The sequence below is a fragment of the Melozone crissalis genome, unplaced genomic scaffold, assembly GCF_028551555.1.
Source record: "Melozone crissalis strain CALT ecotype California unplaced genomic scaffold, PUWL_Pcris_2 ptg000076l_1, whole genome shotgun sequence".
In the NCBI taxonomy this organism is placed as follows: Eukaryota; Metazoa; Chordata; class Aves; order Passeriformes; family Passerellidae; genus Melozone; species Melozone crissalis.
Genome location: NW_026535853.1, coordinates 119,071 through 263,249, shown reverse-complemented (window position 1 = coordinate 263,249; position 144,179 = coordinate 119,071). Strand labels below are relative to the sequence as shown.

General features: G+C 41.9%; 1 protein-coding gene across 1 annotated transcript; it reads left to right on the top strand.

Annotated features, from left to right (window-relative positions):
- Nucleotides 1–42,764: 42,764 nt before the first annotated feature.
- On the top strand, nucleotides 42,765–140,160 carry LOC128946150 (inositol polyphosphate 4-phosphatase type II-like; the record flags this gene model as incomplete). The annotated part of the gene is made up of 19 exons (XM_054290070.1): nucleotides 42,765–42,803; nucleotides 45,922–46,001; nucleotides 51,197–51,308; nucleotides 52,915–52,987; nucleotides 57,810–57,957; nucleotides 73,158–73,288; nucleotides 76,328–76,432; nucleotides 79,665–79,773; nucleotides 84,930–85,107; nucleotides 89,813–90,025; nucleotides 94,700–94,844; nucleotides 102,915–103,086; nucleotides 103,958–104,082; nucleotides 104,998–105,115; nucleotides 106,803–106,943; nucleotides 109,492–109,589; nucleotides 113,247–113,359; nucleotides 115,184–115,338; nucleotides 139,935–140,160. Coding segments are annotated over 19 exons (2,388 nt in total), but the record flags the coding sequence as incomplete, so codon positions are not given.
- Between the last annotated feature and the right edge of the window lie 4,019 nt (nucleotides 140,161–144,179).

The window sequence follows — 144,179 nt, the reverse complement described above, 5'->3', positions numbered from 1 at the left end:
GAACACGATGGGAGATGTTTTTTGTGCTGGCACAGTTTCTCCTTGCCAGACAGAGTGGAAAAGCTTTTTGCTAAGATGTAGACGAGAAGAGAGTCTGAAGACGAAGGTACAGTGCTCTGCAGAGCTAAGCACCGCTCCCGGACCTCTTTCGGCAGAAGACGCACACCGCAGAGCACTGTGAGCGGCAGAATCGTCTTTGCGCGAAGAAGCAGCTTCTTCGTCTCCGGGAGCCGGAGAGAGCGGCAGCTTCGCAAAGGTGATGAAACAAGCTGTACAACACTGCGATTGTGTGCGCAGCTTGCCAACTGAGAGAAAACAGTACCTGACCACTCTCCTGCCTTTTCTATTCACATGAACATTCGATTGCAAGCTGTTTTGGACAACTTTCTTTCTCTTCTTGCAAAACACTCGGCAGACCTCCGTTCAGCCTCTAGAACACGATGGGAGATGTTTTTTGTGCTGGCACAGTTTCTCCTTGCCAGACAGAGTGGAAAAGCTTTTTGCTAAGATGTAGACGAGAAGAGAGGCTAACGACGAAGGTACGGTGCTCTGCAGAGCTAAGCACAGCTCCCGGGCCTCTTTCGGCAGAAGGCGCACACCGCAGAGCACTGTGAGCGGCAGAATCGTCTTTGCGCGAAGAAGCAGCTTCTTCGTCTCCGGGAGCCGGAGAGAGCGGCAACTTCGCAAAGGTGATGAAACAAGCTGTACAACACTGCGATTGTGTGCGCAGCTTGCCAACTGAGAGAAAACAGTACCTGACCACTCTCCTGCCTTTTCTATTCACATGAACATTCGATTGCAAGCTGTTTTGGACAACTTTCTTTCTCTTCTTGCAAAACACTCGGCAGACCTCCGTGCAGCCTCTAGAACACGATGGGAGATGTTTTATGTGCTGGCACAGTTTCTCCTTGCCAGACAGAGTGGAAAAGCTTTTTGCTAAGATGTAGACGAGAAGAGAGGCTAACGACGAAGGTACGGTGCTCTGCAGAGCTAAGCACAGCTCCCGGGCCTCTTTCGGCAGAAGACACACACAGCAGAGCACTGTGAGCGGCAGAATCGTCTTTGCGCGAAGAAGCAGCTTCTTCGTCTCCGGGAGCCGGAGAGAGCGGCAGCTTCGCAAAGGTGATGAAACAAGCTGTACAACACTGCGATTGTGTGCGCAGCTTGCCAACTGAGAGAAAACAGTACCTGACCACTCTCCTGCCTTTTCTATTCACATGAACATTCGATTGCAAGCTGTTTTGGACAACTTTCTTGCTCTTCTTGCAAAACACTCGGCAGACCTGCGTGCAGCCTCTAGAACACGATGGGAGATGTTTTTTGTGCTGGCACAGTTTCTCCTTGCCAGACAGAGTGGAAAAGCTTTTTGCTAAGATGTAGACGAGAAGAGAGGCTAAAGACGAAGGTACGGTGCTCTGCAGAGCTTAGCACAGCTCCCGGGCGTCTTTCGGCAGAAGGCGCACACCGCAGAGCACTGTGAGCGGCAGAATCGTCTTTGCGCGAAGAAGCAGCTTCTTCGTCTCCGGGAGCCGGACACAGCGGCAACTTCGCAAAGGTGATGCAACAAGCTGTACAACACTGCGATTGTGTGCGCAGCTTGCCAAGTGAGAGAAAACAGTACCTGACCACTCTCCTGCCTTTTCTATTCACATGAACATTCGATTGCAAGCTGTTTTGGACAACTTTCTTTCTCTTCTTGCAAAACACTCGGCAGACCTCCGTGCAGCCTCTAGAACACGATGGGAGATGTTTTTTGTGCTGGCACAGTTTCTCCTTGCCAGACAGAGTGGAAAAGCTTTTTGCTAAGATGTAGACGAGAAGAGAGGCTAACGAGGAAGGTACGGTGCTCTGCAGAGCTAAGCACAGCTCCCGGGCCTCTTTCGGCAGAAGACACACACAGCAGAGCACTGTGAGTGGCAGAATCGCCTTAGCGCGAAGAAGCAGCTTCTTCGTCTCCAGGAGCCGGAAAGAGCGGCAGCTTCGCAAAGGTGATGAAACAAGCTGTACAACACTGCGATTGTGTGCGCAGCTTGCCAACTGAGAGAAAACAGTACCTGACCACTCTCCTGCCTTTTCTATTCACATGAACATTCGATTGGAAGCTGTTTTGGACAACTTTCTTTCTCTTCTTGCAAAACACTCGGCAGACCTCTGTGCAGCCTCTAGAACACGATGGGAGATTTTTTTTGTGCTGGCACAGTTTCTCCTTGCCAGACAGAGTGGAAAAGCTTTTTGCTAAGATGTAGACGAGAAGAGAGGCTGAAGACGAAGGTACGGTGCTCTGCAGAGCTAAGCACCGCTCCCGGACCTCTTCCGGCAGAAGGCGCACACCGCAGAGCACTGTGAGCGGCAGAATCGTCTTTGCGCGAAGAAGCAGCTTCTTCGTCTCCGGGAGCCGGACACAGCGGCAACTTCGCAAAGGTGATGAAACAAGCTGTACAACACTGCGATTGTGTGCGCAGCTTGCCAACTGAGAGAAAACAGTACCTGACCACTCTCCTGCCTTTTCTATTCACATGAACATTCGATTGCAAGCTGTTTTGGACAACTTTCTTTCTCTTCTTGCAAAACACTCGGCAGACCTCCGTGCAGCCTCTAGAACACGATGGGAGATGTTTTTTGTGCTGGCACAGTTTCTCCTTGCCAGACAGAGTGGAAAAGCTTTTTGCTAAGATGTAGACGAGAAGAGAGGCAAACGACGAAGGTACGGTGCTCTGCAGAGCTAAGCACAGCTCCCGGGCCTCTTTCGGCAGAAGACACACACAGCAGAGCACTGTGAGTGGCAGAATCGTCTTTGCGCGAAGAAGCAGCTTCTTCGTCTCCGGGAGCCGGAGAGAGCGGCAGCTTCGCAAAGGTGATGAAACAAGCTGTACAACACTGCGATTGTGTGCGCAGCTTGCCAACTGAGAGAAAACAGTACCTGACCACTCTCCTGCCTTTTCTATACACATGAACATTCGATTGGAAGCTGTTTTGGACAACTTTCTTTCTCTTCTTGCAAAACACTCGGCAGACCTCCGTGCAGCCTCTAGAAGACGATGGGAGATGTCTTTTGTGCTGGCACAGTTTCTCCTTGCCAGACAGAGTGGAAAAGCTTTTTGCTAAGATGTAGACGAGAAGAGAGGCTAAAGACGAAGGTACGGTGCTCTGCAGAGCTGAGCACCGCTCCCGGACCTCTTTCGGCAGAAGGCGCACACCGCAGAGCACTGTGAGCGGCAGAATCGTCTTAGCGCGAAGAAGCAGCTTCTTCGTCTCCGGGAGCCGGAGAGAGCGGCACCTTCGCAAAGGTGATGAAACAAGCTGTACAACACTGCGATTGTGTGCGCAGCTTGCCAACTGAGAGAAAACAGTACCTGACCACTCTCCTGCCTTTTCTATTCACTTGAACATTCGATTGCAAGCTGTTTTGGACAACTTTCTTTCTCTTCTTGCAAAACACTCGGCAGACTTCCGTGCAGCTTCTAGAACACGATGGGAGATGTTTTCTGTGCTGGCACAGTTTCTCCTTGCCAGACAGAGTGGAAAAGCTTTTTGCTAAGATGTAGACGAGAAGAGAGGCTAAAGACGAAGGTACGGTGCTCTGCAGAGCTAAGCACAGCTCCCGGGCGTCTTTCGGCAGAAGGCGCACACTGCAGAGCACTGTGAGCGGCAGAATCGTCTTTGCGCGAAGAAGCAGCTTCTTCGTCTCCGGGAGCCGGAGAGAGCGGCAGCTTCGCAAAGGTGATGAAACAAGCTGTACAACACTGCGATTGTGTGCGCAGCTTGCCAACTGAGAGAAAACAGTACCTGACCACTCTCCTGCCTTTTCTATTCACATGAACATTCGATTGCAAGCTGTTATGGACAACTTTCTTGCTCTTCTTGCAAAACACTCGGCAGACCTCCGTGCAGCCTCTAGAACACGATGGGAGATGTTTTCTGTGCTGGCACAGTTTCTCCTTGCCAGACAGATTGGAAAAGTTTTTGCTAAGATGTAGACGGGAAGAGAGGCTAAAGACGAAGGTACGGTGCTCTGCAGAGCTAAGCACAGCTCCCGGGCGTCTTTCGGCAGAAGGCGCACACCGCAGAGCACTTTGAGCGGCAGAATCGTCTTTGCGCGAAGAAGCAGCTTCTTCGTCTCCTGGAGCCGGAGAGAACGGCAACTTCGCAAAGGTGATGAAACAAGCTGTACAACACTGCGATTGTGTGCGCAGCTTGCCAACTGAGAGAAAACAGTACCTGACCACTCTCCTGCCTTTTCTATTCACATGAACATTCGATTGCAAGCTGTTTTGGACAACTTTCTTTCTCTTCTTGCAAAACACTCGGCAGACCTGCGTGCAGCCTCTAGAACACGATGGGAGATGTTTTTTGTGCTGGCACAGTTTCTCCTTGCCAGACAGATTGGAAAAGCTTTTTGCTAAGATGTAGACGAGAAGAGAGGCTAAAGACGAAGGTACGGTGCTCTGCAGAGCTAAGCACAGCTCCCGGGCCTCTTTCGGCAGAAGTCCCACTCTGCAGAGCACTGTGAGCGGCAGAATCGTCTTTGCGCGAAGAAGCAGCTTCTTCGTCTCCGGGAGCCGGAGAGAGCGGCAACTTCGCAAAGGTGATGAAACAAGCTGTACAACACTGCGATTGTGTGCGCAGCTTGCCAACTGAGAGAAAACAGTACCTGACCACTCTCCTGCCTTTTCTATTCACATGAACATTCGATTGCAAGCTGTTTTGGACAACTTTCTTTCTCTTCTTGCAAAACACTCGGCAGACCTGCGTGCAGCCTCTAGAACACGATGGGAGATGTTTTTTGTGCTGGCACAGTTTCTCCTTGCCAGACAGAGTGGAAAAGCTTTTTGCTAAGATGTAGACGAGAAGAGAGGCTAAAGACGAAGGTACGGTGCTCTGCAGAGCTAAGCACCGCTCCCGGGCGTCTTTCGGCAGAAGGCGCACACCGCAGAGCACTGTGAGCGGCAGAATCGTCTTTGCGCGAAGAAGCAGCTTCTTCGTCTCCGGGAGCCGGAGAGAGCGGCAACTTCGCAAAGGTGATGAAACAAGCTGTACAACATTGCGATTGTGTGCGCAGCTTGCCAACTGAGAGAAAACAGTACCTGACCACTCTCCTGCCTTTTCTATTCACATGAACATTCGATTGCAAGCGCTTTTGGACAACTTTCCTTCTCTTCTTCCAAAACACTCGGCAGAACTCCGTGCAGCCTCTAAAACACGATGGGAGATGTTTTTTGTGCTGGCACAGTTTCTCCTTGCCAGACAGAGTGGAAAAGCTTTTTGCTAAGATGTAGACGAGAAGAGAGGCTAACGACGAAGGTACGGTGCTCTGCAGAGCTACGCACAGCTCCCGGGCCTCTTTCGGCAGAAGGCGCACACCGCAGAGCACTGTGAGCGGCAGAATCGTCTTTGCGCGAAGAAGCAGCTTCTTCGTCTCCGGGAGCCGGAGAGAGCGGCACCTTCGCAAAGGTGATGAAACAAGCTGTACAACACTGCGATTGTGTGCGCAGCTTGCCAACTGAGAGAAAACAGTACCTGACCACTCTCCTGCCTTTTCTATTCACATGAACATTCGATTGCAAGCTGTTTTGGACAACTTTCTTTCTCTTCTTGCAAAACACTCGGCAGACCTCTGTGCAGGCTCTAGAACACGATGGGAGATGTTTTTTGTGCTGGCACAGTTTCTCCTTGCCAGACAGAGTGGAAAAGCTTTTTGCTAAGATGTAGACGAGAAGAGAGTCTGAAGACGAAGGTACAGTGCTCTGCAGAGCTAAGCACCGCTCCCGGACCTCTTTCGGCAGAAGACGCACACCGCAGAGCACTGTGAGCGGCAGAATCGTCTTTGCGCGAAGAAGCAGCTTCTTCGTCTCCGGGAGCCGGAGAGAGCGGCAGCTTCGCAAAGGTGATGAAACAAGCTGTACAACACTGCGATTGTGTGCGCAGCTTGCCAACTGAGAGAAAACAGTACCTGACCACTCTCCTGCCTTTTCTATTCACATGAACATTCGATTGCAAGCTGTTTTGGACAACTTTCTTTCTCTTCTTGCAAAACACTCGGCAGACCTCCGTTCAGCCTCTAGAACACGATGGGAGATGTTTTTTGTGCTGGCACAGTTTCTCCTTGCCAGACAGAGTGGAAAAGCTTTTTGCTAAGATGTAGACGAGAAGAGAGGCTAACGACGAAGGTACGGTGCTCTGCAGAGCTAAGCACAGCTCCCGGGCCTCTTTCGGCAGAAGGCGCACACCGCAGAGCACTGTGAGCGGCAGAATCGTCTTTGCGCGAAGAAGCAGCTTCTTCGTCTCCGGGAGCCGGAGAGAGCGGCAACTTCGCAAAGGTGATGAAACAAGCTGTACAACACTGCGATTGTGTGCGCAGCTTGCCAACTGAGAGAAAACAGTACCTGACCACTCTCCTGCCTTTTCTATTCACATGAACATTCGATTGCAAGCTGTTTTGGACAACTTTCTTTCTCTTCTTGCAAAACACTCGGCAGACCTCCGTGCAGCCTCTAGAACACGATGGGAGATGTTTTTTGTGCTGGCACAGTTTCTCCTTGCCAGACAGAGTGGAAAAGCTTTTTGCTAAGATGTAGACGAGAAGAGAGGCTAACGACGAAGGTACGGTGCTCTGCAGAGCTAAGCACAGCTCCCGGGCCTCTTTCGGCAGAAGACACACACAGCAGAGCACTGTGAGCGGCAGAATCGTCTTTGCGCGAAGAAGCAGCTTCTTCGTCTCCGGGAGCCGGAGAGAGCGGCAGCTTCGCAAAGGTGATGAAACAAGCTGTACAACACTGCGATTGTGTGCGCAGCTTGCCAACTGAGAGAAAACAGTACCTGACCACTCTCCTGCCTTTTCTATTCACATGAACATTCGATTGCAAGCTGTTTTGGACAACTTTCTTTCTCTTCTTGCAAAACACTCGGCAGACCTGCGTGCAGCCTCTAGAACACGATGGGAGATGTTTTTTGTGCTGGCACAGTTTCTCCTTGCCAGACAGAGTGGAAAAGCTTTTTGCTAAGATGTAGACGAGAAGAGAGGCTAAAGACGAAGGTACGGTGCTCTGCAGAGCTTAGCACAGCTCCCGGGCGTCTTTCGGCAGAAGGCGCACACCGCAGAGCACTGTGAGCGGCAGAATCGTCTTTGCGCGAAGAAGCAGCTTCTTCGTCTCCGGGAGCCGGACACAGCGGCAACTTCGCAAAGGTGATGCAACAAGCTGTACAACACTGCGATTGTGTGCGCAGCTTGCCAAGTGAGAGAAAACAGTACCTGACCACTCTCCTGCCTTTTCTATTCACATGAACATTCGATTGCAAGCTGTTTTGGACAACTTTCTTTCTCTTCTTGCAAAACACTCGGCAGACCTCCGTGCAGCCTCTAGAACACGATGGGAGATGTTTTTTGTGCTGGCACAGTTTCTCCTTGCCAGACAGAGTGGAAAAGCTTTTTGCTAAGATGTAGACGAGAAGAGAGGCTAACGAGGAAGGTACGGTGCTCTGCAGAGCTAAGCACAGCTCCCGGGCCTCTTTCGGCAGAAGACACACACAGCAGAGCACTGTGAGTGGCAGAATCGCCTTAGCGCGAAGAAGCAGCTTCTTCGTCTCCAGGAGCCGGAAAGAGCGGCAGCTTCGCAAAGGTGATGAAACAAGCTGTACAACATTGCGATTGTGTGCGCAGCTTGCCAACTGAGAGAAAACAGTACCTGACCACTCTCCTGCCTTTTCTATTCACATGAACATTCGATTGCAAGCGCTTTTGGACAACTTTCCTTCTCTTCTTCCAAAACACTCGGCAGAACTCCGTGCAGCCTCTAAAACACGATGGGAGATGTTTTTTGTGCTGGCACAGTTTCTCCTTGCCAGACAGAGTGGAAAAGCTTTTTGCTAAGATGTAGACGAGAAGAGAGGCTAACGACGAAGGTACGGTGCTCTGCAGAGCTACGCACAGCTCCCGGGCCTCTTTCGGCAGAAGGCGCACACCGCAGAGCACTGTGAGCGGCAGAATCGTCTTTGCGCGAAGAAGCAGCTTCTTCGTCTCCGGGAGCCGGAGAGAGCGGCACCTTCGCAAAGGTGATGAAACAAGCTGTACAACACTGCGATTGTGTGCGCAGCTTGCCAACTGAGAGAAAACAGTACCTGACCACTCTCCTGCCTTTTCTATTCACATGAACATTCGATTGCAAGCTGTTTTGGACAACTTTCTTTCTCTTCTTGCAAAACACTCGGCAGACCTCTGTGCAGGCTCTAGAACACGATGGGAGATGTTTTTTGTGCTGGCACAGTTTCTCCTTGCCAGACAGAGTGGAAAAGCTTTTTGCTAAGATGTAGACGAGAAGAGAGTCTGAAGACGAAGGTACAGTGCTCTGCAGAGCTAAGCACCGCTCCCGGACCTCTTTCGGCAGAAGACGCACACCGCAGAGCACTGTGAGCGGCAGAATCGTCTTTGCGCGAAGAAGCAGCTTCTTCGTCTCCGGGAGCCGGAGAGAGCGGCAGCTTCGCAAAGGTGATGAAACAAGCTGTACAACACTGCGATTGTGTGCGCAGCTTGCCAACTGAGAGAAAACAGTACCTGACCACTCTCCTGCCTTTTCTATTCACATGAACATTCGATTGCAAGCTGTTTTGGACAACTTTCTTTCTCTTCTTGCAAAACACTCGGCAGACCTCCGTTCAGCCTCTAGAACACGATGGGAGATGTTTTTTGTGCTGGCACAGTTTCTCCTTGCCAGACAGAGTGGAAAAGCTTTTTGCTAAGATGTAGACGAGAAGAGAGGCTAACGACGAAGGTACGGTGCTCTGCAGAGCTAAGCACAGCTCCCGGGCCTCTTTCGGCAGAAGGCGCACACCGCAGAGCACTGTGAGCGGCAGAATCGTCTTTGCGCGAAGAAGCAGCTTCTTCGTCTCCGGGAGCCGGAGAGAGCGGCAACTTCGCAAAGGTGATGAAACAAGCTGTACAACACTGCGATTGTGTGCGCAGCTTGCCAACTGAGAGAAAACAGTACCTGACCACTCTCCTGCCTTTTCTATTCACATGAACATTCGATTGCAAGCTGTTTTGGACAACTTTCTTTCTCTTCTTGCAAAACACTCGGCAGACCTCCGTGCAGCCTCTAGAACACGATGGGAGATGTTTTATGTGCTGGCACAGTTTCTCCTTGCCAGACAGAGTGGAAAAGCTTTTTGCTAAGATGTAGACGAGAAGAGAGGCTAACGACGAAGGTACGGTGCTCTGCAGAGCTAAGCACAGCTCCCGGGCCTCTTTCGGCAGAAGACACACACAGCAGAGCACTGTGAGCGGCAGAATCGTCTTTGCGCGAAGAAGCAGCTTCTTCGTCTCCGGGAGCCGGAGAGAGCGGCAGCTTCGCAAAGGTGATGAAACAAGCTGTACAACACTGCGATTGTGTGCGCAGCTTGCCAACTGAGAGAAAACAGTACCTGACCACTCTCCTGCCTTTTCTATTCACATGAACATTCGATTGCAAGCTGTTTTGGACAACTTTCTTGCTCTTCTTGCAAAACACTCGGCAGACCTGCGTGCAGCCTCTAGAACACGATGGGAGATGTTTTTTGTGCTGGCACAGTTTCTCCTTGCCAGACAGAGTGGAAAAGCTTTTTGCTAAGATGTAGACGAGAAGAGAGGCTAAAGACGAAGGTACGGTGCTCTGCAGAGCTTAGCACAGCTCCCGGGCGTCTTTCGGCAGAAGGCGCACACCGCAGAGCACTGTGAGCGGCAGAATCGTCTTTGCGCGAAGAAGCAGCTTCTTCGTCTCCGGGAGCCGGACACAGCGGCAACTTCGCAAAGGTGATGCAACAAGCTGTACAACACTGCGATTGTGTGCGCAGCTTGCCAAGTGAGAGAAAACAGTACCTGACCACTCTCCTGCCTTTTCTATTCACATGAACATTCGATTGCAAGCTGTTTTGGACAACTTTCTTTCTCTTCTTGCAAAACACTCGGCAGACCTCCGTGCAGCCTCTAGAACACGATGGGAGATGTTTTTTGTGCTGGCACAGTTTCTCCTTGCCAGACAGAGTGGAAAAGCTTTTTGCTAAGATGTAGACGAGAAGAGAGGCTAACGAGGAAGGTACGGTGCTCTGCAGAGCTAAGCACAGCTCCCGGGCCTCTTTCGGCAGAAGACACACACAGCAGAGCACTGTGAGTGGCAGAATCGCCTTAGCGCGAAGAAGCAGCTTCTTCGTCTCCAGGAGCCGGAAAGAGCGGCAGCTTCGCAAAGGTGATGAAACAAGCTGTACAACACTGCGATTGTGTGCGCAGCTTGCCAACTGAGAGAAAACAGTACCTGACCACTCTCCTGCCTTTTCTATTCACATGAACATTCGATTGGAAGCTGTTTTGGACAACTTTCTTTCTCTTCTTGCAAAACACTCGGCAGACCTCTGTGCAGCCTCTAGAACACGATGGGAGATTTTTTTTGTGCTGGCACAGTTTCTCCTTGCCAGACAGAGTGGAAAAGCTTTTTGCTAAGATGTAGACGAGAAGAGAGGCTGAAGACGAAGGTACGGTGCTCTGCAGAGCTAAGCACCGCTCCCGGACCTCTTCCGGCAGAAGGCGCACACCGCAGAGCACTGTGAGCGGCAGAATCGTCTTTGCGCGAAGAAGCAGCTTCTTCGTCTCCGGGAGCCGGACACAGCGGCAACTTCGCAAAGGTGATGAAACAAGCTGTACAACACTGCGATTGTGTGCGCAGCTTGCCAACTGAGAGAAAACAGTACCTGACCACTCTCCTGCCTTTTCTATTCACATGAACATTCGATTGCAAGCTGTTTTGGACAACTTTCTTTCTCTTCTTGCAAAACACTCGGCAGACCTCCGTGCAGCCTCTAGAACACGATGGGAGATGTTTTTTGTGCTGGCACAGTTTCTCCTTGCCAGACAGAGTGGAAAAGCTTTTTGCTAAGATGTAGACGAGAAGAGAGGCAAACGACGAAGGTACGGTGCTCTGCAGAGCTAAGCACAGCTCCCGGGCCTCTTTCGGCAGAAGACACACACAGCAGAGCACTGTGAGTGGCAGAATCGTCTTTGCGCGAAGAAGCAGCTTCTTCGTCTCCGGGAGCCGGAGAGAGCGGCAGCTTCGCAAAGGTGATGAAACAAGCTGTACAACACTGCGATTGTGTGCGCAGCTTGCCAACTGAGAGAAAACAGTACCTGACCACTCTCCTGCCTTTTCTATACACATGAACATTCGATTGGAAGCTGTTTTGGACAACTTTCTTTCTCTTCTTGCAAAACACTCGGCAGACCTCCGTGCAGCCTCTAGAAGACGATGGGAGATGTCTTTTGTGCTGGCACAGTTTCTCCTTGCCAGACAGAGTGGAAAAGCTTTTTGCTAAGATGTAGACGAGAAGAGAGGCTAAAGACGAAGGTACGGTGCTCTGCAGAGCTGAGCACCGCTCCCGGACCTCTTTCGGCAGAAGGCGCACACCGCAGAGCACTGTGAGCGGCAGAATCGTCTTAGCGCGAAGAAGCAGCTTCTTCGTCTCCGGGAGCCGGAGAGAGCGGCACCTTCGCAAAGGTGATGAAACAAGCTGTACAACACTGCGATTGTGTGCGCAGCTTGCCAACTGAGAGAAAACAGTACCTGACCACTCTCCTGCCTTTTCTATTCACTTGAACATTCGATTGCAAGCTGTTTTGGACAACTTTCTTTCTCTTCTTGCAAAACACTCGGCAGACTTCCGTGCAGCTTCTAGAACACGATGGGAGATGTTTTCTGTGCTGGCACAGTTTCTCCTTGCCAGACAGAGTGGAAAAGCTTTTTGCTAAGATGTAGACGAGAAGAGAGGCTAAAGACGAAGGTACGGTGCTCTGCAGAGCTAAGCACAGCTCCCGGGCGTCTTTCGGCAGAAGGCGCACACTGCAGAGCACTGTGAGCGGCAGAATCGTCTTTGCGCGAAGAAGCAGCTTCTTCGTCTCCGGGAGCCGGAGAGAGCGGCAGCTTCGCAAAGGTGATGAAACAAGCTGTACAACACTGCGATTGTGTGCGCAGCTTGCCAACTGAGAGAAAACAGTACCTGACCACTCTCCTGCCTTTTCTATTCACATGAACATTCGATTGCAAGCTGTTATGGACAACTTTCTTGCTCTTCTTGCAAAACACTCGGCAGACCTCCGTGCAGCCTCTAGAACACGATGGGAGATGTTTTCTGTGCTGGCACAGTTTCTCCTTGCCAGACAGATTGGAAAAGCTTTTTGCTAAGATGTAGACGAGAAGAGAGGCTAAAGACGAAGGTACGGTGCTCTGCAGAGCTAAGCACAGCTCCCGGGCCTCTCTCGGCAGAAGGCGCACACCGCAGAGCACTGTGAGCGGCAGAATCGTCTTTGCGCGAAGAAGCAGCTTCTTCGTCTCCGGGAGCCGGAGAGAGCGGCAACTTCGCAAAGGTGATGAAACAAGCTGTACAACACTGCGATTGTGTGCGCATCTTGCCAACTGAGAGAAAACAGTACCTGACCACTCTCCTGCCTTTTCTATTCACATGAACATTCGATTGCAAGCTGTTTTGGACAACTTTCTTTCTCTTCTTGCAAAACACTCGGCAGACCTCCGTGCAGCCTCTAGAACACGATGGGAGGTGTTTTTGTGCTGGCACAGTTTCTCCTTGCCAGACAGAGTGGAAAAGCTTTTTGCTAAGATGTAGACGAGAAGAGAGGCTAAAGACGAAGGTACGGTGCTCTGCAGAGCTAAGCACAGCTCCCGGGCCTCTTTCGGCAGAAGGCGCACACCGCAGAGCACTGTGAGCGGCAGAATCGTCTTTGCGCGAAGAAGCAGCTTCTTCACCTCCGGGAGCCGGAGAGAGCGGCAACTTCGCAAAGGTGATGAAACAAGCTGTACAACACTGCGATTGTGTGCGCAGCTTGCCAGCTGAGAGAAAACAGTACCTGACCACTCTCCTGCCTTTTCTATTCACATGAACATTCGATTGGAAGCTGTTTTGGACAACTTTCTTTCTCTTCTTGCAAAACACTCGGCAGACCTCTGTGCAGCCTCTAGAACACGATGGGAGATTTTTTTTGTGCTGGCACAGTTTCTCCTTGCCAGACAGAGTGGAAAAGCTTTTTGCTAAGATGTAGACGAGAAGAGAGGCTGAAGACGAAGGTACGGTGCTCTGCAGAGCTAAGCACCGCTCCCGGGCCTCTTTCGGCAGAAGGCACACACCGCAGAGCACTGTGAGCGGCAGAATCGTCTTTGCGCGAAGAAGCAGCTTCTTCGTCTCCGGGAGCCGGAGAGAGCGGCAACTTAGCAAAGGTGATGAAACAAGCTGTACAACACTGCGATTGTGTGCGCAGCTTGCCAACTGAGAGAAAACAGTACCTGACCACTCTCCTGCCTTTTCTATTCACATGAACATTCGATTGCAAGCTGTTTTGGACAACTTTCTTTCTCTTCTTGCAAAACACTCGGCAGACCTCCGTGCAGCCTCTAGAACACGATGGGAGATGTTTTTTGTGCTGGCACAGTTTCTCCTTGCCAGACAGAATGGAAAAGCTTTTTGCTAAGATGTAGACGAGAAGAGAGGCAAACGACGAAGGTACGGTGCTCTGCAGAGCTAAGCACAGCTCCCGGGCCTCTTTCGGCAGAAGACACACACAGCAGAGCACTGTGAGTGGCAGAATCGTCTTTGCGCGAAGAAGCAGCTTCTTCGTCTCCGGGAGCCGGAGAGAGCGGCAGCTTCGCAAAGGTGATGAAACAAGCTGTACAACACTGCGATTGTGTGCGCAGCTTGGCAACTGAGAGAAAACAGTACCTGACCACTCTCCTGTCTTTTCTATTCACATGAACATTCGATTGCAAGCTGTTTTGGACAACTTTCTTTCTCTTCTTGCAAAACACTCGGCAGACCTCCGTGCAGCCTCTAGAACACGATGGGAGATGTTTTTTGTGCTGGCACAGTTTCTCCTTGCCAGACAGAGTGGAAAAGCTTTTTGCTAAGATGTAGACGAGAAGAGAGGCTAAAGACGAAGGTACGGTGCTCTGCAGAGCTGAGCACAGCTCCCGGACCTCTTTCGGCAGAAGGCGCACACCGCAGAGCACTGTGAGTGGCAGAATCGTCTTTGCGCGAAGAAGCAGCTTCTTCGTCTCCGGGAGCCGGAGAGAGCGGCAACTTCGCAAAGGTGATGAAACAAGCTGTACAACACTGCGATTGTGTGCGCAGCTTGCCAACTGAGAGAAAACAGTACCTCACCACTCTCCTGCCTTTTCTATTCACATGAACATTCGATTGCAAGCTGTTTTGGACAACTTTCTTTCTCTTCTTGCAAAACACTCGGCAGACCTCCGTGCAGCCTCTAGAACACGATGGGAGATGTTTTCTGTGCTGGCACAGTTTCTCCTTGCCAGACAGAGTGGAAGAGCTTTTTCCTAAGATGTAGACGAGAAGAGAGGCTAAAGACGAACGTACCGTGCTCTACAGAGCTAAGCACCGCTCCCGGGCCTCTTTCGGCAGAAGGCGCACACCGCAGAGCACTGTGAGCGGCAGAATCGTCTTTGCGCGAAGAAGCAGCTTCTTCGTCTCCGGGAGCCGGAGAGAGCGGCACCTTCGCAAAGGTGATGAAACAAGCTGTACAACACTGCGATTGTGTGCGCAGCTTGCCAACTGAGAGAAAACAGTACCTGACCACTCTCCTGCCTTTTCTATTCACATGAACATTCGATTGCAAGCTGTTTTGGACAACTTTCTTTCTCTTCTTGCAAAACACTCGGCAGACCTCTGTGCAGCCTCTAGAACACGATGGGAGATGTTTTTTGTGCTGGCACAGTTTCTCCTTGCCAGACAGAGTGGAAAAGCTTTTTGCTAAGATGTAGACGAGAAGAGAGGCTAAAGACGAAGGTACGGTGCTCTGCAGAGCTGAGCACAGCTCCCGGACCTCTTTCGGCAGAAGGCGCACACCGCAGAGCACTGTGAGCGGCAGAATCGTCTTTGCGCGAAGAAGCAGCTTCTTCGTCTCCGGGAGCCGGAGAGAGCGGCAACTTGGCAAAGGTGATGAAACAAGCTGTACAACACTGCGATTGTGTGCGCAGCTTGCCAACTGAGAGAAAACAGTACCTCACCACTCTCCTGCCTTTTCTATTCACATGAACATTCGATTGCAAGCTGTTTTGGACAACTTTCTTTCTCTTCTTGCAAAACACTCGGCAGACCTCCGTGCAGCCTCTAGAACACGATGGGAGATGTTTTCTGTGCTGGCACAGTTTCTCCTTGCCAGACAGAGTGGAAGAGCTTTTTCCTAAGATGTAGACGAGAAGAGAGGCTAAAGACGAAGGTACCGTGCTCTACAGAGCTAAGCACCGCTCCCGGGCCTCTTTCGGCAGAAGGCGCACACCGCAGAGCACTGTGAGCGGCAGAATCGTCTTTGCGCGAAGAAGCAGCTTCTTCGTCTCCGGGAGCCGGAGAGAGCGGCACCTTCGCAAAGGTGATGAAACAAGCTGTACAACACTGCGATTGTGTGCGCAGCTTGCCAACTGAGAGAAAACAGTACCTGACCACTCTCCTGCCTTTTCTATTCACATGAACATTCGATTGCAAGCTGTTTTGGACAACTTTCTTTCTCTTCTTGCAAAACACTCGGCAGACCTCTGTGCAGCCTCTAGAACACGATGGGAGATGTTTTTTGTGCTGGCACAGTTTCTCCTTGCCAGACAGAGTGGAAAAGCTTTTTGCTAAGATGTAGACGAGAAGAGAGGCTGAAGACGAAGGTACGGTGCTCTGCAGAGCTAAGCACCGCTCCCGGGCCTCTTTCGGCACAAGACACACACTGCAGAGCACTGTGAGCGGCAGAATCGTCTTTGCGCGAAGAAGCAGCTTCTTCGTCTCCGGGAGCCGGAGAGAGCGGCAACTTCGCAAAGGTGATGAAACAAGCTGTACAACACTGCGATTGTGTGCGCAGCTTGCCAAGTGAGAGAAAACAGTACCTGACCACTCTCCTGCCTTTTCTATTCACATGAACATTCGATTGCAAGCTGTTTTGGACAACTTTCTTTCTCTTCTTGCAAAACACTCGGCAGACCTGCGTGCAGCCTCTAGAACACGATGGGGGATGTTTTTTGTGCTGGCACAGTTTCTCCTTGCCAGACAGAGTGGAAAAGCTTTTTGCTAAGATGTAGACGAGAAGAGAGGCTAAAGACGAAGGTACGGTACTCTGCAGAGCTAAGCACAGCTCCCGAGCCTCTTTCGGCAGAAGGCGCACACCGCAGAGCACTGTGAGCGGCAGAATCGTCTTTGCGCGAAGAAGCAGCTTCTTCGTCTCCGGGAGCCGGAGAGAGCGGCAACTTCGCAAAGGTGATGAAACAAGCTGTACAACACTGCGATTGTGTGCGCAGCTTGCCAACTGAGAGAAAACAGTACCTGACCACTCTCCTGCCTTTTCTATTCACATGAACATTCGATTGGAAGCTGTTTTGGACAACTTTTTTCTCTTCTTGCAAAACACTCAGCAGACCTCCGCGCAGCCTCTAGAACACGATGGGAGATGTTTTTTGTGCTGGCACAGTTTCTCCTTGCCAGACAGAGTGGAAAAGCTTTTTGCTAAGATGTAGACGAGAAGAGAGGCTAACGACGAAGGTACGGTGCTCTGCAGAGCTACGCACAGCTCCCGGGCCTCTTTCGGCAGAAGACACACACAGCAGAGCACTGTGAGTGGCAGAATCGTCTTTGCGCGAAGAAGCAGCTTCTTCGTCTCCGGGAGCCGGAGAGAGCGGCAGCTTCGCAAAGGTGATGAAACAAGCTGTACAACACTGCGATTGTGTGCGCAGCTTGCCAACTGAGAGAAAACAGTACCTGACCACTCTCCTGCCTTTTCTATACACATGAACATTCGATTGGAAGCTGTTTTGGACAACTTTCTTTCTCTTCTTGCAAAACACTCGGCAGACCTCCGTGCAGCCTCTAGAACACGATGGGAGATGTCTTTTGTGCTGGCACAGTTTCTCCTTGCCAGACAGAGTGGAAAAGCTTTTTGCTAAGATGTAGACGAGAAGAGAGGCTAAAGACGAAGGTACGGTGCTCTGCAGAGCTAAGCACCGCTCCCCGGCCTCTTTCGGCAGAAGGCGCACACCGCAGAGCACTGTGAGCGGCAGAATCGTCTTTGCGCGAAGAAGCAGCTTCTTCGTCTCCGGGAGCCGGAGAGAGCGGCACCTTCGCAAAGGTGATGAAACAAGCTGTACAACACTGCGATTGTGTGCGCAGCTTGCCAACTGAGAGAAAACAGTACCTGACCACTCTCCTGCCTTTTCTATTCACATGAACATTCGATTGCAAGCTGTTTTGGACAACTTTCTTTCTCTTCTTGCAAAACACTCTGCAGACCTCTGTGCAGCCTCTAGAACACGATGGGAGATGTTTTTTGTGCTGGCACAGTTTCTCCTTGCCAGACAGAGTGGAAAAGCTTTTTGCTAAGATGTAGACGAGAAGAGAGGCTAAAGACGAAGGTACGGTGCTCTGCAGAGCTAAGCACCGCTCCCAGGCCTCTTTCGGCAGAAGACACACACTGCAGAGCACTGTGAGCGGCAGAATCGTCTTTGCGCGAAGAAGCAGCTTCTTCGTCTCCGGGAGCCGGAGAGAGCGGCAGCTTCGCAAAGGTGATGAAACAAGCTGTACAACACTGCGATTGTGTGCGCAGCTTGCCAACTGAGAGAAAACAGTACCTGACCACTCTCCTGCCTTTTCTATTCACATGAACATTCGATTGCAAGCTGTTTTGGACAACTTTCTTTCTCTTCTTGCAAAACACTCGGCAGACCTGCGTGCAGCCTCTAGAACACGATGGGGGATGTTTTTTGTGCTGGCACAGTTTCTCCTTGCCAGACAGAGTGGAAAAGCTTTTTGCTAAGATGTAGACGAGAAGAGAGGCTAAAGACGAAGGTACGGTGCTCTGCAGAGCTAAGCACAGCTCCCGGGCCTCTTTCGGCAGAAGGCGCACACAGCAGAGCACTGTGAGCGGCAGAATCGTCTTTGCGCGAAGAAGCAGCTTCTTCGTCTCCGGGAGCCGGAGAGAGCGGCAGCTTCGCAAAGGTGATGACACAAGCTGTACAACACTGCAATTGTGTGCGCAGCTTGCCAAGTGAGAGAAAACAGTACCTGACCACTCTCCTGCCTTTTCTATACACATGAACATTCGATTGGAAGCTGTTTTGGACAACTTTCTTTCTCTTCTTGCAAAACACTCGGCAGACCTCCGTGCAGCCTCTAGAACACGATGGGAGATGTCTTTTGTGCTGGCACAGTTTCTCCTTGCCAGAGAGAGTGGAAAAGCTTTTTGCTAAGATGTAGACGAGAAGAGAGGCTAAAGACGAAGGTACGGTGCTCTGCAGAGCTGAGCACCGCTCCCGGACCTCTTTCGGCAGAAGGCGCACACCGCAGAGCACTGTGAGCGGCAGAATCGTCTTTGCGCGAAGAAGCAGCTTCTTCGTCTCCGGGAGCCGGAGAGAGCGGCACCTTCGCAAAGGTGATGAAACAAGCTGTACAACACTGCGGTTGTGTGCGCAGCTTGCCAACTGAGAGAAAACAGTACCTGACCACTCTCCTGCCTTTTCTATACACATGAACATTCGATTGCAAGCTGTTTTGGACAACTTTCTTTCTCTTCTTGCAAAACACTCGGCAGACCCCCGTGCAGCCTCTAGAACACGATGGGAGATGTTTTTTGTGCTGGCACAGTTTCTCCTTGCCAGACAGACTGGAAAAGCTTTTTGCTAAGATGTAGACGAGAAGAGAGGCTAAAGACGAAGGTACGGTGCTCTGCAGAGCTAAGCACCGCTCCCGGGCCTCTTTCGGCAGAAGGCGCACACCGCAGAGCACTGTGAGCGGCAGAATCGTCTTTGCGCGAAGAAGCAGCTTCTTCGTCTCCGGGAGCCGGAGAGAGCGGCAACTTCGCAAAGGTGATGAAACAAGCTGTACAACACTGCGATTGTGTGCGCAGCTTGCCAACTGAGAGAAAACAGTACCTGACCACTCTCCTGCCTTTTCTATTCACATGAACATTCGATTGCAAGCTGTTTTGGACAACTTTCTTTCTCTTCTTGCAAAACACTCGGCAGACCTCCGTGCAGCCTCTAGAACACGATGGGAGATGTTTTTGGTGCTGGCACAGTTTCTCCTTGCCAGACAGAGTGGAAAAGCTTTTTGCTAAGATGTAGACGAGAAGAGAGGCTAACGACGAAGGTACGGTGCTCTGCAGAGCTAAGCACAGCTCCCGGGCCTCTTTCGGCAGAAGACACACACAGCAGAGCACTGTTAGTGGCAGAATCGTCATTGCGCGAAGAAGCAGCTTCTTCGTCTCCGGGAGCCGGAGAGAGCGGCAGCTTCGCAAAGGTGATGAAACAAGCTGTACAACACTGCGATTGTGTGCGCAGCTTGCCAACTGAGAGAAAACAGTACCTGACCACTCTCCTGCCTTTTCTATTCACATGAACATTCGATTGCAAGCTGTTTTGGACAACTTTCTTTCTCTTCTTGCAAAACACTCGGCAGACCTGCGTGCAGCCTCTACAACACGATGGGGGATGTTTTTTGTGCTGGCACAGTTTCTCCTTGCCAGACAGAGTGGAAAAGCTTTTTGCTAAGATGTAGACGAGAAGAGAGGCTAAAGACGAAGGTACGGTGCTCTACAGAGCTAAGCACAGCTCCCGGGCCTCTTTCGGCAGAAGGCGCACACAGCAGAGCACTGTGAGCGGCAGAATCGTCTTTGCGCGAAGAAGCAGCTTCTTCGTCTCCGGGAGCCGGAGAGAGCGGCAGCTTCGCAAAGGTGATGACACAAGCTGTACAACACTGCGATTGTGTGCGCAGCTTGCCAAGTGAGAGAAAACAGTACCTGACCACTCTCCTGCCTTTTCTATACACATGAACATTCGATTGGAAGCTGTTTTGGACAACTTTCTTTCTCTTCTTGCAAAACACTCGGCAGACCTCCGTGCAGCCTCTAGAACACGATGGGAGATGTCTTTTGTGCTGGCACAGTTTCTCCTTGCCAGACAGAGTGGAAAAGCTTTTTGCTAAGATGTAGACGAGAAGAGAGGCTAAAGACGAAGGTACGGTGCTCTGCAGAGCTGAGAACCGCTCCCGGACCTCTTTCGGCAGAAGGCGCACACCGCAGAGCACTGTGAGCGGCAGAATCGTCTTTGCGCGAAGAAGCAGCTTCTTCGTCTCCGGGAGCCGGAGAGAGCGGCACCTTCGCAAAGGTGATGAAACAAGCTGTACAACACTGCGGTTGTGTGCGCAGCTTGCCAACTGAGAGAAAACAGTACCTGACCACTCTCCTGCCTTTTCTATACACATGAACATTCGATTGCAAGCTGTTTTGGACAACTTTCTTTCTCTTCTTGCAAAACACTCGGCAGACCTCCGTGCAGCCTCTAGAACACGATGGGAGATGTTTTTTGTGCTGGCACAGTTTCTCCTTGCCAGACAGAGTGGAAAAGCTTTTTGCTAAGATGTAGACGAGAAGAGAGGCTAAAGACGAAGGTACGGTGCTCTGCAGAGCTAAGCACCGCTCCCGGGCCTCTTTCGGCAGAAGGCGCACACCGCAGAACACTGTGAGCGGCAGAATCGTCTTTGCGCGAAGAAGCAGCTTCTTCGTCTCCGGGAGCCGGAGAGAGCGGCAACTTGGCAAAGGTGATGAAACAAGCTGTACAACACTGCGATTGTGTGCGCAGCTTGCCAACTGAGAGAAAACAGTACCTGACCACTCTCCTGCCTTTTCTATTCACATGAACATTCGATTGCAAGCTGTTTTGGACAACTTTCTTTCTCTTCTTGCAAAACACTCGGCAGACCTCCGTGCAGCCTCTAGAACACGATGGGAGATGTTTTTGGTGCTGGCACAGTTTCTCCTTGCCAGACAGAGTGGAAAAGCTTTTTCCTAAGATGTAGACGAGAAGAGAGGCTAACGACGAAGGTACGGTGCTCTGCAGAGCTAAGCACAGCTCCCGGGCCTCTTTCGGCAGAAGACACACACAGCAGAGCACTGTGAGTGGCAGAATCGTCATTGCGCGAAGAAGCAGCTTCTTCGTCTCCGGGAGCCGGAGAGAGCGGCAGCTTCGCAAAGGTGATGAAACAAGCTGTACAACACTGCGATTGTGTGCGCAGCTTGCCAACTGAGAGAAAATAGTACCTGACCACTCTCCTGCCTTTTCTATACACATGAACATTCGATTGGAAGCTGTTTTGGACAACTTTCTTTCTCTTCTTGCAAAACACTCGGCAGACCTCCGTGCAGCCTCTAGAACACGATGGGAGATGTTTTTTGTGCTGGCACAGTTTCTCCTTGCCAGACAGAGTGGAAAAGCTTTTTGCTAAGATGTAGACGAGAAGAGAGGCTAAAGACGAAGGTACGGTGCTCTACAGAGCTAAGCACCGCTCCCGGACCTCTTTCGGCAGAAAGCGCACACCGCAGAGCACTATCAGCGGCAGAATCGTCTTTGCGCGAAGAAGCAGCTTCTTCGTCTCCGGGAGCCGGAGAGAGCGGCAACTTCGCAAAGGTGATGAAACAAGCTGTCCAACACTGCGATTGTGTGCGCAGCTTGCCAAGTGAGAGAAAACAGTACCTGACCACTCTCCTGCCTTTTCTATTCACATGAACATTCGATTGCAAGCTGTTTTGGACAACTTTCTTTCTCTTCTTGCAAAACACTCGGCAGACCTCCGTGCAGCCTCTAGAACACGATGGGAGATGGTTTTTGTGCTGGCACAGTTTCTCCTTGCCAGACAGAGTGGAAAAGCTTTTTGCTAAGATGTAGACGGGAACAGACGCTAAAGACGAAGGTACGGTGCTCTGCAGAGCTAAGCACCGCTCCCGGGCCTCTTTCGGCAGAAGGCGCACACCGCAGAGCACTGTGAGCGGCAGAATCGTCTTTGCGCGAAGAAGCAGCTTCTTCGTCTCCGGGAGCCGGAGAGAGCGGCAACTTCGCAAAGGTGATGAAACAAGCTGTACAACACTGCGATTGTGTGCGCAGCTTGCCAACTGAGAGAAAACAGTACCTGACCACTCTCCTGCCTTTTCTATTCACATGAACATTCGATTGCAAGCTGTTTTGGACAACTTTCTTTCTCTTCTTGCAAAACACTCGGCAGACCTCCGTGCAGCCTCTAGAACACGATGGGAGATGTTTTCTGTGCTGGCACAGTTTCTCCTTGCCAGACAGAGTGGAAAAGCTTTTTCCTAAGATGTAGACGAGAAGAGAGGCTAAAGACGAAGGTACGGTGCTCTACAGACCTAAACACAGCTCCCGGGCCTCTTTCGGCAGAAGGCGCACACCGCAGAGCACTGTGAGCGGCAGAATCGTCTTTGCGCGAAGAAGCAGTTTCTTCGTCTCCGGGAGCGGGAGAGAGCGGCACCTTCGCAAAGGTGATGAAACAAGCTGTACAACACTGCGATTGTGTGCGCAGCTTGCCAACTGAGAGAAAACAGTACCTGACCACTCTCCTGCCTTTTCTATACACATGAACATTCGATTGCAAGCTGTTTTGGACAACTTTCTTTCTCTTCTTGCAAAACACTCGACAGACCTCCGTGCAGCCTCTAGAACACGATGGGAGATGTTTTTTGTGCTGGCACAGTTTCTCCTTGCCAGACAGAGTGGAAAAGCTTTTTGCTAAGATGTAGACGAGAAGAGAGGCTGAAGACGAAGGTACGGTGCTCTGCAGAGCTAAGCACCGCTCCCGGGCCTCTTTCGGCAGAAGAGACACAGCGCAGAGCACTGTGAGCGGGAGAATCGTCTTTGCGCGAAGAAGCAGCTTCTTCGTCTCCGGGAGCGGGAGAGAGCGGCAGCTTCGCAAAGGTGATGAAACAAGCTGTACAACACTGCGATTGTGTGCGCAGCTTGGCAACTGAGAGAAAACAGTACCTGACCACTCTCCTGCCTTTTCTAATCACATGAACATTCGATTGCAAGCTGTTTTGGACAACTTTCTTTCTCTTCTTGCAAAACACTCGACAGACCTCCGTGCAGCCTCTAGAACACGATGGGAGATGTTTTTTGTGCTGGCACAGTTTCTCCTTGCCAGACAGAGTGGAAAAGCTTTTTGCTAAGATGTAGACGAGAAGAGAGGCTAAAGACGAAGGTACGGTGCTCTGCAGAGCTAAGCACAGCTCCCGGGCCTCTTTCGGCAGAAGGCGCACACCGCAGAGCACTGTGAGCGGCAGAATCGTCTTTGCGCGAAGAAGCAGCTTCTTCGTCTCCGGGAGCCGGAGAGAGCGGCACCTTCGCAAAGGTGATGAAACAAGCTGTACAACACTGCGATTGTGTGCGCAGCTTGCCAACTGAGAGAAAACAGTACCTGACCACTCTCCTGCCTTTTCTATTCACATAAACATTCGATTGCAAGCTGTTTTGGACAACTTTCTTTCTCTTCTTGCAGAACACTCGGCAGACCTCCGTGCAGCCTCTAGAACACGATGGGAGATGTTTTTTGTGCTGGCACAGTTTCTCCTTGCCAGACAGAGTGGAAAAGCTTTTTGCTAAGATGTAGACGAGAAGAGAGGCTAAAGACGAAGGTACGGTGCTCTGCAGAGCTAAGCACCGGTCCCTGGCCTCTTTCGGCAGAAGGCGATCACCGCAGAGCACTGTGAGCGGCAGAATCGTCTTTGCGCGAAGAAGCAGCTTCTTCGTCTCCGGGAGCCGGAGAGAGCGGCACCTTCGCAAAGGTGATGAAACAAGCTGTACAACACTGCGATTGTGTGCGCAGCTTGCCAACTGAGAGAAAACAGTACCTGACCACTCTCCTGCCTTTTCCATTCACATGAACATTCGATTGCAAGCTGTTTTGGACAACTTTCTTTCTCTTCTTGCAAAACACTCGGCAGACCTCTGTGCAGCCTCTAGAAACGATGGGAGATGTTTTCTGTGCTGGCACAGTTTCTCCTTGCCAGACAGAGTGGAAGAGCTTTTTGCTAAGATGTAGACTAGAAGAGAGGCTGAAGAGGAAGGTACGGGTCTCTGCAGAGCTAAGCACCGCTCCCGGGCCTCTTTCGGCAGAAGACACACACCGCAGAGCACTGTGAGCGGCAGAATCGTGTTTGCGCGAAGAAGCAGCTTCTTCGTCTCCGGGAGCCAGAGAGAGCGGCAACTTCGCAAAGGTGATGAAACAAGCTGTACAACACTGCGATTGTGTGCGCAGCTGGCCAACTGAGAGAAAACAGTACCTGACCACTCTCCTGCCTTTTCTATTCACATGAACATTCGATTGCAAGCTGTTTTGGACAACTTTCTTTCTCTTCTTGCAAAACACTCGGCAGACCTCCGTGCAGCCTCTACAAGACGATGGGAGATGTTTTCTGTGCTGGCACAGTTTCTCCTTGCCAGACAGAGTGGAAAAGCTTTTTGCTAAGATGTAGACGAGAAGAGAGGCGAAAGACGAAGGTACGGTGCTCTGCAGAGCTAAGCACCGCTCCCGGGCGTCTTTCGGCAGAAGGCGCACACCGCAGAGCACTGTGAGCGGCAGAATCGTCTTTGCGCGAAGAAGCAGCTTCTTCGTCTCCGGGAGCCGGACACAGCGGCAACTTGGCAAAGGTGATGAAACAAGCTGTACAACACTGCGATTGTGTGCGCAGCTTGCCAACTGAGAGAAAACAGTACCTGACCACTCTCCTGCCTTTTCTAATCACATGAACATTCGATTGCAAGCTGTTTTGGACAACTTTCTTTCTCTTCTTGCAAAACACTCGGCAGACCTCCGTGCAGCCTCTAGAACACGATGGGAGATGTTTTCTGTGCTGGCACAGTTTCTCCTTGCCAGACAGAGTGGAAGAGCTTTTTCCTAAGATGTAGACGAGAAGAGAGGCTAAAGACGAAGGTACGGTGCTCTGCAGAGCTAAGCACCGCTCCCGGGCCTCTTTCGGCAGAAGCCGCACACTGCAGATCACTGTGAGCAGCAGAATCGTCTTTGCGCGAGAAAGCAGCTTCTTCGTCTCCGGGAGCCGGAGAGAGCGGCCACTTCGCAAAGGTGATGAAACAAGCTGTACAACACTGCGATTGTGTGCGCAGCTTGGCAACTGAGAGAAAACAGTACCTGACCACTCTCCTGCCTTTTCTATTCACATGAACATTCGATTGCAAGCTGTTTTGGACAACTTTCTTTCTCTTCTTGCAAAACACTCGGCAGACCTGCGTGCAGCCTCTAGAACACGATGGGAGATGTTTTTTGTGCTGGCACAGTTTCTCCTTGCCAGACAGAGTTGAAAAGCTTTTTGCTAAGATGTAGACGAGAAGAGAGGCTAAAGACGAAGGTACGGTGCTCTGCAGAGCTAAGCACCGCTCCCGGGCCTCTTTCGGCAGAAGGCGCACACCGCAGAGCACTGTGAGCGGCAGAATCGTCTTTGCGCGAAGAAGCAGCTTCTTCGTCTCCGGGAGCCGGAGAGAGCGACAACTTCGCAAAGGTGATGAAACAAGCTGTACAACACTGCGATTGTGTGCGCAGCTTGCCAACTGAGAGAAAACAGTACCTGACCACTCTCCTGCCTTTTCTAATCATATGAACATTCGATTGCAAGCTGTTTTGGACAACTTTCTTTCTCTTCTTGCAAAACACTCGGCAGACCTCCGTGCAGCCTCTAGAACACGATGGGAGATGTTTTCTGTACTGGCACAGTTTTTCCTTGCCAGACAGAGTGGAAGAGCTTTTTCCTAAGATGTAGACGAGAAGAGAGGCTAAAGACGAAGGTACGGTGCTCTGCAGAGCTAAGCACCGCTCCCGGACCTCTTTCGGCAGAAGCCGCACACTGCAGAGCACTGTGAGCGGCAGAATCGTCTTTGCGCGAAGAAGCAGCTTCTTCGTCTCCGGGAGCCGGAGAGAGCGGCAACTTCGCAAAGGTGATGAAACAAGCTGTACAACACTGCGATTGTGTGCGCAGCTTGCCAACTGAGAGAAAACAGTACCTGACCACTCTCCTGCCTTTTCTAATCACATGAACATTCGATTGCAAGCTGTTTTGGACAACTTTCTTTCTCTTCTTGCAAAACACTCGGCAGACCTCCGTGCAGCCTCTAGAACACGATGGGAGATGTTTTCTGTGCTGGCACAGTTTCTCCTTGCCAGACAGATTGGAAGAGCTTTTTCCTAAGGTGTAGACGAGAAGAGAGGCTAAAGACGAAGGTACGGTGCTCTGCAGAGCTGAGCACCGCTCCCGGACCTCTTTCGGCAGAAGGCGCACACCGCAGAGCACTGTGAGCGGCAGAATCGTCTTTGCGCGAAGAAGCAGCTTCTTCGTCTCCGGGAACCGGAGAGAGCGGCAGCTTCGCAAATGTGATGGAACAAGCTGTACAGCGCTGCGATTGTGTGCGCAGCTTGCCAACTGAGAGAAAACAGTACCTGACCACTCTCCTGCCTTTTCTATTCACATGAACATTCGATTGCAAGCTGTTTTGGACAACTTTCTTTCTCTTCTTGCAAAAAACTCGGCAGACTTCCGTGCAGCTTCTAGAACACGATGGGAGATGTTTTCTGTGCAGGCAAAGTTTCTCCTTGCCAGACAGAGTGGAAAAGCTTTTTGCTAAGATGTAGACGAGAAGAGAGGCTAAAGACGAAGGTACGGTGCTCTTCAGAGCTAAGCATAGCTCCCGGGCGTCTTTCGGCAGAAGGCGCACACCGCAGAGCACTGTGAGCGGCAGAATCGTCTTTGCGCGAAGAAGCAGCTTCTTCGTCTCCGGGAGCCGGAGAGAGCGGCACCTTCGCAAAGGTGATGAAACAAGCTGTACAACACTGCGATTGTGTGCGCAGCTTGCCAAGTGAGAGAAAACAGTACCTGACCACTCTCCTGCCTTTTCTATTCACATGAACATTCGATTGCAAGCTGTTTTGGACAACTTTCTTTCTCTTCTTGCAAAACACTCGGCAGACCTCCGTGCAGCCTCTAGAACACGATGGGAGATGTTTTCTGTGCTGGCACAGTTTCTCCTAGCCAGACAGAATGGAAAAGCTTTTTGCTAAGATGTAGACGAGAAGAGAGGCTAAAGACGAAGGTACGGTGCTCTGCAGAGCTAAGCACCGCTCCCGGTCGTCTTTCGGCAGAAGACGCACACCGCAGAGCACTGTGAGCGGCTGAATCGTCTTTGCGCATAGAAGCAGCTTCTTCGTCTCCGGGAGCCGGAGAGAGCGGCAACTTGGCAAAGGTGATGAAACAAGCTGTACAACACTGCGATTGTGTGCGCAGCTTGCCAACTGAGAGAAAACAGTACCTGACCACTCTCCTGCCTTTTCTATACACATGAACATTCGATTGCAAGCTGTTTTGGACAACTTTCTTTCTCTTCTTGCAAAACACTCGGCAGACGCCCGTGCAGCCTCTAGAACACGATGGGAGATATTTTCTGTGCTGGCACAGTTTCTCCTTGCCAGACAGAGTGGAAAAGCTTTTTGCTAAGATGTAGACGAGAAGAGACGCTAAAGACGAAGGTACGGTGCTCTGCAAGGCTAAGCACAGCTCCCGGGCCTCTTTCGGCAGAAGGCGCACACCGCAGAGCACTGTGAGCGGCAGAATCGTCTTTGCGCGAAGAAGCAGCTTCTTCACCTCCGGGAGCCGGAGAGAGCGGCAACTTCGCAAAGGTGATGAAACAAGCTGTACAACACTGCGATTGTGTGCGCAGCTTGCCAACTGAGAGAAAACAGTACCTGACCACTCTCCTGCCTTTTCTATTCACATGAACATTCGATTGCAAGCTGTTTTGGACAACTTTCCTTCTCTTCTTGCAAAACACTCGGCAGACTTCCGTGCAGCCTCTAGAACACGATGGGAGATGTTTTTTGTGCTGGCACAGTTTCTCCTTGCCAGACAGAGTGGAAAAGCTTTTTGCTAAGATGTAGACGAGAAGAAAGGCTAAAGACGAAGGTACGGTGCTCTGCAGATCTAAGCACAGCTCCCGGGCCTCTTTCGGCAGAAGACACACACTGCAGAGCACTGTCAGCGGCAGAATCGTCTTTGCGCGAAGAAGCAGCTTCTTCGTCTCCGGGAGCCGGAGAGAGCGACAACTTGGCAAAGGTGATGAAACAAGCTGTACAACACTGCGATTGTGTGCGCAGCTTGCCAACTGAGAGAAAACAGTACCTGACTACTCTCCTGCCTTTTCTATTCACATGAACATTCGATTGCAAGCTGTTTTGGACAACTTTCTTTCTCTTCTTGCAAAACACTCGGCAGACCTCCGTGCAGCCTCTAGAACACGATGGGAGATGTTTTCTGTGCTGGCACAGTTTCTCCTTGCCAGACAGAGTGGAAAAGGTTTTTGCTAAGATGTAGACGAGAAGAGAGGCTAAAGACGAAGGTACGGTGCTCTGCAGAGCTAAGCACAGCTCCCGGGCCTCTTTCGGCAGAAGACACACACTGCAGAGCACTGTCAGCGGCAGAATCGTCTTTGCGCGAAGAAGCAGCTTCTTCGTCTCCGGGAGCCGGAGAGAGCGACAACTTCGCAAAGGTGATGAAACAAGCTGTACAACACTGCGATTGTGTGCGCAGCTTGCCAACTGAGAGAAAACAGTACCTGACCACTCTCCTGCCTTTTCTATTCACATGAACATTCGATTGGAAGCTGTTTTGGACAACTTTCTTTCTCTTCTTGCAAAACACTCGGCAGACCTCCGTGCAGCCTCTAGAACACGATGGGAGATGTTTTCTGTGCTGGCACAGTTTCTCCTTGCCAGACAGAGTGGAAAAGCTTTTTGCTAAGATGTAGACGAGAAGAGAGGCTAAAGACGAAGGTACGGTGCTCTGCAGAGCTAAGCACAGCTCCCGGGCCTCTTTCGGCAGAAGGCGCACACCGCAGAGCACTGTGAGCGGCAGAATCGTCTTTGCGCGAAGAAGCAGCTTCTTCGTCTCCGGGAGCCGGACACAGCGGCAACTTCGCAAAGGTGATGAAACAAGCTGTACAACACTGCGATTGTGTGCGCAGCTTGCCAACTGAGAGAAAACAGTACCTGACCACTCTCCTGCCTTTTCTATTCACATGAACATTCGATTGGAAGCTGTTTTGGACAACTTTCTTTCTCTTCTTGCAAAACACTCGGCAGACCTCCGTGCAGCCTCTAGAACACGATGGGAGATGTTTTTTGTGCTGGCACAGTTTCTCCTTGCCAGGCAGAGTGGAAAAGCTTTTTGCTAAGATGTAGACGAGAAGAGAGGCTAAAGACGAAGGTACGGTGCTCTGCAGAGCTAAGCACCGCTCCCGGGCCTCTTTCAGCAGAAGACACAGACCGCAGAGCACTGTGAGCGGCAGAATCGTCTTTGCGCGAAGGAGCAGCTGGATGTATGTAATTAGGACAACAATACTGTCACTATTTTAAGCAAGGCAATGCTCTTACTCTTTTACACACCTCAGGACAAAACAGGAATTTTGGGTGCTTTGTGCCTGTGCCACTGAATCCAGGCCAGGTGGTTAAAACTGTGCCAGATTCTTAGCTGAGTGTTTCTCCTGTGGCCCAGAATAGCAGTCATGGTCCCCAGGGCAGTGCAAGCATAGCAGCAGTCATGGAGTGCCCAAAAGAATTCAAGAGGAGTACAGCCCAAAAGGAATTTGCAATTTTTCAATTACATTTGAAGATATGGTCATTTGGAAGATAGGATTCAGTTAGGTTCAAAACTAATCTTTTCTGAAAGAAAAATAATTATGCTGAGTCACAAGGGGATCTCTTGTTTAAATTATTTTGGTATTATTCAGTCTTTAAACAGTGACTTGTATCTATTTTTATCTATTTGCATTTGGATGCAAGGAAGTTCACTTTTTCTAGTAAGGTTCTGCCACTTTTCTTGTCACTAGTTCTAAATAGAGGGATGCTGAGAAACTTAGACCTGCTTGGAGTCTTTAATACACTGCTATCTGTCTGGTTTGGGTGTCCCCACGTGCTGTGGCATAGTGTTTGGGATGTTCCAAAAGCTTCAGTTCTTTGCTTTTGGTTAAAGACTACCCCAGCTTTTAGACTCTACTGATATTAGCCATCTGCATTCTAACTAAGTAGAAAAGTTGAGTTTCTTCCTTGGGATGCCAGGGGGCTACCAGCGGCTTTAGAATTTATTTTCCATCCTGGTGCAACAACTTGTTTGCGCATAATTTTTTCACCTCTTCCCCAAACCAGCGTGCATTCCACTGCCAAAGGCAGTTCCTGACTCCAGTGAGGAGTTCTGAAGCAGTATTATTCATGCCCCTTGTGAAAGTATCACTCGTGGAGAGGAATGGTTTTAGTTTTCTGCAGGTAAATTCCTCATAAGTAATTCATTTTATCTCTGGGGGTCTTGGGCTGTGGGAGAAGGCAAAGTTACTCATTTCAGCCCAAACTCTTTTGTGTGGTGAATTCTGACCAGAATGGAGGAAGAGTGCCATAATTTAAAACAGTTTCTGAACAGCTAAACCAAGTAAAAAACCTATAGTGTGTTTCTTTTTTCCTTCTTTTTCTTTCACAAAGGTATATAAATACACAGCAATCAAGGTAATAGAAACAGATTTTTTTCTTTTAATGCTTTTGTAGCTAGAGTTCATCTGTCTACCTGAAATGAATAGGGATCCAAAGCTTTTCCATAGCTTCTTGGTTTATTAACCCTTTTTTGCAGCTGCAGATACACTGGAGTGAGTTCCATGGAATATTACTGTGTGTGATGGTCAGGAATGTGATTTGAGCTGGCATTTCGTTTAGTTACCCGACTGAGCTGCCTTTAACTTAAATGTTACTGTGTGTAACCTTTGCTGAAATATTTTGTGTTGTCCTGCTTGGCTGCCAGTCAGCCTCTGGGGGCTTCACCCTGACTATTCACTGCAGCTTGTTTTCACTTATTTTGAGTATGGTGGTGTTGCTTGTTTTAATATGCAAACAAGTGGAGAGGTTTTTTGTTTGTTTCTTTAAAATTTGAAATGTGGGTGTCAGGTTTTTCTGATCTACTGATCTACTGTTGTACAGAAATTACTGAAGTTTGCAGGAGCATGAGACCGTTTATGAATAATTTTCTTTCATATATGGAGAGAGCAAATCTTATTCTCAGAAAATAAAGAGCAGGAAAGTCAGGAGTAGATAACCGAACAGTTGTTTAGTGCAGTCTAATGTGTGTGTGTCTCCTCATGGAAAGTGGTGTATATTAAAATATTTGTACAAGAAAAAATTTCTGTGAAATCCTATTATAAATGCTAGTAGATCACACCCAGGAATATATTTGCCAATGTTACGGTAAGGATTAAAAGAAAGTTAAAAGACATGTAAGTGAAAGTTAAAAGACATGTATGCGAACTTTGATAATTTTGAATTTGAAACTTTGCAGATGGAGTTTGTTAAGGCCTTAATATAAAAAGGCTGTGAATGTGGGAGTTTAGAAAAGCAGAGATGACTTTCCTTTGTGATGCAAACTTGGTGGCCAGTGAGCTGGTTGCTCCGAGTCAAGCACAGAGCCTAGTTTGATTTGTGGTTACTAACAAAAGAATAAGATATACAGAGAAAAGAGTAAAACCCTTTTCTGGGTTCAGCGTGACCATGCCGACTCCTGGTGTCTGGAACCAGTGAATGTGCTGCACTGGCCCCGTGCCACGGGGCAGCCTTTATCTGTGCCCTGCAGGCACGAGGAATTATACTGCCACATGATTCATGGGTTGCCAACAGAGCAGGATTTATACAGAATGCATTGGAGCTGTTTATTATCAGCACAGGATGTGGGAAATTTAGGGGAGAAAAAAAGGGAGAGGAAGAAATACTGCTGTTAATACAATTGAGCTGCATAACTGGAAGTGGCTTTTGTCGTTGCTTTGCTATATGGAGGCAGTGCTGGAAGCAAACTGAGCATCTGCTCAGGAAGTTTGGTGTTCTTAAACGATGTTCACCAGGCACTGGTGCTTATCTTTACAGAGAAATATGCAAGACAAAATGGAAGCCAGCCTACAGACGTTCTTTCCTGGAAAGTGTAGTTTGCTGGGATGACACTGTGCTTATGTCTTTGGTGAAATGGAACAAGAACAGTAGCTCTGCCCTTGAGAGATCTTTAGCATCCACAACACAGTAGATGAACAAAAAGGTTAAACCTTGAATAATTCTTTGTCATTTGAAGATCACTTTTTAGCAGGGAAAAAAAAATATCTTCCAGACTTCACTTGGATTTGTGGGGTTATGGTAGCTATAGTACTGGCAGGAGCTCTCTTGTGTGTAGGCAGGTGAAGTGCATGATTGTAAAATGATCATCAATACATGGCAAACCAGAAGAACCAACAGGAATTTTTTGGCCGTGAGACTAATAATACTTCTCATGATGCTGACATTTCCAGCTGCTGCTTCTTAATGTTGTCTTTGGAAGAACCAAGTTTCTGTGATTATATGTTATGGATAACTGGTATGGTATTTTTAAGTAGAAACTGAAGTTAGGAGTAAAATGGGTTCTGTCATTTGGAAGAACTTGGAAGAGACATGTGCCAAAAAGTAGTCCTTCAGCAGCTGTGTGCCTTTTCCCAAGGCTTCTACCAGCTATGTTCACAAATGAAACTTAAAAAGAGGGAATGGTAATTTTTTTAAATGAAGGCATTTATTTGCATGAGTTTCCTTTTTATGTCCATAAAATAAAAAAGAGTAACCAACTTAACTTTTGTTTCATATGCCAGTGGTAAAACATCATAATGACTTATATGAAAAGGAAACTTCTGCAGCAAACTTTATTATCAAATTCTTGGTAGTGAAGAATGGAAAGGAGTAGAAGTTTGGCCTACCAGCAAATAGAAGTTTCTGATCATGGGAGTCCAGGAATCCTGGAAGGATGCTTATGACATGTGATCCATCCTGGTGCTGTCCAGGTTGAGGTGTTAAATACCAGCTTTCCTCAGCAGGGCTTTGTAGATCACTGTGTTCAGCTCACTGTTAGGCAGGAAAAGCAATTCTCTCTTCCAGGAGAGAAATATCTCAGGAGAAAATACGCCTGGGTTGGCACATGGCTTTTGAAGAAAAGAAGGGTCTGGGTGCTGAGTGCTGTGCAGTCTGACTTCCCTCTGACAGAGGCTGAAAATGTCATTCTTTGTCCTGTTGTGAGTCATGGTGAGGAATTAAGGGAAGTGCTGCCTCAGGAAGGACGTGTTTCACTGTGGCAGCATGGAAGGAATTGCTGTGTGCTAAGGACAAAGATGCTAGGTAGAAAATAAATTAACAGTTGAATTAAATTGGGGTAGGGGAAACAAAAACTACCATGACAGAAACGAGAGGACAGGTGGAGCAGAGAATTGATGTCCTGGCTCCAGCATCTTAGGTCCTCCATTCTGCAGGACAAAGGCATTTAGTTTTACATAGACATGGATGGCTTTTATGAGATGAATATTGACCAGAAAACGGCTTCCATAAATGTCTAGCTTTTGAGCTTGCTATTTCACACAATCAACCTTCCTGCAGAGGTCTGCAAGTCTGTCACTCTTGTGTTTGCAAAACGTTCTTCATGGGCTTCATTCAAGGGCTCTTGGTTTATTCTTACATGCACAAGGGAAAAGGGAAGTATTGTTAACTCAGACCAACCTTGAGAATTCTTGGCGTTTTTGAGGACCTTCACATGCCCTGAAACTGTCCCTCTCAAGGTATTTGCAATTGTGGATTGCTCAAAGGTTTGTGGTAGAGAGTGGTACATAAATCACTGCCTTTCTGTGCCATGAGATTTGTGTGGAAGGAGGAGAATTTTAAGCTGCAGTCTTTAAATCACACCTGTCATGCACACTTTGTTAATCCTAACATAATCTTGAGCTGAAGCCTCACATGAAATTTAGATCAGTGCTGGGCCTTCCTTTTAAAAGAATGCTCAGCTATTATTTTTAAATGTGTGCTTTCAAGTCCAAGCATGTTTTAGTTTTTGCAGGGAATGATTACTGAAGATCATTAATGTGGGTTTTATTCCACTCTGATCTTTTCAAAACCAAAAGATAGACTTCAATAAAGAGCATTTTATTAATGGCTCTCTGATGAGGTCTGTGCTGATAGCTTTGGAGTTAAGGTTCTTGCAGCAGTATTAAATTAGGTATTATTTCAAGATCTTTAGTGCTTAAAGCTGAGCAGAGTGACTTAATGAAATCACAGACTGCAACAAAAAGAAATTATTCTCGTTTAGGCCATGTCTATTGAAGGTGCATAAATAAACAATTGGTATACTTTGGTTTAACTGCCCATTTTCGTTCTTGTACATCTGAATAAAGATGGTTTTTAATGGTGCTAATATTTATGTGCAAATAGAGGAAATTGTAGCGAATTCTAGGAGATGTGTATGGAAATACTTATTGTGATTTTGCTGGTGTTTGGTTCTTTTTAAAGTTAAATTATTAGCTTCTTAGATTTTAAAAATATTTTTTTGATTTGCTAGCCAAAATATTGAAAAGCATTTTGAGCCTTTTTATTCTTTCCTTTGTGAAATAAGCTAGAAGTGACAAAATTAATTTTGGCCAACTTTATGGAAGTTTTAAAGATGGAGAGAAGACTCAGGATTAATTTCAAAATAATTCTGATGATACTGGTACTGTACAAAATAATGACTAAGTTGGGGCATATATGTGAGAATGGGATTTTTCTGTCTTCAGAAAGATGTGATAAACTTTTATATGGGGTGTTTCAAATGATGTGTGTGAAACAGACACTGTCTGTCTCCCTTTAAGGTTAGACTCTCTACTCATCTCCAGTGTTCATTGACCTCATTACATCCTCATGTTTTGTTTGTCATTTTTCAGTGTGGCTGTTGCTGTTGTGGATGAGGACTTGGACTCTTTATTTGTGGTATGACAAATAAAAGTCATAAATCTGTGTGTAGGAGGTGTTTTGGCTTGTGTTTTTGGGGTTGTATTTTTGGGGTTTGATTCTGAATTAACTTGGACAATTCAGCTGCTGGATATGGCTTTTTTAACATTGGAAATTGAATGGGTTTTATTAGAAAACTGGGCACGTGACCCTTGGCATTCATGCTAGCTTAGTTAATATCTTGAAATGTTTCCTGGAATTAATTAGATAAAAATGAATGCATTTTTATCTAATGGAGTTTTGTCTTGCTTTTGATTTTTGTCAGAAGGACCCATCTGTAAGATGGTTGAGTTGGAGGACTCCTTTTGGAGGGCTTTTCCAACACTGATGATTCTATGATTCCACCATAATAGTAATATTGGATGCAATGTGGGTCTGCAATAATTTACGGAGAATTTATGGCATGAGTTGTGCGATGTTCTGTGAATACAACATTATTTCACATATAAGCTCTTCCTTGTTGCATATATCTTTTTCCCTTTTAGTTGAGTTGTGGAAGGGGAAGCCTTTAAACATTAATTTTCCAGAACTACCATTATCCTGCCAGCACATGGGATGCTGTGCTATTGGGGATGCTATATCACCAGCTGTCCTCAGGCTGAGGAGGTTACCATATTTTCACATGTAAAGTTACTGTTCATATCATCCATCATGTGTTAAAATGGTTTTCTTTTACAAATAATGACTCCCTTTGTCAGGGAAGGAGGTTCTGCTCCATGTGGAAGGAGTGAAGCTGCTCTGTACTTGGCTGAATTATGATACCTACAACTTGTGGCCTGTGGCCTTATGATACATGAGGCCACCAACACATTTTTGGAAGCACAGACTATGTGGTTTATTAAACGGATAGAATCTCTCACTGTTTTTCAGAAGTCCCTCCTCAAGATGTTGCATTATCTGTAGTGACCCATTTCAAGTTATGTAAATTTAGATTTGTCTACGGCAAAATGTATCTGTTCCTTTCACTTTATTTAGAGAGAAATCAACTCTGTCATCTAATTTAGATTACATAAAATCCTTGCTGTGGAAATGTGCACGTGCTTTTTTCAACCCCTATTCTTGCGGTATGATGGAGAAAACACAGAAATTTTCAGAAGCACGAGCTTTCTTTAGTTCCTGAAGGAACCTTGGGCCAAGAAAAAAGTGCCTGTTTCCATCTTACATCAGCTTGTCTGATAACAGATCCTATCTTTCCCAGAAAACAATGTCATGCTGAATTTCCAAATAAGAAGATGCAATATAAAAAGGAAGAAAGAATCTGTAAGTAATTTCTAGAAATAGAAGTGTGGTGGTCAAATTTCAGACCTAAGCAGCTTTGCCAACAATATTGTTCCTAATAGATCCTTTTATTTGCAGAAAAAGCATCACTGAAACAGTTCCCCAAAAAAAGGCCACTTTTCAGGTTCTGAAAAAACTCTTATTTTGTTTTTTCTAAGCAGTGAAAATATTGAAATATATTTGGCTCTCTGAGCCTTAGCATCTTTCTGCATTAATTCTGAAAGAGGCAAAATGATTGCTTAAAAACATACACCTAATGTCTTTATTCACACCTTGTGCTTCGTAAGAATCAGAGTTTAATTACTTATCTCAGGCAGCTGTGACTATGAACTTTCCTGAGCCTGCTTATCAGTCTGAAAGTAGGGAGCTCATTTCTTACCTGGTTTTAAGTAACATCTCTGCAAGAGCTTGATCATGCTTGCAGAAGAGGATTACCATGTCTTGCAGATTGCAGTTGTGCTTTAAAAAAAGTAGAATTGACGCTGTAGAGGAGGGAAAGGGTTTATCTTTGTGTGGCAGTCAGGCACAATGACGCACACTCTGGTGAGGAAAGCTGCTCTTCCTGTGAAATGGTTTGGAGAGCAAAATCACGTGTGTTTAATGGGGATGTAGCCATGAATACAGTATCACTGATGGGAAAATGAACTTCTCTTCACACAAACCTGTGTCTGGTACAGGAGAGAGAAGGTGCTGTGTGAAAACTGCTTTTTACCTTCGCTTGTAGGCACAAAGTTTCTTTTGGGTTGCTGCATAGTGAAATAGTCCCACAGAGATACTTGTTCCCAGTGATACCTCCTCCTTCCTTTAAAACAGAAACTAATTTAGATTGTGGGACAGATGACACATTTGTCTGGAAACTTCTTCCAAAGCCAGCAGTGAATTTATTTGATAAATAAATAAATAAAACTCCTTTCAGTTTCTCATCTCAGAAGACAGGGAGCAAAGGGCAGAGCACTAGCAAAAACTATTTAAAGATAGCTGATCAGGAGGTTATGGGTTTTAGTGTTTGTGTACTTAAGAATTTAATTCTTGCTATGCAGGTTTAACTGTTTTAACCCAAGAAAAAATGCTTTCTCAAATGAAAAAAAAAAATTGTACATTTTTTCTTTTTAGATAGCTTTAGAAATGTTTATATTTGGGTAGTTGGGAGTGTTTATATTTGGATAGCTGGCAACATTTATTTTCCCAGGATCTTCTGGAGGCTCTTTAGAGAAAATTCCTTGCTCCCCTCGAGCGCGGATTGTTAGAAATGTGGACGGAGCATGTGGGAGCCCTGGACAGAGCAGTAATTCTCATGAATTCTCATGCTGCAGTTCCACAGGCTGGAAGGGACATTCACTATGGAAGTGCAGCTATAATCTTGCTAGAACAGACTTTTGTGAATAAATAGATCCTGTCTATGAAGGCAAAAAAAACCAGAGCTTGTAGGAAGCCCCGAATATTTTCCTACTCCCTCTCATCTGTCTAAAATACACCTTCTGCCACAGTAAATCTGATGAGCAATTTTACCCCTAATTCTGTAAAGGAGAAGTGAAATCCTATCCATTAGGTAATGCTAGCACCAGACCTCAGCCTCAGCTGTTTTTTAAACATTATCACAAACTGTCAGGAGAAGAAAAGAAAAATCCTTCTTGGCAAATATAATTTTCTTTGCTTTTGTGGATGTTTGTGCGAGAGTCCTTCAGCTTCTATGTGTTAGAGAAAAGTTTGGTGTGTGCAGAAATTTCCCTTAGTTCTCCTAAAAAAAAAGCGTTTGCCAGCTGGAACAATGCAAACAGGATGAAATAAAGTAGACTCTCAGTACATGCCTCTGTGCTTTTCTAATAACATGAAGTTTTTTGGGTGAACAAAGACTTAATACATCAGAAACAAATGGTGTGAAGGAAAAAAAAAGGTAAATTAGTTGTTCAAAGTGTGACATAGGACTGGAGCAGATGATGTGATTTGGGGAATGCAGAGCTTATGGTATGACAGTGTACTGGAAAAGATTGGCTTATTATCCTAACAAAATGAAGTACAAGAGGGCATATGATTCCTTTCTCATTGATTCATCAGGAGACCAGTATGAGGAACAGAAAAGAATTACTTATCTAAGACACCATGTTGGCAGAAGAGCAAAGGAGTATAAACTTGCCATGAATAATGATGGGCTGTAGATTAGGAAAGGACTCTGAGCTATCATTGCAATCCTGTGTTTTGAATGACCTTCCAGTCAGAAGAGAGGCAGAGGAAATAGGAAATTAAAATAATTTCAATGTGTAGTTAGAAAGTGTTCACTTTAGAATCTAAAAATTTATGTTAAAAAGTTACCATAAAACATGGAGTGGGGGATAAAATCTTCACTGTTTTTTGGGGGTGATCTTAAAACCACTGTTTGCTTCTATATTTGGTTAGTTTGGTACCTCACATGAAAATAACTCTTTCAAAATATTGAACTCAAGGCCCCCAGCTGGAAATGCACTTAGGTCTTCTTGGCAGAGGGATAATACAAGCTCCTCAAGGGAACTTTGGAGGTTCATGGACTGCTCCAGCAAGTTAAATTCTGAGTTCTTCATTTCAGCTTCTGCCATGAGTCAGAAGACAGGGGTATTTTGTGTGGAGTCTTGAAGGGTCTGGACTTGTTTAAGGCAGCAAGACTTTTTTTCTGTGTTTAATATGTGAATAATCTTTTGTCACTTGAGTAGATGTTGCAATCTGGTAAGGAACTGGAACACTTGGATATACCTCTAAAAAATGAATAAAATCAATCTTGTTTCTTGTAACTGGTTCGTCAGTGGAAATGGCATCATGCTTAATCTATACTAAGATTTCTTACTGCAGCTTCTATGGTAATAGATGCAAATTATGAAACGTGGACTTTAGCATATTCAAAAAAGGCTGTTTATTCAGTAAATCAAAATATAGGATTTCAGTTTATTTTGTCAGATATTCACAGTCAAATTTTAAATTTTGCTGAAGTTTTTAGGCAGAAGATCATGTTCTGGAAATTTTGTTATGCCATTGAGCTCATCTGATCACTCCAGTAATACTTGCTTTAATTCATGTTGTCTGCCATACACTGAAGCGAGGTGGAGCTGACCTGAGTGTTCATCAGACAACTGTAGGAGCTTTTTACCAGCTTGGGCTTGCATCCTCTCAAGTTTCCTATTTCCTTCATCGCACTAGAGTGAGTATTTTTTGGGATATAATTTGTCAGAACATCTGGATTTCTTTGGCTGCCATTAGCTGCTGCCTTGTTTGGACTGTGGAGTCTGTCTCGGGGATTTTTGAATAGTGCCATTGCAGTGACTAGGCTGAGGTGTTTGGATCTGGGAACACAGGTCCCCATTGCCTGCTCCATGTAAATGAAGAGCCAGAAGAGCTTAGGAATGCTCCAGCTGTAGCTTGCTGACAGAAGCCAGAATTTGCTTTTTGTGAATTTTATTTCACAGTGGAAGAAAGCTGGAAAGAGGAGGCACCACAAGCACTTTGAAGGGTATTTTTACTCTTCAAATTTTGCAGATTGTTCCCAGCATAAAACAGACTTCAACAGGTTCATTCCTGGGAATTATTATGGGGAGGAGGCAAGGCTAACTGGCTGATTGTAACAGCTACAGACTTAAATGTGATTTTCTGCTCTATTTCATTAAAATTATAACTGACCAAATGCTTAGAATATTCAGTACCTATTAAGACTTTAGAAGGCTACTTTGCATCATTGGGCTTTGTTCAAAAAAGCCTGAAAAATGGCAGAAAAAGCCTGTGGCTCATTAGCTTGCTACCAGTGGTCATGGATTGCAAAAATTCAACTGCTTAAAAAAACCCCAGTGGGTCTGTGCCAGTCAGCACTCATCACTGTGGGGCACTGGGATGCCTGAGTGTCCCTGTCACAGTTATACACGTTTTTCTTTGTCACTTTTTATCTGTGGCATAACCTTACGTGACAAAGCTTTCTCTGCAGAAAAAATGCTGTTTCAAATTGGTTAAAAAAATTGAATCCAGTCTCACGCTGTGTGCTGTGTTAAGAAGGTAAATAAACTCTTCCTTCCTTCCATTTTTTTCGTTGCATACACTAAAAACATATTAAAATTATTTAGATTTATGTTAAACTCAGTCTTTGCTTGGGGGATCTCGTGATTCTTCTCTCGTGCCATATCAGTTGCTATACAGCAAGTGATAGGGGCATACATATTTTCCCTACTATCTGTAGTAGGAAATATATATATATATATATATATACACACACAGGCACATATATATATATATATATATATATATATATATATAAATATTTTGTAAGTTTAAACTAATTAATATATAATAAAAATCATGCAGTTATTATGCAATGTTGCAGTAATTTGATAAATCTTATATTCCCTTTATTAGTTTTCATCTTTAATGAAGTTTTAACATTTATTAGTTTCGCTGCCTATCAGGTTTTCCATTGGAACTGTAGAATCCCGCAATACCACGTGCATGTCCATTTTGAAAAGATTTTCTCTTTTGTTTTATATGGACTGTAGGAAAAACTGATTGGTTTTGTGGCAGAACCCCATAACAGTTTTGGCATTTTAGGCTCACCCAGCACAAACACACGAAGCTGCAATTTGTTTGACTGGGAAATTCCAGGGAGTCATAACTCCTGGACTCTGATGTGTTTGGCATTGAAAACTAACTCTACTCTTGTGCATCTTTCACTTGCACAAACCTTCATCACACTGCCCTTTTCCCAGTGGGTTCACAGGCCTCCACTGTGGTGTAAAAAGGTAACTGTGTTGTTCTACACACAAAATTACAGGAATGGATAGATGCCAAAACCTTTGCTGCATTTAGTCCAGGTCACAAGCTGTGTTTCTTGTGTGCCTTTGTGATCTCTTTGTGTCACAAAGGTAAAGCAGTAGTGGTGCTATTCCCTGCAGGCATGGGCTTACCCCGGTTGTGAATGACCTCCCCACTCAGAGGTTTGCATTTTGCACAGGAAAACCTAGAGAGAGTAATGGGAAAACTGAAATTCTAACAGAGTAGTGGAGGTTTGGGAATAAAATCTGACTTTCTGTTTGCTTTTAGATTTTATAGTTGTTCTGGATGGGGCCAGAGGGGAAAAGTTGATTTATGACGTGGTTTTAAAAAGTGTGGCAGTTTGTTTAATCAAGAAATGCGCTGGGAGGATATTTGACCTGTCAAATCCTCTGTATTTATCTCCCATTTTTTCTCTTCCATTTTGTGGACTGGGACTAAAACTGACTCGTTTCTTATAAGTTTTTATGAGCTGACCTGATGTTTATAATGAGGCCTGTGTGAACACCCCATAATGATACCCCAGTAATTGCAGCATTCAGAGAGTTTGTTCGGGAACTCAACCAACAGACAGCCTGATAGTGTTCAGCCTGTACCACCCATGTATGTATTTACATACACATATGTGGCTTCTCTTTTGATAAATGTCAAATAGTAAAACTGCTTCCGAAATTGCAGATATTTGCACACACTTGGATCAAGGCACTAGATTTAATTTCAAACAAAATATACTTTGGGAAGAAGAGAGGTACGGTCTAATGTACAGTCTAATTTAAAGGGGTTAAAACCCAATGAAAACAAATAAACATAGCTGAACCAAAAAGTATTGCAAAATGCAGCAGAAGTTTTTTCTGTATTTTAAGTCCATTTGAAATTCAGGAATATGCTTTTATTATATGGAAGACTCTAGGTTAGTCAGGTGTTGACATCCCTTTCTGCTCCTGTGTTGGGTCAGAAAAGCTGAAATATGTTCTCCTGAATTGATATTTTATCCAGCAAAAGAAGGAATTAATATTCTTTGATTCTAAATTAATGTTGAATTTCCTTGATTTCAGTATGTGTAAAAGAAACATTAGCTTTCTCTTGCTGTGAAATACAACGTAGTCTCATATAAAAACGCATACACTGTTAAAAATATGAACTGCTGTTGGGTTACAAATACGTAAGTAAATTATGAAAAGGAGTGTTAATTCTTACATTATTAGTTTATTTCTCTTGAATAAATAGCCATAATAATAATTAGAAAATATAAATACCTCAGTTGTTGGGCCAGATGTCACTTCTTTGAGGCTGGCACATAGAGCAGCTTTTTAGCATCTTAAAATGACACAGCATTTTTGGTTTGGTGTTGATACTCCATCTTTCTTTTAAGAAACAGATTGCTCTAAGTTATTTCCTCAGCTTCAAAAGGGAAAGATGGGTATCACCAACAAGAAAATGCCAGTAATTTCATTTTCATTCAGGGTGTGAAGCATTTAAAGGTTAATTTTAGATAAAAATATCATGATTGAACATTTTATACTAGCTTTCTGTAGATTTCCAAATGCTTTGGAGTTGCTAATGTATTAGTGTGGAAAATCGAAATGTAAAATTGCATCCATATGAGGACTCCCACAGATTTCTAAAGTATGCTGTCCCTTAATAAATTAATTATAGCAATTTTTTTACTATCTCCAGGCTTTTGTGGAAAAATCAAAGTTCTCACTGTAGGAAATCAAGGGATAAGAGCTGGCTGAGAAAAGCTGTGGTTCTGCTTTGTCAAGTCTTTGTGGTAGCCTTTATATTGGTGCTTTATAACAACATGTATTTAGAATAACAAACAGACAATTAAATTATCTTTACATTAAAGGAGTGTTTCTTTTTGTGCACTAAGTTGCAGCTAGAATAGAAGAATTGAGGGTCACTTTTGAGGGCATGGGAAAAAAAATGAGTCTTTTGCAGAGAGATTTACAGAAGGAGTTTGATTATTTCTTGCCTTTTTTTCCCCTCCCTTCTCTCAGGTCCACACCAGTGTCCTACCTGACCACAAGGAACCAAGAGCAGATGTTGGGGTAAGAAATCATTTTCAGTAATTGATTTTTTTTTTTTCCATCTCATTGGAAGGCACTAACACTCAGTGCTCAACAGGAGCTGAAAAGCTTTTTTAATAGCGAAAGTTTTTGGTGGAATGAATAAAATAATCAAGGCAGGAGTGGCAGTCTCATGGATTGATGTCATCCCATTCACATCTTTTTGAAAACCTCTTTCAACTGAAGCTATCCTGAGACCAGCATAACCCTGTAAAGTCCTTGCTAATATCAAGCAAGCAGTCTGGATGGGAAGTCATTTTCTGAGAGGGCTAAAACCTCATGGATAATATGGGCCCCTGGTGGGAGTGGGAAAGGTTGGTCCTGCTCGAGCTGAGTAGAAGAACAAAGCTCACCTGGTGCAGGTGTCAGATCTGTCTGCAAATATGGAAAATGCCTGGAGGCTTCAATTTTTTAGCCTAAGGGTTTGACTTTTCTGCCTTACAAGGGCTTCCTTGGCATGGTTTTCAAGACTTCAGCTAGTGTTTGAAAAACCTGTAGCTTGGCAGCAAGTTCAATCTTAGTGAAATAATCAGTGTGTTTTAGCTTTCCATATAGCTATTATAGAGACTTTTCTCTTTGGCTAGTTGAGATTATTCATCAAACTACTCAAGGCGAGTGTCTTTAGATTTGTGTCTGGAACACTAGCAAAATTCCGAAGGAGCATTACTCTGCGATTAGGATTACAGCACAAATTTTGTTCTAAAGCCTACTTTTCAAGCCTTTCCAAGTCATGTGGGCAAAGTTAAATTGGTTTGTAGACTGCCAGTTCAGGCCCCAGGGTGGACTATTGGTATCTGAATCAGTATAGAAAAAGTATTCTCCAGTTTGATATTAGACCCCTTGAACATTAGCATAACTCTCTTAATTTGGGTCATGGGATCATTTGAAATTTTATTTGATTTTGCACATAGCTCTGTGCTGTCAAGCAAAGAATTTCTTTTTTTCTAAATAAGCATATGAATATGAAACAGAGAACTAAGTAGAACATTTTAAGCCGATAAAATCATTCACCTTTAATTTCATGACACAGAAGAAGTAGATCTGATGCTCAGACATGTTTAGTGGGTACAATGACCAAAGCTCTTTGGCTTTATGAGAGAGCAGTGTAGTTGTCTCTTGGCCCTGGTCACTTGAGGATTCTGACTTAGGATTCTTAAATATATTTATGGTTCTATTTTGCTGCAGAAAGAAGCCCCAGGTGACCAAACCTTATATCAGTTTCATTCCAAATAGCCCTCTTCCCCTTTCCAAGCGGTCAGGTTTCAAATACAAACACTCAAATGTCATGAAATGCCAGAATAAAGGCTGCTGTGGAGAGACAGTGCTGTGGAATGCGTTCTTGCAGCATGGAGAAGGATATGCTCTTGGAAGAAGATGAATAATCTGGGCTAAGTGTGTGTGACCACAGAGTTTTAGTGTGGAAACACTCTCACACTGACTCATCCAAAGGAAGACAGAACCACCTGTGTGTTCACTCCAGCAAGGCTGTGCATCACCATGTGTTGCACCTGGATGTCTTTTTTTGTAGAAGTGCCTTTAATTTTGGCATTGAAAACTAACTGTGCTCTTTGCTTGTGTGGCTGTGTTATTTTTCTTCCTTTCTTCCTGTTCATCGCTTCCCAAATTCAATGTTTTTCCAGCCTGCCCTAGACACTCGTGTCCTTGTTCCATTGCTGCTTACATGCTGCTTAGGAAATCTAAGGCTGTGCCATTTATGGGAACAAGCCTTACCTCATGACTCAGTTTATTGAACTGCAGACATGCAGTTTGCAGTTTACTAACTGCACTGTGGGTGCTTGCCCAATTTCAGAGTTGGTGTTTGAACTGTACGTTGTGTATGGAAGAAAACTTATCTTAGTGTAAAGCTTTATTGTTTGCATTCAAGCACACAACATCCTGCTGGCTTTCCTGAAAGAAAGCAGGCTGAAGGTTTGTTTTTTTTTTTTACCAGAGAAGTAACTCTTCTCAGCAGTGACAAATTCTTTTCTGTTTTCCTTGAAGAGAACATTGCTCTCTGTAGGCAGCCTCTGTTGACTCAGAGCAACTTGATTCTTCTTTCATTTGTATAGCCAAGAATGTATATAATTTAGCCTGGAATTCTAATTTGCCATTCCAACAGTAAACTTAGTGTTATGTAAGAAAAACCAAACTTTGTGCCCTTCTTATTGTTTTTTTGCTAAAAATTAAACATAATGTCATGATCTTCTTACAATTTATTTAGAGCAAGTGATGTTGTGTTGTACATTTGAAAGATAAATTGGTAGAAGATGGCTGTTAGTTTCTTGCCCATTGTTCCCAAGGCAAGAATACTACTGCTGGCCAAATTGACAAAATGGGATCTCAGCAGGATATGAGCAGAGGTTAAAAAATAGCCCAAGTGCAAGAGAAGATTTAACCCTTTTTCCTCTTTGTACTTTGTTATGCGTGAAGAGTGATTTTTATAGAAGAAAAAGATACAGTGGTGTAGCCTAATTTAACTTTAGGCATTCTAGTTACATTACCACATTTCTCTGCAATTTTAATGCAGTAAATAAGTTCACCTTACAATGGAAATAGAGGAAAACACTACTTAAAACATTGCCAAGAACTAGAGAAATAAAACATTTCTATTAATAAACTTGTGCTGAACTCAATTTAAGAATGCCTTCCTAGCACATACATTCATATTTTGAATACGTGGATGGTAGTGCCAATGGCTTGAGGAAAAACCATAACAAGAACAACTTTGGTATAACACTGAAAACTTAGCAATTCTTGTAATCCAGAAATTAGAAAAATAGGAAGGAACAGATGCAAAATGCAAATACTGGTACTGAATGAAAATCTTCCTGTGGCTGTACATCTTACAACCTGTTATTTTGTCAGGTTGTTAGACTGTTCTTAATGGAAATGAGAAAGGTTCCTGCCCATAAAACCAAAGTTTTTAACAGTTTACTGATAATCATGCTGCACAAAAATATTCTAGAGGATTAAGTATCAAACTGTTATATTGAAATGCAATATTTTTCTTTGTAGCAAAGAAAGATTTTCAAGTGTGTGAGCAAAAGAAATAACAAAAATGAATGAATATGTTATCTTTTCTTTCTGCTTTGATTTGTAGCGAAGCTTCCTGGGCTGTGCAACTTTTAGAGTGGGTGATCTGGTAAAGTCAAAGGAGCAGCAGTTGACCCTCACCCTCAGGTAAGTGTTGTAAATCAGGGTTTTTCTAAGTACTAACCTTTGGCATTTCTCATCCAAAGAATGGCAGCAGAGATAGGGAAGGGTCTGCAGCACGAGTCGAACAAGGAATGGCTGAGGGAGCTGGCATGTTCATCCTGCAGAAAAGGAGGCTCAGACCCTGTCACCCTCCACAGTTAACTGAAAGGCCATGTTGAGAAATGCAGGTTGGTCTCTTCTCCCAAGAGGTAGCAAGTGAGCTTCCCATGTGCCAGATTAGAAAAGGTCATTTTATACCATGATAACCTATGGAAGAATTGTAGAGAACTTGGCATAGGGAATATTCATTCAAAGTTTCCTTTAGAAAGGAGCATAAAATTGTCAGTTTTGTTTGGTGTGTGTGGTTTAAAGAATTAGCAGTGTACAGGTTTTTTTAGGCACGTTTAAAGAAGGTGGTCCTAATTATTGAAGGTGTCTCCCACATGAAAATGCTTGTGGTCTCCTGAACTCGTTGTATGCAGCTACACTGAGACTGCAGGGGGTGTGATACAGAACTCTAATCAGTGACAGGGTACAGACCTAGGTTGATGAACTCCAGCTTAGTGATCGTAAGAATCTGTTCTTACAGGAATTCAAGTTGTCTTCAGCTCTTTGGGATAAATTTGGTTTCCCTAACTGACATATTGAAAATTTGATCTGGAAGATTGTCTCCAACAGGTGGCACAGTAATTGACAGAATGGAAAGCTTCGGTTTCAGAGTAAATATTTTGTATCTCAGCCATCCAATTTGTAAGCAAAAAGTTAAGATGGAAAACTCATAAGAAATAGATGAAAAAATTGTTTTTCATTAATATTTTTAGTCTTGGTTGCCCTCTTTGTTCAGCTAACACTAAAATACAAATGTACCAATGAAATTTAATTTGCAGACACATTAAATGGTAGGGTTTAGTCAGTTGGATATTTTTTAAGAAAAACATCCTAACCTTTCAAAAGTGGGTTTGTTTTCTGGTTATGACTATTGGGCAGCAGAATGTCAGTAGAAATGATCCACATTTCTTTGATGGCAATTTAACCAGAGCAGTCTACTTATTTAAGCTTGCTTTCCTCTAATTACCCTGCAATATTAGTACCTCTCAGGAGGATAGAGGATATATCAAGGGACTTGTCAGAGCAATAAATTCTATTTAATTCTTGTTGATATTCTTTGGATAGGAGTTTATCAGGGCATGCCTGTGATTGAGATACTCCTTTGTTAGATTTAAAGTAGAGATTTAAGGACCCAGAAATAGCTCTGTGGTGTGCCCTGTAAAGATTGGTGTAATTATAGAATCTGCTTAATTTTTAACTGAGTTTTCTTTTTCTTTTCCTTTTTTTTAGTTATGTTTTTCCTTTATCTTTCTGAGGTACAATGGAACAATATAAAAGTGTTTTCAAAGGAGCATTCTTGTGTTTTTCTGTTATTTTGTGGAGAGCTGGCTTGTGTCTACAAATTCTTACTGCTGACACACAGTGCTCTACTTCCCTTTTTTTCTACCATTGTGCCCTAATAGTGATTAGGGACACAAGTTACAAAACCTCTGCAAAAGAAGTTTTTATTTTGATTGTCCTTTCTTCTCCATAAAGGTGTCCTAAACTGGTGGCTGAGTGTTTCTGGTAGATCTATGCAGTAATCATCAAAACACAAAAAGATTGATTTGCAGAATTACTTCAGTGTACACAACAGGTGTTGGGAGAGGAATTTAGTTATTAGAGATTTGGGATTGCAGTTTTCAATATGGAATTTATAAGAAGAGAGAGGTTTTCTATAGACTTGCATGTTTCATTTTGCAGTGATAACGCAATGTCACTTGCTTCCAGCTTTCTCATACAGTTGTGATGATGAATGGCAAAAAATGGGCTGTTGAATGCAACAGAAGTATTTTTCAGTAGGAGAATGTTTCTTAATATTGAGTGTATGATACAGTGTGTCTGATGAAAAAAATAAAATCACACTTTTTTTTTTCCTTTCTAAATAAGAGCTAGGTATACTGGTTGCTAATTTAGCAATAAAAGCTGATTTTTTTTTTTTTTTTTTTTTTTTAGAAGATTGGAGGCAAATGCCTGCTGTTCTCAGTCCATCTTGTTCACTTACTTTTCCATCACTAGCTTGTTACCTTTTTTCTCCCTGGATGCCTTGGTCAGCATTTTATGGCCAGAAGGAGTAAGGTGGGCACAGATTCCTGCTGCTCGTGGTGTTACTGGCTATCTCCTTCCCTCACATTTGGGGGAACTAATACTGACCTGGGGATCCTTAAGGACCTGGGATAGTAGAGAAATCTGTTTCAAATGCAGGTGCTCTGCTGACAGGTATCAGATGAGTGCTGATCCTTGTCCCAGGGTGCCAAAAAATATCAGCAATTTTCCATCTCCATAAGCCAGGTGGGTTTTGTCCCGTGTATGGGCTTCTTATGTTGATGCTGAGTTTATTCTCTTGGCCAGATTCCCCATCCCAACTCGCCCTAAGCAGGTTGTCAAGGTGCAGTCCTTTGTTTTGTGGGGATGTGTCTCCTCACTCATGACTGAAAGCAATTTGGTGCAGGGACCGTCTTCACTGCACCGTGTGAGTGCAGAGTGCCCTTCTCAGCTTTATTAAACTACAGCAAATAAGCTGATCTCATTCTAATGCATTGTGAAGTATCCTAAAACCAATTGATTCCTTATCTGGTGCTGTGTTGAACAGTGTGTCTGTGTGAGACTTTTTACATCTCTACAAGCAAAGGACATGAGGTGTATACATAATGTGTGTGTGTGCTCAATACTGTTAGTGCAAAGTAAAATTATGCAGGGTTTTATCCTACTAAGGTATGATCACTAAGCTTTTTTTTTTTTTCCCACTCCGTCACTTCTGTTTCTCTTTTTAAATTTTCTTTCAAATGAAATTTTAATCTCATGGTATTGCTGGAAAGTTTGAAATGCGTGTTTTCAAGTAGCTGAAGACTCTCAAGCACTGCTGGTGTTTTAAAATCAGTCTGACAGTTTTACCCTGGGCATTTACAGAGCTCTTTGTTGATTTGTATGCCTGTAGCATTCAAAAGAAACTTTGGGTTTGGGATTTGTTGATTTTGTTGTTGTTGCCTTTTTCGTTAAAATGTGTCTTCGTATTTCTGTGTGGGAAGATAAGAACTGGAGAAAGGAGTGCAACTACAGTGCAACAAGTCCCACTGTTTAGTTTTATTGTGTTGCATTACCTTCTCTTACAGGTAACACCTGTAACAGATTGTAGTATTAAATATGTATTAGACCAGAACAGGAGTGATTTTGAGAAGAAAATAATAATAAAAAAATATATAAAAGTGGAATTATATCAATCACTGTTTTTAAACCCATACAAAATACATATTGCTCCTTGTGCAGGCAAACAGTGCAATGCTCGCTATCATACTGAGGCCAAGCTTTTAATAATAGCACCAAGGGAAATATTTAGGATTCTAAAGAACAGGAGACAAGGATGAGAAAGTGTAGTTAGCATTTCCATTTTACTGGAGCAACAGGCCCTGTTGGTTTGGATCAGTTCATTTGCTTGGCACTTTGATCGGAACACCTTAAGCTCCTGAAAAATTGTCAGTCTCATAACCACACACTTTGGCTTCTAAAGATATGTGATTTGCTGACATCTGCTGTATTCCCTTTCTGCTGGGGATGCTGCAGTGCATTTGTTGACAGAGCCTAGTTTGGGTGCTGGTTTGACACAAGAAGGAGCAGTCAAGCCACATGGCTGTAGCAACTCCAGGGAAAGTTCTTCATTCAGAAGGCCCTTTCAATATTATTATGTATTTCTGCTCATAATTTGGACACTGAACCCTTACTGCTTTTCTTCTGGATACTTCTTAAATTAATACAGGCTTCTTCAATTGCAAAAATATCTGGAACTGGTTCATTTTTAATAGTCTCTTTATTGTCAGTAATTAATTTGGCTTAGAGCAGATGAAGTTTTACACATGTAAAATATGAAGAATTATGTTTATTTTGCAAGGTTTTATAGAAGACCAGATTTGTGTAGTTGCAAGATGAGTGTATTCTACTGAGTGCATAGTAAAGCCTAATGGTTTTCAAGGAAGATAATTATTTAATTTGAAAGCTTGGGGGTAACTATTTTTTGAGACTTTACTGTACGAGCTGAACTTGTTTAATGGGTCCCTTCCAACTCAGCATATTCAATAATTCTGTGGTTTAATGATTTTATGACATTGAAGTTTTCTATGTATTCTTTTTTCTTGATTCATCACTCTTCATTTCCACTGCTCAGAAAAGACACAGTATTGCCCCACACGTATTTGTTTTGATTCTCCTTCCTCGCTGTGTTTTTGTAATTGTGCTGAACTTATTCTCGTCATTTCCTTTTTGCCTATTTTTGCTTGGTGCCTTTTGTTACCCTTTCCTCATTATTATGAAACTATCAGTTACTCTTCTTTCCTTCCTTTAAAAAAAAAAAATCTAGCTGTTCAGAAGAAGTCAGGGAGATAAACTTGGTGCTGTGCTGCCAGTGAAAGCTGAAAAAGCATTTGGTATCTTTCAGGAGTTTAAATCCTTGTTTCTTCCTAAAGGAAGTCAGCAATGCTCTTCCCTCGGTGATGTACATCTAAATTATTTGGTTTTGATTAATTGAAAGTAAACTATTTATGGGGATGATAATGAAGGAATTCACCTGTAACTATACTACCATTCCCATATAGTTCAAGAAATGGGATGGATTCTGAATAATTTCTCTGTGGAGGGATTACAAAGGGAAACGTGATATTCAGATTAGCTTCACTGTTTTGGTTTTGCAGGGATTCTGTTAATACACTCTGTCCTTTCTTTGCAGATTGTTAGGAAACAAAGCCATGTACTCTGCATTGGGATTGCAGATCCTAAGTGGAATATTGGTGCAGTGTTACAGCCCTTTATCCAATGGTCCACAAAGAGGAAAAGGTCTAGAATGAGAACCTGGCAGTGTTCATGGATTCATGCACCATTCATAGCACTTACCTGTCCTCAGTGTTGTGATGAGAGCTTTCATTGTCCTGAAGAAGTTGCCTCATTGTTGTTAACATTTGGTTTGTGATGGTAAATAGCCAGCTCAGTAGCGGTGGCTGCACTTTACAGAATGGAGAGGGCACTAAATATTTACTGATGTTATTCTAATTGAAAGGATTTGATGCTGCAAGTGACCCGGTGTCATGGGTTGGTTTTTTTCCCAGGACATCTGATGGTGGAAAGACAGTTGGTACCATTGAAGTCAATCTTATGAAGATGGGAGAGCTGGATGAGGGGGAAACAGACCACATCACAGCAGATGCTCAGGATCAAAAGGTAGAAACTCAGTTTATTGCACAAAGTTAATTAGAATGATCTGTTGTACCAGATGTCTAAAATACTAATTACCAAATTGGGTTAAGAACTTAAAACAAAATCTGTGGCGTAAGTGCTGTGTAAACTTATCTCCCTCATCCAAAAAAACCAAATTCATGAAGATGTACAGAGTAATATCCTAACCTGAGTTTCCTAGGCCCTCTCCTTCTTGAAGAAAAAAATAGCTTATTTTTATCTCAACTGAATATATTTGATCACTTCTGATAAAAACTGTCCAGAGAGATGCCATAAATACAGCTTCTTTTTTCCTTGGACAGCTGGTCTGGTTTCTGCCCTTGAAGTCCTGTTTATGTTGATTTTTATGTGCAATCTGTGCCCACAATACTGAAAAGCTGGAAGAATGACAGACAGGCAAAGCAAAGAAGAGGTAAATTCCCTTGCAAAGGGGCAGGTTCATCTGCATTAAATGGGAGCACACAATTTTTGCAGCCAGAATACAACAGTTCACTGCTTAACACTGTGGTGTATCCTGTTCTTCCTGAATAAAAGGAAATATTGCTACAGGGAATGCAGGATTTTTTTGTTTGGAAGTTACATATAAAACTATTTTTTGAGCAGAGGACATTATTTTCAGTATCTTTTCTGCATAGCAAAATCAGTCTGAGGGTAAATTTCACACTTTTTTTTCACTGCTTATCTCAGAGAACTTCAATGCCTTAGATGAGTGTGACCAGTTCCAAAAAAGCAACAAATGCTGTGAAATCTTCCTGACTTTGACCCGTAAAACTTGCACAATATAGGCAACATGAGCTGTTTTTTTCAGCCTTCTCTTTTATTTGGCTTTTCTTCCACTGCAGAATGTGGAATGAGACTCCTTGCAGTTATTGGAGATGTAGTTACTGAGCTCTGTTGGGCCTGGGGGACACAGAAGGCTTTAATAGCAGCTTTCTAGGGGTTTCTAATACTTGTAAAGAGAGACCAGACTCATGACCAATGTATGGTCTTTAAAGGAGTCCTTGGTTTGTACAAATCAGTGGCAACACAGTCTTGGATTATATGTTGATAGTGAGGATGCAATTGTGAGAATGGTGAGTCATTGAATTAATAAAAAATAAATAAGTTTTGAACTGGTGAATCACAAAATCTGAGCACATTTTAAGGACTTTTTTGTGCTTCCTGCTTTTCCCTTGTTTAAAAATTAATGAAGGGTTTTCTTGCACTGTGCATGTGAAAACTGCTTTGTCTAAAGAAACCTCTTCGAAAGTATGGAACTTGTCAAAAATGGTTTTAAAGTGCCTTATTTTTATAGTAAAACGTATTAAGCTAAACTATTACTATCTCTCAACATTTCTGCCATAATACTGGTAGGAAACATTTCTGTTTTGTTATGGAACAGCTGATCATATTTTTTTCATTTTCTTGGCTATAATTCTGATTGTGTTTCAGTATCTTGGAACAGAAATATAAAGAAAAATGTAAATTCTAAGTAAGACTTTGGAAGTTTGTATTATTATCACTCATGGTTTTCAGCCTACCTTTTATAAACTGCCATGGATTTATCTCAGACCCCCTGAATGTGTCACATCTGTATTGTATTTTTTTGCAGTGTGCATTGGTTCGTGAGTGTACAGCCACTGAGGGCATAAGTGGGAAGGACAACCTGCCTTCCTTAAATGCAGGTAAGAATTCCAATATCTGTAAGAGACAGCTCTTGCAACTCCACCTCTGGTCCTGTAGAAATCACACAGATTCGTGGCAGAGCTCATCAATGTCTCTTCAAATGCTGCACAGATGTTCAAGTTCAATATTTTAGTGTTTTATACATGTTTGGCATTATCATTTCACGGAGAAGTTTGAATAAGTGTGTGTCAATTGCGCTTTCTGAAGCAGTGCTGAAATCTCCATCTCCTGCATCTTTACTGTTCAGTGATTTTCAGTGACTAAAAATCACTGTCAGTGACTTCCATGGGCATGGAATTACCATCATTAGTTTCTGTTGTGTCATTGCACGGCATTCTGTAAAATAATTCTGCATTATTTGTAAGTGAATACCCAGGACAATCAATCTCTCTCATTCATAACTGGTGAAGTGGCAGTTTCAGATTGATCTGGAAACTGTCTGTCCTAGAATGAAGGGAGCTGTTGGCAAGGCATTCTCAATTCTAGGCCAGCTTGGGCTTGAGTGCATGGTGTTAAACTAGATCTGTTTTTCTTTCATTATCTGAGGAGTATTACATGCTGATGTGCTGTGCCATAAAACCTTTATTAGCCCGAGTTTATGAATCTCCATTACTCGGCAATAACAATGTCACAAATAAGTTATATGGGTCATCTAAAACCACAGCACTGTCAAGAATTCTGTGTTTGCTACATACCGTTGAGGAGGAATGTTACCAAACTTTTACAACTTTTTAAAATCTTTCTTGAAACTTTTTAATCTGATTTCTCTGATAGGGCAGACTTTCTGAATCTGCTTTGCAGTCTGAAGGAAGCCCTAAAAACTGCCAAAAATTAAGTTCTTCCATATGTGTGTGAATATTGCATTTTTTTTCTGTGAGTTGTTGAGATTAGATCAGAATCAGAAAAAATATGTTCTAGAGAAATACCATTTATTTTCATCAATTCAAAGTGAGAAAGATGTTAATTGAGAATTTCTGAATGTGCCGGAGCTACATCCGGCTCCAGAAATTCCTGAACTGGAAATAGCTGGAGGCATGGAGGGTATCCTGTGTCTCCAGGTGTGTATTTATGGCTTTTCTTGGGCACAAGATACAGAGGCCAGGTGAAGGATTTCATCTAGCCCAGTGCAGTTCTTTGGTTGTGATTCTGTATGTCATCCAGATTAGTGAGACTTGAAGAAATGACATTTCTGCCAGAGAACGATGCTGATTCACAACAGATTGTTTTCTGTTTGTTGCCTCCCTTGTATAGGTCTGATTGGGGTTTTTTGTTGACTTCTTTTGTATAGGAAAATGCTGTAGGTTGTGAATATGTTTTGTTGGAACTTCCAAGGTAGATGTCAGTTTTAGGAATATTGAAGTCTCGATCAATTTGTCAAGAATATTTCCATGTGATTCTACAGTGTATCTAGGCAGCGTTTTCACATTTGTTATTGTCATATACAAACACAATATAAAACCAAAGCCCACCCAACACTACTCGGGTTTATAAAGTTATAAAGTCAAACACACCTTGAAGAGCTTTTTTTTTTTTTTTTTTGTCATTTTTTGGGTTGTCAGGCTTTTTTTAAAGAATTGAGGGGAAAGAGGTGCATATGCAAGAAATGACAGCATGCAGGCTATTGGGAAGAGTTTGCACTCACAGGAAGTTTTTCTCAGATAAATAATTAGTCTTCAGTCTGTTTCCTGTATTTGTGACTTTCTCTTCTCGTGCAGCATCACCTCCACTTTCCTGCTGACATGCTGTGCTCATACAGAACTGCCCCCAGAACAGTATGTTTTCCATATACATTCATATTTAGTTGACGTGTATGCTGCTGTAAAGCTTTCTGGTATTTTCTTGTTGTTTATCAGGCCTTCAAAATGATGAAACTGAAAAAAAAAGCTGCCTCTGTGAATCCTTAAGCTTGTAGGCATAGAAGCATGCTGGCATTCTTGTGAAATTTAAATCCTAGGATAGGGAACTCTCAGCCCTCCAGTGAGTTATGAGATGCTTGTTGAGCGAGTGGGAATAAGCAGTGTGTTTCAGAGCCTTATCACTATTGCTTCTATACCTCCAGAGACTGAATTTACGTCTCAAAATTCAGTTACTTATTTATAATGCTGGAGAGTTTGCCAGTTGTTTACATGTAAACAAATTGCATTCTAAATTAAAAAAGAAAGATAAGAAAAGTAATTGAAATTAAGCAAAATTAGGAAAGCTTTAATTATTATTCCTGAGGTAATACACATCATATTCCTATGCTACAAAGAAAGATATAAATAGGAACACTGTTAGCAAATTAATATATGGCAAAGATATGCTTTGATCTGTGTTCAATAGGGAATGAAAATAAAACCAGAGTATTCAATCTTTTATTATTTTTATTGTACTTTCAGGGGAAGCAATGTGAAGGATATTGCATGGAATAAAAAGCACAGAGGTTCTTCATATTAAAAATGACAATGTCCAAAAATATTCATGGGTAAATATATGGCATTGGCTTTCAGGCTTGATGCTGTGGAGAAAAGCTTTTAAAACAGAGTTTTCTCTTTTTTAACCACTGCAGTTCATGTGGATTTTGGGTTTTCTTCAATGCCTCTCATGATCACTGTCTGAGTACAGCAAGGATTATCTTTATGAAACTTCCACTCATTTTAATCACTACTTTTTATGAAAACCAATTCTAGTCTCACCCTTCTTATTGTACATGCCCTCTAGAATTTGGTTCTAGACAACTTGTTACAGGTAGAAATTAATTATTGTTGCAGTTGGAGGGGAAGATACTTCTGAGATTTTTATGGAGTTGCATGCCTTCAGTAGTTCTGTTTATAAGGAAAAAACATCAAGTACTTATGCAGCTTTTATTGGCCTTAAATCTTAAGCTTTAGCAATACTGCATATTGGGATTATTTGGGAAAAATGCCCAGGCTTTTTTTGACTTTGTAAATGAAATTTTCTTCTTAAACCCATGGATTTGACCATTTAAAAAACTTACAACACACTTGAGATTATCCCCATCTGAAAATTCAGACCTGAATCAAAGACCTGAAGATGAAGCCAGTACCTGGAGAGGAGTTTAATAATTCTAGCCACAATAAAAGTCACAACTTTGAATCCATATTTTTAGTGTTCTTTGTCCCTTGGTGCAGTTGTGATGGGTTTTCTGGGCTTTGTTTTACTTTGTGATGGTGGCAACATTGGGGAGATGGGAGGAAAGAGATTTTTCAGATACATATTTGCATTAGGTTCTCACAGATTAATGTGCATTTTTCAGTGTAGTCGATTCTGAGTGTGAATTTAAGGGCTGCTCTTGGAAAAAATCCCTTGATAAACTCCTTAGGAAGTAGATATAAAAAGGTAAAATAAAGAATCTTTTGTGTCAGGGGCATCATCATTTAAAATGTCCAGGTAATATGCTGATCGGGGGGCACAACAGAAAAAACAGTACCAACTCAAAATTATCATCTGGTTTGGCAGTTTTCTGTTTAAGGCCAGACTTGAATTAGCCCTTGAATTAGCCCTTAGTTTCCTGAGGTTTGAACATTGAGATATTTTGGGTATTGATAGTAAAGAAAAATTGCTCTTTTTAATATGTCAGAGAAATGAAGCATCTCTTTCGCTTATTTCACAATACTGAGTGAAAATTTAGTTTTTGAAAGTAAAATCACTAAGAACTAAAGGCAAAATTACTCTAAAAAGGCTCATAAAATGACAATAAAATGGCAAGAAGTGCTTATAATGTACTGTAATTAAGAAATAGTTGGCTTCTGATTGTAAAGGCGTAAATTATAACATCTGTATTGTCTCACCCTTCCCAAGAGATTGAAAATAGAATAAAAGTTTTTTAAGACTCGGTTGCTCCATCTCTGGATCAGAAAAGGGCATAATCCAACAACAGTTTTTCATCCAAGATTGCTGATGAAAGACATCTCAGTGGAGTGATGGGAATATAGAGCAGTGCGACCACTTAAACATTGCTCCTTTCTTCGGGTTGCAAGCAGTGGGTTTATTATCAGTGTATTTAAATCTCTGGTCTTCTTTTAGGCCTTTCCTAAAGGATATTTGTTAAAAATCCTGATTGCTTAGATAGACAAGGAAGTTTGGGTACCTTTTATTTTTAATTCTCTATAAATCAGACTACATAAACATTAATGGTGTCTGTGAAATGTCTGTTAGTAGCTGTCACTGTTAGTAGCTGTCACTCATTCCAAGTCAAGTGATGTTCTTATGTCACATTGCAATAGTGATCTGAAAACTGTGTGTGTAACATATCGACAGGGCTGTTATATTTATTTCTATGTAGTGGCAGTGTCTTGACCCCATCAAAGTTCCAGGTAACTCTAATATGTTCAAGTTTCCTTTAATGCAGAAGCACACCTCCAATTTGCATTAATGATTTGTGTGTGCATGTCCAGGGGAAGATGCAGCTGAACCCTGAGTCCTGTGCAATTTATTGGAATTGTGAGTGGTGCTGGCAAGCTGTGGTGGTGGCTGTACTGAGTTCATTGTTCATTTGTGCTCTCTGGTTTTCCTAACTCCAGCTGAAATGCAAGAAAAGAGAGTCTGATTGACATTCTCACTACTTTGAAGACCTAAATTCAAAAGTTAGCTACTCTGCTGGTAAAATGCGATTTATTGATGTACTAGTAATACTTTGCCCTCCACATGCTGGTATAAAAATGAAATAGATATTAAATGTTTTTAGTGGAATTTTAATGATACTAAAATTAATTTTGTAAGCTAGGGGGAAATAATATAATAATTATGCAGGTTATTGTCATAAATGTTTGGACTCATATAAGCACATGAAAGCAATGATATTATTTTTGCTCTTTGCAGTGTTGAGAAACCCTGTTTGTAAGTTGTATAGATTCCCTACTTCTGACAACAAGTGGATGCGGATCCGGGAGCAGATGGCTGAGACCACCCTCTCCTTCCACGTTCCTAAAGAACTAATAAATCTGCACATAAAGGAGGACATGAGAAGGTAAGGAAGAGGCAGCAATATAAATTATATTTTTCTGACTTTGAATCATGCAGACGAGGAGCTAAAATATATTTATTTGTAGTATGAAATGGGCACTTTTATAGCTGCTAAGAATTTACAGCTGTAACTGAACAGAATTGATTGCTCAATAGGACTCCAGTGACCTCATAAGTTCTGAGCAATGAACTGTGCTAAAGTGCAGTCATGGCTTTAAACCTGTTAGCACCACCGTTTGATTAACAATTTAAATATTCTGGAACATTAGCATTTTATAAAGGATCAGAAAATGACAGGGGGCTGAGCAACATTGTGCTGTGTTTGGCTATGTGTCTGGGTAGAGTTAATAACATAGACAAACATTATGCCATGAAAAATGACAAGTTTATAGTGAATAAAGGAGCAATGAGGATAAAATGGACATTCCTTTAGCTAATCTAAATTAGTTGGCATAAGAAAAGGATTCCAAAGTAATGTTTGTTTGAAACCCTAACGTTTGGCCTCATAACCCAGAGAGATATCTGAGAATCATAACAATGTGTATGGCCTGGAGAAAAAGGAGAATAGAGAACACAGGTGTCCCAAAAGCCTTTGAATGTCCAATTTGCCATTGCAGTGATTAAAATGGAGCCTGTCCTTGAACCCTTGTAAGCTGTGCTGATAAAATTTGGGGAAACATCTTTTTAAGTAACCCAGGGCTACCCTGAAGACAGTGCCTCCTTCTTCTTCCAGCGATAATGGATGATGTAGAAGATATTGCCTCCTTCCTCATGCAAGTTACTTAACATATAGATGGGCAGCTGGTCTCATGTGTAAGAGTGATGCTGGGACCCAGTGCTGCATTCCAAAGCCATCCTGTGCGCTTTGAGGCAATTCCTTCCTGTTGTGTCACATCCCAAAACAACCTGTTGTGGCTGTTTGTTCTGCAGTATCAAGCTTCTTTTCCTTTTTTTATTTACCCCATCTGTTGCTTCCCTGTGATGTTTATATGCCAATAGAACAGCATGTGGGAGGCTGGAATCTTGATTTTAATAAAGTCACTGGACTGATACATCCTTATGCATGGTGATGATGGGTTATAAAATTCCTATGAATTGTTATAATAGTTTATTTTATTCATTTAGTACTGTGTTTAGGCATTTATGGCCTCATCTTGTTTGAGAATACTTATGGGCAAGGTTTTTGCAGTAAGCAATAAAAATAGATTATACTGAGTCTCACAGTTCATGCACTTCCCATATTTTCATTTGCCTCATGGGTAAGTGCCTTTTAAATGTTAGAGGATTACTTGAACCACTTTTACTACTTCTGCATTATTCTCTCCAAAGGCATAATACAAGTAATAGCCCTTGTTGTTGTATCATATTATAGAATTCACCTCCCTGGACAAACTCCTAGTAAGAATTCACCATGGTGGGGTTTTCTCTTCACCAAAATAAAGATTTGAAAAAGAAACAGAAGTAACAGTGGCACAAAGATTGAGATAAGTGCCTCTGATTTTCCTGACTGCCGGTGTGGTTGAGCTGTTCAAGCCTAGTTGAAAGTGTGGGTGTGAAAGAAAGAGACCAAGTGATTGATGCAGTCTGGAGGAGGAGATAAGACTAACCAAAATGAGCAACACTATGTAGAATACCAGCAGATGGTGGGAACAGGAGCATCTGTGTCATCTACCATCATATAAGAGTGTGAGTTGGAGCTTCTGCTTTGTCTGGCCTTTCTTTTTCAAGAAAAGCAATTGTGGAGATGTGTGTTCTTGTGGAGTCCTTACACTTGTAGTCTAGTAGAACGTGTGAGGAGGATGCTGCTATATTCGGTGTGGGCTCAAGTATTCTTCTCTGTGTCTTTTCCCCTCTGTTAGTATAAAAGGATAAATATTTCTGTCTCAGAAGCCACTTATCATACTCAGCCTGTTTCATTTTTTTTATTGTGGCTTCAATATAGTCAGGCCTGAAGCAATTATCTATAAAAATGTGCCAGTAAGTGTTAATGCTATTCAGTATTCATTAAAAATTGTAGTTTAAATTCCCTTTTCTCGCCATCTTGAGATTGATTGTCTCTTGATAAAACTTCAGTGTTCATTGTTAACCAAACCCTTTCATTTATTGACATGATGCTTTGAAATTTGTAACTTCTAACAGTATTTGACTTTATTTTAACTTTAAGGGAAAGAATTTAAAGCAGGAATGGAAGCAAAATGATCTTAAAGTAGGAAGGGAGAAACAAGTTAAATTTAGCTTATAATTGTCTACACTTTTGTATAATAAAAAGTGTAGTGGATAGAAATTTAAAAGGAACTTAAAGTTTTCATCTCTTAGGAACCATATAAAATCGTATCATGGCTTTGCAAATCCCAGTCTATTCTCCTCACATGCATAGGAAAAGAGGCTTTAAAATAATTTTAAATGTATTTGTTGCCATTTTTGGGGTGGGTAGTTTGCTCATGGGGTTCTGGTGGGGTTTCTTTTGTCTCTTTTTTCTGCTTTGTTTTCTCTTTTTCTGTTTCTAAACAACTGTTCAGGGCATGCAAAGGTAAGCACAACTCACATTGAAGTTTTTAGTTGCCTGTCGGGTCAGGCTCACCAAAACTTGAAATAATTTTGGGAAATTCTGTAAGGAGACAAAAATTGCAACTGTTTTCAAGAGAGTCTAAAATGAGATTATTAGTAGAGAAAGAAAAACATGCCTTTTTTTTTTCTTTTTTTTCTTTTTTTTTTCTTATTGACTCCTCCGTAATAATTATTTGCCTGGTTTGGAAACAACAGAGTGAAAAAGCTATGAGTATTTTATTTCTGGAGGGAATGTTACATTGTTTGTCTGGAGTTTATTGCCTATATATCACAGAAGCATATCTTGTAGCAAAGAAAAATGAGAGTAATTTTATCTGATTCTGTTCTTTAAAAAAAAAAAAAAAAAAAATTGAAGTGGTTATCCATACATTTTAAAGTGAACTTTGTTAGGAAGAATAATTCCTGTGCTCCTTTCCTTAGAAGCTTCTAAACTTCCATTATGTATGAATGATTGAGTCATATCCCAAAGCTATAGTTTATATTTACTCCAAAGCTGCTGTTTGATAAATATTCAGAATTTTTAAGCTGTTACAATATTACAGAAGTTTTGCAAATATAATCTGCAGAAATGTCCCCTCTTGTTTTGAATCCTGCTAAGCTCTTTGCTTCTGATGTGTTGTAGTGTGTTTTTAAGTTTCTTGTTTTGTTCCCCCATTTTAGGTATTATTCTCCCCCTGTTCTTTGTAAGATGGTTCTTCCCCCTCCAGTTTTCCCGCCACAGAGTCTTTGGCAGTTATGTTACCACGGTTACCCCTGCCCCCCTTATTTGTCAATCTCCCAAGTTACATAACTGCTCCTCCCTTATCCCACCATATAAGTAAAGTTTTCCTCCTCCCTGGGCCCAGTCAATCACCCCCCACTCCTCCCTGCTTTCGAGAACATTCTTCTCTCTGGGGGTCATAGTTGGCTGGCGTCCCAGGGCCCCTCCTTTGTTCTATGTTTATTGGATAAGTTCTTGTGTCAGTTTTCTTATGTACCTCCCCACATGTTCCCCTATTGGTTAGCTGGGCTTCCCCTCCCGTCTCCACCCCTTCCCTGTAAAACTCTGTCTCCCCCCGTGTTCGGGGCCATTTTGCTGTGGGTTTTTCCACTTGTTGGTTTGCCCTGTGCTGCCTGTGGGCTCTTCAATAAACCGACGTTTTGCCCCCAGCAAGTGGTCGCCTCCTCTCTCGTCTCGTCCAGCGCGAACCCAAGTCCGCAATCCAGCCCAGCCCGAGGCCAGGACGCCAAGGGGGGCTGGCCTCAGATGCGCAGGGGCGTCGGCCGCTTTACCCCTTCAGCTAGCCGGACTTAGGGCCGTGTACGCCCTCGCGCAGTTTGCCGTCCAACGTGGGGGCCGACGAAGTGGACTTTTGACCACGGACTGGACCCTGCGGAGTTGGGATTTACTTACCCTCTGGACGCCAGACTACCCCGGGTAGTAGCAGGCTTCGTTTTAGAAGCAGCGCTCCCCGGCGGAAGGGAGTCGGGACTCCTCGCACCCTCAGAGGACGACTCCCCGAGACGAGTGACCTTCGCCTGGTTTTTTCTTTGTCGCCGCAGCAGGATTGGTGAGTTCGGGCCCCGTCCTGGGGACTCTCCGGCTTCCCCTCTGCCTTTTTAACTTTCCCTAGGGGTATATGCCCTGCGTTGGGGACCTACCCCCCCGCCCTCCTTGAGGTTTTTCCTCGTCCCCGCGCCGTTTTTGTTTTCTCTTCCCTTTGGGTGCCGGATTTCCCCAGACGTGGGGCCGCACCCATCACCCAATCTCTTTTTCCCTCCAGCTGTTTACCCAGACTTTGGGGCAGTGGGGGGGGCAGGGGCCGGCGGCAGGCGGCTCATTGTTTAAGTTCTCGTTGTTTCCCGGGCGTGCGGTTGCGTCATCAGAGGATTTTCCCCCTTTCTAGCGGTAGCAGTTTCTGCTCTAGAAAGGCGCAATGGGTGCCGGCTTGGGAAAATCCCAGAAGGAGGTTTATTATGTTGTGAAGGGTTTGTTGCTTGGGGGTGGTCAGAAAGCCCGCAAGCAGGAGTTAAAATGTTTAGTTAAGTGGGTATTTTCTAGGTTTCCCGAGGTCTCCCCGGAACGCGTAAAAGAGCCGCGGTTTTGGGCAGCCGTTGTGGCAAAATTAGAAGAGGCCATAAATTCCGGGGAGACAAAACTAGCCACCGTGGCGTATTGCGCGCGCAGAGTTCATGCGACACTCGGCGTGCCTGTGGAGCCTAAGAAATGTCCCGCGGTTTCTGGTTTGTCCCCTCGTTCTCCTCGTTCAGTTGCCCTTGTCCCCCAAACCTTTCCCTCGTCCCGTAGGCATGAGCCCTCGAGGGGGATTTTGAGGGCCGACCAGAGGCAGGGGGTCCATCCTGCCCCTGCTCCCCCTCGACCGGCTCGGCCTCCCCCTTCGAGGAGCCCTGGCCAGGCTCCTTCTCTTCCCTTACCCTCTACCCCGGTCCCCAAGTCCCCGGTTCCAAACCCCAAAGTTGTTCGGTTTTGCGACGACCCTCAAAAGGGGTCCCTTGGTGCCCGAGATGGCGGCGGCCACGCGGCCGCTCCCGCCAGGGCTCTTTCTTCTCCTCCTAACCCTTTCCTCCCTAATGCTAACCCTTTCCTTCCCCTGGACCGAACCTCTTTTTCGGTTGTCCCTCCCCCATCTCTTTCCTCTGCTCCTTCCATTTCTCCGCCCTCCGATCCTCCGTCGGCTCCTCCCCAGGTTCCTCCCCCAGTTCAGCCCCCTGTTTACTCCTCCCCTGCTCCACCTTCATACTCTGCTCCGCCTCCGAACTCCACCCAGGGGGCGGAGAGGGGCGGTGTGCCGCGCCCACTCCCTCGCCCTGCCCCATTGCCAGACTCCGCCTCAACCTCCTCCAACTCCGGTTCCCACGCTCCCCCTTCCGGTTCTCACGCCTTGTGTTCGGGGTGGGGGGGGATGGATGACTGGAAGCCGGGGCAGGCGCCTTTATTGGAAGCCGCTCCGGTTACGTACCACCTCAGCGGGGAGGGGAGCTCTCAGGCCCAGTGGGTGCCTTTAGCACAGGCCCGGATTAAGAAACTGTGCAAGGCGCAGAAGGACTACTCCCGCGGGTCTGAATACTTCCGGGGTATGCTCCGGAATGCCCTTGCACAGGGAGATCTGGTGCCGGCGGACCTGAGGGCCCTTTTCTCTAGTTTAACAAGACCCATGGAGTTTAGGGTCTGGGTGGGGGAATGGAGGAGGGAGATGGTGGAGGTTCTCCCGATTCTTTGGGGGAATCCTTCAGTGTCTCATGACGCGGACGGTTTGGCAATTTCCCAAGAATATCTTTTAGGCGAGGGACAGTGGGCAGAGGGGATAGCTCAAGCAAAGGCCTTGTTCTCGTCTCAGCTTGTAGAGACCGCTAAGGCAGCAGAGCGGGCCTTTTATAAGCTAGAGGTGATGACCTCCCAATGGGAGGACGATGAAGTCCGGCAGGGGCCGCAAGAGCCTTACATGGTTTTTATCGAGCGCCTCTACAGATACGTGGAGGCGCAGGCGACCGGGGACGACGACAGGGAGAAGATGCTCTGGAGGATGGCGTATAGCAACGCCAACCTAGAGTGTCGGAAGGCCATCAGGAGGCTCCCTCGAAGTCCCCGGCCCACGGTGGAGGCCATGATAGAGGCCGTGGTAGGCCAGGTATCCTTACCATCGCGGCCTAAAAGAGCCTCAGTGGCTTTTGCGGAGGACCCCGAACCGGACTTCTTTGATATAGAAGCTGCCCCCGTTGCCGGGCCCCCAACACCCGGGTCCGGCAGAAGATCAACAGCCACCCACCCCTGCCACCTCTGTGGCAAGACAGGGCATTGGATGCCTTAATGCCAGATGCGATTAGATTATTTGGAGTATAGAAGGAAGCGGGAAAAGGAGGAGAGTAAGGGCACAAAAAACTAGGCCTGGAGCGCAGCCCCTCCCTGCGCGAAGACAAAAATGCGGCAGGCCACTTAACAACAAGCGGGGAGGGAGGAGACGACAGAGAGCTGCCGTACACACTGCCGGATTTGTCTTACTTAGTACCAGACTTGACACATACCTGTGGTATTCAGCCTACACCTGCGCTTGACACCATGTCCTCTGTCCCTACAGGCTGCAGCTAACTAGGGACTTCTATCTCCCTAGTAGTGACATCCAGCTGGTGTCTGTCGACCTGCAACACCCGGGTCGCTGGAGGAAACTTGGACGTTGCAGGTGGACAGTCGTCGGGGACACAAAGCACACACCGCGAGACATTCACATCGTCCCTGGTCTAGTAACTACCGACCGGGACCGTTTCGCGGTAGGGCTGTACTGTGTCCAACCCCCACTCTTCCTCCCTAAGGGACAGATCATTGCCCAGGCTATTCCGGTTCCAGATAAAGATAATTGGAAGAACTCCGTGGAGAGGAGATCGCCTCCGACAGTAGCCTGGGCACAGCTGGTGGGGAGGGAGAAGCCCCGCCTGACTTGTCAGCTCTCGTTGGGAGGGGACAGAAAGATCGTGAGGGGTCTTTTGGACACAGGTGCGGATGTGACGATCATTCCCTCTCGGGAGTGGCCGTCACATTGGGACTTGCAAAGCGCTGCGGGCGCAATCTCAGGTGTTGGGGGCCTTCAATTGGCCAATCAATCTAAGAGCATTGTGCAAATTAAGGGGCCCGATGGGCAATTGGCCTCTATACGCCCGTTCGTTTTAGATTATACCGAGCCTCTCTGGGGAAGGGACCTACTAGCCCAGTGGGGAGCCAGAATTGACCTCCCAAAGGCTCCCCAGGTTTTTCGGGCAGTGGCCACTGAGGAGCGCCAGACCTGGAAGCTGAATTGGCTGTCAGATAAACCAGTACAGGTCTTGCAGTGGCCACTCAACAAGCAAAAATTAAAAGCGCTCAATGAGCTCATTCAGGAGCAGTTACTGAAAGGCCACCTGGTGGAGACAATGTCACCTTGGAACTCCCCAGTGTTTGTCATTAAGAAGCCTAATAAGGACAAGTGGGGGCTCCTGACCGACCTCCGCCAAATTAACGAACAAATAATGGACATGGGTCCTCTTCAGCCAGGGATGCCTTCCCCAGCAATGCTCCCCCAAAACTGGAATTTGGCAGTTACAGATATAAAAGATGGTTTTTTCCAGATTCCCCTGCACCCAGACGATGCCCCGCGCTTTGCGTTCACGGTTCCATCCATCAATCGTGAGTCCCCAGCCAAGCGCTATCATTGGCGAATGCTTCCGCAAGGCCTAAAGAACAGCCCTGTGATCTGCCAATGGTATGTCGCTTTGCTGCTGTCACCCATACGTACAGCCCTCGGGGATGCCGTCATTATTCACCATTACATGGACGACATCCTCGTGTGTGCACCCGACCACAGTCTGCTTGCCCATGCGCTTGACCTGACAACCAATGCGTTGGTTGCTGCAGGGTTCGAGCTCCAGCAGGACAAAATTCAGCGGATGCCACCTTGGAAATACCTGGGCCTCGAAATCACAAAGCGGACCATTGTTCCGCAGGAATTGGCTATTAGGACAAAAGTCCAGACTCTAGCGGATGTCCATCAGCTGTGTGGGTCTTTAAATTGGGTGAGACCTTGGCTAGGCATTTCAACTGAAGACCTAGCCCCCCTTTTCAATTTGTTGAAAGGGGGAGAGGGGCTGAGTTCCCCTAGGGCTCTCACCCCAGAGGCAGGGGTGGCTTTGGAGAAGATACAGAAAGTTATTTTGGCCAGGCAGGCCCACCGTTACCATCCGGGCCTGCCCTTCAAATTTATTATACTGAGAAAATTGCCACATCTCCATGGCGTGATACACCAGTGGGACACCAGTGTAAAGGACCAGGGGCTGGGTGACCCCCTCTTAATTATAGAGTGGGTGTTTCTCAGCCACCATCGGTCCAAAAGAATGACACGGCCACAGGAGTTGGTAGCCGAACTGATCCTCAAAGCAAGATCGAGGATCAGGGAGCTGGCGGGGTGTGATTTCGCATGCATACATATCCCAATTAAATTAGAATCAGGACAACTCAAATTAAAGACCTTTGAAGAACTGCTGCAAACTAATGAATATCTTCAGTTTGCACTCGACAGCTACACCGGGCGCATCGCAGTAGATCGGCCGGCCCACAAATTATTCAATTCGGAGTTTAAATTATTGCTGAAAAAGGTTCAGAGCAGGAAGCTGCTGGATGCCTTGACAGTTTTCACAGACGCATCTGGAGCATCCCACAAGTCAGTAATGACTTGGAAAGATCCTCAGACTCAGCAGTGGGAGACTGATGTTGTTGTTGTGGAGGGCTCTCCACAAGTTGCTGAGTTGGACGCAGTCGTCAGGGCATTCCAGAGGTTCCCTGGGCCTTCTAATTTGGTTACAGATTCTGCATATGTCGCAGGTGTAGTGTCTCAAGCTGAGTCTGCGGTTCTTCAAGAGGTCACCAGCAAAAGATTATTTGAGTTGCTTAACAGGCTCGTCGAGCTAGTCTCCCACCGCGAGCACCCTTTTTATGTTATGCATGTGAGATCACATACTGATCTGCCCGGGTTTATTGCGGAAGGCAACCGTTGTGCCGACTCTCTGGCCGCGGCTGCTGTTACGCAGGCCCCTCTCCCAGACGTGTTCGGCCAGGCTAAGATCAGTCACCAACTTTTCCATCAGAATGCGCCTGGCCTGGTCTGGCAGTTCAATCTGACACAGGATCAGGCCAAGGCGATAGTGGCCACATGTCCCCAATGCCGACAAGATCAGATGCCTACTGTGGCCTCAGGGGCCAATCCCCGAGGTTTGGCGAGCTGCGAAGTGTGGCAGATGGACGTGACGCATGTCCCATCTTTTGGTCGATTGTGTTACGTCCATGTCTCAGTTGATACCTTCTCTGGGGCTATCTATGCTTCTGCCCACACAGGTGAAAAGGCAGCGGATGTGCAGAAGCATCTGCTTCAGGCATTTGCTGTCTTGGGCATCCTTAGGGCCCTAAAAACAGATAATGGCCCTGCGTATACCTCCAAGGAGCTGCGGAGCTTCCTGCAGCAATGGGGAGTAGTCCATACGACTGGCATCCCCTATTCCCCAACAGGCCAAGCCATGGTGGAGAGGGCCCACCAGAGCTTTAAGAAGATCTTATCCCGGCAACAACCGGCGATGAAGGTGGAGACCCCCCACGTCCGGCTGTCAAGGGCATTGTACACACTTAACTTTCTAAATTGCTCTTTTGACAGCCAAAATCCTCCAGTGGTCCGGCACTTTGGCAGTCACCAGCAGCTGCAGCCTAAAGCCAGGCCACCGGTTCTTGTAAAAGATCCGGAGACCTGGCGGACGGAGGGCCCCTTTGACCTGGTGACCTGGGGGAGGGGATATGCCTGCGTGTCCACTCCCTCAGGCCCCAGGTGGATTCCATCTAAGTGGGTCAGGCCCTTCGTCCCGAAACAGAGGACTAAGAAGGAGGCAGTACCACAAGTCCGGCAAGCTTGTTGGCGTTGGCGGAGGAAACCACACCATCAATCTTTGTCTTTCTTTCCGGATCTTCCCCCAGTTACAGAAGAGCCCTCTCCTCCAGCTTCTCCTCCACCCCTTGACCTCCTATGTCATGTTTCCTCCCATTCACCCCCTGCTCCAGCTCTTACCCCCTGTATGTTTTACATAAACTGGTTGTTTGGAGAAGAACCATTTTTGTGAATTCGTCATACTTTTACTATCTTATCTCATTTCAGTTACATCTCCCCCATGGCCCCCGTTTCAACATCGCTGACTCCCAACCCTAGCCTGCTAATGGCGATCATGACGACCTGCGGACTCCTTTTGCCACCTTCGGAGCCGTGGGTCATCCCCCAGCGGAAAGTCAACGTCTGGCGTGCCTTGGCTCAATCGTTAGGACAGGACAGTATATGCCTAGACACCGGCGCAGCAGAGGACCCGATGTCGCCTTGTGGGGATCCCTTTCTCTCCAGGCGAGTTTCTCCCTGCCTTCTAAAGTGCCTTTAATGCTATCCTAGCCCAGAGCCTCACTATCCTCCCCAGTTGTGATTCCTCCAACGCCTGGAGAGACGGAGTGAGCAGGCTAGATCCTGCACCCTCCGAGCCCACAGAGTTACATTTCCTCGGTTCGACCAATGCATCAATTTGCTTTCAGTTTGATTGTACAATCACCCCCGTCGAGAGGGGTAGTGAGGTAGTGCTACAGTCCAAGTTAGAATACCAAGCTAAGCAGTGGTGTAAGGCTGTCCTAAAGATCCTCGGCCCCACCACTACCAGACGGACCCCTTACTCCCTTCCCCGAGGCGTGTTTTTAATTGTGGCGACCGGGCGTGGGCAGGCATCCCCTCTGGCCTGGTCGGAAGGGCCGTGCACTTTTGGCCGGCTGACACTGTTTACCCCCAACGTCACTCAAATTATCAATTGGAAGAAGACAAACATCACATCTAAATTGGCTAGACCTAAAAGAGATCTCAAGGATCTCATTGAGGATTGTGATGATGAAATTACTCATTGGTCACACTCAAAATCCGTCGCCTTTACCATCTTGTTGCCTTGGGTATCGGTGGCGAAGGCTCTAGGTGAATTGGGCTGTCTAGAGTGTTGGGTGGCTAAACAAGCAAATTTTACTTCGGCCGCGCTCTACGACCTCCTCACAGACGAGGAAATAACAAGGAAGGCGACACTCCAAAACAGAGCAGCAATAGATTTTCTATTGCTGCTCCATCATCATCACTGTGAGGAGTTTGAGGGCCTCTGCTGCCTGAACCTATCCTCTCAAGCCGAGGACGCCAGACATTCCATCAAGAGGCTGCAAGACCTTGTCCATCAGGTCAAGCAAGAAACCTCTGACTGGCTGGGGGACATTTTCAAGGGTTGGGGCCTCAGCGGGTGGGCCGGTTCCATAATAGAATCTGTTTGCAAGGTTGTTCTGAGTTAATTAGTACTTTTAGTTTTCATTATTTTGATCCGCGGTTTGGTCCAGAGACTAATGGTCAGAGATGCCTCAGCATCTGTCAACCATGCCGCAGTCCCGTCGGACAAGCCCATCGAGCTGGAAGACCTCTCCTCGGAGGCCGAAGAAGCTACAGATGAGGAAGGGGCGACCGCACCGTCCTTCGACCACCCAGGGGCGGGCGGATTCCAGCTCGAAGAAAGCGAGGCCTGGCCGGACCAGCCACGAGATCCTGAATTTTAAGTTTCTGTGGACTTTCCGTTCTTTTTATTTTATTTGTTAAGAAACGGGGAGATGTTGTAATGTGTTTTTAAGTTTCTTGTTTTGTTCCCCCATTTTAGGTATTATTCTCTCCCTGTTCTTTGTAAGATGGTTCTTCCCCCTCCAGTTTTCCCGCCACAGAGTCTTTGGCAGTTATGTTACCACGGTTACCCCTGTCCCCCTTATTTGTCAGTCTCTCAAGTTACATAACTGCTCCTCCCTTATCCCACCATATAAGTAAAGTTTTCCTCCTCCCTGGGCCCAGTCAATCACCCCCCACTCCTCCCTGCTTTCGAGAACATTCTTCTCTCTGGGGGTCATAGTTGGCTGGCGTCCCAGGGCCCCTCCTTATTGGATAAGTTCTTGTGTCAGTTTTCTTATGTACCTCCCCACATGTTCCCCTATTGGTTAGCTGGGCTTCCCCTCCCGTCTCCACCCCTTCCCTGTAAAACTCTGTCTCCCCCCGTGTTCGGGGCCATTTTTGCTGTGGGTTTTTCCACTTGTTGGTTTGCCCTGTGCTGCATGTGGGCTCTTCAATAAACCGACGTTTTACCCCCAGCAAGTGGTCGCCTCCTCTCTCGTCTCGTCCAGCGCGAACCCAAGTCCGCAATCCAGCCCAGCCCGAGGCCAGGACGCCAAGGGGGGCTGGCCTCAGATGCGCAGGGGCGTCGGCCGCTTTACCCCTTCAGCTAGCCGGACTTAGGGCCGTGTACGCCCTCGTGCACTGATGTTTTGCAAAAGTAGATTTCAGAAGCTCATTTTGCTTAGCGGAGGCCAAAATCACTTAGTCTTCTAGGTTTTGAATTTGTCATGTTTGCTTTACTAGGAAACACATCATTAGATTTTTGAAGCTGTATGTATAAAAAATTGCTACTTGGCCTTCATACAGCATTTTCAGCTTATGTGCTTTTTAATAGCACAATTGTTGTTTGACACAGTTACTGGTTGAAGTGGATTTTTAAAGTTATTCAATGAAATAAGTTAACATTAAAGTATTAGAATATTATTAAAAATTTCAACAATTGTATTAGTGTGAACTGTAAACTTTTTCAAAAATGGAAAATATTATGGTTTTTCCACTCTGTGTACTTTTAGAAAAGGCCTTTCATGTAATAATAATAAAGCTTGGTACTGTGGAGTATTGTTGATGGAGTTTAGATATAGAAAAGACAACTCTTTTTTCATTCATAACTCAGAATTTTATGGAGTCAACAACAGCAGTGATAAACTGTAAAAAGACCACGAGACATAAATCCAATTTAAATGCTCTGTCTTCTATAATTTCATTAGAAAAAGAAATAGATATAAAGTGAGGCTATGAGACTGTTTTCTATGGAAGTGTCTGCCATATAATCCTGTTTTCTAATGGTTTTGATTTTGCTGGAGTTTAAAATGCAAATAAATTCAGAAATCGTAGTCTTTAAAATTTCCACGCTGTGTATGCTCTAGATTGCTATAGCGCTGTACTCTCACTTTAAGCATTGTTGATGTGTCTTTTTTTGCCACATATTGAAGACTGAATTTTTACTTCATTGATTTGTACATGTTTCTGAGGAGAAACAAATACCAACCTTGTCACCAGTAATGGGGACAGGATTTGATATTTCTTGAAGACCTATTAAAATTAATATTCCCATTGCTATTGATGTCAGTGGAGTTAACTCTCAAACTTCAGTTTGAGACCAGCAGCTCCAGGCATGAGCTTAGATGGAGGCAGGGATGTAGTTCTTGGATAGAATACTCTATTCCTATACAGAAGGAGTAGTAAAGTTTTGGAAGCCAGCCAGGTCCAAACATTGTTGCTGAAACTATTAAATCAGACACCATAAATATTAAGGGCCAAAACATTATCGCTGCACATAAACAAAATTGCATACCCTGACAAATTTTACACACTTTGCTGAGAAGGAAGCCCTAAGATTTTAATTGAAAGGGAACCTCATGTTATACTGCTAAAAACTGGCAAAGAAAATGGTCCCTGAGAATGTTTGGTTTATCCTCTCAAATCCCTTCGTGACAGATTGTTCTTATGCTACAGCATTACCAGTTTGTATTGCTGGAGGAAAGTTTAATTGGTTCAGCTTCAGGAGCAATTAAATGGCAGAAAGTAATAATATCGTTAACATAGACTGTCAGCAAGTCCACGTGTTGTGTCTTTGTTTCCATGTTGATATTTTCAAGAACATGTACAAATGCAATGCTTTAATTCCGCTTCCAGTGCAGTCTCTCTGGTTTTGATTGTCACCTACACCAGGAGCAGAGGTCTGCCTATGGAGCTTGTTCTGACTGCACTGCTCACACTAATGCAAAGCTAATAATGATGGGGAAAGCACCACCAGTGTGTTGCTGTTCCATTTAAGAAGTCATTTTAAGGCTTTTTTGACTAATGGTCAGATCTGCTGCTCACATAAGTGAGCTCTGTGTTCCTGCGCTGCAAGCTCACTGGTCCTTTCCTCCCTCTTTCCACCTCTTCTACCCCATTTTTGCTTTTTCTTACATAATTTTTCTGTATGCAAGAACTGTCTTCTGAAAGACTTTTTGGAGACTTCCAAGAATTACAGTGGAACACTCTTCTTGATGCTCCAAGGAAAATAATGAAAACTGGTTGTGTTGCAAACATTTTCTCCTGTTAAATTCCAGATGTTTGAAGACTGACTGAAGATCTTTTATTTTCCTTAAAAGCAGGTCCCACAAAATGGCTTTGGGAGAGATACAGGAGAAACTTCCTCTGCAAGAGGAAAAACCAAACAGAAAGCCCAAAATACTAAGCTTGTTTGTGCAGGAAATTCAGATGATCTCTATTTCACTCAGGTCAGCTCTCAGGAGTGTACAGGAAAACTGATAATTTACTAAAGGATTTCCTTTTGGATTTCCAGTGACCTGTTTGGTTACCACAGCAGTACTTTTTTGACCTGATGAACACTGGACATGACATTTTAGGGAGCAGGTGTTGGGATTTTTTGTGTATATTTTGTTTTGAATCCTGAAGAAATGTGGTGAGAGCTGATGTGTTGATTAAACTGAATTTGTAGAAACACTGCTAGAAATATGTGTTTATGAAATGTTTATGAAAGTATACAAAGAGTAGTGCATCAAAACAACCATACTGAAAGTTTTGCAGGAAAAAGAAACTTTATATTCTTTCCAATGTTGTTTAATATCTCTTGAGATAAAGTTACTTGCTCTGAGCACAACTCTCTGGAGCCTGGAAGCCTTCTTTCCTTCATGAAAGAAGTGGTATTTCATTTTGAAGGTTACTGCATTTATACCAGATGAGTTTTGAGCACAAAAGTTACTGCATTATCTACTGACATAATTTATTGTTTACTTGTAAAAGAGAGATGAAAAGCAGATCTCACAAGCAGTCCGAAAACGGATTTTATTTCAATTAGAAATCTTTCTGATGTTTTGTAGCAAACTTGTTTTAGATTAATTTGGATGAACCTTGATAGATTAATGAGTTAATTAGCGCCTTCCCTTTTTGCTTTTTGGTACAGGAATCAGGAGCTTAAAGACCTGGGAGAGCTTGCTCCTCACTGGGACAACATGCACAAAAGTGTAATTGCTCACTGTGATCAGTTGCTGAGCATGTACCAGGACACTCTGGCAGAGCTTGGGAAGCATACAGGTGGGAATCTGTGATTTTATCTGGAACCTTTCAGAGCTTACTAGATTGTTAGCTATAAAATACTGGCATATTCAGTGGGAATAAAATACATAAAAATCTTAGAATCAAAGGATGGTTTGGATTGGAAGGGACCTTAAAGATTATCAAGTTCTAGCCCACCTGGACCAGGTTACTCAAACTCCCATCCAGCCTGGCCTTGAATACTTCCAGCAATGGGGCATCCCCAGCTCCTCTGGGCAGCCTGTTCCAGTGTCTCACCTCCCTCCACATTAAAGAATTTCTTCCTTATGTCTAATCCAGATCTCCTCATTTAAGTTTGAATCCCCTTGTCCTGTCATCACATGATCTTGTAGAAAGTCCCGCTCCAGCTTTTATTGTAAGCTCCCTCCAGGTACTGAGGCAGTAAGGTTGCAATTGCATCAGCCTGAAATCTCTTTCCCAAGCTGAACTGTTCCAATCAGCATCTCTGTGGCCTCCTCTGGACTCACTCCAGCAGGTCTGTGTCCCTCCTGCGCTGGGAGCCCAGAGCTGGATGCAGAGATCTTGGTCACAGAAAAGGAGAAATCCGATTTGAGTGTATTAAAAAAAACCAGTCTCTAACTGAAAGTCACCTTTTTGAAAGCAGTCGGTCAGCTGCTTAAATATTTGGTGGGGGAAAAAGCTCTTGTGTTGCACTAAATGTTGTATAATTATTTCCATTTTGTTGGCAGAAGTGACGTTTCTTGTATTTATGATTGTTTGTCATCATCAGAATATCCCAGTTCCAATTTTGGCATCTACTGTCTAGCCCAGTATGGCACTTCCTGATTCTGTTTTAAATAGTATCTATATGTATTTTCAATCTTTGCCTAATTAATCTTGAAAGCGCTCCATAAAGTGTCGTAAACAAGCCAATAAATACAGATAATGACAGATCCAATGTAATAATTATAACATTCAGGAAGATATTGAGGGGACATTTTGAGATTTTAAAAAACAGACAATATAATCTCTTAAACATAAACCCTGCAAGACCTGTGTTGTGCAAAGTGGCTTTCTAAAGGGTTTATAATGTTAAAGGACCCATCTTAATTGGGTCTTGAGAGAAATAATGTGGTCCTGGGAAACTGAGGTCATCCGGGAGGAGCAAATCAGCACATGTAAAAGAGAAAGGGACATTAATCAGAAAACAAAGCAGTCTAATACAAGATTGTATACAAGATCAGAAAAGCGAGCCAGACATAGATTTGATTTAATACTGTAGTTGAACAAATAGTTACGTTGGGAGCACGTTGAAATTCAAGTACTTATGAAGTAGAAATTGCTAAGATTAGGGATGTGAGTACAATTTTAATTCAGACTTTTCAGGTCAACATATTTCAAGGCATGCCAAAAACCATTTTGCTGTTCAGTGTAGCCAGTGCAGGTGTCTTTCTTCATCCTAAAACATCGCCTGAGTTTGTGTTGAATTGTTCAGAAGGGCAGATGGCACCTGCAAATAAAATTTCTCCAAAATATGCTCATGCTTCCCCAGCACAATAATCTCACGTTGGGCTTTTTGAGTGATACCCACTTGAACTCAACCAAACTATTTGGGAATTTAGTGGAGAAGGCTGTTAGGAGACCACCTAATTTCTTTTTGAAGTTGAGAGATTGCTGTGGAAGTATGAGGAAGCCACATTAGTGTTAGAAAGCAATTTTGGTTTACCAGCATATTTATTGAAAATGGATGTTTAAGAAAGTTAAAACTATTTCAGATTTGAGTTGTTTTGGCAAACACTTTTATCCTCAGTTATGGGAGAATTTGAGAGAATGTAAAGCATTTTATTGTAAGGAAATATACCAGGAAGATATAAGTGTTAGGAAACAAAAAGCCCAGTAATTTCAGGTAACTCTAAAGCACAGATTTGGTGATATTGGGAGGGAGTGGAACTTTGAAAATTATTTGTTTGTTTCAATCTGCATCATGGGATTTCCTGTCTAATCTAAAATTTTGACTCCTGGCTGTGCTCTTCATCTGTATTAAATTATAATTTAAAGTTCCTAACTTAGGGAGCAGCCTGAGCATGCTTGGCTGGTCTGGAGCATCGTTGGTGCCCTCTGGCAGAGTGGTTTATATTGGGAGGCTCAGTGCTCAGTCCTGTGGCAGTTTCAACAGATAAACACTAGCAAGTCTTGATTGGGCAAGCAAAAAACAATTTAAAATATTTTCTTTATCTTTTTATGTGTTTGCTTCAAAAAAAGGCTGAACCTTGGCAAAACTTATTTAAAAATTCCATCTGAGTGAGAGGAATTTTAGTTCTAGTAATTAATAGTTGGCGAAATGATAGAATGTTGGAAAAGTGGCCTAGGTGAACGTTGGGCTGCCTGAGTTAGAAGACAAGGCCACCTCTCTTTCCTAATCTACACCCTTTTATTTTATACAGATTCTGTATTAAATGTGTTCAGGTAAATTATATTTTAATGCTGTCGGACTTTAATTATTTTTCTTTACGCTACCAAAAAACTACTCAAATTCTAATGTTTTGGAAATATACAGCCATATTAATTTGTTTTGTTTTGTTTTTCCAAGGCATCATGCCTCCTCTGAACAAATATATAGCTTTTCTTAAGATAGTTTGTGTTTCTTTATTTGACCTTTCTAGGAAGAACGCATAGCCTATTCAATACAATACTTTTCTTCAAAGAAAATAATCTTACTTGGAAAAATGCAGTGCCATCATAGCTCTGTAACCTTGCAGTTTTAGCACAGAATATACACAATGCACATTAACTGCTGCATTGTCTCCAGCAGACTACAGACTGATTTCAGACAGCAGGGAAGAGTATCTGTCTCCCAGAATAAAACAGTTAGATTGCTCTGTGAATTAAATGCTGCTTTGCTGCTTCCAGTATGGATACATGCTGAGACTCAGTGAACATTTCATCTCCTAATATATAATTATCCATTGAAGGTAAATTAAAGACAACTCCTCACATACAAGTATTGTCTCCCTTTAAAAGGAATACAAAAACATCTGGGTGGTTAAGACAATGATTCTTTAAACTTTTGTTTTTCAGGTTCTTCCTTTAAATCAAGCTGTAGCAAAGGAGAAAAAACACTAGAATTCATCCCAATAAATCTTCATCTGCAAAGAATGCATGTGCATAGTCCTCGATTGAAAGGTAAAGAAATTCCCCAAGTATGACTAAGTGTGCTTTGAAACACAGTTTCACTGAAATCTAGAAATCACATCCAAAGTCAAAGCTCTGCAAGGAATTTCCCTGCCTCGTCTTCTGATGCCACAAGTTGTGGACAATTACTGCACATCTTGGAAAACTAGGGGCTGGTTAACTAAATTTCTTCCAAGTTCTTTTCTAAAAACAGATTCCAAGAATGTGCTCATGTTGTTCCTATGACACTTCAAGCAAATAAGTAAATGGAGAATATGTGCTATTTTGGCTCAGTGTTGAGTGAAAATACTGCAAACTTCCAACATCTCCTGGAAAGGGGGATAACTTTCTCTAACATGGTCTGTGGTTCTTTTTAACACAGAATTCTGTTGTTGCCACTTGCATATGATTTTAGCAGCTTCCTTTACAGATCAAAGATCATATTGATACATATATATGACCAAATGGCACAGTGAATAATTTGTTGATCAATTGAGATCTGATAAATTTGCTGTAACTACAAACACAGAAATTACATTCTGATACGGTTTTTGCCTTATTAATACACTCTGCATCTAAGATTGTAAAACAGGAAATAAAAACAGTGGTAAATTTCCTGTTTTGTACTGTGTGAGTATACATCCACTTCTAAATTGGGACACAGGGGCTTCCAATTATCTGTTAGATACTTGTTGGTTCAATATTTTGTTATTTGTTTTACTAAAAAACTGTGCCTCCAAATATTTCAACAAGATGGGGATTTATAGTGACATAATGTGATAACACAGATTTTAATTTAATGTTTTCAAGTTAATTAATTAACTGAAAAGGATTTTTAGGTTTGTAATGGGGGCCAGAAGCTTAACGTTGTCTTTTCAACAAAACCTCTTTGTGAACAGGACACTGTTCTATTTGCTAAATAAAAAGAGAATTTGAGTGAAATCTGTGACTTACTTAAGCACCCACAACTTTTACAGTACTGGAGTTTTGTTTTGCTTTTTAATGAATTTTCTCCCTTCTTCTCCAAAACCATTTTGCTTTGCACACATCATTAATTGATAATCAAAAAGAGTACAGGAAGAGATAAATGTTAGAATTGTTCTAGTTGTCTTCCAAATTTGGATCTTCAAATTATAAAACTCTGCCTCTGTTAGTTAACTGATGTTCTTCCCTGTGTCTTGTATTAGATATATGCAGGCTAAGCAGTTTGCAGCAATTGCTAATTGATCTGGAATAGGCAGCACTTCGATATGAAGTTGGTCTTTCTCAGCTCATGCTTTGCTTGGCATATATCAAAGGACACCTGGAATATAACCAGGAGAATGATACTGGAAGGGGAAGAATAAAAATTCATGGAGGTGGCATTTAAACAAGCTAATGATCCATGGAGGTGTCATTAGCCCTTACACTATCAGATATCTTAATTTTGGGAATGCAAGATAGGTTTTTATCCCATCTATTGCATATACACATTGGTATGTGGGTTTTTTTGTGTTTGACATGTATAATAATAGGTTTGCTTTTCCTGAACTTTTGTTTGGGTTGTCATTGAGTACTGAAATGGAAGAGAAAGTGTGCTTAAGCTTTCAGTAGGAGTAGCTTTGAGGAAAAATACTGTTTTCCTATGGGTCAATGGTATCCTTATCCATTTGATAAACCCCACATTGTGCTCTGTTCATCATACTAGAGAACTTAAATCTGTATATTGACATAGCTTTGCTTTTGTTTCTGTTTGCAATATGTGCTTGTTTTAAATAGATTTGGTGAACTGAAGTGGTTTTTGTTTTGCATCTGGCCAGTTTAAGACACTGACTGCCTCCTCCTCCTCCTTATTGTCAAGTATCAGTGGAGTCCTAATAGCTGAAGAATATGTATTAGTGATAATCTGTATAAAGACCTAAAAGAATGGGCTATTTAAGAACCTTGAGGCTCACCTTAGGCAAATGAAATTATGTCACTTCTCCTTTTAAGTGGATATTGAAGAGTCACCAACTCATTAGAGCTCAAATCAATTTGAGCAAATGTGTTCTGAGATTCAGCTCAGGAAGTAAGGCATAGTTCATTAACTGTGAATCATTTGTACAGTGCTCATGCTTCTGGGCATATTTATCATCACAATGCAAGTTCTATTTTAGGAGAGGTCTAGATTTTAATTTACATGGGAAACTTCTTTGAGGAATAAAACAGTTCTCAAAAAACATCCTGTAACGTTTCCTTTAGAAATGCATTTTAAAGATGAGGCATTCGGAACTGCACTTTTGTACCTCCAGTAAGTTCAGGTACAAAACAGGTACTTACTGTAAATGTAAATTTTTAAACTTAGAAAAAAATAGTTATGTGGTGTGGGATGTAATTAAATCTTCATCTCCACCCTGAGAATCAATCACGAGCTCTTTGAAAAATGATGTTTCACCTCCAGTTCTGTAAGCATATATCCACAAAAAGAATTCATCCCCTATGTCATAAGGCACCAGGTATATACAGAAAGAGACAACAGATTGTTTTCTCAGCAAGCATTTCATTAGTATGATTTATTTCCTATTCTGGTAGCTTCTCAACTGACTTTGTGTTTATAAACATATATAAGAAGTGTATATCCTAGAGCAGGGCTCACCAATTCAGCATTAAACACCATTATATCTGAAAGTACAGTAGCATTACATCCGAACAAATTGAAGCTAGAAAAGGAATAGGGATTTTTACTAGCCTAATTGACTTCTCTGGGAATGCAGTGAGTTTGTTGTCATTTGAAATCTTTTAATCAAGATTAGATGCCTAAACAAAGAGATGCCTTCACTCAACCAAGAGACAAGCTTGATGCAGGAATTATTAGCTGTGATTCAGTAGTCTCTATTATTCAGTCAGACTATTCCATCAAAATGGTCTCTTTTGACTCTAAAATGCTTGAACATGACTACAAGTTAAATAATGAAAGGGGCAATAGAGTGGAATACGCAATGGGCCAATTTACTTGTCAGCTTTGTAAACTGCAGAGCTGGAATATTCTTCTACTCAGTGGCACATAATTTACATATAGCCATAAATCAAATGAACTTTTTAAAGTGTGCAGTGGCTGTATAGAAAGATTGATTAGCTCTTGGGCCTTCTTGGGACATGGATTATCAATTATTCCCTGGAAATTATATAGACTTGTCCTTACTTTTTGTGGAATAGATGTCATAGTGTTTCCATGATTTAGGGATAGAAGCATTCAGATGTCTGTGTTCCTCTGTTCCCATTCCAGATGCTCTGTATGATGTTATCACTGTGGGAGCCCCAGCAGCACATTTCCAAGGATTTAAGAATGGTGGTCTCCGGAAACTGCTGAGTAAATTTGAGGCTGAAAGACGAAAGTAAGTATTCTTTCCAGCAGCTGGGAAAATACCATTAAGGTTGCATTAAAATGCTATAAGCTCACTGAATAACAAAACAGTTTATCCTGCTGAATGAATGGAAGATTAAAATCTGGTAGGATTGAACACTGCATTCATAAAATATTCCCCTTTTTTCCCCTGCTTTGATGAAAATTGAAACACGCTCTACTTCTTGTGTTAAGACCAATTTTGAGTAAACACAGGAAATTACCTCAAGCTGTGCTGCAGGGTGTTCAGGTTGGGAGGATTTCTTCATGTAAAGGGTTTTTGTGCATTGGGACTTGTGGTGGAGTCATCATCCCTGGAAGTGCTCAAGAAAAGGCAGGACTCGGCACTCGGTGCTGCGGTTTAGTTGATATGGGGGTTGTTCTGTCAAAGGTTGGACTCGATGATCTTGGAGGTCCTCTGCAACCTTAATGGTTCAAAATTATGATTTTTTTTCCTTGTATTTTAGGAAGCTGGAGGTATATCAGTACTTGAAAACCTGCTGTTCAGAATGAGCGATCTCTTTGGCAATTCTTGTGCTAAGAGGAATGTATCTGTAGACAATTTTTAAATACAGAAATTGTAACTTAAGGTAGCAGCTTTATTTCTGACAGGCCTGGGTGTATGCTAAGGTAGAAGTATTTTTAGTACGCTGTGAAAAAACAAACTACTCTTATTCTTCAGAAAGCCAAAATAAGACTAATCAAAAATAAAGGTTTCAGTTTATTGTGGAGCTCAAATGCTTTGTTCACTGTTGAACATGCGCCAAAGTGTTAGTCACATCTTTTCCTAAGAATTGGATGTATTTGTGTTTGTTGCTGTGGCTGTTCAGATTTTTTCAGGAGTTGTGACTGCTCAGTGCTCCAGCTGATGGTGCCAACTGCAGTGTTACAGCATTCCAAAGGGAAAGCAGGGAGGGAGTGCTCTGATCTAAATTACCATGACAGTCCACAGCAAATTAATTCCATTATAGTCAATGCTCAAAAAAGTTTCATGGATAAAATATCATAGAGAATAAAAGGGAAATTATTCAATTCTTCTGTTGACTTCTAGGTTGAATAGGAGCTGGCATTAATATTAACATCAAACAAAACCCAGCAGATCTAGTTGCTTTGAAAGCTGTATTATTGAGGGGGTCTTGCTTGCCCTACACAGTATAAAAACCCTGTTAAATCTTCAAAAAGCTTTCATTTCCCTGACCACCTCTGATGCTGAAACCTGCCAATGAAACACGTACATCATGTTGATCACATAAGACGCATCGAGAAACTCGGTGTTAATATTCTGCTGTCAGCAAACTGGTATGGGCAGCCTCATCCCCATCATATGAGGGCCTAGAAAGTACATGTTTTCTGTTGAAGAAAATGTCTGAAGACACTTCTTAAAGTATTTTCTCCTTTACTATCTGATTAATGCAGTTGCAATAGTGATTTGTGGGTTTTTATCATAAAAATTTATAACTGAAGCCGCTAGATATAAATAATATAATAGACATAATCCTTTAAAGTTATATGATATAAAGTAGCATTACAGTTCTCACAGTGCTCACCTTTCAGAAAATGAACCATTTCTTACTACATTCTCAATCTTATAATGGACAAATTTATTTCACTCTGGCGACAACAGTGCTACTTTGCATGCACCTGTTTATTTTGCTGGATAAAGGTGTTTTGAGGACACCTTGTGTCCCCCGGGGCACCTTCTGCAATTTGAATTTCCTGTTTTATGATGGGGCTAGATTTTCTGAAGATTTTGTTGAAGGAAGAAGTGACACCTTGCGATATCAGTCAGAATACAGAACGAACAGGAAAAATGCAGATTCAGCAGCCGTTTTCTCTAGGCTAACTGAGCTGAAGACCTAATGCAGGACGTGGGAAGAGACTAGTTCTCAGCCAATCCTAGCAGCTGTCTAGATGTGACAGAATTGCCTTGCGTGTTTTTGACCTTCAGTCTGATTATTAGAGCAGTTTATCAAAATATTCAACAGTGTCAGCATATTGCAATATATTTCTTGCGCAGTCTTAGACTTGTGGAATTTGCAGACAAAGAGAAACAGTTATCTGGTAGCATTTGCAGTTGCAAAACAAAAACAAGACTGAGACATATGTTTTGTGAAAGTTTATCAAGCAGAAGAATGTGGAAAATGTGTATGTGAAGATAGTTCTGGCGTCTTTTCTATTACACAGAATATCAATCTTTGTGCAGACACAAAGGGAAAGTCCTGTATAATAATATTTACAAAAATGCAGTGGCTTTGCAATTCTTCTCTCATTTATTACCATCAGGAATGTCATATCCAATTTTTATAAAAGGCACATTATAAAAAAAAAATAGGACCTGAAATGAGAGCAAGAAAGGCTTTTCTTTTAAGTGAAAAGTTTCTGGTATGTGATCTGAAGAATGTCCATAAAGCAAGTTTAGGACTGAAATGACCGCTGACAGTCATGTGGTTATGGTTAATGATGGCGCCAATATATGGAAATGGTCAAGTGTGGTTTTATATGCTTAGTGAAAGCTTTCAAACTTTTCCCAGAAAGCATTATAATACAGTTTTCAAAAGGTACCTGAGTCATAATTTACATATGAGAGGTATGTTTTCATTATGCTGCTGCTATTCTGCACTGGACCTACCCATGCGGCCTTTACCCTAATGCAGAAGTTTCATGCAGTTTGTGCCTTAGGACACCTGTGAAAAGTTTCTCTTCTGCCTAACAGTGCTTACATACCAGAGCTGCATGCAGCAGTAAGCTTTAAAAGTAGCTGCAGAGGAGGGAATGTCGCTTACTTGTGAGTGGGAATATCTGTTTGTGAAGGCTAAGGCCAGAGAAAACCTCAGCTAGTCATACATGCAGCAGTGTGAACACAACAGTTAGAAACTTCAAACGTGTTGTTTCTGAAAAATAATTACACATTCTTCTAGGGGGATTGAGAAAGTTGCTCTCAAATTATGAGAGGAACTAAATATTTGAAGTTGTGTCGTGCTTTCTAGGGTTCTGAAAATGTTTAAATTGTCCAAATAATTACCAGTCTGGTAGTGCACTTCATTCTGAAGAGTCATTCTCTCTTCACTAATTCCTTTACTTAAAAGCTATGATTTACTTAATTGCAATGAGAACTGCCCACACCTTTGGTGTCACTGCCCTCTTTCTTACAAGTGGTGTCTGTAGCTTTTCTGCTGCAATATTCAGTGAAGCCTAGAGCTGTGGGAGATCAGTGAAAACTATCTAGGATTTAAAGACTGAGGGAAATCCCAGAAAGGAGTGAACTTGATAACAGCATTAGCCAGATTCAGCCTGCAAAAAGGACTTTTTGATAAAGGGAGGGAAAAGCCTGATGGGGAATTAGAGAAGTGTCAAGACTTTTAAGACTATGTCTTCACTGCAATTAACATAGACTGTTGCTCTTTGTCCCTGCCCTATCCACTGAGCCTGCTGCTTGAGGGTTCCAGTGGATGTAGTGCCAGATCTGACTCTGGAAGTCATCTCACTAACAGGCTCTCCACCTCAAAGGCAGAACTGTGGCAGTTTCTTGATTACTCAGAGGGACAGAGGTTTGCTTGTTTTTCCTAATTCATTAGGAGGGACAGTTTATATTATTCACTTTGCTGAAATACTCAGAATTATGACTTCTACTAGACATGGGTCTAGTAGACATGAGTAGCTCATGTAAGTTGGAGATGCGTCGTAATTTAGATGTGGCTGGTAGTAATGGCAGCTATATGCCATTAATCCTGATTGCTTCTACAAAGAATTGTATCTAGGAATGAAGACATTGGTGAAAGACAGAAAAATAGAATGGATATTGGGGAATAGAAAATTAGAATTGGGTATTGAGAGTATACCTCAGCAAAATATGTAAGCAAGAGCCTTCATTTTAAAACTGCTTGAAGCTATCCTTATTTGCCAGAATCATAGAAAATGCTGAATTGGAAGGGACTGATCAAGATTTAGTTTCTAATTTGTAGAAAACTAAAGAGAAGGAACTAGAATTCACTCAATAAAAGGCACAAAGGGGAACTGGGGGTAGGGAAGAGATCTGGACAAAGACTGAAATGAAAGCGAATGCATAAAGTTCAGAGGATTGAACAAGTGTCAGTATTTGGTCTTGGTATGCCAAATTAAGAAAGAAAGAAAGTGGTGAAATGGCTGAAGGGACTGAAATACTTCAGACAAAAAGGAGAGAAGGGAGATACAAACAGTACCAGCTGGGAGTAGCATGTACATTCCTCTGGCATTGGTGATGTGCCAGGAGGGGCTTGGGTTCTTTTTTTCCTGTTTTAATCTGAAGCTGCAGAAGATTTTGGTTAGTTTCTCTGAAAGACTAAACCAGGGCTTTATAAAAGGAAGGGTTACGTACCAGAGGTTCAGGTGAGGAGCTGTGGGCTGCAGGCAAGAGCCAGTGGGTGTGTGCATGCTGTCTGAAGTGGTGTTTGAGAACAGTGGTGTAAGAGGATATTGCATAATTTGTAGGGAGGAAAAGAAGAAAGAGGGATAGGAGAAGTCCTGCAAAATAATTGCAGTAGTTTGAACAGTGGACAGTAGGAAGTTTGCAGTGTGCATTTGTGTGGTTTTGAAGTAATTCACTTCCGCACCCATTGCTGGGTCTCTTCTTGCAAATCAGATGCCTGTTCTTTATTGGAGATAACTCTGTTTATCGTCTCTTCCTGGACATCATTGAGGCCAATCAAAACACAGTGTGGGCCACTGATCAATTCAACCTTAATGGCCCACTTGGAAAGACTCGGTGAGGCAGTCAATTCTCTTTTGGGGAGCTCAGTTGGAAGAATAAGGAGCCTTATGCTCTTTGATATTATTACCTGACTTTGTCAAATATTTTCTGTCTCTAGAATTACAGTGTTTAAAAGAAACACATAAAAACATGGGGGTTTATGTTCAGATCACCCACTCAAAGGAATTTTGCACTGTATTACTTGGAGCATGTGGTGGTGGGCTGTTTCATGCCGTTTATGCTTTTACTGTTCGAGGAAAGGTTTGTTTTTACCCTTAAATGCAGGATCAGTGGTGTCTGTGAAGTTCAGGCATCTGGCTTTTTTTTTTTTTGCAAAAGTAGTGGTAAGATTTTTAGCACCATAAGCATTGCTGTTAATGGCAGAAATGAATTTGACATGATGTGACTCTCTGTTATCACAGCACTGGATACCAGTGTATTTACTATTCACCTGAAAACACAGCCAAGGCAAAAGAAGTTCTCAGCAACATCAGTCATCTGCAGCCTCTCATATCAAGCCATGCAGACCTGCTGCTCAGTTCTGCAAGCCAGCGTTCTCCAGACAGCTTGAAGAACTCTTTAAAGATGCTTTCAGAAAAAGTAAGATTCAAATCCTCACTGCAATGGAAAATGGAGTAACCAAGTCTCTCTAACTGCTGGGGAGGAAGGGGGGGGGGGGTTTCTGCATCATTTGACTTTCACAGCATCAGGAAATGTTAAATAAACTCAGCTAAAATAAGCATCAAAATGTTGTTATTAGAAAAATAATGTTATTTAGCATTTCTGTAGGCCTTCCGTATAGAAAATTAATGAAATCTATAAAGATTGCTTTATTAAAAAGTGTAATTAATTTAATTTCATGTAGCTTCTTCATCCTCTAGTGGCTACATAGTGGAGTTTATGAAAATATCAACAATTATAAATAATTTTGTAGTATGAGAAGTCTTTTTTTTTCATTCTCTTTCTATGATATTTCAAGCTGCTGGTTATGGGAGGTAGTTCAAGCCAGGTTGGTGTATAAGGTTTAGAATAACAGCATGATCAGAAATGGTGATGCAGCCTGGAAGGAGAAGCTGGGAAATTTGCTCTAGGAGATCTCAAAGTTTATTTCTCTTTTTCCTATTATATCTGTCTGTAGCTGTAACCTCTTCCTCATTTTAGTTCCTTTAGTTCTAAATTAGAGAAGATAATGTTCGCCGCTGGTCTCACAGACTGATAATGGAGATTAGCTGAAGCCTGTAGTGCTTCCCAGCATATGTTACCCTATAAAAATATGAGCCCTTATATGAATAACAATATGAACCCTGTGACCCGAGAGCTTGTGAAGAGTTTCCCATTTCTCCACGGGCCATCCCTTCAGCAGTATGATCCCAGTATGGCTCAATAACACGATCAGTAACCATTTCCATGCATCTTCAGCTATTGGGAAGTGACAGCCCTGTTGGTCTGTTGAGCACCATTACCCCAGCAGCTCCTCGTGCCATAGGAGGGTTTCAAATATTGATATTGAGCTTGGCCACTTGCTGGGAAGGCATTCCAGAAGAGCACTAGGGAGAGGAACATCGCTCTCAGCGGCAGATGTGTGAATCCACACTCGCTCTGAGAATGTGGAGTCGCTCTGAGCGTCAGGGGTGATGGAAGAAGGCAGAATTCAGCCTGGAAATGAAACAGAGGAATTTAAGGAGGGGGACTGTAGTGATTATGGTGTACCTCTGGATGCAGGAGGGCATTTTTAGCTGTGCATAGAAGAGTGAAGCTGCTCTGTTAGAGGTTAGTTCAAAGAAATCTGTATGCACAGGCAAAGCCAATCAGGCAAAGAAGGGTTTGTTCTGAAGATCCAAGGGGTGGTTGCTGAGCAATGTGCATTTTCTCTGCCATTGGCCTCTGGACAGGAGGAGGGGATGATTTCAGAGGCAGGAGCCATGGTACTAAAGTACTGCTTGAACCATGGCTCGCTAGAGACTCTGGCTATAAAAAGGGGACAAAAAAGACAATTCATTCAGTTTGCTAAAGCCTTAGGTATTTTACATTTATAGCTGGTGGCTTAGTTGAGTGTGTTCATATCAGCTTTTCAGGACCAGGATTAAATTGCTGTTAGTGCATGAGCTCAGGTTCCCAGAAGAAGGAGTCTCACCCCATGTACTCCTTGGATGTCTGTCTAGCCTCCACCTTTTGCTTGGAAGAGACAAATCCAGTTGTCTGAACAACTGCAGCAGGAGTGGTTCAATACCTGCTTCCCTGTCTATTACCAAATGCACTCCTAGGAAAAGGTGGACAATAGAGAAATAGGGTGGATTGCTGAGGAAGCAAGTGTGCTGGGACAGCTGCTTGTAAAGAGGGGAGGAGAGATGGGGAAGAGAGACCAAGAAACAGCTTCAGGAAAGAGAAATACAATTTCAAAGCCCTAAACTCAGTGAACCCACACAATACTGAAATTAGATCCCTCATGGTTAATTCAAAGCCTTATATTGCTGTCTTGAAATATTCTGTCTGTATAGTCTGGTACAGTACTGGAGAACCAAGACTACCAGAGTGTTCCTGCTTGCATTTAACACAGAGTAGCACATGCTCTGCTGAGTATAATGACATGATATCTGCTTGTGCTCCTGAGGCATATGTAGTGCTTTGCTATTCCATCTTTCCTGCACTTTTTGTATGTAAAAAATAAATGCTCTGATGTTTTAACTGGATAGATATTTAGAAAGTAAACATCTGTTTGAAGCCATAAAAATTATTTGCCTGGTGATTAAATTCTGCAAGTTTATTAAAAAACATATCACTTGGTATATATAAGAATTCTTTCTATAATTATTAGGTAGCAGTGAGTAAATCTGAATTATCAATAATGTGAATTACATTAAAGTGTTCATGTTGGAAATGGAAGGACTGGCTGCATGGATTGAAAGTGGAAAATTAAATCAAATAATTCCACTGCTGCTTCTTAAAAGGAGCTTATTTTCTCCTGTTAAGCATCTCCATATATAATTTACAGTTTCCTGTAGTGTTTTCCTGAGACTAACCTTTTATCATCCCTTTTTGTTAGTTGATTAAGGAAGCCTTTAGCTATCGACAAGTGTATCAGCATTTGCAGCTTGCAGCAGGCTTGATAAATTAATTTTCCAGCTATGCCTATCTTTGTTTGCAGAAATACTCTTTAGTAGAGTATCTGAAAGAATTTGCAGAGTTTTTATTTCTTTGTATAGACTGGTTTTGTGATTTCAGTGCAGTTTCATAAATAGTGATGTTCTGCAAATTTAGCTGTACTGAGCTGTTAAAAAGTGAAGTTAAAACATAGACTGCTGTAAAACCAATGGGATCTCTGAATGGAATTTAATTACAGAATTATTTGAGTTGCTGCATGAAAAATGGAGTCACACTTCTGTACTGATTTTCTTTTAAAAACTAAATTTCCCTATAAAATATTTCTATTCAATTATATTACTTAAACTTTGCAGTCCTAGTGGGCATTATTTACATCAAGCTATCCAATTCTCCTAATTTTTTGAAATGTAAAGTTTTTTTGAGCGTTATTCTGAACCAGAAACGTGAAATTTTCTCAAACAGACATTGTGGGGAAGGTAGATATTAAACCTCAGCAAAACCATGATATTGCTGTTTTTAAGGGTAGACAAGTAATGGAGTTTCAACTCTCTTGCTATGGAACTGTAGAAGTGTTGAAGAGGAGCTTTGCTGTTACCACACAACCCCTCAAATCTCATTGTGCCATGGTAAGGCAAAGAATGGTGGGGTGTGATAGCACTATTCCCCAGAGACTAAGTCATTCTCCAGGCATGCACCATCTGGGTTGGAAATGTAGAAAACTGCAATTGTCCTGCAGAGCAATTCAGGACAACGAGGAGACAGTCCTGAGAAAACTGTTAAAAAATGGCCTTTCCCTCAGGCACCAAGTTGGTAATGAGGAGAAGGAATGGGTCTGGTAATATCGCCAGGGAGATGAGTAGCGTTGCCAAGTCTAAAGAATCCCAAGTCAGGTCTGATTTTGGTTTTAAAAAATCAATAATTTTTCTTAGATGTGCCTGCAATTCTTATTTTTAGAACTGTAGAGATTTATTTGGAGTAAAATTTTCAGCCCGTCCATGTGAAACAATTCAGAAAGCATTTTTTTGGTAAACATAATGAAAATGGGAAAGGCAGAAACTTCTCATTTAAGTACCTCACCTAGCAGCTGGAGCCTTAAGAAAACCGTTAATTTTTTAGAGCCTTTCTGTCTTAAATATCTGTAAACTTTTGAGAGGGTCTTGAGACAGGAAGGCAAGAAAAAGAAGTTGAGTAGGAGTGGGTGCAAAAGAGGAACAGGTAGCATGAAGAAAGGGATAGGATAAGAAATGCAGAAACTGGGAGAAAAGACTTCCAGGAATCTTCTCAGGAGTTCCAGGGAGGTGCTGGCACTTGGCACTTGTTTGTTTTGGGGTTTTTTTGGCTACTTTTCCCTCCAGTTTTTGCATAAGCAGCACATAAGGGCTGAAGAGAGCTTGGCTGGGCAGCCCTCATTTTTGGCATTTCCTGCTGGTTGAGGCTGGATCCTCTGACTCTTATCTACATACCTTCCCACATCCCTGTTTAATTAAGATTGTCTGCACAAAGGCATACTTTCCTTGTTGAGGTGGAAGGGAGATGAATAATGCAGGGAGGTTGAAGGATTTAAAAAATACGGTAAAATGCCAGCTGTAACAGTCAACATAGAAAAATGATGCAGAGATTGAATAGCATCTTCAGAAGACCCGAGAAGACAACTTCAGAGTTTCCTTTCTTTAAAATATACAAAAAAATCAAGCTTGAAATCAGGTGTCACCTACCATGATATCTGGGTTGACACCTACCAGTAGTAAAATTTATCTGTGGAAATACTGCTTTTGCAGATACTGCTATTTCAGCATTGTAGAGTGGTGGGTTTTATTTAGAGAGATTATTGAACTGGTTAATTGTGTTTTATGTTACACTTATTCAGAAATCATTGTGCTGTGGTTGGTTACTCTTGGAAGTGGTTCTTGTTGAGGCTTGCCTCTGAGGTGAAATTTGGAATTCAAATAAAATGTGAAAAGATTGTGATCTCTGACAGATAATGTGCTCCTGTGTTAATGCTTAGAACACTGGGATTGTAGAATGTGATCTCTAAAACTCTTGAAATTTTCCTCATTATTTGTTGGCCTACTTTGTTTTCTGCCTCCCAGGCAGGCCTGAAACAAATAGCCGCTCTGCCTAAGGATAATTCAGTGTTACACAGCTTTGCTGCCATACCACATTCTTTGCTCTAACCTTTCCATTGGTTTGGTTTTTTCCCTAGACGGAGTTATTTGTGCACACGTTCAAGGACCAGCTGGTGAGAAGTGCCCTTCTAGCGCTGTACACGGCCCGGCCTGGCTGTGTGCTCAAGAAACCAGCTGTGCCCAGGAGCAGTGCAGAGGAAGGGGCTGATGCACAGCACCAGGACCATCTTGCTCACGTCAAAAGGCAGGACTCCATACCCCATCATTCTGAGTATGATGAGGAGGAGTGGGTAAGTGGACAGAAACCCTTGGCCAGTGAAACCCTACAAATTAGCATAAGCCACCTCAGGCCCTCAGTGTCCTTGTCACATGCCGTTGCAGGGGGCAAAGGGGTGCAAAACTGTAAAATTGTGCTTCTCAGATGCATCGCAGATATGCAGATTTTGAAGCTAAATTGCAAGGCTTTGCCTAAGTACAGTGTGCTGCTCTGAGACTGCCTAGTTGTGCATAGAACAGTGAAGGTGTTGAGTGTATTCTTGCCCAGACACAAGAATAGTCTTTGTTCTTACTTGGGTTGGTTTTGCTAGTTGGGCAGATTTAAGGACTGGAACAGTATATGCTGTTCACAGGGAAATGGTTTTTTTCTTCCCCACCCCCTGCAACACCCCTCTCCAGCCCTCAGGCTATAATCATTTTAAATACACTGAATTAACCCTCAGCCCATTGCCCCTAGACTCTGTTCTTAGAAACTGTCTGAGGTTCTGTAAAAGAATTAAATACAGTGTTTGGATTTTAACATTCTTAGCATATCTTTCAAAGATATGTATTATTTATATGGCTGAAATGTTATAAATCAATTATTTTGGTGGATGTCTTCTTTAATAGGTCTGTTACTTTATTTCATACGTACTCAAGCTATTTTTATTCAGTCCAGGCTCATGCTTTGAGTTCATCACTGTATTCTCATAGACGTAAAGGATGTCAGCATATTCATCTCTATTGTAAATAATTAATAACTTGTGTGAGCTATGGTATTCCACCTAACCTGTAATTTTTTCCACACCAAAAATAAAGGAAGAAGAATATATTTCTTCTAGAAGAAAGGCAATTATTTCCAGCCCCATGCATTAAGTATTCGTGAGATTTAAACAATAAATAACTCATTATTTCATTTGTCCTCCAGTTTTAGAGCCTTTAATTCACTTTTTCTTGTTTTCTCAACAACCTGAGGGGCTGGAATGGTGCTCTTTGCTTGAACTAAAGCCAAAATGTTTGTTTTTAGCTGTTGAAACATTTAGAGATATAAATAACACAATAGTTTTTGTAAAAGAGATAAATTTTGCACTGGAAAAAGTGGCATTTGTGAAAGCTGCATTTTAATTTAGTACTGCAGTTCAGCATCTCTGAAGAGAAGATAGCTTTGCTGTAATTCATAACTAAAAGCCGCCAGGTGCTTGGTCCTCACCTATTAAACTGCATAAGTGGGTCATTTTAAACAGCATTCATTTTTTTCTGCTGAATTAGTAATCTTGATTCAAATTAAATGTATCTTTCACTGTTTTCTGAATTGAGCTGAGTCAGAGTCATTGTCAAACTTGAGACAGTATAAATTTTGGAGAAATTTTGTGATTTTTTCTGGATTTGAATGGTTAAACTTTTCAGTTATTTCTGTCAGTAGAGGTGATATGAGTTTTAATAATCAAATTGTGATTAGCACGATGGAAAGAGAAAGAATAAAGGCATGTAAAATTTGAAAAAACACTTAATCCACTGTGAAACACAACTATAAAGGGAAAAACTTTAATATATGTTGCTTTGTATGCACAATGCTCTATCCTCCTTTGCTGTTGTAGGTTTTTTCCTCACTATTATCAGTACTAAGTGTTATAAGTACTATTATAAGTACTAGTGTTACATTTTGCAGTTGGAACTTTAGTTTTGCCTGAAATCTACATCCTTAAACAACTCTTTAAGCTGACCCTTGAAGCAGCCCACGAGGGTGTTAATCTCTGAGCAGAGCTCAAAAAGGCCTTAAGGAATTATCTGAATATCCACTGAAATGAAGGCGACACAGCATCTTCAGAGTGCTTGGACGTGCAGATGCTGTGCCATACATGGCACAAGCAAAGCACACAGCTGAAGTGGTGTGTATGGAGGGACAAGAAGTGACTGAGGAGCTCTGTGGTGAATTCGGAAAGGCTGAGAATCCTTTAAAAACAGAAACAGCCTCTGGGACTCCACTGGCTGGCAGTGTTTAGAAGGAAGACATCCAGTCAGGTGCAGTGACAGAAAGGAGTGTCCATTCCTGCTCTCTGAAATGAGGAAGGTGTCTTAGTTTTTAATGATACTTTCTGATCAGATGGAACTTAATTACAATTTTTTCAGTTGGATGAATGAAAGAGAATTATTTTACAGGCTCATTTTTAATTGTCCTAGGAGAGGTGCCCAGCTTTCACTGATGCCAAGGCCTGCCTTTCCATCTTTTCATCTGCTTAAGAAGATGAAAGGTCAGTGCTAGGCTACAGGAAAATATTCTGGAAGTAGTAAAAGATGACAATAAGAAGTGACGAAGTGAAGTGAGACGGCCCATCTTAATTGATCAGCATCGAACTCCAATTTATTGATCTAACATGCACATTTTTATAACCGTGTTAATTAAGTTCATACATATTGCAAAACCCGAGCTCATCATTGGCTACAGATTACACAGCAACCCCTCCTCTTGTTTTCAATACCTGTGGTTTGTTATTGAGACCAAAACTTGTGTTTCTCATCCTGTTATTAACTGTTCTCAAGGCCTCCATGTTTGTCACTGCTTTCCCATCACTACCCAAGGACAAGGTATTTACTTGTTATTAAAAACAAGCCTGAGAACTTTGCTGTTTACAGCTGCCTTTTACTTTTCAATCAGCTGTATATTTTCATGGCCTTTTTTCCTTCAAGCCATGTCTGAGCAAAATTCTCCAACAAAGAAACGGATTAATTTCTTCTCATGGAGAATCATAGAAGCCACTTGATTTTCAGTGATGGGAAACTGCAGTTTTACTTGAAAATTGTTCCTGCCAAACTGCAGAATTTCAACAGCCTTCTTAGATAAACGTGACTGCCTTTGGTGCAGACAGAATAACATCTCAATGAATGATAAATAGATGCCTCTACATTTTCTATCTGCCCACAATCCCAGGAGCCTCCTGTGTGGAGAAAAGGGGCTGTGAAACAGGCCCTTGCTCCCTCTCAGTTGCTTGTATATAAAAAAGCCAGATACATGATAATAAGAGTGAGCTTTCTGTCAACAGATGTTTATGAATTTCGCTTCTAAACCCTCAGGGAACGTTTGTGGGAATATTGTATAGAAATCATCTCAATGCTGGGTTAATAGTTGGTTTGAAAAAAGTGCTCTTTCCGATGTGAAACAAGGGCTCATATTTGTGTTGCTTGTGCAATAACTCCAGATGCTCTTTAAGAGCTTAATGCTTTTTTTGTGCAGGAATTAAGTTCCCCCATCACACAAAAGAAAAGGGAAATTAGATTGCTCCAACTTCTCTGAGCAACCTCACTTGCATATTCCTCAGCAACTTCAGTGACTGAAAGCTCTGAAGCTCCCTTATACTCTGGAGGATTCTTCATAGAATCCTTCTCCCCAGAATTATGCTTGTGGGCGGTAAAAATCAGTAGTTTCACACATATTGTAAATGTTTTTTCAGGATTGCTTGAAGTGCATAGAGGAGGAAACTTTTGAAGGAATCTATACCTGCCCTCAGTCTTTTGTGTCCTCAGGAGGAGGGAGCAGGGCATAAGATAAGATCCCTCTAGTCAGGCTGAAGCGAGGCATATAGTTGAAAAGCGACATTAGATTTAAATGTTTGCCTTAGCAGTGGCTCTAGATTTGCCTCCACTCAAAATCCAAGGGTTGCCATTTAAACGGAACTATGCTATTTCTCTGAGTTCTCAGTTTTCTTTAACCTTCTCTCTTGGTATTTTTGCAACTTCATTTTTCTGCCTGAAGACCTGACAAATACATAATGCTTCTGGCTCTGTAAAATACAAAACAAAGCAGTGATGTTAAATTCCCATTTTTAACCCTCAAGCAAACTCTGGTTGCTCTGCAATACTTTCAGAATGACTCAGCATTGAAACATATACTTGGAGAGGGAAGGGTGGTTTCTGTGGGTTTGTTATGGTTTGGTTTTAGTCTGATTGCTTGTCTTGTGAACAGCCTCATTACTTGTATGGCTTGGTTTCTTCCTTCTTATTCAGTGCTGCAAAAGTAGGTGCAAAAGCTTTGATTTCTGCAGCATCCAGCACCTGAAGGACCCTCCCTATATCTCTGATCCATAACAGCTCTTTCTTATGCTCCACATGATTTCTTTTCCTCTCTGCTTGTACAGAACTTTTTGTACCTCTCTATTACTTCCCTAATTCTCCTATTGTAAACTCAGTTAAGTGTGATGGTTGCAGTTTGTGTGAGAGGTGAGGAACAAAACTGAAATTGTGTTAGCTAATAAATATGCCATGACAGCAAGTTTCTCATTTTAGTCCTTGAATTAACATTTTCTTCAGCAGAGTAACTGATGTGATAAAATACAGGATATGTTAAATTATCAAAAAGAGGTTATTAAACACTGTGACAAAACTGGCCCACACAAGGTTTCATTTGTCAAGCTTTGAGTGTGTCTGTACTCTTAAGGTATCATTTAAATAGACAAGCTGCTCAGTTCCTTGCTATTAGACCTGAAACTTTGTCTGCATTATGTCGAGTTTGAAGCGCTTGTGCACAGTGTCTAAAACCATAAAAGTTTGGGTTCATTTACGCTGCAAGAGAATCTCCATGAAAAAGGCTCAGGTTGGTAATAGGCTGAAGGATGAGAGGAGCAGTCGTATGCTAACATCATGAATAACTTACTATTGTCCCTTTTTGGTTTTTTTTCTGCAGTAACATGCAGTGATAATTCTGGTCTTTTCAGGACAGGGTCTGGGCCAACGTGGCAAAGAGTTTGAACTGCCTTATTGCCATGGTGGACAGGCTGCTTGAAAAGGACAACATCAGCAACATCAAAGAGGGTGAAAATGAGCCTTCAGCAGAAGATTGCAAGGTGTTGCATACAGGCGGTAAGCAACCTCCCCTAATTTTTTTTTTTTTAGTCATTGACAAGAGTAAAGAAAAATTTGCACAGCTACAGAAAAGTCATCTAGAGAAGACTCCATAGTATCTTTGATGAGAGTGCTAATGGCAAGGTTTACACATTTGTGGGAGGTTATTTATCAAAGTACAGCTTTAATGTGTGCTCAGACTGCTTGCCATGTGCAGTTGTTTGTGCTAGAGTGTAAACCTTTTGAAACTACAGTCTTTTCTTTTTGTAGGCTGATGTAATTTAATTTACTCTAGATTTTACTTGCGTGTAGTATTTTGAGGAAAAAAAAAATTGGACTGTGTCTTACCCCATAGAAAATTTGTAAGGAAAGGTGAACATTCTGAATCAGTGTCATTCTCCTGCAAATGCTTCTGCTTTTCTGAGGTGATATACTGAGTTTTATTTTCTGATTTGATAAAATTCATGTTTACCTGGATATACCTGTCAGCCTGTGTCAAAAGGTCAAATGGAATAATTCAGTGGGATGATGTAAAGAAAATTTTGTGACAAGGGTCCTTGTCACCTTCTGATCTTCTCCTTCTCATCTTCTGATCTTCTTCTGATCTTCTCCTATGATTCATGTTTGCATTCTTGATGCATAGATTATATCTGCTTAATAAGTCTAATGGGATTTTCTAGTCTGAAAGTGTGTTGCAATAAATGAAACAGATCCTTAGTGATGGTGGTAGTAGTCCTAATGGAAGGACATCAGAGCCAACCTTTGTGCCACTCTTTGGCTAAATAAATCAACTCCCCATACAAAACAACAAACCAACACAACTGCTTTATTTTGTACAGTTTTGTATAGTTTCAATTTTCTTTTTTTTCATTGTGCATTTTATCCTGTGTCTTCCCTTACATGTTCTCCACGGAATTTAATTACATCATTTTATATAAAGACTTTTAAAGTTATCAGTACTCACTTGTAATTTATTTCTTACACAACAAGAATTAAAATCACTTTTAAAGTTTTATGTCATTTGTGTAGTACTGGTGAGATCTGTGAATTCTGGTTGTAGTATTGATTTTTAATGCAGCTGTAACATCTGCATTTTACCAGTGTGAGAGGTTTATGCTGGAGTCCTGGCATCCTTGTTTTCAGTGCAAGATGTGTTGGACTTGATTTTGTGTGATTTGTTCAGAGAGCAGCTTATTCCTTATCTGTTTGGTTCTCTAAGTTTCTGTCTACCAGGCATGTAATGTTAGACAGGAGGGTGATATAATCTCTGCTCTCTAGTGAAGGCTTGCAGGTGAAAAATATCAACACAGCTTTCTACACCTTTCCCGCCTTCCTCAGAGAAAGTACAAATATTCAACAGCTAGGTAGGTGTAGTTTTGAACTTGGGAGAATCCTTAGATGGTGGGCCTTTTACAGACTTTTACAGACTTTTTCCTAATTTCCTTCGCTCTCTTCAACCCCCTGAGTATCTCCTCTGCTATACGCCGTGTTATGGATTTAACCAGCACAGGCAAATGAAATATTGGTTACAACTTTTAGGTCACAAGCCAAAAACAAAAAAGGAAAAAGCAAAGTTGCATCATTTAAAGTACTGTAATAAGGCAGCCATCAAGTCATCAAGTAGAATGAAAGGTAGCTCTTGCTTAGCAATAATGATAATAGTGATGGTTAGAAAATTTTAGATGAGCTTCATCCAGCTGAGAGGTTGTCTTCTGGAGCTGGTGGGCCAAAGACACAAAAAATATCCAACTGCTATGATGCTGGAATAAATCCTTGCTTTTTTCTTCATTTCAGAGCCATCCCTATTTCTCTTGAATAAGTACAGGTGTCCTTCAGTGAGAGCAGTGCTTTTGTTGAGCTGTCCTGAAAGTTCTCTAACACTCCCTCGCATGAGAGCTGCAGAGATCTGTGGGGCAAACTGCTGTGTTTTCATGTCCTTTTTGAGTAAGACATCGTTTTAGGAATGCCTTGGACAGTTTATAGGACTTTCAAGGTCACATAGAGATGGAGACGTTTTAAAATTGCTTTCTTTTATAGGACTAACTTGAAAGATGGAGCTTTCCGAAGAGCTTTCCAGGTGTGTGCCAAAGTTGGTTCCCTAATGATTTTCAAAACTTTGGGGCCAGAATTTTTCATGCTTGACTTCTCTATGAGAGTGTGGGTGTAGATGTTTGTTTTTCTCTGCATCTCCCTCTCTGAAATTTAACGTGAAACCCTAAGGCTGCACTGTGAAGCAACTACACAGAGGTTGAGATTCCAAGTTTACAGTTACAAATTTGGCTTTAATTCTGCTTCATTTTAAACTTGAAGCCTGATTATGAGTTCACAGCATTTTCCTAGATACAAAATCACACTGTGTACGCCCATAGATACATTTCTAAAATAACAGACTTTTGCACTACTTAAAATTCACAAACGTGACATAAATGAAAAGCTTGCCACATCTTGCTTATATATTATACATAATTTGAGCATATTTGAGCATAATGTATTTCATTAATACTGCAAATATATGGCACAGGTTGATCTTTAAGTCTGAAACTGCTTTAGTTGATACTCAGAGAAATTGGGCTGCTTTTGTAAGAAAAAGAATGCAGAGTTTTGAACAAAATAATAACAAATAAGCCTTGAAGTATGAGATTAAATTTTTGCTTATTTAGTGAACCTGACTGGTTTTTTGTAGCATATAGCAATGAAAGACCTTTCAAAAAATGCACATCTGTTCATTTTAGATGATAGAAAATATTATGACAATATTTTGATGCAATAGCATTTTCATATAAATTTAGATATTGTTGTAACATATATTCAGAGTTTCCTAAAGTAGATTGATATTTGCAGTCTCAGTGACTATGGCATTGTGTGATCTTACTCTCTTTTTTCAAACTTGTTTATATTTGTTGTTTGGAATCTTTGTAATTGGAGATACTGGAGCACTTTTTTTTGCTGTACTCTGCCTTTCAATGTGAATTATACCTTCCTTAGCCTTAACTTTTCATGCAGTCTGACCTTTGAGTGTATTCTAAAGACTGAATTTGAGTTACAGTTACCAAGGTAACATGCTATGGTTTCATCAGTCGCAGGATTATGAATCCTCTGCAGGATAAATCAGGAAGAGTAGAAGGATTTTTAAGGAGAGGGCTTTTTTGTTGTTCTTCTGACTCTAGTCTGGTTTGCCTTGGAGAAATATGTGACAACATTAAATTCTTTTCACTTTTGCCTTTTCGTTTTCCGTGAGAGTTGTGATGTGAAAGCCTGTCCTGCAGCATTAGAGGTGCCAGTGGAACACAGCGTTGGCTCTGGTGCTGGCACAGCCCCGACAGATGTCTGTGCTTGGCTGCTGCATGTGGCTGCTGTTTCTGTCTGCTGCTCGTGCCTCCTGTCAGAGCTCCCACCCAGCCGTTCCCTCGCTGCCTCTGCGTGAGGACTCCCCCATTTGATACACACAGGATCCACCTAGCATCACAAACAATTTGAGTTGCCAGTGTGATTGCACCTGGATTTTGCCTTTAAGTGAATTATGGAATCATGAGCTCTGTGAACTGGCCCTTGATAACCTTCAGCATAGGTTTGCAAAGAGCACCTGGGGAACATTGCCACATTTCCTAGCTGGAATTACAGGAGACCTCTGTTCATACTCACATTGCTACAGACACATGTGGGTTTATTTTTCTTGTATTATCTCATACCTGTTGGGGACTATATAAGTTTAGATTCAAAATTTCGGACTTTCATTGCCCTGGGGATGGGGACTACATCTTTCGTTGCATCCCTTCCAATGCAGGCTGGTAGAAGTGGGAAATAAAGCTATGTTCTGTGGGAAATAAAGCCGTGCTCTAGTTTTATTGGAATCTTCAGAAAAGCTTTTATTATAAAATATTGTTTAGTCATGAAGATGAAAAATTTTTCTGTGGTCTGTGTCCTTGAGCAGCAGACATAATTTATTTAGAGCAGTCACATGTGAAAAGCTTTCTCTTTCCTTCCTCTTCCTCACATTTTTCCTTCCTTTTCTTTGAAGCTTGTATTTACAAAAGTTTTACTTATGCTTTTTTTTCCCCTTTTCCCCTCTCTTCTGTGTCATCCTTTTCTTTTTGATAGGATCCTTATCTGGGCTGAATGTAGCCCAGGAATACAAGACAATCCCCTTCAGCAGTACTTTCTCTAAGTACTTTGGCTAAAAACAGAAGCTGAAAAATATGTAAGGGAAAGACTGTTTAACTGAATCAACAAACTAAAACAAGATATAAGAATATTTAGTTGCACAGCATTCACAGAACCTTCCTATGCTTAAAGTGTATTAGATTTTCTTAGCTTTGTCTTTTATTACCTTTGTCCTCTCTTTCTGTTTTCACTCTGACTAAGCATGCTGAGATGCTCATGTAGGTATTATTGGATGGTTTTGGGTTTAGCTATTAATCCATGTGACAGTGGAGAAAATCTTGGATGGTTGCAGTGGAATAATAAATCCCAAGAATTCCAAATTTCTGGACACCCAAACTGTGCAAAGCAAACTGCTACCTTCAAGTGCAGGAACACCAGGAAATCTTATTCAGGTTTTTATTGTTCCTGCAAGAACTGCTGCAGCATTATGAGTACAAAGCCTCCTCCTTTTTCAAAGAGCTTAGCCCTCAGCTACAGTTCAGCTGAGCTCCAAGAGCTGCGTGGCAAAATAAAGAAATAAGGCACTGACCTTTTTATGGTGCAAAGTTGAATATGTGCAATCTTCTGTCTTTTTAAACCTCCCTTTAAAAAAAAAAAAAACATTAATTCAAAGACTGTTCCTTTCCTAAGTCAGTAAAATCAAATTCTGGGTTAATTATTTCATGCTGATTTTAGGGATTTACTGCTGCTGTGTTGGTTGGTTGGTTTGATTTGCCTGCCTTTTTCATTAAAACAGAGTTTGTCTAATGATCACTTTGTGATATAAAGACAACTCATTTATGTTTTTTTACCTCTAATTATTTCAATTCTGTCATGGAATATTTTTATGATCAGGTAGCGAGTGATTAATTTAAGTGAAACGTTACCTCGTGGGTATCTGCTGTTACATTTATACGTCACATTTATATTTGTATTTCTTACATTTGTGTGGCTGTAGTGCCCCCCTTTGCTTTAAGGGCACAACATTATGCATTCTTCTGCTTTTTCTTTAAGGTTTGGTTTTTTAACTTCATACCATTCAAGTTTTGAAGTGACTTAAAGCAATTTATGGATTTTAGGTGGCACAAATAGCAGTGACAAAATTGGCTTTTTTAATCTGTTGCTAGGGCTAAAGGAGATAGGAGTACTATGCTGAAGCATCCTTTTTGGTTACCAGCATATTTTAATGAGCATTTCAGTGGGCCTGACTTTGAAAAGACCAGAAGCTTGCTTTTCTGCCAAAGTTTATAAAATTTAACATGTGGTTTGACATATTGCAACTTGGATATGAGCACGCAGAACTGACTAGCTGGGTGCTAAGCAGGTCATTTGCCTGCACAGCCTGTTGATTACAGGAACATGGGGCTGAAGGGCGTTTTCCAGTAACCAAAGGGCAAATCCTGTCACAGACTGAGCTGCCATCACTCTCTTGGCAATGAACATGGAATATTTACTCAGTGCTTTGTGGAACATGCACTTTTGTTTTAATCTCATTCTAACTGCATAGCGGTGGTACTGTCCTTTTAGTTTCATCCTTTAATTTTTTAATTTAATATGTTTGGTTTTCATGCCTTGTTTTAGTTTCCCGTGGCTGACTAGCTCTATTTTTGTGCTGAGTTTCTTTGCTTTATCCGGAGACTCTGACAGTTCTTCTGGATGCTAAGTGTTCCAAACTGACAGGCTGCCCATGTCATTTTAGCAACCTGCCAGTCATCCCGGAGTCTCCTTGTCGCTTCTGTTCTTGCTTCTAATCTCCTTTTTTTAGATGGTCACTCATTCAGTTAATTCTTCACCCCTTCTTCAAACAATTTTCTGCTGTGATTTTAATTTAAAAGAAAGTTGAGATCCGAAGGCTCAATGTGTGTGAGTCCATGAATGTGTTAAAAGCAATCATTTGTATTATTCCTTTCCTGAAGTGATTCTACAAAGGTATTCTGAAAAATATCTTATTCTAAAATGTATACAATATGATTTACTGAGTCACTCTAAGAGAACTCTTAGACTTTAGACTTTGAGCTTACTTTGCTGCTGATGCTTTTATTGGCATATGTATATTGCTTAAATTAATAAAGGATTGTAATTTGACTGAGACTTTAGATTGCCTGATCTGTCTACACTGGCTTCCAGTACATTACACTTTTTTGTCTACCTTATTTCTAAACTCGTCTGTGTTTTGCAGCAGCCTCTGGTTGTTCTTTTGCTTTTATTCCCTGGAATAAACACCACAGTTAGTTCTTGTTATTTTCTCCTCAGGAAGAGGGGAAATCAAGTTGCTGCTCAGTCTTTTTCATCAGCTTAAGGAGATTAAATCTTGGTAGCTCTGCGCTGCAAGCTCTCCATTTTTCCAGCAGCCTCTCTAAAACGTGTACACCAGCGTTTGGCACACAGCGTGTCATCACTCTGTTAGCCAATGACATGTATAAAATCACCTGGAGCTTGTGCCTGGGGGTGGCTCATGGTCTGTTTTGTCAGGATGACACTCGCTTCAGAACTGCTTTTTTCCAGGGAATGCTTCCTCAGTCTGTGTTACTCATGGTTAAATATGTATGACTGTGGTAAAACTCATGTTGTCTGACCACAAAGTTAACAAAGAGCTCATCCGATTCTCTGTGCATGCTCTGTCCTTGTTCCCCTTTCCTGCTCCTTGCTTTCTCTAATTTCTCCCAGCTTTCAAAGCTCTCTGCAGTCTTCTTGGCTGCAGTTTTATTAATTTGTGTGTTTTTCTGGAGCTCAGCCAAATTGACTGGCAACAGGCAGCTGTCTTCTGCCTCAAGAACTTCCTCAGTTCTAATGAGGTTTTACTGGCCTGACTCAGAATGTTACCTGAAACAACACGCTGCTGTCTTGCACCTAATTACAACAGATTTTAATTATCATTGATTCTTAATTACACTGACCTACAGAAAATATGAGCCAATTATAGACTGTTGCATTGTCAGTTGCATTCCCAACTTTTATATAGATTCTTCTAGAGTGTTGATTTCCCTCATTTCAAACTGTACAATCAAACTGAGATGTAGATTCTGAAGGAGGGGGATTTATTTATTTGTTTTTATTATTTGCTCAACTTAGGGGTAGGCAAAGCCATATGCAACTACCAGGCAGGTCTGATTTTATTAAATCATATAAAAAAGCTGGGATTATTGGGCAAGTTTGTGTAAGGTGTTCCAATTCTCCTCCATTCCTAGTTATCACTGTTTCATTTGTAATGTATTAAGGAATCACATTTTTCAATCATTTCATGAGTGTTTTTTTTAATATGCCTAGCGTGTATTTTCATAGAGAAAAACATGTTTCAAAATACTCTGCATCTCTCTGATAGAAATAGCTAAAATGAGTTCAAAATGTCTAAATGTTTAAAGAGAACAACATAGAATCTAAAAAAAAAGGAATATGGTCTGAAGCTTTTTATATTTCCAGCCTGTAGATTAAGTAGGTGATACCCTTCCAGATACCTATTTGTTATTGTGTTTTACCCTCCAGCACCCACCTTTTCTTAAATATTTGGTTATTCTCTCTGGTTTTGCATTTTTGATGCTATTTCATTTCTTACATAGCCAGTTCTGAGTCCTGAAAGGAGACTCCATCGCCACTGTATTAATCTCTGTGTGCTAAATGAGGTTTTATGTGTTTCCCTGTGTACTCTGTTTGTGACACTTGAATACCAGTTTTACAGGGATGCTGGGACTGTTGGAAAAGGCCATTGTTTCAGAGTGCAGTTGGATTCAGGCCAGGGATTTAACCCCATTCCCAGTGGTAAGATGGAATCCTGCTTATAAGTATGTTCTCCAGTGGCATTTGTGGTCCCACAGTGGTCTGGGGAGAGCTGCAGGGGTTGTTTTAAAGGGAAGGGTGATGTGCACAGCTGCTCCTGCCATCCTTCCTAGTGAAGAAGGGTTTTTCACTGCGAGTTTTCCAGTCTGGAGCAGATGACCTGTCGTGTTGTAGGTGACTGGTACGAGCAGCTGTACCCGCTGGTGGTCACGCTGAAGGACTGCATGGCAGAGGTGGTGACCAGGGCCAAGCAGTCCATGGCCTTTGTCCTGCTCCAGGAACTTGCCTGTGGCTTGCCCCAGTGCCTGATGCTGACCCTGAGGAGAGACATCGTCTTCAGCCAAGCAGTAGGTTGTCTTGTGTCGCTCACTTCCTTCTCTTGCTCTAATTATAAGCATACTCTTCATGCCAGTGTTTGTGGGTTTCTTTCTCATTGGGGTTTTTTTTTTTTCCTTACAATTTGATACAGCTTTTTCATTTATTTTCCATTATATTCACCTAAATAATTTATAATGTGGTAAGAAATTAAATAGGAAGTAGAAATCCACGGTACTGGCTAGGCAGCATCCAAGCCAGGGAGATTTTTTTCTCCTGGTCACCTTGGAAATAGGGAGAAGACAATTTGTTTTCAGTTTGTGGCAGTGTTTTAAGTGTTTAAATACTATTAGCATGTCTTTCCTTAGAACTGTCTTTTCTTGGCAAATAACTGAAGCTCTTTATGTCTTCTCCTGTATATCATGTTTTTTTCAGATAGATTTTTTTTCTAAACATTTCACTTAATTTCTCTCTTAAGTTGGCAGCTGCCTAGGAGATTCAGTTACATTAGATGTTGAACCACTTTCAAATCCATCAGAATTCACATGTTTAATTCACAGTCTTGCATGTTTGAAGCCTGACAAGTGAGGTTCTGGTCTTATTTATGTCAGTGTAAATAACACACAATGATACAAAACAAATTAAGCTTATCTAATATACCTTAACAGAATATTTCACTACTTTATACACCCCCAAAAAACCCATCAAAATACATTATTATGAAATCATGTACTTAGTCACTAAACAGAAATACCTATGCTGATTTCTCAAATATGTAGGTGCTACCTCTGTTGTGTATAATGATGGCAAGCCTCATTTTAACTGTTTGTCTTGTAACAGTTGAAATGTCTTGTATCTGTTTGTCTTGTAACACTCTTGCACATGTTTTAATTATCTTTACAACTCGCTGGATTGGTCTGTGGTTTTGCAATCAAATTGCACACAGGTTTACATGATCAAGGATTTTTACAACAGCTTCACACTGTTGGATTGCTGGTGCAGTATGAAGGACTCCTTAGCACATACAGTAAGTATTGCTCTTGGACAAAGTTCCTTATGTTCCCTGCCCAGAAGTTACCCAGGAAGTTCTTATTTTAACCTCAGCAAGCCTCTTATTTGGCTTGCTGAATCAAATCTTGTCCTTACAAGACAGTAGACTTGCACATAATAGCACAGCTGAAGTCATTGACACTGTGTTGTTAATTCTGCAGCAAAAGTTATTAATCTGTTTCATTCTGAGTTCCTCAGAGAACACGGCCTGCTTATTGTTCCATGCAGACCTGACCCAAAATAGCAGGTTTATAAAACTAATGCAAACGGAAGATTTAAACACTTACTGCTTTTATCAGCCTCGGCCCTGATCCCCAGTGCTGATAATGTGAAGATAGCCTGAAAACAGTTTCATAGTTTGTTACACATGCCATTATTTGATATGTATTAAAAAGGAAATTTGGAGGGAGAAATTGCCTTATGTTTCAAACTTTGAACTAGATCTATTTGAATCATTCCCTGAATCAGAGATTTTGACTAAAGTAGAGGAATTTAGCATTTGTGCAGCTTTATTATGCAGTTGCTCATTTGGAGATAGCTGTCTTCTTCATTTTACATGATGCTTGTTTTTATTCTCAAAACCTTTGTCCTCCATCAGCAGGAAAGCCTTTTGAAAACTTTCAGAATAGACAAAAATGGCTTTTCTGAGGTTATTTTATGTCTATATAGAGCAGGCTGATTTTCAGAATTGCTTAATACTCATGGTTACCATTTAGGGCACAGAATTGTCAGCAGTTCAAGAAATGAGTCTGGTTTTATGTAGGTTACTGTAATGTGGATTTAGAACTGTGATTTTTAGATGCACAGACTGGAAAATATATTGCTTTGCCCTGACCTATACAGTGACTGATCTGCCAACTCTGTTAATAGTCTCTTTAATCTTTTCATGTAGGTGAAGAAGCAGGGATGCTCGAAGACATGGCTGTGGGCATTTCAGATTTGCAGAAAGTAATGTTTAGAGTAATTGAAGCCAAGTCAGAAGATTTTTTGCCTATTATAAGTGGAAGGCGGTAAGAACTTTGTTTCTTGGAGCCCAGGAAACTGAGCTGCAGTTTTAATCTGTAGCCCATGAAACCCGTCTAATGGTTTTCTTGTTGCTGAGTTCTGTTTTATTGAAAGTGCATTGTTTTACTTTTTAGAAGGTGAGTTAGTAGGGATTCTAAAAGCCAGTAGGCTCTGGGTTACTCTCCTGATAAAAAGCTGAAGTTCCAGTTACTAATACAGATTAATCTGAGCAGCGTCTGTGTTGTGCAGAGCTGCTGGTGCATTATTCACACATGGATACTGAACCCTGGACAAGTGACAAGGCCATTGTTTACAAATGTGGTCTCTAACTGAGAAACTTTGCTTTTGAATGTCCTGAATTTGTATTTCAGCATGAGAAATGAAACTGCAGTTCCAAGAGTTAGGCCTTGATTGTTTTTAAGATGGAAACCAAAAAACTCCGATGCCACTTAGTATTAAAAACTTAGTAGTCACTTTTAAAAATGGAAGCCTTTTTTAGCTGCTGAAAATCACACAGGACATAGGCAGTCTCAGAAATCCTTGCACAAAATCACTTATCCTTTATGAATCTCACGTGAGTACTGCTGAATGTCAGGACATATACTGCAATACTCCGTTTATTTTGGCTATTTGAGGGTTAACAAGATTGGAATGGATTTTTCATCTTTATTATTATTCTAGTCTGAAGCTCCAAATAGTTTTATTTTGCAAAAATCACTTCCTTAATAGTATCATTGCTCTTAAGATGACTGTAAATTAAATTCAGCTAAAAGCAGGAACTTTTAGAAAATATATGTTTCCTCTGAAGGGGGCTTTCACCACTGATTTACTTAATTAATCTGGATGATTCACTCTCATCATATGGGCTTTCTGAGAAGGGATTGAATAAATAACAGGAAGGCTGGAATATGATAGGCAATACAATGGGAATAATTAAAATTAAAAAAATTTTAAAAATAAAATCTACAAGGTTTATGTGGAGGAGTGCCATTCCTCTTAGAGCTGTGATAAGACTGCTCCTATCAAACAGCATTGGAAGTGAACCGTAAAAAGAAAAGATGAAAAGGTGAAAATCTAGTTATTTTCTAATAATTTTTTTAGAAACCCTCCATTTTTATTTTGGTTGTTATATGGTATGGCTCAATAAATGAGAGTGAAAGACTGTAGAAATGCAAGACAGAAAAATCAAACTACAAATTCTTATCTTGAAGAGTCAGCATATTTACTTGTAATTGTTTTTTCTAGGAAAGTGCTTAAACCTGACATTCTGTGTGCACAAACAAATCAATCCAAAGTGTGTGGCACTGTCTAGCAGTGCACTGATCATCTGGTGTGGGTGGTAGATACCAGCCACCCAGGGGAGGTGAAATTCTGTTCAGGAGCTCACATGCTTTTATTAGAGGCCATTCTTTTATTAGAGGCGCTTTTGGAACATTCTTTACAGAATCACAGAATATTTTGAGTTAGAAGGGACCCATATGCATCATCAAGTGCAACTCCTGGCCTTGCACAGGGCTTCCCAAGAATCACACCCCGTGCCTGAGAGTTCAGATGCTTCTTGAACTCTGTGAGGCTTGGTGCTGTGACACTTCCCAGGGGAGCCAGTTCAACCTGCTCAACCATTCTCTGGCTGAAGAAACTTTTCCTGACATTCAAGAACCCCATCCTCACTCTTGTTTTCATTGTTGCTAGTGAACATTACATTATAGAGGTCCAGCTCCCAGCAAAGATGTTTCAGCTGCTGCCACAAGAGATTAAAGAGGGAAAGCTGCTTCGCATGTTTCCAGTGCTCTTTAATGTTGGAATCAATGAGCAGCAAACACTGGCAGAGAGGTAAGGAAAAGTCACGTTGCATTTTCTGTCCAAGTACTCCATGCTGGTACAGGCTATCTCTCAGGATTAGAAACAAATCTTCTTTGTTATTTGCTCTTAGACAATCTCACATTGACTCAGTGTGTATTTTCAAAGGTATTAAAGGAAATAAACACAAGCTATGAAGCAATGTAGAACAGTGAAAAAGTCCAGATGAAGATAAGATCATAAGCAGGGCTCCGTTTCACAGAGTTGGTGCCATGTTTCTCTTGGATACAGGTGCAAAATGGATTTCTATTTCAGATGCAGAATTTTGGTTGTATGCAGTACTCTGAAATTCTCACACAAGTTTGAAAATTCAAAATTCTTACATCTTGAAGATGGGTTTGAAGAGACCAAACAAGTGATAAGCTAGAGAAATTAGTACTCCTCTGCAACAGATTGCTGGAAACTAATTAATTAGTATAAAAATAGTCATGGATTCACCAACGTATTAATTTTCTCTTCCAAGAGAAGGGTATCTGTCAGTCATGTTAAATTACCACATTTGTGCAGGGCTAAAACTGCAAAGTAGAAGTCAAGATGTCAATACAGACAGCTACTTTGTTAAAACTTCTTTTCTTTTAGCTGCTTTTATTAACAGAGCGTCCAAAATACCTAATGCTTATCTTGAGGTTGCATTTGCTCTAAGCCAAAAGCTTATAGCAAAGCTGTAGCTGGAGTAATGGAGGGAGACAGTGAAAATCCTTAACCTGGGTAATAGGCAAGAAGTTAAACACCACAGGATTTTATCTCCTGTTCACTGTAGACAGCCAAGTAAACCCAGTCTTTTAAAGAAGTCTACTAAAGAATGTCATCAGGTAGCTTTGTGAATGTTTATGGGACACTTCTCCAAGTTGAGTGGTGGTATGTGAGAAAATTTAGGCAGAAAGTTGAAATGGGAGACATAGACTGAATCTAAAGACAGTAAAATCTGGCATTTTACTGTGAAAGAGCTGGATAGCTGGTTAGAGAACTTGGAAACTTCTTGAAAATGAAAATAGGTTATTCTGATGACATAAAGAGAAAAGTGCTGAGAGGAGTGACGTGGCCAAACTCATAATGTGCAAAACCAACAAAATCAGTCATGACAGTTCTGAGTGGGACACTCAAAAAATAAGAGGTAAGACATGATGTGGTAAGCAAGAAGCAGGCTGGTGGGAGCTTACACGAGTGAGATAGGCAGGAAGGACTGAGTTATGAATAGTCTGAGGAAAAATTTGACAACATTTAGAAATAGCCTGATTACCTGGGGGCTTGTAGAGGAGTTGGTATGAAAAGATGCCTGGCTTGCAAGTGAAGTGGCAGGAAGTGTTGTTCCCAGTGGTCATTTTACATTGTGTGCAAAGAAAGCCATAGGAGAAAACAAAATAACTGCATATTTATAAATATGGATATGTACTAATATCTGCCAAGAAAATAAGTTCAATGCAGAAGCAGCTTTAATGCATGCAGTTACAGTCTGCTTTTGTCTTAATTCAAAATGCTGCTTAACTCCTAAAGTTGTACATTTGTTTTTGAGACTGAAAACACCACACACGATTTATGGCTAAAAACATGGAGGGGTTTGTGGGATAAAGAACCTGAGAATATAAAAACACTTTCGTGGCAAATTTCTAGGAAATGTTACTGTATTAGAAAAAAAATCTTTTAATTTGTTTTTTGATAGAATACACTTGAGAATGTTTCCGATTTAAAAGAAATGTTCTCATGTGACAGTGCAGCAATGGCTACTAAGGAAGTAGTTACATCTTCTCCCTGTGGCCTGTTGAAATATTTGCTTCCCTTGTTCCCAATTTAGCAGCATATTTGGTATCTTCTGATCTGTGTCCCCTTCTCTCTGAGTTTCTCACTTATCTGCCCATGCCTCTCTTCCTGTACTCCTCCATTCCCGTTTCAAATCTATTCTGAAGATGAATTTCAAAACTTTGGCCCTAATTGTCATGGGGACATTCGTGTCTTTACAATCATATCTCTTGTAGTACCGTGAGATTTAGTTTCTTGGCATGTGAAATGTGGCTGTTGTAGAAATCTTGGTCTCAGAGAGAAAGATATTTGTTTTTATAGCTACAGTTATTTTGTAGATAAGCTTCTCTTCCATCTTGTGTCACTTCCATATTATCCAGCTCTTACAGAAATTGGTATGCTTAAGCAGTAGCAGCACTAAGAGATGGAGAGTTGGTGTTCTCTGCCTGTGGTACCCAATTTTTGGAATTGGAATTCCCCCAAAGTGCCTTTCCATTTATTCACGATTTGTGAGGGGAAAAGAATAAGTGCCTTATTGCATGTTTGTAAATAGATTGCTTTGTTAATAAACTTTTGGAAGAAGTATGCATCAGCGATGATCTCGTTTCCAAAAATTAATTCCAAAGCATACAAGAACTTAACTACTGCATGTTTGACAAAATCTAATGCATTTAGCACCAAAGTTATTTCTTTATGCAAAGAAATAACTATGAAGGATAATTTATCTTTTGTTGTTGTTTGTGGGTTTTGGGTTTTTTTCATAATTTATTGTGTATTTTCATAGGTTTGGAGATACCACTTTGCAGGAAAACATTAACCAGGAAAACTTAGAGCTTCTCAAAGAATATTATAAGTTATTTACAGAAAAAATGCCTCCTGATTGTGAGTACAAAATAATGCAATGTCCAAATCGGTTTGAAAAGCTTTGAGTAGGTAGAAGGTTATAAGACAGTAATATTAGCAGAATCCCATAACTTGTTCCATAAATTTAAACATTTTGTACCTGTACATGACCCTGCTGGTCTCAGGAGTGATTTCAGGCCTTGTGCCACAGCAGAAACTACAGAGAAAATGAAACAGAGGAATGATGAACTGAACAGCTATTTTAAGTTATTAAAATAATAAGTTTGTTAATATTTCATGTAGAGGACAGTCTGTACCTACTGTATTTTTACATAAATACTTGGTGGGCAATTTCATCAGCTTCAGTCATACTCTCTGTTCTTATTCTGAAAATATGTTGAGGTTTGGTGAACCATGGAGAAATCTGCAGATCAAATACAAGCAATGAGCCACATCATCATTATATGAACGACAAGGTTTCATTGGAATAGGCCCTGTATTCCACTTCTGTAGAACTTCTGTATTATAAACATAAGCATTACAATGCTGTTACTCTGATTGCCAGAAGCAAGGACTGAAGAAAACATCTGCATCAATCGAATCCTGTTAGTTTTAATGCCCAAACTATAGTCCCAAATGTGGGAGATTTAACTGCCTGATGTTTAAATGCTATGTAAAACTTTAATACATCACATGCGTATGTATACATGTTTATCTCTTATATCAGGATGATTTTAATTTGTTAATCATTTTGACAGAAACAAAAGCCCTTCCTAAATGATGGGCAGGATGCCCATCCATCCCCCCACAGACCTAGTATTTATTTCCAGGATGTCTACAGAGAAACTCATACAATAAGTTGGGTGATTAATTGAGGGGAATGTTGCTAAGAAAACATCCTCGAAAAACTAACCTCATGCAGGTTAGGACTAAGGTAGATCTGCTACCTCATAAATGGATTTTATTTTATAAAATACTGCATGCAGACAGTATTGGCTACTTTTCATTAACACAATTTAAACTTGTACTGCCTTCCTGAAGGATTATTAGTGAGCCACACAGTTCCTGGACTTCTTTCAGACTGTGAAGGCTTTTGAGAACTAATTGTGTCTAGTTCATCGTGTATTTTCTGGTTATTATAACTTTCTTGCTTTTTTTCTTTACCTTTAAGAACTCAGTCTCTTCTTTATACAATTTTTTGTGGAACATAAAGCATCTTTTGGTTCCACTGCCCTTCCCAGTAGCTCCCTGCCAGTATACAGAGTCAGTCTTTTGCCTTGGAGAAATGTGCCTTTTAAACCAGCCCCCTGGGAAAAAAGGGAAGCTCTCAAACTTGTTCATTTGTGGCAGGACTTAATCCCACTCCTGTTCCCCCTCGTCTGGAAGACAAACCTCCATACAAGGCTGGCAGCAACCCTGGTGCTGGGGCCACGTGAGAGGCATTCAATATTGATGGCTTTTTGATGGTTTTGTCCCACCTATCCAGATAATTTCCTATAATGCCAAATCTGTGCTACAAAATCAATGCAGGACTGTGTTCCCAAAGCTGTCAGTTCCAAACAGTGCTCAAAAAGCCCAACAGAATTTGAGCATTTGCAGCCCTATTTGCCAGGCTGTTGGATCCACCCTTGGTAGCCTCCCTGGCCTGCTGCCTCATTCATATATTCCCTTTCAAAGAATTCAATTTCCCACTCCCTGAAAGGTATTGCCACCTTCGCTGTTAGTTTTCCTCTTGTGTCTGTATTTCTCCTTGGCAATAATAGTCTTGCTTGTAACTAAGCATCCACTGACTTTCTGTCTTTAGGATGAACATACACTTCGTCATTTACCCATTTGTTAACTTCTTAAATTCTTTTAGCAGAAACTGAAAATAAGAGCATGTTTCCAGCAAGGTTCCTACCAAAAATGCTGACCAAATATAGCTCAAAATGGTACTGCTTTTATAGAAATACTAAGACAGTAAGGGTCCAAAAACGTAAGATAGTTGTTTAGTAGTACGTAAGTACCTGAAAACAAAAAGGCTGTTTGGTATTTCCAGGCTTCTCCCCCTTATCAGCCTGATTTGGTGGTTTGGTACTGTGGGGGACCCAAGGAGTTTAGGCCATTGATCATTTCCAGTCAAGGTGCAACCCCTTTGGCAGTACTGTGAATTAGGAGACTCTTGCTGTACCTGTGCTGAAGTCATCCCTCTGAGATGTCACGTTTTCTGCTGTGACCCAAAGGAAAGCTACTGGGAGCAATAGAATGTTTAGTGATACATTTGCATCATCTCAAAGCATCTTTGCCATTTTGTGCTCTCTGTTTTAAAGAAACAGATGCACCCATAAGTGTAATAGTCTAGCAGAGTGTGATGTGGTTTTATGTGCTCTACATTATCTAATGTACAATCAGAGCTTGTGATACAGAGGTAAAACAATCCACATTAAAATTATTGCAAAACAGATTCTGGATGTACGTTTTCCTCCCTTTTTCTTTTTTTCTTGTTTGTTTGTGAGTTTTTTTAGACAGCACAGTATGACTGGAGCAACTTAGTTCTTTTTGAATAGATTTAAAGTACTTCTTCCTATGAATCATGGATAAGGGAAACTACAGAATTTATTAGATGTAAAAGGTAAAAGCCTGTTGATGAGAGGGATCATTCCAACTTGGATCACGTTAGGAGAATGGATATTGACCTTCATTAATACTTCCCTCATTTTTTTTCTTCCAATTGAGTATAAGTTTTTGGGCTTGGGTTTGGGGCTTGGGTTGTGGGGTTTTTTCCCCTCACTGGATGGATAATTTACTTTCTCTGCTTGAAGAAATCCATTGATCAATTTAGTTTCACTTTGTTCCACTTGATTCTGGCCCCTTTATTTGGTGATAACTATGATTTAAATTCTTTTTACTTTGCCACCATGAGAAGAAATAATTTCAAAAAACAGATTCTGCATGTTTTTATTGATTTTCAGAACTAGCAAGGATAAATGCAACATTAGAAAAATCCCTCCTCTATATACATATGAAACAGAGGGGGAAATTAAATTGCCTACTCTTGAATTTTTGCTGGAGATGTAGGATAAATTAAACTTCAACTTAAATTCCATACCCAGAACAAGCAGGTAAATTTTTGGATTTTAAGCAAACTTGAAATTATTTTCTACTTCAAAATAAAGCCCCACTTAATTTCAGGAGAAATATACTTTGTTACTTTTTAGAGGGGATACTAAGTGCTGTTTAACCCTTATCTTACATTATAGAAAAATCTAAGGCATATTTTAAAACAAAAACTAGATGTTTCAATTTGAAAACAAAACCCTAATTTTTTACTTTAATTTTAAAAAATAATCATCCCATCAAAGCAGGTTGTAATACACTCAGTTTTTTTTTTATTTTTCTGATTTCTTTTGAATGTCTGTAATAGCTGATGAACAGAACTACAGCAGAGATTTGGTTTTGTTTTTCACCATCCATTTATAAGATAAAGGTTGAAGATACTTCAAATTTCCACGTGAAGATCTTAGGGAGGACAAGGCAATACTCAAAAGACATAAGGTTTGCTTATTCCTTAAATATTTAGCTGGTAATTTCTATCCTGTGTTCCAAAACAAGGCTGTAAATAATAGACCTGTTCTTTACCATGAGCATTCTTTAGTCGGGACAATCATATCACCAACCTTATCAAAATGAGCAACTTTTTTCGTCCTTTTTTCCCAGGTTTACCACATTTTCAAGAACAAAATGATTTAAAGGGATTGCTAGAAAGTCTTCATCAAAATATCCAGGCCAAAAAGAGAAAGAATGTAGAAATCATGTGGCTGGCTGCAACGGTGAGCTCTCTTGTTTCAAAGAAATTGATGAACTAACCATAAACTCATTTTCATAAGCTTGCTGACTTTGTAACTGCAATGGATTTTAAGGAAATGACTGGAAAACTCACTGGTTAAAGGAGGCAGATGTGCTGTAATAGTTTTTTGCAGACAATTTCTTTTTCTCACTTTTTAAACTGGTAGAACCTGCTAGAATTTGAGTGATTTGTTTGATATCCATTCTTTGATAATATAAAATTACTCAAAATAATTTTTTAGTGTCCTTGAGGTATGATGTGGGACACGATTGCTTGGTTCCCTTACTTTAACTTTCTGAAATGTGTATTTCTGGTCCTAGTGATCTACACACTGTTATTCTATATTCCATTTATTTATTGAAAAAGATGTAAGAAGAAAACTTTGTCAGTGCAGTAGCTGTGCAATATCACTTTTTTATTGCAGTGGAAGTACAAGATTCCACATATGAGCCCATCACTCATCCAGAATAATTACCTGGGATTTTTTTACTTTATTTTATAAATGATTTTTTAATATTTTAAAATTTTTTTAGGACTCATTCACATCAAATAGCCCCAATGAATCGGGGGCGTCCAAAGATACTAGTGCAAAGAGAATTAATCTCTTCAATGAAACAGTTCTTTCACATAATTATTTAAGCAGATTATCATATAGTACTTGTTTTAAATCCCAGTGCAACTGTTCAAATTTTTAAACAGATTTAACTTTTAAAATTTTCAATTATATGATGGAAGAAACACTCATAGGTTCTCCTTCACTATCCTGTACCTCTTTGGATTCTAAGTAAGATTCCCTTAATTGGTTCCCTAAATTAAACTTTTGAGATTGTCCTCACCATGGTATCACAAAGAACTTAAAGGCTCTAAGTATTTTCTGATTTTTATAGAATTTAATAGTATTTATTGTTTAATAGAATTTCTAAGAATGCAATTAGCATTAGATGAAGAAACACTTATTTGCTGGACTGACACTGGTCATGTTTCAGTTCATGTTCCAGTTCATCCTGCGAGCTCTCCCATGATAGCCAATGCGGGAAGTTTCTTTTGTGATTCCTGCTGTAGTTTATTGCCTTGCTGCATTCTCACAAACATTTTGAGGTTTTGTACCATTACACCTGTGATTCCCCAGGAATAGGTGTAAGCAAAGTATTACCTTTTCTCAGGACAGGTTATATCTGGGAAATGGTAGATTTGGGCACAGAAGCTCTCCTTCAATTTTTCTTTTTCTAGTAAAATATCATTTGAAACCATAGTATAAACTAATGGAATGATACAACCACAGATTGATTCCTAAGAGGAGGAATCATCCTCCAAAATGTCATGTTTCCTTTATGTGTTATAACTTTTTCAAAGTATAAGTGAAAGTAGACAATCCATGGCAGCAATTTGTTAAACTTTATTAATTGTGAGCCATACATTGAACAGTTCACCTGTTGAAAATAAAAACTATGTAAGTTAGATGTGTCTGACTCCATACCTTCACAAGAAGTTAGTCTGCTACATTCATGTTTGTGAGTTAAGACTCACCATATCTTCATTCATCAGATATTCAGACAATTTAGCTTTCATTGAACAGGGCAGCTGCTGCATTCAGTGAGGAAACGGTGAAGGAACTGCTTCTTTTATAGTTATGAAAGTCCCATGTCAAATTCAGGAATTCAGTGTACTGGTACTAACTTCCAGAAGATGTTTTCTTCTTGAGAAGTGCTGTAGCTGTCTGGAAGCCCTCGCTGGGCTTGCAGAGCTGTAGGGCTGCGCAGCCTGGTAGGAAGGAAGGGCTGACCTGTGGGGCCTGCCCGTGTTTCAGATTTGCCGCAAGCTGAACGGAGTGCGCTTCACCTGCTGCAAGAGTGCCAAAGACAGGACATCCATGTCAGTGACGCTGGAGCAGTGCTCCATCCTGAGGGACGAGCACCAGCTGCACAAAGACTTCTTCATCCGGGCGCTGGATTGCATGAGGAGGTACATGGGGCTCCATGGAACTCTGAGCCAGGCCAGGGCTGCCAGCGAACAGGGCCTGAGGCTGGTTCTGAGGGCCCAGCAGAGCCTGAGGCAGGTTCTGAGTGCCCAGCAGAGCCCAGGGCCACGGGCACACAGGGTCTGAGGGTGGTTCTGAGTGCCCAGCAGAGCCTGAGGCTGGTTCTGAGTGCCCAGCAGAGCCCAGGGCCACGGGCACACAGGGTCTGAGGCTGGTTCTGAGTGCCCAGCAGAGCCCAGGCTGGTTTTGAGTGCCCAGCAGAGCCCAGGCTGGTGCTGAGTGCCCAGCAGAGCCCAGGGCCACGGGCACACAGGGTCTGAGGCTGGTTCTGAGGGCCCAGCAGAGCCCAGGCCTGCCTGCACAGGGTCTGAGGCTGGTTCTGAGTGCCTAGCAGAGCCCAGGCTGGTGCTGAGTGCCCAGCAGAGCCCAGGGCCACGGGCACACAGGGTCTGAGGCTGGTTCTGAGTGCCCAGCAGAGCCCAGGCTGGTGCTGAGTGCCCAGCAGAGCCCAGGCTGGTTCTGAGTGCCCAGGGCCACAGGCACACAGGGTCTGAGGCTGGTTCTGAGTGCCCAGCAGAGCCCAGACTGGTGCTGAGTGCCCAGCAGAGCCCAGGGCCACGGGCACACAGGGTGTGAGGCTGGTTCTGAGTGCCCAGCAGAGCCCAGGCTGGTGCTGAGTGCCCAGCAGAGCCCAGGCTGGTTCTGAGTGCCCAGGGCCACGGGCACACAGGGTCTGAGGCTGGTTCTGAGTGCCCAGCAGAGCCCAGACTGGTGCTGAGTGCCCAGCAGAGCCCAGGGCCACGGGCACACAGGGTCTGAGGCTGGTTCTGAGTGCCCAGCAGAGCCCAGGCTGGTGCTGAGTGCCCAGCAGAGCCCAGGCTGGTTCTGAGTGCCCAGGGCCACGGGCACACAGGGTCTGAGGCTGGTTCTGAGTGCCCAGCAGAGCCCAGACTGGTGCTGAGTGCCCAGCAGAGCCCAGGGCCACGGGCACACAGGGTCTGAGGCTGGTTCTGAGTGCCCAGCAGAGCCCAGGCTGGTGCTGAGTGCCCAGCAGAGCCCAGGCTGGTTCTGAGTGCCCAGGGCCACGGGCACACAGGGTCTGAGGCTGGTTCTGAGTGCGCAGCAGAGCCCAGGCTGGTGCTGAGTGCCCAGCAGAGCCCAGGGCCACGGGCACACAGGGTCTGAGACTGGTTCTGAGGGCCCAGCAGAGCCCAGGCCTGCCTGCACAGGGTCTGAGGCTGGTTCTGAGTGCCCAGCAGAGCCCAGGCTGGTTCTGAGTGCCCAGCAGAGCCCAGGGCCACGGGCACACAGGGTCTGAGGCTGGTTCTGAGTGCCCAGCAGAGCCCAGGCTGGTGCTGAGTGCCCAGCAGAGCCCAGGCTGGTTCTGAGTGCCCAGGGCCACGGGCACACAGGGTCTGAGGCTGGTTCTGAGTGCCCAGCAGAGCCCAGACTGGTGCTGAGTGCCCAGCAGAGCCCAGGGCCACGGGCACACAGGGTCTGAGGCTGGTTCTGAGTGCCCAGCAGAGCCCAGGCCTGCCTGCACAGGGTCTGAGGCTGGTTCTGAGTGCCCAGCAGAGCCCAGGCTGGTTCTGAGTGCCCAGCAGAGCCCAGGCCTGCCTGCACAGGGTCTGAGGCTGGTTCTGAGTGCCCAGCAGAGCCCAGGCCTGCCTGCACAGGGTCTGAGGCTGGTTCTGAGTGCCCAGCAGAGCCCAGGCCTGCCTGAGCAGCAGCCTGACTGCTGCTGGGTCACCTCAGGGCAGGCTCACCGCTGTGTGTTTTATCTGTCATTAACAGTTTGTGAGACAGATATGTGAAATCTTGCAAGGGTCAGCTCACCGACTGTAGAATATGAGCAGTAGTCTGAGCAGCAGTTGCTTTTAAAAAAAGTTATCTTTCAATTTTGAGGGTATTTTAAAAACCATTTGCGTAGTCATTAAATTTTTTGTTCGACATCTACACAAACACTGAGAAAGCAAAAGAAAAATTTGTTACGCATGGCAATTCTTACTAGTCACGTTATTGAAAAGAAACATCCAAGTAGGTTTGAACTGGTGGTGTTTGCCACTAATACCTGATGAAATCTTTACTGCGCTTTAGAAGAAGTGAATTAAAACATGTTTTATTCTAAATTGCAACTATGCAGAAATTGAGGCTGATATTATCAGGAATGTGTAATTAAAAGATGTAAAGATTTTTCATTACCTGAGTCTTTGATGAATAAAAAAACCTTCTTGAGCAAACAAATGTCAATCATAAAATTAATCCACATGCTAGATTATCTAAAGAAACTTTCATCATTGGTTTTAATGAGCTTAATCATATAGTTTTAATCATATAGTAACAGTTCTAATCACATTGTCAAGAGGAGTTTTAAAATGTGTATCCCCGACACTAGAATAACATATAACAAAGGTCACTGCAAAACTAATAGAAAATATTTTGGTCAGCCTGCAAAGAAGTAACTGAATCATATCTTGGACTTTTCTTAAACACAAATTGTTTGTATGGTGGCTTTATAAAGATCCTAATAAGTAAACAAGCATGTTTACGGTCTGTAATGGGTAATTCTGGACCTTCATATTTATTATTGCCAGAATAGGTGCTTAATGTGTAGACTAATACTGTAGGTTTGCCCACATAAACCCTTTGTCCTTTGGCAAAGATAGCTGCTCTGAAGAGAAAAGGTAATTTTATAAAGAGTAAATGAGCTGAGATGGCTTAGCTGTAGGTTTAGTTGACAAGTGCTACTAATGCAGTGAGATGTGGTGTGTTGAACTGAGCTGTATTGTTTTGGATGTATTGCACCTTGCATAAATCCCTCAGTCTCTGTAGTGATTCAGTGAGTGAATGAGTTTTGTGCAGTCTTTCATAACTACATATTTTATCATTAATGAATTCTGAGTTTTCTGTGTTAAATTTTGTTTGTTGGCATTTCAAATGCTTTTTTTTTTTTTTCTGGTATGTCTCCAATAAATACAAAAGTATGTAAACTACAGTAAGTTACCAGACAGGAAAATAATTTAATTACATAAAATCGCCATAATGTTAGAATAGCTTTGAGTAGAGTAGGAGATTGGAAAATTTTCACAGACATAAATATAATTTTAAAAAACCTGAACTTGTTAGTAAAAAAATGTAGTAGGTTTTTGTAGATCAAAATATAAATGGTTTTGAGTGGGTTTATGTCATGTGAGTGATTTGAAAGTTGAGAAGATTAACACATTAGTTATATTTGCAGGCAACAGTAATTTGAAGTCACAGAAGAATGTTGTAAAGGCAAAAAAATCAGAATAATACTTAAAAATTAAACAAGCAAATGGGTATATGAGGTTGAAGCACCATTACAAAAATGTAAAATCTATCAGTTATGCTGTACTTTCAAACAGACAAAAGCTTTATCCTGCTCTTGCCCTGTATATGAATTTCAGAACTGACTTAAAGTAGGTGAAAAATGAGTTACTTTGACTTGGGTAATAGGATTGTCTGAGGACTAAAGCAAAGGCTTTGCAGTAGTGGCAGTAGCATACAAAATAATTTGCACCATCAGGATAGTAAAGAAATAAATCTTCTAACTATGCTGGTTGCTATCAGTCTAACACAATACTAGAGGTTTAAAAATAAAATACAAAAAAAACCCAGCCAAATTCCTCTTTTTCCCTCCCGAATTCAACATTTTCACGTCTAAGAAGAGAACCTATTTTCCTTCAAGGGCAGACAGAGAAAAACTATTTGCCATTTAATTTGCAATTTTAGCAGTTTTTTTCCCAATGAATCTTCTCTAGATCACTTTGTTAAAGTTTTTCAATCAAATCCCTTTGTGCTGATTGCCACAAATTGCTTTTAAGCCTTTCAGAAGAACAAGTAGACATGAAAAATTCAGTTTTACCATCTAGAATCCTAACAGTTTGGGTTGACCTTTGAAAGGCTTCTTTTAAGAGTTAACAGTGGGAGGTAGAGACTGCTGTGAAACTAAGTGAACTGTAGAAGTAAATGGTGATTCAAAAGCAGACTTTATTGGAAATGCCATAATTTTGAGATATGAAAATTATAAAGGTGCCTGTGTAGCCATTAGACTTTTTCTTTGTCTGCCAGTGGTGACAGAGCTTTTGCAGTGGAAAAAGGAAGCATGCGTTTACAGGTTCATGCTTCCTTGCCACCAGCAGCTTGGAGATGCTGCCCTCCTGTGTGCTGCTGCTTTTCAGCTTCTTCAGGGTGCCCAGAATTTTGAGCAATCCAGAAGTGATTCCCAAAGTTTCAGCGTATTTGCCTTGGTGTACATTGCATAACTCTGTTTTGGAAAATACTGCCTGTAGCTGTTCTTTTAATGACTTAGTTTGTAAGTGGAATTGTTGTCGTTTAGTGATAAACTCTACAATGTTTGTTGCTTCTTTATAAAAAAAGGCTGTACAAGAATGCTTCTATTAGTTCTTCCTTTCACTTATGAAAAATGTGGAAAATGAAGCAATGATGGCAATGCACACTTTCTCATTTACAATATGTAATAGATGGCTTTGTCCTCAGTCATAAGTCGGGCCATTATGATGCTGCAATTGATGTGTACCTGGAGCAGCCATTCTATAAATAATTCCACATATTATAATTTCCTTGATATAGGTTTGTGACTTCCATTGATCTTAGTGACAGGCATAGCTCAGAATGAGGAAAATCAATATATCATCCCCTCTGTATCAAGTGCTTGTAATTCACATCCTATTAAAACCCTGTTTATAATGTCTCTGCCACTTCCAAGTCTCTTTTTGCAGGCATCAATATTCTTATTTTTCCCTTCACCCATACCTGAATGTTTCCTATCATTCAGTGTTAAGTCTATTCCAAGAGACAGAGAGGCACAAAACTGGTTTACCTGAGTTCATTGCAGTATCTGTCACATGGTTCTATTTTTTTGGTCTTTAGAGCTGACTGCTGTTAAGGGAGGATGGACTGGTGGGCAATGCATAATGAAGTAGCTCTGTAAAAAAAAATAGATTTTTTTCCCTTTTTAAAATTTATTTCTTTTCTGACTCTATTTAGCTTTATTGTTTCAGTGACAGGATCCCTTTTGGAGGCTGTGGGTCATGAATAACCTCAGGATCTCCTGTCATTGGGCATGTTTCCAATAAAGCCTCAAAGCAGTAACAAAGGCCATGACAAATCCACTGTCTATGGTGAATCCTCCATGCTGTCAGCCTTATCATCGTTCTGAGCTGGGCACAACACCTGTCACGTGTTTCTGACATTGAATACAAAATTTGACTCAGTGTGGCACACACTGTTTCCACTTGAAACGGTTAAGGATATTTCAGGGTGTCTTAGATAAAGTGCCTATCAAAAATCTCCCTGAAGCACGAGTTCAAAGAATGAATGATCTGGACAACAAGTATTGGGCTTTTGATGAGCCAATTATAAAGAAAATATCTCCTTTTTTAAAGAGCTGTTTGAGGACATTAAAAATGAGTGAGTTGAGGAGGAGGAATATCTGACCTCCACCACCTTTTCTTTTTTCTTTTAAAAGTATAAGCACAGTGCAAACAAAACTTTCGAAAGGCAAGCCTGACTTCCAGTATAGATTTTTACATCATTCTATGGCTCTTTAGAAACTTAACATCTCTATTTGGAGGTGGAAGCTGTAGATGATTTGCATCACCTGATGTGCTGATAGGAGCCTGGGCATTAAGTAACAGTAAGGTCCAGTTTTGGTGCTTTGAACTGCCATCCATCTTGTTTTCTAAAAGTGAATTCACCTGTTGTGATTAGACAAAGCTAGCATGCAAGTAGTTAGATTATTGTAAAATATTGTTTGGTGTTCACTTTTGAGGTTTTTCTAGTTGCTTATGGAAAACTTCATTAATTTTCTCATTCATCTAGTGCTTTATTGCTTATTAAGAGCTTCCATGAAAAACTCGGTCTTAGCAGAAATCAACAACCAGATGTTTATAATCACCAGACTGAGTAATACCAGGTTTCTTCCTGTTATATTTCACTTTGATTAAGATTTCCTGGAAGAGTGTGTGGGAAAAGTCCTGTATGCATGTTCATTATCTATTGAAAATCCAGTTCCTACAGCTGAATTACCATGGCTTTGGCCATGTTCAGCTAAATCTCAGGAAGAACAACACTGCCAAGTCTAAAATGTAGATAAGAAAGAAGCAGGAAATGAGAGTAAGAGGGCAGTAGTAGCATACAACAGCGAGTTAAAGCTATCAAACATGAAATTTCTTCTAGAAGTTACTGGCCTCTAAACCAGTGTTCTTCTCAGAGTGATATAACTTGGACAGGGAGGGCTCATAACTTCCTGTCTGCAGTCCCAGCAACCTACAGACTGTCCAAAGGTGGGAGGGGGCACACAAGGATGAAGCAACCAGCTGCTCTTCCAGACAAGGTGGTTTTGTGATAGCAGATCCTGCATTCCTTCAGGAGAAAGGTGACGGAGTGTCAGGCTATAGCTCTGGCTGCCTTGTAAAGGAAGCAGCTAAATACATTTCTAGGTTTATCTTTCCTCTCATTTTAGACTCCCTTGATCCCTTCATAAACTTAGTTTCCTATTGTAGGAATGCTCTCTGGCTCAGATAATCATCTTTTCTTGTCCAGCAGCCTGGTTTCAGGTTTTTTTTCCCTGAGTCCCATCCTTTGGGATGGAACACTGGCTCAGGGCCAGCCACCATCTCTGGGGGCTAGCCTAGTGCTTAAGATGTACATGACATGAGAGAATTCAGCATTCAATCTCCACATTATCTTTTTCCATTTTTTATTATGATGCATTCATAAGGTGACCAGGCACATTCTGTTATACAATTGTGCTTTCAAATAATTAGGGTCCTATTCAGCTTCAGACACTGGATCTGAATTTTTCTATCTCAGGTTCTTTAGGGAAGGAATCTAAAATCATATTGGATACCAAAATAAAAGGAGAGATGTAATTGTGTGTCATCATCAGCCCCCGTATTTTATAACCATAATTTGAGGAACTGTCTTTGATGTATGGGGGTTTTCTCCCTTCAGCCTGCTGCTTTTTCTTTTTCCAATGAGCTTTTCCCTGTTTCTTACTCTCTTGCAGTAACATCTTAGTGTGTGGTATTTTTATAGAAACTCTTCTGACAGTGGCTTTTCTCAGCTTAGTTTTAGCAGTAGTTTCTACTTGTTGCTTTCTGTGGCAGCTCTGGTTTGGTGAGTGACATTTTGTAAGCGTGTCCTTACCATTACAGCAGCCACTGGTGACCTTTCACTGGAATCCCTGGCAGCAACAAGTTGTTTCTCAGTATTAACCTGCAATACAAGTCCTGGTAGCTGTTTGCAGTGCAGTGACCAGAGGAGTTTCCATTTGGATCATTATGTACCTATTATGTATTTCCTACTTTCATGATGTTGTCTGCAGTCAGCTGGAACTAAACCCAGGAATGGAGACAGCAGTATTATATTGCTATCCTATTCTCTAGATCATCCAGAGATAAAGCTGGGAGATAGTTTGGGGAATTTGCATTCTTAGTAGTGGAGGTCTCTGCTATAATTTGTATGAATAGAAAGCACATGTTTGTAAGGAAGTTAATGCAAAGGAAATGTTGGAGTCCTGCCAAAGTGCACAGCCCGCTCCACAGCTGACTCCTAATGATAGAACAGTTAAAGTAGTTTCTGCAGCCCTGGGACTTAGTGGTGCTGCAGTTGTCCTGTGGGTCTAACCAAACCCCTAATGCCACAATCCCTGGGCACTGGTTTGGCTGTGCATCTGCAGTGCTGTTCCCGTGCCCTGGTCTGGGTTTACTTCCCTGCCAGCCTGTCTCCTCTCCCCAGCCTGCAAGTTGCCATGTGTGTGTTGTCTTCCAGCAGTGGGAAAAGCCCTTGGCTTTTCTGCTCTGTTGGAGATGCTCCTAATGCCCCAGGAAGGTGCCAGAGCGCGTTTCTGCCTCTGCAGAGTCTTGTGATTCCAGACAAGGCTTAGCCAAGATCTACAGTCCCTTAGACCACGGAGATCAGCGCGTGGGAAGGGAATCACTGCTCCCTCTCTCTTCTGTTAAGGGATGACATCCTTTGGTATGTGAACCAGCCTCTTTTGTTAGGTTGCCTCTTGCTGAGGGAGACAATGCCTCTGTGTGTGCTGCTCAGGAACTTCACTTACTGCTCCGTGAAATTGTTGTGTAGTACATAGATAAGAAACCTTCCTTTCTGTCCCTCTCATTCATCCTATGGGTTTTCTGATGTATCATCAGCTTTAATTTCATGCTACAGCCTCCCCTTGGCTGCACGTCTCCTTACCCTTGTGGGAACACTGTAATGTGTGAGCCTTCTTATCCCACATTTCAGTTTAGCTGAACTCAGTCCTTGTGCCCAAAGAGGATATGTACACATTGCTGTTCCTTCCCCTCACACCGAGAGCTAGCATGTGCCCTTTGCTTTCTAGAGAAAGACAGGCTAAAAAGGCATCATATTATCTGCAATAGATCACTGAGATACACCTGACTTTAAAAAATATATATATTTACTCTTCAGCCCCTCTCCACTCAGCATTTTTCCGATTTGAGGAACTTGTTTAGATTACTGAAACATTGAAAAGACTGAGGTGCAATCTGATCACACAGTCATGTATTTTATAAAACCCCGTTGTAGGATCATCTGGTTAATAGTTTGTGTCCTGGGTGAACTGAAAATCTGATGAAAATACATAATTCCTGTCAAAATAGTGTTGGCTTTTATATTTGATTTGCAACCATCGTTCCAAAGTTGGTGGTTTTTTAATTTAAATTCCTTTATAATTCTTTCATAACTGTTGATAGCAGAGCATCTACAGAATACAAAGTAATCAGCTCAGAAAGGTTTGCAGCTTCCAACAAACTGCCTTGTGGTGTGTAGTAAGTAAAATATGTGAGGGTCCAGAGTAGTTTGTTGTGGAGTGTTTTTCACATGGTTTTGGTTTGGTTTCTTTAGGGTTTTAGCTCATGGTGTTTAACCAAGACTGGCATGGTCTCTGTTCTAAGTTTATTTCTCCTAAATGGTTGTTACATTGAAAGCCTCAGGAAAGCAAATGAAAATGGGTAAACTGGCACTGTGGCAGAGGCATTATTGGCTGGTTTTGAAGTGATCAAAGTAGCATCAGGCAGAGGCAAGCAGCTACAACAATATCTCATTCTCAAAGATCCATTAAATTATTCTTAAAATCCACAAGAGACTGCTTTGATAATATTGGCTATAACTGGTTTGAGTATTTATTCCACTTGCACTTTTTAAAGTCAAATGTTTTTTGATTTAAAAAGCTTATAATTGACAACCAAAGGGCAAGAGAAAGAAATGCTCTTGGATCTCTTTCAATTTTAAAGTGGGAGAAAACTAGTACAGAGGTGCCAAGTCCTTTATGACATCATAGTCCTTCCTTTGTTTGAAATTTCATTTGAATCTACTTTTTCTTTAAAAGGGCCTCTTCTCATAGACTGTTTTGCTTTAAATAAGAGTCCTGTTGCTGTACTTGAGTGTGCAATAGCAAAGCTTGTAAATAATGTTCATTACCTTACTGACATTCACTTTTCTGCATAGTACTAATTCTGTTTTCACACTCCTCCTTGCTACTTGGGTTCATGCTGACATAGCAAATGCAGCAATGCTGGCTGCACAATTCAAGGCTCTCTGCCTTCTGGACACTGCTGAACTGGTGTTTAAGCTTTTGAGTGCTGATGGATAATCTTCCCTCAACATCATCCTGAATAAAATCCTCTCTGGCTTTCCTGCTGTGTGGTAGCCTCAGGGAGAAGGCTGCTCCCTATGTCACCTTTCTCTGTAAAAATTTGCTATCACAGTGATATTATCAGCAAATTTGTAGATAACCACATTAAAGTTAGTTTGACGTTCATTTGCCGTGTGAAGACGCTTTTTGAATTTATTTTTCAAGTAATTTGGCACATATCAGACGACTATGATGCTGTTTATTTTCTCTCCTGTGCCGTGCAAGGAGCCCAAGATGTGCTGCCAGATTTATTATCTTCATGTGATGATCTTTGTTTGTAAATGAAAATTTTGGTGGGATAGAAGCTCTAGGAAAATGTAGGCATTTCATACAATGTGATCAAGCTCTTGTTCTTGGTTTTCAGAGAAACTTGAGTGCAGTAACATTTTTCAAATCAGACACATTTTCTTACTTTTACACCAAGGGTATTCACTGGCAAGACAATGCTGGGTACAGTAGTGTAGAAAAGTATTTGTAGGCTTAGCAGACTATTTAAAAATCTTTTTGTGACAGATGTATCTCAAATTTTATATTTTCTATCCTAAAGGCAATCGTTCTTCCTGCTGTCACAAAGCATCTTCTTTGGTGCAGCACAATAGGGATTAAAAAAACCTCATTTCAGTCTTAACTTAATTCCAATCTGAAAAACTTGCAATGAGGTGGTAATGAACTTGAACTTAGTACAGATTACCTCCTGCATGCTTACACAGATGTTCAAACACAAGACAGATATTTTTGAGACATAGTTCTCTTCTGAGAGTGTTTCTCTCTTGAGCAGATTAAACCCTGACATTTTCTGCTTTGCTTGTTGTTGCAGCGAATACGGTAACACCGTTTGGAGTTCACCTCCTAGGTTTGAATTAGGTCTACATAAATTCATACCCAGAAGAAGTATGGCTCATGATTATCAGGATGAGATCCTTGTAGCAAATAATAGGTTGTTGAGATGAAGAGGCTGATCCTCTGATCAGACCAATCAAAGCCATTTGGAAAGCAAAACTCTATGCTAATGTGTAACCCGATGGAATAATGTGTCCACACTGGGCTAGGAAAAGTCTAAAAGCCTTTCTTCAGACAGGACCTACACCTGGTACTACTGTGGGCTGCTTTATGCAAATACTACAGCTTCGTTATTATTGCACCACAAAATGCATTAGGCATCCAATTTCCTTTGTAAATGAAGCAATACATTACTTCAATAGCTACTTTTGAAGCTTTCTGCAACTTAAACCACAGATGTTAAAACTATTGGAATTAAATGAACCCCCTCTGAATTGTAATCCTTGAATAAACTAGAAGGGGTTTTTTAATTATAAGTTTTATTAAATTAAAAATATACTACAATGGAGTGGAAAAAGTCAAATGATCTTATATGGCAAAAATAAAAACTTGAAGCTCGCTATCCATACTCCATTGGGTATGGAATGCCAAAAGAGAAATAATACATTTCATCTTGTTGCAAAGCCTAATGTTCTGTACCACATCATAATGTAGCCCAAACCTGACAATTCCTGGCTCATAAATCTCTTGGTTTTTCTTTTATTTACACTACAGACAAAAATCAAGTCTGTCCTTCAAAAGTACTCTGTCGTCAAGTGAGCTTGAAAGTTTATGTTGTTATCCATCATGTTTGACTATGTTTATGGTGCTGGAGATAAAATCTAGGCTTGTGAGCTTCGTATTTTAGGGGATACAGGGGCAGTGCAAGTATGGACTGGAGATTATGAAGCTCTTTGAAGATGAGAGGGAAAAAACATTTGGGCGATTGGCATTGGAGAAGTTATTTCCAAAGACCACTGAATTCAGTGCAACACTTATAATCAAGCTATTTCTATCATAAAACTTTAGATAGCTATTGTATCCCAGCTAAGGACTCAGGTTCCCAATACTGTCCTGGGGAGGATGGTTAGTAGCCTGATTTAGGGGCCCTGAATCATCCTGGGGATGCTCTGTAGAACTAGAGGAAGCCTGGGCTGTTAAATTTGGCACCCAAAGACTTGCCACTCATGGTTAGGGAATGTTGCCTTTTAAAGGAGTTGGATCAGGTCTCAGAAGTGTATTCTGTAGTTGTCATGGTAAATACCTGAAGGTGAAATAAAGGTATGAGGGCAAAACTTAGCTTGAGGAAAATTTTGCTGACATCAGAACCTGATGGGCTTTTAAACATATGCTTGTCACTAGACACTAATTTATTTATTATCATGAGGTCAAGGAAGCCAGGAGTTATTAGAAAGAAGAAATGGGTAAGAAACGAAATGTGTACTGTTAAGTTACTCTTTAAACTTTAGCTGCTACAAGATAGAGGCTGCTTGTTTGCTCAATTCATATGATAACTACTGCATGCTTTGCAATAAGGGTAGAAGTCCACTTTGGTTACTTTCCTTGTTTACATAGAGAGCAGTAGCCATCAAGTGATGTAGTTATAGTGCCCTTATGCTAAATTCTTGTTTATTTTCATAGAAAAACTTTATTTGATAACTCTTCCAGACAAAGTTACTTTAGCTTGCATAACTTCAGCAACATTACAAATTCTGCAGATATTTAGCCATTTTGAGTAGATACATGTGCAGAAGTTATACTTCTATACTGAAGAACACTTTTTCAGTATTTCGTTAGATGTTGCTCTAGTTTTTCTACCATTGTGATTTGATGTGTTTATTTTTGAAAAAGAACTTATAATCAGTGTTCCTTAATAAAAATATGCAGCTAATAATTTGAATGAATGGGAGGGTGAGGAAGCTTTCTAAATAAAGTATGTCCTGTTTATGGAAGCAAGTGTTTGGTAGAGAGCTCTTTCCTTGCCCTCAGGTTGTCTGTTGCTTCTTCGGTTGTTGAATTCCTCTGCACTCGAGAGAACATTATTGGTCAAATCTAAACCCATTACTTTTCCATTGAAATTTCCATTATCTGTGAGCAATTCCATCTTGGGGAGGATTATAATATTTCTCATATTCTGTAGTGTTCTGCATGTGCTTCATTACTGTGCACCATACATGGGAAAATGTCATTTATTATTTCATACATCAAAATACTCTGTCTGCATTGATGAGCCTTCTTGTCTGACAAGTGCAGCTGCTGGCCTGCACTCACATATCTTTAGCTTTATTTGAATCTCATATCTGCCATCATTAGCTATTCATGCAAGCAGGAAAAGCAAAGGAAATAGTTCAAGGAATCCAGAGTGCTTGCTTTAACCAACTCCAGTGTTCTAAGAGAGTAGCAAGGATATTATGAACAACAAAGAGAGCGCAAGCCCTGTCCCATGTGTACATTCATGAGATAACAAAAGATGCCTGTAGCTCTGCAAAGATAATTTTTTTTAAATTGCTTTTGCTGTTTAATTGCAGCTTTTGTGTTTTATAGATTTTATTTAAGCTATCAGTAGCTGTACATTAATAGTGCATTTAACACAGAATTGAATACTAATAAAAAGGGACAAGTGGACTAATTTCCATGTGTAAACCAGGCTCTGACAAGATGATGTTAACTGATAATAAGTTTTTAATAAAGGGTAATTGAGAATAAAGCTATAAGAATTGTTGAGATCTTTAAAAAATAACCAAACCGAAATTGTTTAGTTACCCGAAGCCTGTAAGTGCTGTCCAACAGACATAGAAGCTCAGGATTATCCAAAAACCAGGGACAGAATCAGCCTGCTCAGATGTTTTTGGAGGGTGGCTGCCCTTTTTCGTAGTCCCCTGGCCACGAGCAAGTGCTAGAGAGGACTGTGAGTGCTGACATCCCTCACTCACCTGGAAAGGCAGCATTATTCCTAATGAGGTTAATGTGGAGTGAGTTGCAATATAATTGAAGGACATTAGCATTTATTAGAAATTGAAAAGAAAGCGGAATTCCTTAAGGCCTGACATTACAGGCATTTGGAGAGGATGAAATGTTTCTCATTAACAACCTGTGTGCTTTTTGGCTGCACTGTAGGTTTTTCTGTATGAACACCTGGCCTCTGGCTCATATTTATTTGATCCAAACACCTGAAGCATATGAATAAGTGTTATTGGTTTTCCTAGTGACTGAAGAAGGCATGGCCAGAAACATAAGCATACCAGAATATATGAATGTAATACAAATGTAATAAGAATGTAATCTTATATACGTATAAGAATATAGTTGAGAACTGTATTCTTATAAAGAGAGTGTAAAATCAGAGGCACTGGCATTGCCTCCAGCACAACCTCAATCTGTGTAGTCTAATATTTTGTAGTTATTTCAAAATACAGGGTTTTTCTGGAAAATTGGAGCAGTGTTTAGCTAAAGTCGGAGCACCGTGAGATGATGAAACTCTGAAATGTACCTTGAGCTGTTTTCCTTCCAGTGCACATAATAAGCAGTGCATATAATAGAGTAGGAAAATGCACTGCAGACAAAGGTCACTCTCCACCATCCCAGTGAGACATTTGTACCCACTTGCTACCTTCTGTGTCCCATCCTGGGGAAGGAAGGAAGGAAGGAATACTCCAACATTGCTATTGGCATGCTGCTTCTTCAGAAGAAAATAATAATGGATGAATGTTTCCCACAAAATCTTGGATGGTTCCTTTTTTTTTTTTTTAATGTTTTGGATTTCTCACAGGAAAACACCCTCTTTTCCCCGTGATTGCAATTGCCACCAAATGTGGAAAGCCCCATTGCTGTTCTGCTTGGCAGTTGCATATGTGGCTTGCTAAACATGTGCTTGGGAACATTCATACTTAAAATATCTCAAACCCAGAGACTCCAAAGTTTCAGGAATTGGCAGGTTCTGTAGAAGGTCCCAAGGCATTGTAGTTTAAACTCTGGTGATAATGTTTCAGCACCACTGGTCATGCGCTTGAGGGAACACAGTCTGCAACGCAGGAAAGACTGACTTTATAAGAAACTTCATATGTATCTGATAGTTCAGTCCAGGTCAGGAAATAAATTGCCATTTTTTTCATCTGTCAGAGACTTAGCTCATGGTTAAGTGCTGCTGACAGTGCAGTGAACTCCTCTTGTGCTCAGGGAGTCTTGAGCATAGTTCATAGAGCTTATCCTGAGAACTGCGTCTTTGATCTTTGGCAAACTGACAATTACTGTTACTGCACTGAGCAAAACCACGTCCTTCAGCTCTTTGTAACAGTGAGAAAAATGTAGTGTTATTGCAGAGAGGAAGGTATTTGCACCTGTGTTATAAATTATTTACTCCTTTCTGCCAGCAAAGATTTAGGAATGCAGAAGGTAAATAAATGGCTTATTGAATTTTTAGTCTTTAGTGATCTCAAATCTTCTGAAAGTCTTTTTTTTTTTCTTGATACTGGGGGAAAAATAGTATGGGCTTTCATCTCTTTATTTTCCCTTTCAGTGCAGTGTTATTTTTGCTTAAAAAGTGAATCTGTGCTAATATTGTCTTTGTGAGATACAATGAACTTCTTAACAAATCTGCAGTAGCATTCAAATAAAGATTTCCTTACAAATGCAGCTTAACAACCAAAGAGAAAATGCTTGTATTCAATATTGTTTAAAAGATTTCAGTTTCAGTTCTCCTCCTTGGTACTTGAGTGAAGAACAGACTCCAAAATTTCAGCCATCTTCTAAAAAGATACTGAAACAAAACAAGTAAGATGAAAGAATTACATTCACTCCTAATTTCTCATAGAAAGGTTTATTTCTCTAAGTCTCCACATTGTACCTATTAACAGAAAAGATGACAAATGCATTCAAGGCATTTAAATTAGAATTTTATCCAGCCTTGTCATTTGCCCTGAAGGAAGTACATGGAAAAATTGTGTGTTTCTGATTCAAATGGAGTTTTCCTTGCATTTTCCAAAGTTCTCTAACAATCTACCTGCTGAAGAGAGGAGAAGATGGTTTATTGGTAGTAATGTTGGGACACAATTTTCAGGTTGCTGCAGTGTGCATCCCAGCCTATGCATTTTTTGGATAGGTTGTTTTGGTTAGCTCCCTACCTAACCAAAACAGGGCTGCATTTTTTTTCCTGGTGGCAGCTAAAATCAGATTTAGATGCATTTTTCTTTGTGGCTGGGGAATCTATATGTGCACAAATTCACCTTGTATAAATATACCCCCAGACTGTGTGCTGCTGAAAGAACAGCTGGGATCAGAACAGATAAAATCTCAAACTGGCTTTGTGGTTTTTAAAAAATGTATCAGTGTGTTAGGTGAAAGTTTTTTTAATGAACTGACATTATTTAGCTGAATTATTTAGAGACTAGCAGTTGTCTGCAGTTTATGACTCACACTTTGGTTAATCCCATGAAGAGACTATGTCTCTTGGTGTCATTAATGAAAAGCAGTTGCATTCCTCCTTTCATATATCTCAAAGTGAAAACCCAGCAAGTCACAACATTCAAATTTAGAATTCCTTCTGTTCAGCACCCTCCTCCCTTAAAATACCTAAATTAGGGATGCAACATAGATTAAATGATGTTCTGTTTACACCTGACCTTAATTCTGTCATCCTACCCATAGATTTGGACATCTCGAAATGAATAACAGATTTTAAGCTTCATCTTTCACACGTGTCTGTTAACTAGTGTAGGAAGCCCTTTCTGCCTCTTAAATCAGCTTTGCTACTTTGTCCTCAGCATGGGGAAAAAGACTAAAAAAATTTTTGCCAAAAGAAAAGGGATGACTCACAAAGATTTATTTTCATGGCCAACAGAAAGTATTTAAACCTGATTAGACATATGAAAGAATTTATCATGGATTTATGTTTCACTGTGCTATGTGAGCTAAATGTATAACTACATCTTCAGTAAAACTCTCTTGCTGTGACAGAAACAGTCTGGAAACAAGTGTGACTCGCTAACCAATTATGCCAGTGCCCTACCCTTACGGAAGGGAAATGTTGGATCTGTTCAGAGCTCAAGTGAACGTCAAACCCGTGGGGTTTTGCTTGGTTGTTTTCCTGCACAGAGATGCAGACCACATTGGCTTTAGTGTTGGTCGTACATTAGACTGAATTTGACACCTTGTAAGAGAAATTTGTCAGGAAAGATTTCGCAACTTTGACCTGAGAAATTCCCATACACATGTAATCCTAATACTTTATAGAAGAGTGTCTAGGAAGATTATTAGAACCATACTTTTTGATAGACAGAGAAACCTTTGTAAAATTGATGTGTTATACTACAGAGGACTATCAGTAAAAAGCAGAATGAAATAGCAAATCCTTTCCTTGGAGTACAGTAGAGGTGAAAATCATATTTCAGAAACTGCTCTGCTGTCTCGACAGGTAAAGAAGAATCTCCTCTGCAAACCCATCACTTTCCAGTTCTGAAGCTAATCTCTCACACAGTCACCACAATGACTTTGCAGGACTTGAAGCTTCTGGCCACAGCTGTAAATTGAAAACCTCTGGGGACAGATGCTAGAACATGATCTCAGTCATTTTATACAGTGAAATTATTAAATGTTTCCGGATGCAGTTTTGGCAGATTAAGTGTGCTCTCAAGTGATTCCAGGGCACTTTGGGAGTTGGCATGACCAGGATACTGTGCCCATGGGGCAGCATCTGCTGTCCATTTTGGCAGATTAAGGGACACAGGCACAGAAAGTCAACTTGGCTTTGCTGTTCAGATGCTGAGGGTGAATTTAGCCTGCTAATGGAGGTGTCCTAAATGCACCAGTGACAAAAATTGTGATTCTAACTGGAATTTTTTCTTAATGTTTCTTGTATTTTCACTATAATAAGTTTGTCAATGTTACTTTTTTACCACATAGATACTCTTTAACATTGAGGGAAAACCATTCTTGAAGGCATTCTGTATCAGTCAAAAAGGAAAATATTAATTCTTCTGCAATCAGCAGAGATTTCTAAAGTGCTAAGATGAACACTGGTAGAGATGTATATTACCCAGTAGCATGTTTTATGCATATTAGATATCAAGCTTGAAACTGCCCTTTTCCCGTCTATTCTTTGGAGTTAATTGTATGTTAAAAAGTAAACATAGACAAATATAGGGGTGTTGCTCTGTGTGAACCAGCAATTCGGGAGATGTTTCCATGGCCCAAAGCTGGAGTGAGTTGTGCTGTTTTGTTGCCTGCAGTGCAGGGTGTGTGCCTCTTTCACTTGCTCTGGGAAATCCAAACACAGCTAAGCTGATAAAATAGGTCATAAATTTGCACATTTATAATTATTTTGACTTCAAGGAGAACACATACACAGCAGAGCAAAAGAGCAACTGTGTAAATTGAGTTTTGACTTCAGCATTCCTTCCAAAGGATCCCTGTCCATGTCAGCACATAAGACAACAGGGTTTTCCCGGATGTGGTTGTGTGGCTGTGGGACCAAGTGTCTCCTTGCCTGTTATTAAATATTGCTGCAAGAGGGTTTCTTTATTAATCTCTTGCTCTGTACTGAACTGTTAAGGCCTGTTCATAATAGTGCTGAAAACCTGTACCCTGTCCAGCACTGAGCCTCCAGTAGCTTGCTGTCTCTGACCACCTCCTCAAAATTGAATTTTTAGCTCTGTACAGACTGAAACTCTGTAATGGTTTTGAGCCCAAACCCCACAGTTACTTCACAATAGCTGATTTTCAAGATCTAGGTGTCCTATCATCATGACTGCACCATGAATCTGCTGCATGGTCCAACTCAGTGGTCAAGCCTCATATTGTATGATCTACTTTCCTTTCTATTTCCTAAATATTGCATTAGAAAAGTCGTGTGTTATAACCAAGCAAGGAGAGAAGAAAGGAGTGGGGAAATAGAGGGTTTCTATTCTAGCAACAAGAGTAGGGAAAAACTTGCATTACAAAAGGTTAAAACAGGAGGAGGGAGTTTAGTGTGACAATTTGATAAAACAGATTTGATAAACAGTCTGGGGTTTTTGTGTATGTTTAAATAGCAGCTTCCTAAATCACTGACTGAATTTCTCAGTATTCTTGGATCTAAGACTGCTTATCAGTTTCAGCAATTCTCGTTGTTTTGAGCTGAGATTATAGGATCATGTAAGCAGCAAAAATTGATTTCTAGCATCTTCTACTTTATTTAGTGCCATGTGGATTTGAGGGAAAAAATTTAAGTTATTAAATGCGTATCAGAAAAAGAATAATTTTAAAGATCATTGATACAAAAGATGTCTCTGCTGATTCCCCTCCCTTAGCTTCCATTTTGAAACAGTGCAGAACCATTTTTTGTTCTTAAAAATTGTTGGAGGTTTATTGCATCAACTTCATATTTCAAAATAAAATTTTGTTTCCCGATGTTCCTTTATATGTTTTATCTGAGTTCTGCTCTGATACTGAAATCCTTCAGGACTAGGCTGATACCTGTTTATTTCCTTCTGCATGATGTTTTATTCTTCTAGATGTGCTAGTGCAGCAGCTTGGTAATGGCTAGGAGATGTTCACAAGGATCCCACATTTTCTCTTTGAAAAAGTTAAGGCTGCCTTCTTGAACTGTAGTGCTGTACATTGATACAGGTGATTATTCTCTGAAGTGTTTCAGTCAATCCCAGTAACATGTATCATGTAGAAATTAGGATGCTTTCGTTCCAAAAACTTCTTAAGAGAAGCTGCTTCTTGAAAGCTGCTTATGAACTTGACTGTCTTGAAATAAAAGGAATAGGTAAGTTATCAAAATTGTGTAAGACTGAGAACTGTTAGCCATCCTTTCTATTTGAAGAAATGTCTCTACTATTACCAGATGGCACTCTAGAGAAGCAACTTACTTTTGCTATTTTCTGTGTCAGCACCGAAGTTTAAGAAGAAAAACACATCAGGACCAGAAAAACCTTGCTTGAATCTGTCTACAAAAAAAAAAAAGGGAAATTCCCATAAAGTACAAGTGCAGTAGGACATGAATTCAAACGGTAGTCACCACTAGCACGTGGGACACCTGTTAATAGAAAGCTGCCTGTTTATTCCACCTGAAGAAATCGTGTAGAAGAGTTCAACGTTTCTAATAACTGTAGCTGGAAAAGTTCCAAAAAAGAAGCATACATCCCAAAATGTGAAAATCATCTCCTCCAAAAACGTTGCTCAGGGACATCAGTGTGACTGATAATCGAAAGCCAGAATGTGCCCTCATGTGTGTGCTTGACTCTCTTAAGGACTTGAGAGGCTTTTTCCTCACACCATTTTCATCATCTCTGCTTCACTACTTTGAGGTCCAAATAATTTATCAGCTGAATTTGAAAAGAACAAAAAATACCTGCTGTTTTGCCTTTGCCTCATTTGATAAGCATGTAGCAACTCCTAACAGGAGTTTAGGATGATAAAACATCAAATGAGATAGAAGGCAGGCTGAAAGGGTTATATTGTCATTAACTTACAGAACCCTTGGCTGCTACAATGTGTTTGTGCTGTGCCGGAGGTCTCAAATGAACAATTTGAGAGTAAATGAATAAAAATTGTATGATAGGTTAGTGGGGTGTTCATGACTCCAGATGTTGCGAACTTAGGTGGTTTCACTACTTCTGTTTAAATTATTTGTAAAATAGAAACTTGCTGGTTATTTTTCAAGTTTTCTTCCTTCCTTTTGCTGTTAAAGTTCAATTTGTGATGGAGATAACGTCTGAAACTATGGCTGTACCTTCACACCTGAGCATGTAGCACCCTTAGCGCTCTGTTCTGGTTGTGCTGTCAGTCAGAAGCCACATGAATCCAGCTGACAGGGCACTAGTGGGATTTCTGCTGTTTGCAGTGAAACTCCTCCAGGGTGGGGTGAGCCAGGGGAAGCAATGTTATGGTGCTGACAGCTGGGTGTAGGTCTTTGCTTTGTTCAATAGTCACTGCAGAGGACACTTTGGGGTGTGTTGGAAGGCACTGTCACTGCACTGCACTGAGAAATGTTGGCACACGCTATAGCAAGGCATCTGACCCTGATCAAATATTCCTCCTCAATTAAAAGCATGCGTAGCTATTCTGCTCAGCTTGTTCTTAGGAAGCTAATAATGGACTTGGATCCTCTTGCTCTATTTTGGCGACATCTTATTGAATCATGCATTGAATGATGTGACTAATTTGTGGAACAGAGTGCCTGTGCATCAGCTGTTCACGGTTGCTTTCCTGGGGGGAAGATAAACTTTTTATGTTAAAAGACACCGATCATTCTTTTCAGCATATCAAAGAACAAATGTACTGTAGGCTTTTCTGTTGAAAAAAAAAAAAAAAAAGAGAACAAATGGCTTTTATCTGTATTTCCATCATTACTCCCGCATAAATCTCACTGAAGCTAATGTGACTTGTAGCAGTGCAGATGAAAGCCAGACACTGTTGAGATGTGGAGTCCAACAGAGCAAGGCACACCACAGAAGCAGGAGGGTTCATCCCTGTAGGAACAACCTGCAAGTGTGTGACTCAGCCTGCTTGGAATGAACCATTGGTGTGCAAAGCCAGGGCTCTCCAGATTGGTGTAAACAATCAATCTGATTAATGCAGTGGCTGTGCACCCTACTGAATGCTCAACTTCACTGCTGCCCAGATGGATTTCTCCAGAAGAAAAAAGTTTGGTGTGTGCATAGGAGCACACGTGATGTCTGTGATGGAAGGGATGCAGGGCAAACAAAAATCACCCGGACTCTGTGACTGGGAAGGAAGAGATGGGACTGGGAGGGTTGAGCTGGACTTCTCATGAGTTGTGGGCATAAGGGGAGTAAGCTGAAACCTGCAGGCTCACCTTGAGGAGTTGGAAGGGAGTAAGGGGACAGGGTCAAAGGGACAAACCTGTGGGATGCTGTGGAGATTAAAAAAAGAAAAGGAAAACCAGCAAGCAGCAGGTTCTTAAAAAAGTATATAGAAATACATAATGGAGGACAACATTAACTGGGAACAATAAAGTTAGTCCTCCCAGCTGATCACAAATAGTAATGTCACTGTGAGCAGAAGAGGAAGGCAGTTCTGTAGGTGGGCCCTAGGACAGAGGCATAGCTGGAGCAGTCTGATAGAGAAACACAGAATTACTTATTTCAGTGCTGACAAGGCCAATAAACCATGCAATCAGCTTAATTTCTTGATAGTTTCTGAGATAATGTCTACAGCAAAGTCTCAGTTCTGCCCAAGTTCCATCCATGGACACTTGAGATCTGTAGAACAAAAGCAGCAAACACCCTGCCACCAGCAATTACTTTGACCTAGATGAAAATAGCAGGGGTTTTATTTTTTTATCTCTTATTTTGCTATTCGAAATAGTATGTATTGATCCCTTTATTAGTGTAACATACAGACTGAAGTTCAAAGCAAAGACTAAGACTAAGAACTTATTATGGAAGGCTTGTTCAAAAGAGAAATTGGGCAAGGAAAGGTTTTGATCAACCCCCCCTTGCCTAGGGTTCCACCTGCAAACGCAGCTCTTGCACCTCTCTTGCTATCCAAGCTTAGGAAATGTAGCACTGCCCTTTAACACACGAGTCAGAAGGCAGGCTTTCTGTAAGGTGATGTGGCTGCTGCTGTTTTCAGAGTATCCTCTTCATCTTACCTGCAGCTGTGGGACAGTAAAGATAATGTCTGCCAGCTTTTTCTCTCTTGAAAGCAAGAGCATAGTTGTGACCTGTCCTTCTGAAAGGGCACTGCATTGTCATCTGATATATTTGGATATTCTCAAGTCCACATTAAAAAATGGCAAGTTATCTTTTCATCACAGGATATTCATAGTAAACAGAAAAAAAAAAAAAATCTTGCCAGTCCTTGCTGCCCAAAGGAAGTCTATAAACAGGACTCCTGAGTGTATGCAAGTAAGCTTCAGAGGAATTGAAGAAGTGTGGTTGCAGTGTGAGTAATTGTACTTACAGAGAATCTGTCAAGAATACAAAAGGCAAGCCTGGCAGTGGAAGTGTCCCTGTTGCTCTGGTAGGACAAGGACCACACAATCCAGCGTGATTCAGTAGAACTTCCTTCTAAGTAGATTAGCTCCTCCCTGTGTTGACTGATAAAGATACAAGGTGATTTACTTACAGGAATGCAGGTGCGAGCCTTTGAATAAAAAGAACTGCTATGGACTTTGAGTCACCAGCAGTGATGAATTTTTGAAGTCAGTTTACCATCATTTAATACTATTTTAGAATAGCTGTTAGTGTGTGGCCTTTTCATTTCTGCCAATAAACTTCCTAATAGATACTGAAGCAGGACTGAAAAGCCTGTGAGCACCATGAAGACATCATTTGTTCAGTGTTGCATTATGACGTACTCATGATCTTTTTTTCTTTGCTTCCTTAACTTTTTTTTTCAACCTCCTTATTTCATTTCTGTTCAGTGTGTGTGTTGATTTTAGTGATGGTGTAGTTCATTGTGGAAGTGATTTAATGTTCACTTGTGAATACTACTCCAAGGCACCTAGTAGCATTAGTATGCTAGTAGCCGCCCAGTGATGGTGCTTCCTCTGTCAGCTGTAGAACACAAAAGTTATACTGGAAGTACTTAGATAAATCTATTTCCTCAAAATGGCTCTGTACTTTCATTTTGTCAAAATGCCTGCGTGTTGGCTTTCTTTGCTGCTGAAATGCTGTTCTATCTGTTCCTAACTTCCCTGTTTAACAGCAGACAGACCCAGGGAGCACTGACTGACTCGGATGATCCCGAAACAGGCTGTCTAACTGATAACAAGCCAACTGCTCGACACTTCTATCCTGTCGCCTTGCTGCTTGTCAGCTCACACCTGCTGGTTGTGTGGCTTATTTTAAGTCTTGCTTTGCTATTAGCCAAATATCAATAAACTTTACTTGTGTTCCTTTCTTTTCTACAAACAGCAACGAACTAACTCTAGAAAAAAGAATCATGTTGTAATATTTCTACAGTCTCAGACCCCAAGGATTCATCTTTAAGATTCCCATGTCTGAAATGTACTGTGTTTTCATTCTTTTTTTCTGAACTCCGAGAAGTATACTATGCATTGAGTGAATTGATTTGCTCTTTCTGTTCATGGTAAAGCTTTCCCACTGTAATTAGCGCAAAGAAAGCCCACTTACAATGCTGTCACTGTATAGAAGTTGTGGAATCCTGAATGCTTGAATCCCTCTTTCCAGAGTAATTAGTCTGACCAAAAAAAAAAAATAAAATAAAAATTTGCACAACACAAACTAACCCCTAGACAAATATGGCAGGGCAATGGTTTGTGAGACTTACCTTCCGTTGTGTTTTTTCATTGTAACTAGCTGACGGGATTGTTTTCGTTTAATAAATTATTATTACTTTGCTACAACTAACCCTTTTCTGTAGAGTAAATAGAATATACTAAGTTCTGTTTTGTAATGAAATTAGCCTATTTGTAATTGTTGCTTTAGTTGCTTTTGCTTTCAGTACACTTTTATATTCTTTTTAACAAAGTCCTGTTTATGTCTTGATGCACCACTTTGGCACTTGTGACTTTTGTACTGTATGTGAACGAACATCCTTCCTTTATAAAGCAGAGAGGTGGATTGGGCTGTTTGAAAAGCCATTCTCTCTTTTTTTCATTGCAAAGCTGAACATACAGCAAATGAAGCAGAGATGAAACTTTCCTTCACGAATCTCTAGGGCCAGACTTAATAAAATTCCTTATTCCTAGAATGCGCATTTTAGGGCAATGTATACTCACACATATATAGCAAATCACTTGAAAAAGAAAGGTATGAAAAGGTTTAAAAGGCAAATATATTTCTGGAATTAGAACAAAATGTATCATTAAAGTTATTAAATTTTTTTACTGAACTTTAAACCTCAAGGGCAGATATATTAGGGGGATGGAAAATCTTATCACCTATTTCTGAGGGCAATAAGTGTACTGGGCCTGGCCTTGGATTTAATTCTGTAAGATGTATCATCACTCATGGAAAACAAAAATGTAGAGTTGAATCCTTGTTATTTTTACTTCAACTGTTGCTGAAACTCTGCAATGAACAAATAAAGCATATTTATTTATTCTATGTTTCATGAAGTTGTACTTTTTCCCCCTTTCACTAGAGAAGGATGCCGCATAGAGAATGTTCTGAAGAATGTCAAATGCAGAAAGTATGCATTCAACATGATACAGCTGATGGCTTTCCCAAAGTACTACAGACCTCCAGAGGGGACATATGGAAAAGCTGACACCTAAGTTTAACAAAAGTGTAATCAGGAGCATGTATCATGCTAATTAGTGAATATAACAACTGCTGTTTATGACATATGAATTGGGAATGTATGACCAGTGGAGGTGTTATTTTTAGCAGGTTTTATCACTTTACACTGAAATGAATCTGATTAGTCATTATGAAATAAAACCATGAAAAAGCAATGGACTGGATATTCTGAAAATCAAATATACTCAACTTATCTTTGTGAAATTGAAGCTTAGTATGACTCATAAGCCAGCTGGAATTAGTTTCTGGGGTCATTTGATTGAAGATTAAAAAGGGAAATGGCATTTGCTGTAGGAACAGAGATTAGTAATCTGGAAGGTGGCATTCTGACTCCAAACCAAACCCTGAGATTTGATTTAAGGGGTATCTTACTGCTGGAAAAGGTGTTTTCTGTAATCAGCAGAGCACTGAGGTCTTGATCACTAAGGATTAAACCCTTCACAGAAATGTTTATGAAAGATGCTAATGATAATACCTGGGCTAAATATAATTTTGGTAATTACAATTAGCTTCTTTACATAAGCGTGGTAACTTCATAATGTGTTTTTAGTAATTGCAGACTGTAATTTCAGTAATTCCATTTTGATTCCCTGCGGTTCATTTGGATGTATCACTCTTGGTTTTCTGCACCTCAGCCAAATACCACTTATTTCACTTTCACATAGATCACACTGAAATCAGGGCGATTAATTCCACAAGTCATGTGACTTGAATTTCACCTCCTCTTTAGTGTAAACCCTTAAAAGCAAATTTTCTTTAGTGCTAGGGAAAATAAGTTGTATATACAGGAGTTAATGTATCCTTAGACTCTGAAAACTTGTATGTTATTAGAAAGCCTAAAATAAATGTTATGAGTAAACTGCTGTACTAGGACTAGTTAGCCACAGCAGCTGATTTATATCAAATTTGTAATGCTGCAGGTAGACACTCTAGGATGAAGAGCTATCAGCTTTAAAAATGAATGTTAATGTTCTGCCAGCTGGTGTTAATCCTGAAATTTGTCTTGCAAAGAACATTTGTGTTTTCTAATTGTGTCTATTTACTTCTATTTACCTTCTTCTGCCTCCCAGAGAGGAATACAATTTAAAATTCCCAAGTATTCACTGGTTACTGACCTTTATGCAATGCCTTCTTTTTATATCTAGAGCAGAAGTATGAGAAATGTAGCCTAATGAAACTACCCTGGGAATTTGAGCATCTGTAGGAAATTGTAATTGCCATGGATAAAGAAGTAGACGTTTGCTTACTCCTATGGAAGTCAAAGAAATCTCTATACACCGTGACTTTTAATTAGTTCTTTTTAATCCATTAATATTCATTACTGGGTATAAATCTGTAACTATAATAGAATTTAAGAGCCTGATTCTGCAAATTCTATTTGGGTGATCCATGGAACTGATCTATCATTTGCCTAAAATTAAATCCATCTTGTGTATTTGCAAGATCAGGCTTTGGAGTTTGTAGGAAAACATCAGAAAGAGATTCTTGTTCTAATACTCATTGACTTCAGTGGAGCCAGAAATTCACCTATACAATACATTAGCTAATTGGAACTATTTTTTCCAAGAAAAGTAGATAATGTAAGTAGTGTTTTGGTGCATTAGTTTTTTATTTCTATTATATAATATGCTGTCATTAATTGCTTCCTTTTTCTTGGAATGTATTCAGTATATGTCAGAAGAGTTGACAATGCATCACAGATAAGCTCAGACTCATGAGAACATAATGCCTTGATTTCTTCTTGTCATGTACCAGTAGAAGGGGACAATACTCATTGGGTGGCTGGATATGTGCATAAATTAGTGTTTGTCTATTAATATAATGTAGCTGATCTGTGTGAAACTTTCTTCTGAATTTATGGAACATAATCTTTCCTAGAAAAGTAATTTTTCTTGTGTCAGGCTGCTGCACTAACCCTCACTATATACATGTTTATTATTAGCTTAAAGAACCCCTACATATGCAGTTTAGAGATAGTGATAAATTCCTTATGGGTCTCTGAAATAACCTCCAGGCATGCAGTAGAGAATGCCAACCATTGCACAGTAATTCTGAAACTGTCTGTAAAAATCTCAGTGGAGATGGTGCTCTTTGCTGGGTGCTATAGGTACCTAGACTTCTTTATCTGAGTCCCATTGGCATTCTGTCACATTAAAATATGAAATTATTCTAGATTTTCTTGCCAGGAAAATAGTATTTCAAGATTGTGCCTCAGCATTTTAGCCCTGCCCAGGCTCTAAATTGCTGTTATCACTACCATGTTATTTTTGCGTTGAAATTGTTTTTCACGCTGAAGCCATGGATTTGATGAGGAGAAAGAAAAAATGGCACTGGATTGCTATCCTTTTTGTTTTAGCAACCATTCACAGTATGTTCTTGTGAAATTAAATAAATCCCTTATTTGCTAAAGATAATTAGACAAAACCACAAATACATCAGTCAGCTGCCGTGAAGCCTCGTGCTTGGGCCATTACAGAAGAGTTGCCTGAGCTCTGTGCTAAATAGTGCTGAAATTTTTCTCACTGATATTTGGATTGGAACATCTTGTTGTAGGTCTGGAGAGCTTTGTAAAACCTGCACAAGCGCTCCAAGTGTCCTGGAAAAACCTCGTTGCTTCAGTAGCAAAACAGGCCCAAAGATTTTGTTGTTTGGTCAGTGCCTGCTGGGGCTACTGTGGTCCCTGTGGGCAAAGGCTGTGCCGTCAGCTGGCCATGGATTCAAAATTTTGGGGTTTTCTGGTTTGCCTTTTATGGAGAAACAAAGAGGGGCTTGCTGCAGGTTGATGGTTGTGCTACATGGAGTACATTTACTCTTTGTAGCAGCTGCTCCCAGCCCTGTGGGTTGTTTGAGTGTCTGACAGAGGAGTTAAATCATCCCTGGGGTCTTGCACATTATCTTCTAGCTCACTGTGCATTTCAGTGCACTACTTAATTTTTATGAGCAAACTACATTTTTTGTCTTGCAGAGGGATAACATAAGCAGAGTGATTTTGATGGTGGCTCCACAAAAACTGTTCCATAACTGCTGTCTTAAAACTTTTGTAAGGTATAAAATAATCTGCTTTTAGAGGAGGGCAGTTCTTAAGGGCTAGAAGATGAAAATTCAAAAATACATCTGGCATCTAAAGCCAAATCTTGTCTTAGAGATGATATTATTTGTAGAAATCTAATCAGGATCTGTCTCGAGGAATCCTGAAATAAGGGCTTCTAGCTTTCAATATTTGTACAATGCATCACACACTTCCATGGGGGTTTTGTACCACAGAGTAGTGACTAAATAGAGAGCTAGCCTAAAATAACTAAAAACATAAGGAAAGGAATGTTAAAGTATTTTTCCCCAGAAATGATTGTAATATTGTTATAATACATGTCTATGAGTGACATTATATTATCTATTGTTTATAATACATGTTTATGACTGACATTAAGCAGGCAGGGTATTTTTTTTGAAGTCTTCTGAGGAATTTAAAATGCATTCTGATTAATGTTCATACTTTGGCTTTTATGGAGCAATTAGAAAGCAAAAATTTTTAATCATGTTGTGTGATTTTTGTCTATGTGAAGCTATGTATTTTGATGGAATCCTAGCAATGTCTGTGTTATAAAAAAAAATAATTTAGGAGGACAGCTGAAACAAAATATTAACTGGGAAGTAGCCTTAAGGAAGCCCTTTGCAATGCAATTTTAATTTTTTTCTGTCTGAATTTTGCCATTACGTAAGTGAAATGAGGAAATTAACAAACAATTTTGTGTCTAAATCAATCTCTTCTGATGAAAATTCACTTAGTTGCAGTGGAATAACTTGTAATGATATTCTAAATCTTCATTAGTAATTTTGGTATAAAGAAGTGCAACACTCCGTTCTGAAGCCTACTCTATAATATGCCTATTAAAAGTTTCAGGAAAAAATTATTTTTATTTCTAGATTAAACACAAGTTCCAAGAAATCCTTTGGTCCATTTAAAAAAAAGCATGAAATGCACTGAACATCCACCAGTGTAATAAAGAAAGGAATTGCATTGAAAACTATGCAGCAAAATTACTTGTGTGAGTTAATGTATGTAATCACTTAACAGTCTTATACGTAC